Source organism: Argopecten irradians, chromosome 12 (assembly GCF_041381155.1).
Source record: "Argopecten irradians isolate NY chromosome 12, Ai_NY, whole genome shotgun sequence".
NCBI lineage: Eukaryota > Metazoa > Mollusca > Bivalvia > Pectinida > Pectinidae > Argopecten > Argopecten irradians.
Window position 1 is genome coordinate 27,971,594 of NC_091145.1, and position 144,179 is coordinate 28,115,772.

Genomic DNA, 144,179 nt, shown 5'->3' on the forward strand with positions numbered 1-144,179 from the left:
ACCGAAACAAGATGTTCCGGCACAGCAATACCAAGACGATGACCCATATGATCATGCGAGAATTGGACATGTCCGCACCAATGGGTTTGACGATGGTGTTTACGATGAGTTAAAGAAACAAAACGTTCGTTACCGAGACGATGATGTTGACAATGATTATGATCATTGCTGAACATGAACATGATTGTGCCAACAAAAACGTCAAAAATATGCCCGAATATATAACATTTGGGTACAGGGCGAATTTTCGTTGATAATGTTGTAGTATTTAATATTATCTTCTCGCTTCCATTCCTTAATGATCATTTGTATGTATAAGGAATCGGTCAAAATAATATCGTTTCTAACGAAAAATACATGTTTACACTAATTTAATTGTTTTCTTATTTCCTAAAAGATTTGTGTTTTTTAACTGTTTCACCCGTTTGCTTTAAAAGTGCACGTTCTGTAACTGTTTTATATGTTGATAAAGTTTTGCGAATGTTTGTGCCAAAACCGATAGATTTGACGATGGTGTTTGTGGTGTTAGAGTTAAGGAAGCTAAAAGTTCGATACCGTAAATATGATGTTGATTATGATAATACATCTGAAAATGAGATGCTATATTTTCCAATAAAAAAAGATATGTCTAAATACAATGTTAGGGTAAGACAATATTCTGCCGAGTTACTGTAGTGCTTCCAAACTTGGCGAGATCTTGATAATCATGTGAGTGTAATAGGAATAAATCAAAATAATATAATATTTTAATTGTTTTTATGGCTTGATAAGTTAGACTTTCTTTATTATCTAGCACATGTTTGCTGTAAAGGTATTTTTTCCTGTTTTAAGATGTAGTTTGATAGTAAGAGAGACAATTCATTCACGCAGACGCATGAATTATGACAGATACAGTGCGTGGAACATTTTTGCAGTTTGAACTTATGAATAAATTGTTTTATTTGTTTTGAAAATCACAGTATCGTAATTGTTTTCATCTATGATTGGTACAAACAATTAATAATACCTATCAGGTTACGGGTACAGGTATATATGTTTAAAATATCCCACATTAGAAAAAAATGTGTGTACCTGTATAGTTTTTATCAATTGATATAAGATGTTTAATGTGAATGATCATAGCTTAGTAGTTGATGATGATGAATCTTGATCATGATGTTACAGATGATGATGATGATGATAATGATGATGACTAATGTTTAAAAAATGATGATGAATCATGATTTACGACGACATGATGGTATGATGAGGATTAATGATGATATCAAGATGAAGATGATGATAAACTGATTATATTATGATGATGATGATGATTATGATGAAGATGATATCATGATAGATGATGATGATGATTGTGATGAGGATGAGGATGATGATTATTATTATGATAATGATGATGATGATGATGGAGGATGGTGATGATATCATGATGATGATGATGATGATGAAGATGACATGATGATGAAGATAATGATGATGATGATGATGGAGGATGATGATGATATCATGATGACGATGATGATGATGATGATGATGATGAAGATGACATGATGATGATGATGATTATGATGATGATGATGATATCATGTATTGTTTGTGTTCAATATTGATGTATTTGTGAGGATAATTATTGTTTTGTAAGGACGATTGATGATGTGAATGATGTGAATTAATTGATAAGGATGAGGACGATGATGTGTGAATGAGATATTATGTATCAATGAAATTTGGAAAAAAAAATAAAATATTATTAAAAACATATCCCACATTTCCGTGGTTAATCGTTAATTCGGAATTGATTAAAATGACCAGGCGCTGATTTAAAAGACAACAATTTGTTTCAACTTCCTGATATTTTTTAGGAGACTGAAAAATAATCCAGTGGCTTATGTCATTCCGTGAGCTTTTCTTGAAAATGTTTGACACTATTTATAAAAATGTTCAGTAGGTCACCATTTTCATTCAAATGACGGATACATTCTTGATGAATTATTTTAACAATGTGACGGGTCATGGTCAAGGGCAAAGGTTAAGTTTTTTATTTGCTGAAAAATTACTAAATCCTGTCAGGAATTGTTTTTGCCTTTTAAATGAAATTTCTTTTTCAATATTTACCATATCTCTACTTTATTTACTGGAGAATTTCTTTTGTCGGTTCATAATGTGTGGAAAAGGTAAGCAGGAGTTAAGGTTAAAAGTCATACTACTGACATAGGCATTATAAACTACCTACAATGTTAGAAAATGATTTAATTATATACACTCCGTATTTTTATACCCATGAATCAAGATAAGCTTTTAATATGTTATTCATCACCAAAAGTTAATAACATTTTGAAAATTGCAGTACTTTCAATGCGTTGGTTTTAATTTTACAATACAAATAAGAGCAGAGAATGATTTTTAGCAGTACTGCCAAAAATCATTATATGTATGTCTATAGTGAAGCGAAATGAGATCCTACGGTCACACCATATAGCCAAATTGTGGTCTACATTTTATTTCACATTTTTACAGTGTTATTAGTAATTGCAAAGTGATTTATGCAGAAGAGTTTTCATCTAAACATACATAAGGCATAAAAAACAACAATTTTAAAGTGCATAATTTCAGTGTTGTAACTAACGTTTATAAGGCACCTGAACCGTTTGAAGCCGTTTGAATGATTTTCACGGTTTAATTTATCAAACCTTATAGTTTTCAATAGATTAATGAAGAACAATTAACATGCTAAAATTTTTGCTCAGTTATGTCACATATAACTTTAAGTTATTGGCCATTTTACAAAACCTGTGTCTAGTGCCGAAGGTAGCATGGTAACCGTAAATTCAGCAAACCCAAACCTTTTATACTCATCCCCTATATTGCTGTGCAGTTTTAAACTAATTGACCCAAATTTAGGAGTAGTTGTTCGGACATTAGTTGCACACCAACACATGGTCGCACAACATTGCCGCCAAGTTTTACTGAAATTTATTTAGTAGTTCAAAATTACAAAATATCTATCTAAAAAGTATTATAAAAGCATTTCGATATACATTGATAGCATACTTAGTACGACATTAAAAGGAATTAATGGGCGATTTACTTTTAAACCTGAAATAATGGCTACCAAAGCCGGTATTATTGCATATTTAACCATATGACCTTTGATCCCCAACCTTGACCCACCGAATGATGAAAATATTGACATCATGTTTTTGGTCAGTTGTCAAGCTATGTATCAAGGAATATGTGCGTCTCCGACATTGGCCAAACACGAGGCTTCTGTATGTAATTGAACTGAACTCTAAGTCAGTTGTATGTATCAGGAATCGGTCAGGGTTCTATGTATCTTGTCGCTCACATTCCCTATAGACCAGTTGTATGTATCAGGAATCGGTCAGGGTTCTATGTATCTTGTCGCTCACATTCCCTTAAAGACAGTTGTATGTATCAGGAATCGGTCAGGGTTCCATGTATCTTGGATTCCTCGGTCTAGTTGTATGGGTTCATGTATCTTGTCGCTGCATTCCTTAAAGACTAGTTGTATGTATCAGGAATCGGTCAGGGTTCCATGTATCTTGTCGCTCGCATTCCCTTAAAGACCAGTTGTATGTATCAGGAATCGGTCAGGGTTCTATGTATCTTGTCGCTCACATTCCCTAAAGACCAGTTGTATGTATCAGGAATCGGTCAGGGTTCTATGTATCTTGTCGCTCACATTCCCTAAAGACCAGTTGTATGTATCAGGAATCGGTCAGGGTTCTATGTATCTTGTCGCTCACATTCCCTAAAGACCAGTTGTATGTATCAGGAATCGGTCAGGGTTCTATGTATCTTGTCGCTCACATTCCCTAAAGACCAGTTGTATGTATCAGGAATCGGTCAGGGTTCTATGTATCTTGTCGCTCGCATTCCTTAAAGACCAGTTGTATGTATCAGGAATCGGTCAGGGTTCTATGTATCTTGTCGCTCACATTCCCTAAAGACCAGTTGTATGTATCAGGAATCGGTCAGGGTTCTATGTATCTTGTCGCTCACATTCCCTAAAGACCAGTTGTATGTATCAGGAATCGGTCAGGGTTCTATGTATCTTGTCGCTCACATTCCCTAAAGACCAGTTGTATGTATCAGGAATCGGTCAGGGTTCTATGTATCTTGTCGCTCACATTCCCTAAAGACCAGTTGTATGTATCAGGAATCGGTCAGGGTTCTATGTATCTTGTCGCTCACATTCCCTAAAGACCAGTTGTATGTATCAGGAATCGGTCAGGGTTCTATGTATCTTGTCGCTCACATTCCCTAAAGACCAGTTGTATGTATCAGGAATCGGTCAGGGTTCTATGTATCTTGTCGCTCACATTCCCTAAAGACCAGTTGTATGTATCAGGAATCGGTCAGGGTTCTATGTATCTTGTCGCTCACATTCCCTAAAGACCAGTTGTATGTATCAGGAATCGGTCAGGGTTCTATGTATCTTGTCGCTCACATTCCCTAAAGACCAGTTGTATGTATCAGGAATCGGTCAGGGTTCTATGTATCTTGTCGCTCACATCCCCTAAGACCAGTTGTATGTATCAGGAATCGGTCAGGATAATACATATATGTAGCTTTACTTACAAAAATGACATTTTGTACACTAATTTAATTGTTTTCTTTATTATTATTTTTCATTAGTTAACACACGTTTGCTTTAAACATGTGCACGTTTTGTTACTGTTTTAATTGTTGACAAATTTTTGCGAACGTATTGAATTTCCACTTGCGAACTGTATTTATACCATTTTACCGATGTATTCGACGTTTGAGGTGATCGAGTTAAGGAAGCCAAAAGTTCGATATCGTGAAGATGATGTTGACAATTATTATGATCATTGATGGACATGGCCGTAAAAATCAATTGTCTATGTTTACTAAGACAAACGTTAAGAAATTATTATGTGAAGTTAGCGCATCGCTAACCGAGCATCCCGACAAAAAATACTTTTGTATTCTTCAATTATTTTTGGGATTGTTCCTTGATAATCCGTTGTATGTATTAGAAATAAATCAAAATAGCATTGCTTACGAAAATGGCTTTGCACAATAATTCATTTTTTTTTTATGATAATTGTTTTAATTATATCTCACATGTTTGCTTTAATAGTGCACGTTGTTACCTGCTTCATATGTTTGACAAAGGTTTGCTAACGTATTCCCATTGGAAAACTGGAATATCAAAATATTATAGCATTACTAAAGTATCTCACATGGTCGAGAGTTGTATGGTGACGAATTACATAGAAGAGATTGCTACATGGTGACCAATTACATAAACGAGATGGTGACCATATAACTGGCAAGTATCGCATTGCCAAGGTAGTTACATGGGGACATTGTGTATATCACTTAATCTCGTACAGGGGGTTTTGCTATCAAAGTGTTTTTGATTAATTATGTTGAATCATAAAAGACACCTGTAAACTATTTTCATAATTCACTCGTTTTTCTTTGTTTTTTTATCCCCGTTCAATTTAGTCAGTTTAAGTTACAAGTTCAAGATTTTTAACTCAATCACCCCAAGAACACATTTGAGTTCTTCTAATACAAAGGCTAGGACAGTCCATTGTAAATTTTTAGGGGTGAATGAGTTAACAGAGGATGAGTGGGTATCTTTGTTGTATTCCTATTTAATCAAGTTAAGTTAAATTAGACAGTGCAAAACAAAATGATATATACATGGTCATTTAAAATTGGAGCGTAACATTTGTTTTTTATTAGAACATTTCAGTGGATGTATTTAATTCGCTGGACATCATCCTAGATACTCAAGGCGTTACAATTATAATCGTGTTAAAGACATGTAACTTGCCTGCATTTTAGGAACTCGTTAATTTGTATAAACAAGTATATTTTGGTTAATCAGGCAAATTATATTTTCTAACACTTACTCAAATACCTCAAAGCCATTGATCCAGTATTGCTTGACATGTTGTACAATCGCATGACAGATCCTACCACAAAAACAGATATTATGACAAGGGGGAAAACACTATTGAATTCCGAGCTAAGTGATAGTAATATGATTTCGTTCCAACAGTTTGATAATGTCACAGGATTAACAAACATTATCAATATTGCTCACACAATCAGAATGTTTCCATTGGTTTCCTGGGTAGCACTACTCCAATTAACGAAAGAGGAAATGCTGCAAGTGACGGGACACGAAATAAAAGTAGCATATTGTATGACAAATGGTTCTTCTCTTATTTAAATAGGATACGTAGCATTCCTAAATGGCACATTGAATCGCAATTCGATGGAGAATCACATGTTTATGTTTAACGTTATCATCTCGGTTTAATTTACAAAACGTATCATATACATTTTCTGTGTGATGTTGGTTTGTAATGAGGTGCCTATGACAGACCAGTACCGATGTTTGGCTCAGTTTGTTTCGTCTCTTATTGAAGTCATAGTCGTTATAGGATGTACGAAATTGTCCGTGAAGATTGAAGCTCTAGTGTATACCGAAAAACGATCACCAAATCATTGGTACCTTACAACTGTTACAACTGCCCTACAAGGGTTCGAAATAGTTATCTCAGAAGAAGGGCTAAAACAGATATGCACTGAAGTTTTTCGGCTCCGTGGTTTGATGTTTGCGTTTGCATTGACGTGCTCAGAAAATTGAACAAAAACCACTTTTATACTTTTCCATCAATCTGATCTAACTAATAGATTACTTGACTAATTCACTATGTGGACAGTAAGAAGCAGAACGACTAATGGGAGGAGAAAATGTAATTGTCAAGTATTTAGGTAATTTTAAACATGCGATGTTATCGCCGACAGTTTGATCAGCATTTTTTTTGGGGGGGGGGGGGGGGGGGGGGGGGGGGGTAATCGGGACGGTTGTGACGGTTTTTACTCTTTAGTTTAATTTTTTATCAGCGTCCTATTAACATATTAACTGTCGCAGTCATTTAAGGACGCGTCAGGTTATATGTGGGGGTAATCGGGACGGTTGTGAGGGTTGTTACTCTTTAGTTTAATTAGTTTATCAGCGTCCTATTAACATATTAACTGTCGCAGTCATTTAAGGACGCGTCAGGTTATATGTGGAGGAAAACCGGAGTATTAGAAGAAAAAAACACCAACCAGCTGCCAATACATGGCAAGTGCCCCACATCGGGTTAGAACTTGCGAACCAAAGGTGGAGGGCTTGTGGTGATATGTCGAGACATCTTAACCACTCAACTACCCCGGTTGTTACACAGGTATATGTTGGCATGATATATTTTGTACTTATATGCTAGGAAAATCACTATTTAATGGTAAATATTGAAAGAAGAAAAATTAAAACATATGTGAAAGCCCTGTAAACCTTAAAATGTACATGTTTAAGAAAAATCATGTTAAAACTTCCTCAAAGAACTTTTAAATCAAAAGAGGTTTTGGAATGCTGCAGCAAAGGGCCATATACATGTCTATTCGTCACTGTCATTATATATTTCCCTATTCAAATATATCTTATATGTTTTCTTATTTACATTTTATTTAGTAATTCCACTTTTATATTCTAGAACATTGTCATGCAATTATACATCTAGATATCAAGTTATCTTTTGTTTACTTTGACGAAATTTCAGAAGTTTTCATGAAACCCTTAATTATCTTTATACCAAACTTTGCAACTTAGTAAGGTTAAAGAGGAAAATGGTGACTCAATAAAATTTCATCCAATTTGACAATAGAAAATAAATTCTATAAGCATTCATTGGAAAACATGAATAAAATATATAGTAAAACAATAGCGACAAATACTTATGTCCAATGACTGCTTTTCTATAAAAATAAAGCTGATACATGCATAAGGCAAAAAAATAACATGTTTATCAACTGTGCTTCGATAGAGCCCCATATCACATAAAACCATTATTGAACAGATTTCTAAGGACCCCCCCAAAAAAAAAAAAAAAAAAAAAAAAAAAAAAAAAAAAAAAACAACAACAAAAAAAAAAAGTCCCTCAAACGAAAAAAAGGTTTTATTTAATTTCGATATGGCTCTAGGATTTTTATATGATCTGTCATTACATATCTCTAGCTTGCCATTCGCCGCTAAGATCAGATTTAGAACTCGAATCTATATGCATGTTTTCATAGAGTAGCAAAAAGCATTTAATTCAACCAACCTTCATTAGAAAATATCAGCAGAAAACACGTGGTAATAAATCCGGAATAATTTGTAGAGTAAAGTATTTTGTGAATGACTTCATCAGAATATGAGAATAATATTTCGATTTATTTAACTTCAAAAGTCGAGGTATAAGGACTATATATTTCAACTGTTGATATAATAACTTGGCTATCGATGAAGCCCAATTTGGCCGTCCTAGAGCCACAGCTAGAGAGCAGCACGATAGCTGGAGAAATATGTTCAAGGGAAACAAGAGCAGACGCGGACAACTGAAGTACCGATATAACCATAACTTAAAGCATCAATTCCATTAAAATATTATCTGATATGGTCTTAGTAATTGTGCTATAACTTCGGCTAGTTTTCATATGCAAGTGCCTGACATAGTACCGGTCCGACGACCGATAACAGCACATGAAGATGTAGGGTTCAACAGAAATTAGAAGTTAACCTGCAAAAGACGATAACGATCTAAAAAAAACCCACATTGGTCAGATAAAGTACAAAGTGCAAAATGACGAAATTCAAATGATCACGAGCAAAATTATAAAAGAAGTATGTGGAAATATCTGCTAAGACTGACTGGATCTGCCAAAATGTGTGGTCTCCTAAGATAAATAAGGTTGCATATTGTTCGAGATTTCAGTTACAGTTGTAAATGTTTTACAGAAATCAGTGATGTTAGACGACAGCTGTGTCCTGTTTTACCTCGCCTAGACTGTTGCCATTTACTCTATTTTTATTTAACTCTACTACAATGATTTGCATACAATGTATATTGTTGAGGCTGTAAATTAGTTACATGTCATAACAGTAAGATTCTTCATAAGTAAGAGTAAGGAAGGCAATACAGAACGCGACAGGAGGGAATCGAAGTGGTCAGCGTCAACATCTCTGTACCAAGCCGAGAGTGTTTTAGAGTTCGAAATGGCTTACTGCTTCCCGCACGCTTAAAAGAAGATGTACTTAAAGAGCATGCTTATATTACGTCAAATTTACGAATTGTCAAAGTCAGAAACATGCAAAATGAACAGATTGATAATGAATAGTTCATAGTATGGTACGAAATTCTAGAAGATAACCATCGAACAGCATTAAATTAGCTGTAGACATCGGCAAGACTGTGATCATAGACGGGCTATTGTTGCCATGTTCACTTTGGAATTGATAAGGAAAAGGAGGATTTTTGTTAGTGCAGTTACGGCTGTTTCGGATGTCCGGCATCACGGATACTAATTTAGGATTTTTCTTTCGCGTTTCTCCTCACAAGTCTTCTCCCATGGTAAAAGTATATCTTTGATGCTTAGATAATCTTGTTTTAAGCAGTCAAATGCGGTCCACAATCTATAGGAATAGCAGGTCCCCTCTAGGCCAACTTTCAGCTCCACAAAACTTTCTATCAGTAATGACATGAATGATGGATTTAATTTGATCGTAACACTTGGTCCAATTTGCATCTGGTGTTTTCTTGTTTCTCTGTAAGCACAGTAACCTTGCATAGGACCATGTCATGAAGTGATTTATATCTCGCCACCATACCAATGCTACCACTAAATAAACCACCAATTCTCAATTCTAATACAACTTGAAACAAGAACCCTTGAATAAATGAATAGTATTTTGGCCACCATTTCTGAATGTACTCTCTTGAGGATGACGTTGTCCAGGGTTAAAACATCCAAACATATCAATAAATCGGACGACGGTCGCGATGGAAGCTGGCTTCGGAGCTCTGATGAGATCACACCAACCATATATATAAACAACCGTCTGAAAGGCTAAAGTAGATCGACTGCATGCAAACATCGTCAGAAATCATGGCTAGAATTGTAAAACGATCACCAATCAGAGGGCTTCACCTGGAGAGCGTGATACAGAAGACCGCGCCTCCGGTGGGGTATGCCTCTAATTGGTGAGGTGTAAGAATCGGCCATACAATTGCAAGTACAAGTCACTTTCCGATGTTTGACTCAAATCGGCATGGTGGCATAGTACCATGGAGTTTTTAGGGATGCGATTATTTATTCTAGACACTTTTATTCTGAAGTAAAAGCTGGACCTTTTCAATGATGGTGACAGTTTAAAGTAAGTAACATTTTTGTTACTGAAGGAAACTAAGACATAATTCGTCTGTTCCTGTTTGACCCTTCGTCAGCGGAGTAGCATCGTCTGTTCCTGTTTGACCCTTCGTCAGCGGAGTAGCATCGTCTGTTCCTGTTTGACCCTTCGTCAGCGGAGTAGCATCGTCTGTTCCTGTTTGACCCTTCGTCAGCGGAGTAGCATCGTCTGTTCCTGTTTGACCCTTCGTCAGCGGAGTAGCATCGTCTGTTCCTGTTTGACCCTTCGTCAGCGGAGTAGCATCGTCTGTTCCTGTTTGACCCTTCGTCAGCGGAGTAGCATCGTCTGTTCCTGTTTGACCCTTCGTCAGCGGAGTAGCATCGTCTGTTCCTGTTTGACCCTTCGTCAGCGGAGTAGCATCGTCTGTTCCTGTTTGACCCTTCGTCAGCGGAGTAGCATCGTCTGTTCCTGTTTGACCCTTCGTCAGCGGAGTAGCATCTTTATGTAAACCTTATCCCTAGCATCAACAACACCACATTGTTTATCAATCACACAATGGGTACACAGGATCAAGGGACCTAACAGTCAACAGTGTGTGGTGGATGCAGATCAGAGGATCTTCACACCTGAGATCCACTTTCAGTTAAAACATAATTTATTGAACTATTTGGGACCATAAATCACAACATATGAATATTTTGACAGGCCTCCCTCTCATCATGGTTATTTGCTAGACAAGTTGTGATTCAACGTTTTTTCATGAATGGATGCTACACCATAGCATTAGATCACTGGCTCAAAGGGAAGATGAAAAGGGGTAGGTAAGTTAGGACTTATTCTGTTATACTCTAAATCTTTCGGTGACATCAACTGGCAACTGCTTGAATCCAGATTTTTCTCTTGACATTCCACAAATAGATGTCTTCAGTTTTAATTTCAATATCTGTTTACTTGTCAAAAGTGCATACATTTATAAATAGAGAGCTTTGAAGCATGCCCGGTCCATCCTTGTAATTTGATAAATAATTTAAATTAGCATTCTTTTTTAGTGTATTAAGTTTGTCGTGAAAATAAGTTTAGTTACAGTGTGGTAATATAATAAATAAACATCACAATAATACATGTTTTATGTTTATTTTGCGCAATATTGTATACACACACACAATATCACACAATACATGTATTTACAATTCATAATATTTACAATTCATTTACAATAAATAAATATAAATTTCATATAAAATACAAAATATTTTATAAACAAACAAATATCATAATGGACTAAATTTTGATAAAATGATGTGATGATGAAATCAACGGTCCAAGTAAACACTCAATTATACATGTACCATAACAATCAAATTGGCATGCAATTGTAAAATTGCAGACTCTTCAACATAGGGTTTTGGTACATTGTATATTACTTTGTGGAGAGAGAGTTTGCTGAGATATATTCCTTTCAATTCTCCTAATGAAAGATTCAATCATTGCAAAACAAGCAATCAAGAGTTTTTTTCTCTTTATCTTCTTTCACCAAATCAGATCAAATTTTATGATTTTTTGCAAATCAATACATGAATCAGTAAACCAGTTTAAAGGTTCCACCCATAGAGCGATTCCGTCTTTGAATATTACAGAGTTATCTCCCTTGCAGGTAGCTAGGCAACAATAGTGATGTCATTACTTCAGATTACTCTTACTATAATATGCAAATAAATATCAAATCACAGAGAGAAGTGACATATATAGAGTTCTTTGACTGGTAGATATTTTAATGAATACGTTCATATTGAGTTTCGCTTAAATTCTTCTTCATTCGTAGTCCGAATAGAAAGAATTGCCAAACAAACTCTCTATACTTTTCAGTTTTGTTAGTTATAACAGGACAGATAAACACCAAGATTTATTAGATAGAGGAATGTTGTAACATTTCTATATACATGTATACAGCTACCTAATCTAGCACTACTAATACTACAATCTTCTATCTAAAATATATTATTTCTGCGATAAACGATAAATAAAAGGAATCTCTCAGAGCTCTCAATGCAGTAGAGATGTGTAAATGTTAACCCCCACTTTCTAAAGGTATTCATTCAAAATAACATTTCTTTAAGGTGAGTGTTGAAAACAAATCACTGCTTTAACATTTGGTATAATAGTGCTTGCCACTTAGATAGAAGCAAAATACTTTGATGCAATCTTTTTCCTTTAGCAAATATGAAAATTTAATCATATTTATATGACGAAGAAAATCTCCAAAAGTACTCTTATTTTAGTAAATGGATTTTTGGTTTGGACTGAAAAGATCATTCGGAAAAGAAATGTTTTAATTAACTAGGTGAGTATGATAACTGGCAATATGGACCGTATATACTTATATATATACTAATAATTCAGTAGACAGAACCTTTTGGTAGGTTTCTAGAACAGCATTCTTGCGTAAAAGAAAAATAGCTATATATACGGTAAAGTCTGTCTTGATTTCTAACTATGTGAGAGATTTATACTTGTCTCATCTGAAATGCAACAGATTAACTATATTGCTGGTTATTTTGTCGATTTCTTTTCACAATATTGCAGGACAATGACACTGTTTTGAAAACAAAAATTGTGAAGTACGAGAAAGTTCCTGTTTTTAATTGTGAAATGTATATTTCTTGCTATTTTATTTTCTGATTTGCAGAAATAACAAATTTTCAACCTGCGAAATAACCTGCTATACTACAGTATATTGTGTCTTATCTAACGTTGTGAGTTGCAAAATAGAGATTGGTATGATAATATGAATGATTACACATCAGTCAGAATAGACAAAGCATCAGAGCTTTTTCAGAGCTTTTTCAGCAAAATTTGATTTCCCAAATTGTGAAAAAATATTAGTGAAAAAATATTCGTAACAGTTTTCTATTTTTCATATTTTTCGATTATGACAATTTAACTAAAAGATACATCCAAGTTATTAAGAATTTACAGAACCTAAGTCTGCCTTGTCTAAAATTAATGATTCTGGTCCCAAATCAACATAAAACAAATCTATACAAATTAATATCCATGAACATAGCTATTCAAAAACTTCACTAAAACAGTTACAGGCTGTTATCATAAAGTATCTATAAGTATTATACAAGAAGACGCCAAAAAGTAAAAGTGAAGTCTGATAGGGACTTAATATAAATTGAGAATTTCATTATGATGCCATTTGAACTACATTTCTATATATTATATCTCAATAGTTCCTTTAATATTGGCAAAGTTATATTTTAATGAAATAGCGAAAGTGTTTGGACGGCTCATTTATAATTCTATACGGTATCAAAGAGACAGTGACGCTAGGAAGTCAGAGCAACCTGTTAAAATAAGGATATCATTCCACAGTTCTGTAGAAAGACCTGTTCCTTCTATAAAGACGCCATTCTGTACTTGTGTCTTCAATTAAAATGTTTGATACTATCACAGATGAAGTTTACAATTTTCCCTGGTGGATCAGTCAGTAGGACGGATTTGTAGAGTTATTTTTTGCTGATTGTCCAAGCACTCTCGTAGTTTGTTTTCTGTCATCGTAAGTCTCTGTTCCAGCAATGACACTGTCTGTTGACAAATGAAATAAAAATATCATCAAATAAAATCATAATTTTGTACTTTAATCATTTAATATTACCTTTCATATAACCAATCAAGACCACAACCATGGTTTCAAAATGGATATAAAAAGCAAGGATAACATAAAGGCTTTTATTTCCTGGGTTTTCAATTTCCCATGGGATAACCCGGTGTGCACCTGGATTGAGATAATGTTAAAGAGATGAAGATTATATATAGAATTTTATATGAGGTTATCTATGTGCAAGACAGTACATGGTCATACTGGCTCTTAATCATGAACAACAGTATACCCAGTTATTTTCATGGATTCTAAAGATTTTGACTAAAAACAGGAGAATTTAACAAAAATTTTGCAACTTGGTTAGTATACGGTTTGCTTAATACCTAAAATTCCACAAATTATTTTTTTTCAACAAACGATTTCTTTTGAAACTGTGAAAATATATTGTCAAAATTCTAGCAATTTAACTTCTTTTTCTTTAACACCAGCCATCCCTACCTGTGTAAGAACATCTAGCTGGCCTACGATCTGCTCTAGTGTGTTGGCTAACTGTGGAGGGATAGATTTTGGCTCCAGTGGCTGAGTGGTAGATGAGGGCTCCTCACTTCTTTGTTGGCTAGATGGCATCTGTAGGTCCCTCAGTGCGTGATCAACAGAGGTCATGTTGTATTCCTGGAATCTGTCTCCATTCATTGCTGATCTCTGGAATGAAATAATGGTGTGCCAATCAGTGATAGGTTTTCCTGAACATTTTAAATTTGAGGACCACACATTTGTTTTCAGATATCATCTTTTCACAAATGTCCAATGGTAAACTTAGGAGATAATGTTTGGCTCCATATACAAGAGTATATCTATTCCCTAATAAGAGCATTTTATGGTGGCTGATATTGGCCATGTCGCCCCTGCCCTGCGACAGTGCAGCATGTGACTGTGGCATGGCACATTATCACACTGTAGGATCACCAATGTGACAGTGTAACATGCCCGATATCAGCCACCATAGCATTTGGCTATTACCTAATGTTGGCCAAGCTGACTTGATCGCTTTTTGTTATTCAGTTATGTTGGACAATAAATCTTTAACATTATAAGGTTCAGATATCTAAATTGTTCAAAGAACAGCTGTGTACGTAATGTTATATGAATTTCACCAGTAGTTTGGACCATTACCTGTCCAGAAGAAAACATGGCCGGACCAACCTCTGTCACTTCAGGCTCTTCGTCATCCATCTTCTTCAGATCTGTACGAGCATCCAACTGTCAAATAACAACACTAAAATACATCTGTGTGCCACTTTGTAAATCTTAACTTACTTTAATAGGGAGTACAGTAAAACAAGTTTATATAAATGAATGAACCTCTGGGGACTAACAAAATCACTTTATGATAAGCACAACTTGTTACACACATATTACAGATGTCATATAGGAGCCTTGACGGGGAATAAAACTTACTATGTTATAACCATGTGTTTGATGTTAGCATGTTTTTATACATGTGTTTACTGGTTCAATATGCCTACCCTCGTTGTCGTTTGAGGTCGTTGGGGTTTCTGCACTCTGGGTGGTATATCACCAACAGTGGGAGGAGCTGCCGTTTTCTCTCGTTGTTTGTGTGACTGAAGAACTTCATTGAAGTCTAATTGGTCAAAGTTGGTTTTCCATACAAGGACCTATAACAAACAAAACAAAACATGGCCATACATACAATGACATGTCTAAGCAACCACCTTTGTATAAAAATCACAACTTATTTAGACCACTATTCTATGGTCCTAGGTGACCAGTTTCAATGCCATTCAACCTTTGTATTAAGACCACCTGGCTATAAAAACTTTTCCTATTTCTTGAATGGTCTTTATAGACAGGTTTGAGTGTAATTGACTATTTATTATTATAATATTCGCCCAATTTTACCCTGTAATACTTGTGAAAGTAGAGGTTCATAGTAACTTGTTTTAAGGAAAAAAAATTATCAAAAAAAAAAAAAAAAAAAAAAAAAAATGTGTACTTGTTGAACACAACTTATTTTGGAATATCTATCACTAAAATCTTAGTGTCCTGATATTATGATACCTACCACTGAAATCTTAGTGTCCTGATATTAGGATATCTATCACTGAAATCTTATTAGTGTCCTGATATAAGGATATCTACCACTGAAATCTTAGTGTCCTGATATTAGGATATCTACCACTGAAATCTTAGTGTCCTGATATTAGGATATCTACCACTGAAATCTTAGTGTCCTGATATTAGGATATCTACCACTGAAATTTTAGTGTCCTGATATTAGGATATCTACCACTGAAATCTTAGTGTCCTGATATTAGGATATCTACCACTGAAATCTTAGTGTCCTGATATTAGGATATCTACCACTGAAATCTTAGTGTCCTGATATTAGGATATCTACCACTGGATATAAGGATATCTACCACTGAAATCTTAGTGTCCTGATATTAGGATATCTACCACTGAAATCTTAGTGTCCTGATATTAGGGTACCTACCACTGAAATTTTAGTGTCCTGATATTAGAATATCTACCACTGTAATCTTAGTGTCCTGATATTAGGATATCTACCACTGAAATCTTATTGTCCTTATATTAGGATATCTACCACTGAAATCGTATTGTCCTGATATTAGGATATCTACAACTGAAATCTTATTGACCTAATATTAGGATATCTACCACTGAAATCTAAGTGTCCTGATATTAGGTTATCTACCACTGAAATCTTACGTCAGTGACTTGATATTTGGATACTGACCTGTTCGTCTGATCCACCAGAGGCGAAGTATTCTCCGGACCGAGAGAAGGACACAGCTGTGGATGGACCCTGAAACACAACACAAATATGATTGGTAGGAACTACCTGATCGTTATAATGGAATTAACAACTCTGTAAAGACCATTTTGTGGGTGTGTCATTTTTCATTTCTTTTTTCTTTTTTTATAAGAGGCAATGTTGTAATTTTTTGTTCAGATGAATGAAAAGAAATGAAACAATTTTTTCCATTTGTTACAGACTTTGACTTTCTTTAAAGTGGCTATTGGGAATCATGATTATGTACTACACTAAAGAATTACATTTTCATTCATAGAGCCATTCAAATAATGACCAATATAAGATTTCAACACAGTACCAGCATACCACAAGAACTTATGAGGTAGATACATTTTTTGTGTGAAAAGTCTCTTCTACAACAATTATGTAAACTACCTGTGGATCTGTCAATAAGCTCAATAATGCAACCAGGAATCAAACTTTTTATTTCAATAATCACATGACTTGTAACCTAGCAATAAGTGATGTTTTTGAATCAACTTTTGGAACTTACAATTGTTTAAGTAAAAGACTTGTGAATTTTAATATTGACAAAAAACGATGAGTCTTAAATTTTCCATTTAGTCATAGAGCTTTTGCTTCTTCACATAGTTTTATATGACCACATATCAATCATACAATTATCTTTGTATAGGCTATGTATGTATTACCTGGTGTCCATGAAGTGTGTAGAAAAGACGACCCTCCAACAGGTCAAAAATCTTGAGAGTAGAATCATCTGAGCCTGATATCAGGTAATTACCACTTGAATGGAATGATAAACTATTCACAGAGGAGGAATGAGCTGAAATCATACCAGGTAAAAATAACACCTCAATAATTTGAACAAAAAACACCAAACTCAGCAGCTATTTTTCTGATCATTATTCACTTTTACTATGTAGTTTAAAAGTGCATACAATCCTGTATTCGTAATTCCTGTAGACCTCCCAGCCCACAGTATATGGCTAATTGGATGTCATATTTATTATTTGATAATTTCGATAAGACATCTATATTAGCCTTAGTACTCTAGGTTGTTTAGAGGCACCAAACATCCCCATAATTAATCTAACAAATTACCATGAGATAATAGGAAAAACTATCTCTGAAAGGACAACAAAGACTTATATCAATTCAGCTTTTTCAATCCAGTTGAATTATGCTTGTTGCATCTTCTAGTACTTGTAATGCAGTTACACTGTAGTAAGTGTGTTTACCTGCATACATTTGTGTATTTACCTGCACAATGCTGTATTTGTGTATTTACATGTATATTGGTGTAATTGTTTGTATATTTACCAGTATAATGATGTTATTTGTTGTATATTTACCTGTATAATGCTGTAGTTATTTGTATATTTACCTGTATAATGCTGTAATTATTTGTATATTTACCTGTATAATGATGTTATTTGTTGTATATTTACCTGTATAATGATGTTATTTTTTGTATATTTACCTGTATAATGCTGTAGTTATTTGTATATTTACCTGTATAATGCTGTAGTAATTTGTATTTGTATATTTACCTGTATAATGCTGTTTTTTGTATATTTACCTGTATAATGCTGTAATTATTTGTATATTTACCTGTATAATGCTGTAGTTATTTGTATATTTACCTGTATAATGCTGTAGTTATTTGTATATTTACCTGTATAATGCTGTAGTTATTTGTATATTTACCTGTATAATGCTGTAATTATTTGTATATCTACCTGTATAATGCTGTAGTAATTTGTATATTTACCTGTATAATGCTGTAGTTATTTGTATATCTACCTGTATAATGCTGTAGTTATTTGTATATCTACCTGTATAATGCTGTAATTATTTGTATATCTACCTGTATAATGCTGTAGTAATTTGTATATTTACCTGTATAATGCTGTAGTTATTTGTATATTTACCTGTATAATGCTGTAGTTATTTGTATATTTACCTGTATAATGATGTTATTATTTGTATATTTACCTGTATAATGCTGTAGTTATTTGTATATTTACCTGTATAATGCTGTAGTTATTTGTATATTTACCTGTATAATGCTGTAGTTATTTGTATATTTACCTGTATAATGCTGTAGTAATTTGTTCATCCTGATATCCCACACCTTCACTGTGCTGTCTGTACCTGCTGACGCTATACATGTACCACTTGGGTGGAATTCTACGTAGTTCACAAACCTAAAGAAAACAAAGGGAAAATTAAATCAATTCATCAATTTTACCTCATTCACTCCTAAAAGGCTGGAAGAGTTTATTTGGAATTTTCAGGCTGAAAGTTATATTTCATGTAATTTCACTCTAACAAACTGTTGACAAACATACAATGTGTGAATATGGATGTATACATATTATGATGCTTCAGGTCGATATAAGCACCAACATATCCTTTAGATAGAGGGAAGAAATATCATGCATTTTAAAGCGGTTATAGACCAACATCATATTTGAAAAACTTTTGGGAAATATTGGAAACCCGAGTTGTATCACATGACTGACATCGGTGATACTCGTACGGATCAGAACCTCCAAATTTGTATCATGTGTTTAACGCCGGCAATACCCGTACAGATCGGAATAGATCTGATTAGCTTGAAGACCTCTGAGCTATCTTAAATGTGTACACGAGAAAAATCAGTATTTAAATTTAATACTTTAATAACTTTGCGAATATGAAATTTACAAACGTCGGTGAGAGGCGGAGAAAAATATGTAGAACACTTTGAATGTTTTTTCTATGACAACAAGAGAGGAAGTCACATACCATACAACTTTAAATAAATAAACAACATCTATCATTGAAAAACATGAAGATTTATAAATGTAATGCAGTTGGAAGTTTTTCTCAGTGGAACATTTCATGGATTAAGAAATTTAGAAATTTAATCTTTCATACAATATCAAAATATCTTCAAATGTTTTTCAAAGATCTAGCATACCCTCCATGTTCAAAGAATGTATGTACACATTCTTTACTGTTTTTGTCCCAGAGTTTCACAGTTTTGTCATCGCTGCCTGATACAATAAGTCGGCCATCAGGGGAAAATCTGAAAATTAAAAACAAGGATTAGTGTTTTTTTTAACAAAGTAGATATAAATCAGGATTTGTATCAATATAGTAGCAATTACTACCTTAGTATGAAAAATGGCCTTATTGGTCTGACATTATTATACACAGAAATTAAAATACAGCACAGAATCTGTAGTTGACATTGCTATAATATGATAAATTGTTGAATTATGCAAAACATTGTTAGTACCTACCTTGCACATCGAACCCAGTTCATGTGTTGATTTAATGAAAACATAAATTTCTGTCTGTGAACAGTCCACACCTATAAAATAACAAATCAGTAGAAACATTACTTCAGAATCATCATTTGTTTTACACTTACTGTGCCAATTTAATTTTTTTATCGTTTCATACATTTATTGTTGAAAGAAATAACCAATTTGCCTCAAAAGGATTTCTTTTCTACATTAACCAACACAGATAAAGTGACACAAAAAAATTATACAGTTTTTTAAAACGGATTTTTTGCAGATGAAACACAACAAACCACTTTAATTTATCATATACTCCAATGATGATAAGAGGTCAATCTTGAGAACAACGATGTCATTTTCACATGTCCTTAGAAAATGTCTAAAACCTTACATACTTACCTTGACAGTTTTATCGTCGGAAGCTGTGAGTAGGTATTGGCCATCACTGGAGAAGTCAACACTCCTTACTGTAGCTGTATGGGCCTTAAATACTGTTGACTCTCCTTTACTGCAACACATACATATACAAATACATTTTCGAACAGTGTGGGCCTTTGATATCAAATTCAGCATTGAAAATCTTTTGTTGTTTACCTTGCCTGATTATTCATTGGTCTAAGTCAGTTATGATGAATTCTGAGCTCCTATCAATTCCATCAAATGTCAGCTTATCATTAACTCTCCCCCATTCCCATCATTCTGATTACCGGGTATGTTTTCTATTTGACTTTCAAACACAAGGTACATCTGCAAATTTCTGGGTATATGAAATTTTAAATTTACAAGCAATTTGATTGGTGCTAGATACCAATATTAGATCTTAGCCTTGTGTTAAAAATTTTGAATTACAAAATTCTAGATACCAATATTAGATCTTAGCCTTGTGTTAAAAATTCTGAAATACTAAATTGTCCAAACTATGTATACTTCAATATACCTTGAGAACCTTTGGAAAAAGTGCAAATAAAATCTGTTGGAGAATAAAGTTGCTAACACTGAATTTGAATGAGTATCTTCATCCACATATTTTTCCTTTTCTGGTTGAGTTTAATTACAAATAATAAGGTAAACACTTGATACTGACACACTGGGAATCCACAGTCGAACTGTTTTATCTCTGGATCCTGATGCTACAAGGTGGCCAGAGGGGGAAAACTTCACATCCATCACAGCATCCTACACAGGGACAATAAGACATCTCAGTAAATCTGTTAACATTTGTACTATATAATATTAAAAATAAATATTCGTAAGTAATTTATTTGGGATTTTTTAAAGTAAGTCCAAAACATTTACTGATTCACACAAGCTAAGTTACATTATTAGATATAATATGAATGGTTGAATGACATAAATGTCCTCAGCCACCACAAAATAAAATTTGGATGTGATGTAAAGCGATATGTCAGGATGGACGTAAGTGTCCTGTTTGTGTGCCCTTCAATTTCATAGCAGTGCGCCATAGATGCATTAATTTCTTTACTTCAAATTACATCATCTTATTAATTTTGTTTATCAATTATTATAATATTTTTTCAAATTTTGTTTATCAATTTATTATATTTTTCAAATTCGAATTTCAATAGATTTCTATCAATATTCATCTTACATATTGTTCAGGAATTGAATTATTTCTGTCAAGATGGTTGAAAACTGATGTACACGTAGATCAGTTATTATAAATAAGCTAGCTGCAATTTTGTAGCTCAAAAGACAGATAATAGTTTTGTCTTTTGAGCTACAATTGGTGCCTAGTAATGATGGTGCAAACCATTATTTAAACCATTTGTATGCATTTTATCATACTCATTTTATTTCGCTTACCTACTAGCTAGGCAACACAAGTGAACCATACAACCAGATATCAGTTTTTTCACATATAAATATGAAGGTCTTTTCCAAGTAAAATTATATGGCAAGTTTAAAAATTGTGAACTTAACCAAAGGTATAGCAAGCCAGGTGTGCATATTAATTCTATTAGATACCTTGTGTCCAACAAATCTGTAGGCCCTCATTTGTGGTTTGAAATTCCACACCATAAGACAAGAATCCATGGACCCAGAAGCTGGAAAAGGGGAGCGCATGATTGTAAATGAAGCAGTTTACATTCTTGGTTCTGCTGATTTGTAAAATTATATCAATAACATTATTATATACCATCACAAGAAATTATGGCATTGATATTAGGACGGAAAGAGTCATATGTAAATTTGATCTATATATACACACAGAGTTGGTAGCTAACAAGTTTTACTGTACAAACATGTAGGACTTAATTCTGAATTTTGCACTCCTCTCATCAGTGATGAAAACAAGTGTTAATGGACATAACATTGATGAACGTAACATTACCTGAGGTAGGTCTGAGGTCAGATTGGAAAATTGCCTAGGATGCAATATCGCTCAAGGAAATATTTCATATGTTGTGGCACACTATTCTTATTTTCTTAATTTCCATTGAAAATGAATCTGACATTTTTTTGTTATGAACAATATCATAAATACTAAATAGTTGACTATTAAAGAGGAGATAACTCATTCTTTTTACTTATGAAGTAAAATTTAATTTATGTACAAAAATTTGATAAACACTTGTAAAAATATTTAACTTATTATAAACAGTGGATTCATTTCTTCATACATCTGCTTCATCTTTCTGAAACTGGTCAGGAAAACCATATATAGCTAGCTAGCAGGTAAAACCAGGAGGGTATATAAGGTCTGATTGTTAAGTCAATAATTATTCAGAAGTTGTTTTCAACCAAAATATGATATTAAGTGATGATTGCAATTTTACAAACAGAGTTCGGATCCCAACACTGCAATAACAATCATGACTAATGATAAGTACTAGTGTCCACCTAACATAACTATTTTGTTTTTGCATATTGCAGTTACTTCCCTTGTAAGTACTAGGTATCTATTAATTGTGACATCATTATTTTGTGAGCGAAAATCACATTATTTCCTCTGAAATGTATGATGTTTCACTCGCAAACACATGACATCACAATCAATTTTCAAAGATCTTTTAGGTTTGTGGCATCTCAGGTGTGGAATAGTCTGCTGAATGACCTTAGACTAGTTGATAACTTTGGGTCGTTCCGTTGATTGCTTTGCACCTGGGATGGCCAAATCTGTTCATATAACATTTGTTCCAACCTCAACAGTTGAGTTGTCCCCCTTTGACATCTTTCCTTCCAGTCATAGTCACTATCCATTGTAATGATTGTTACATGTTTTTTGTCAACACATTAATTTATCTGTTATCTTTAGCTTACTTTTTACATATGTCTTTGATTGATATACTTTTAATATACCATTAGTGTTAGTGTTTATTCTGTCAATTTTTACTTTTTGCCATATTGGCATATATGTATATTACACTCTTGCAGTATTTTCATACTCTATAGTAACACCAATGTGATATACTAGTACTAGTGTTCAATATTAACTTACTGTTTTACTCCATGTGACTATGCTTACTTCAAATGATATAATATTTATGTACATTGTCATTGTAAAGTCTACTAGTGTATACTTATGTCTGTGATATTTTGCCAGCCATTAAATTGTTAAATTACAATATACTTGTTTGTTGCGAGAATAGCACTACAGTGCTAATGTATTTGTTTCTAAAATATGCGACGTAAAACAAAATTTCTTGAATCTACAATATGCTTATAATTATATATACTGACCAAGCTGCTTCATGTTTGGGTTGAAGTCCACACTGGTAATGGTGTCCCTGTGGCCTTTAAAATGGCGCTCCAGGGACGGATCCTCCTACAACAACAAAATATGTATATTAGAAGTATAATTTGAATTCACTACTTACCTCTACTAAACCTATTAGGCTAAGTGAATTTTGACCATCAAAATGGGCATGCACATGGCCTATCTATATACCTGCAATCTATATGGTACTTAATTATGACGTTACTTAGCCTGAATAGCCCAATACAGTTTTAACATATGTGCCGAAGCCGGGGCCCACCACAGGCGGTCACCGATCCAAGAGTGGGATTAGTGCTCACTGTTGCTTATATAATTAACTACGATACATGGTACCGACACTTATCCGCACAGCCACAAAAGCTAGCTGATGGACTATGTGGCTATAATGGCCATGCATACATATCCATGTATCGTCACACTGTATTGTATATAGTTGCAATTATGCAATGGTTAGAACTGGATCAAACTGATAGATGGATGCCATGCAGGTACCGGAGTAGCTCAATTATAGCAGAGTAGATCATCAACTGACTGCGCTTCGAACCTGGCCGTCCATTTTTCCTCTTAGGTACAGGGCTGGTATACTGTTAGTTTCAATACAGGGTTTCGCGATTCCAAATCAACAAGGGTATTAAATATAAAGTATGATTTACTGTTGATTAGTTCCACATTCCAGTGATTGTGATGTACATCATATTTTGACAAGATTTTGGTGACATAATATAATCACCAGAAGTATACTTTGGACTAATCAACGGTAAAACAAACTTTATATCCACATCGTTTTGGGATCTCAAACACCCCTCCTTTGTACAGCTTACCCCGAGACCTATAACTGGCAGCTGCATGACCAGTTCTCGCCAAGTTCCCAACCAGTAGATATGACGGAGCAGTAGTCGTGACTGTATGTGCATATTCTTTAGTGCATCCAGATTTCAGAATGTCTGGAGCTGCTGAAATAATGTGTTTATAGCAAACAACAATGATTTTTTCCTAGTCACGACGTCTGGTTCCTTCCACAACTACTGGTAAGGGACGCCAGTCATACATATTGCATGTGCACTTTTGGATCACATACAAATTTTCAACAATTTTTAATGGAAATCAGCAATCTGAATGGTACTTAAGAACATGACATGTGACATAAATTTGCATGGTAATCATACAGATACAAATGCGATGGTGAGAATTGGTACTAAAAATAGTGTATTATAATTTATATGTTGATGCAATAAACTTTATCGAATCTGTTCTATATCGTACCACTACTTGCAGTAGTTAGGCCTAACAGTAATACCTTGGTACACGTCGGGGAGAAGTCCCCTGATTTGGCTATAATAGCCAAATACGGCTATAATAGCCAAATAATAGCTATATAAACAGTGGCAAACACATGGAATCTGTCCGAAAAATGTATTTAAAGCAAAAGCGAGTCTTACAGTAAATTGGCCATATGATCTATTTCTTAGTTATTAAAAAACGATGTTGAAACCAAAACTCACCTGTGCAATTTTGGTGTAAAATCCCTGGTTTTTTTATCGCCATAATAACAGCAATGGAACAAAGGGAGTAACACCTAACTGAAGGAGAACTACGGACCATACCCAAGTCGGCCCATTGACATTTACGGCCGCCGGTCAAAAAAAGGGAAACAAAGTCGTATAAATCCCCTTCCGTTTTTTGAAGCGACTCTGGCTCGATTGGCACAAATTATGGGTAGAACATGTGCAAGTTATAGTGACCTTAAGATGGATATAGAAATGGTTAATAAGTCCAAAGAGCAGACAAACAATTGCAATTTCCTGCTACGATGGTAAATGTTTTTCATTTTAACCTTGTTTGTCATACTTAGGACAAGGATGGAACCTACATTGTTTTTTACAAAGAAAATTAATGCTGATAGCCAGGTCAATGTACACAAGCACATAATATATAACATTGAATTTCGAATAGTTTATTACAAGAAACAAATCCAAACGTTATAGTTAACGTCAAATGGTGATGAGCATTCTGCACCAAAATTCCATAACATGAAATATGCAAAAAAAAACGTGTTCAGTTTTGAAAAGAACGACAATGCATATTTAAGAGTTCACGACTGCGATTTAGAATGAGCTTTCCATTTTTCAACATTTGTATGTATTATACATATATTCAATATTCTTACCAAAACATTCGTCATCTTGATTCCTTCAGGACAACACAGCAAACCTGAACCTGTCTAATCATGTATCGTATTTTCGAAGATGGCGGGCTGTTTACCAAAGGGAGGTAATTTCGATTTTTGTGCATCGGCGTTTTCTAAATGCGGAAACGACATACGGATTATATAAAAACGTGTTTCAAACAATTTCTCAAAACAGTTGTATAAGAAAAAACACTTTTATCTCACAGTTTCAATGTAGATGATAAATATTCACGTTTAAGAAAAATATTTCCGTGAATTCTATTTTTCCGGGTTCTGTTTTTGTTGTATCGCAACCGCGGGACGACCATTTTACTGCGGAACACGTGTGACATGACGAGATGGCGGGGAATGTCTTGATCTGTCAAATGTGAAATCGGCCAAGTTTATTAGAGTTTCTGCCATTGAATGTAAGAATGAAACTTAAAATATCGTGTTAAATACAATGGAGAGTTTTGACAACACTGACACTATTTGAATTTCGTTCCTGATTGGCCGATAAATTGTCAACTGCAATCGCACCTGTTCAATGCACGAAACCGTCGTCTGCACATTTTTCGCCATACTGAGTAGGCATATTACCAGTCTTGTTTATGTACATACTAACATTTCATTAACTCGATATCTTAATCTAGCTTTGTGTGTTAATGAAATTAATAATGACATTATTTTAATATGTAAACTTCAATTTCCATATAAGGCCTATTCGCTGTTACTTTTACAATGATTCTCATCAGTTTCTCATCAGTTCAACATCATTGGTAAGCCAAAAAGGCTTGTAGAGATTTATAGTAATATTTACAATAATGGTAAAATATTTAAAGTGATTGCTTAAAATCCTTAATAGTACGTCCCAGGTTTGTGTATAATATACTGTTGTTCCTAGGTTGATGGTAACAAATTTGTGGCATGGTCTTTTCCAGTGCTTGGTTTAACAGGTTGTTTAACACCCCCGTATATGCAGGGATAGTCCTGCATTGAGTAATAGTCCTGTATTTGAGGGATAATTTTGTTACGCAAATGCAGGATTCTGTGAAATGAAAAGTGATAAAGTTGTTTTTTAAACATTGTCATCAAAAAAGGGCATCATACTTTTTTATATGGCATTATCACTAATACAACTTTCCAATTATTACTCAAATGAAAACCAAATTTCATTATCTAAATGGTTTGTAGAAGTCACAGACAAAATCACCTCTATTGCTTACGTATGGGGGGCTAAAAATAGAACACAGGCTAAAAGTCAATCAACCATGCCATTGGCACCTAAATTTTTAGCTCACCTGGCCCGAAGGGGACGGTGAGCTTATGCCATGGCGCGGCGTCCGTCGTCCGTCGTCCCGTCCGTCCGTCGTCCGTCCGTCTGTCTGTCCGTCAACATTTCCTTTAAATCGCTACTAGTCATAGAGTTCTGCATGGATTGTGACCAAATTTGGCCACAAACATCCTTGGGGGAAGGGGAACAGAACTTGTATAAATTTTGGCTCTGAGCCCCTGGGGGCAGGAGGGCGGGGCCCAATAGGGGGAAATAAAGGTAAATCCTATAAATCGCTACTAGTCATAGAGTTCTGCATGGATTGTAACCAAATTTGGCCACAAGCATCCTTGGGGGAAGGGGAACAGAACTTGTATAAATTTTGGCTCTGAGCCCCCTGGGGGGCAGGAGGGGCGGGGCCCAATAGGGGAAATAAAGGTAAATCCTATAAATCGCTACTTGTCCTAGAGTTCTGCATGGATTGTGACCAAATTTGGCCACAAACATCCTTAGGAGAAGGGGAACAGAACTTGTATAAATTTTGGCTCTGACCCCCGGGGGCAGGAGGGGCGGGGCCCAATATAGGAAATAAAGGTAAATCCTATAAATCGCTACTAGTCATAGAGTTCTGCATGGATTGTAACCAAATTTGGCCACAAGCATCCTTGGGGAAGGGGAACAGAACTTGTATAAATTTTGGCTCTGAGCCCCCGGGGGCAGGAGGGGCGGGGCCCAATAGGGGAAATAAAGGTAAATCCTATAAATCACTACTTGTCCTAGAGTTCTGCATGGATTGTGACCAAATTTGGCCACAAACATCCTTAGGAGAAGGTGAACAGAACTTGTATAAATTTTGGCTCTGAGCCCCTGGGGGCAGGAGGGGCGGAGCCCAATAGGGGAAATAAAGGTAAATCCTATAAATCACTACTAGTCATAGAGTTCTGCATGGATTGTAACCAAATTTGACCACAAACATTCTTTGGGGAAGGGGAACAGAACCTGTATAAATTTTGACTCTGACCCCCCAGGGGGGCAGGAGGGGCGGGGCCCAATATGGGGAAATAAAGGTAAATCCTATAAATCGCTACTTGTCCTAGAGTTCTGCATGGATTGTGACCAAATTTTGACCACAAACATCCTTTGGAGAAGGGGAACAGAACTTGTATAAATTTTGGCTCTGACCCCCGGGGGCAGGAGGGGCGGGCCCCAATAGGGGAAATAAAGGTAAATCCTATAAATCGCTACTAGTCATAGAATCTGTTCTGCATGGATTGAAACCAAATTTAGCCACAAACATTCTTTGGGGAAGGGGGGAACAGAACCTCAGGGGCAGGAGGGGCGGGGCCCAATAGGGGGAAATAAAGGTTTAAAAATCCTATAAATCCCTCTGGGATCTCTTGTTGAAAATGTTCAGGTTCACAGCATTGACCATATCAACAGGGAGAGAATTCCAGGATAATTCCAGTCTCCACTATCCTATTACTGAAAGCATTACTGTGCTTTATCATTTAACTTGTTTTAAAGCAAGAGTTAAAAAAAAAATAGGCACTGTAAACCAACTTATTTTTGCAACTTTATTTTGTGTTAGTATTTCCAACAACTTTTTCTGTGTGATTTAAATTCACAATTCACAGGTGAAACACAATAGTATTTTACAATAATATTATATCTCTTACATAATAATTACATCGAAAAAAGATTCAGAAACACTCCAAAACGATCTAAACAAACTAGCTGACTGGGTAAAAAGGCGGAAAAGGGAATTCCACCCCCAGAAAAGAAATGTTCTTTCGATAACCAAGACTAAACCTTCCATCAAATATGATAATTATCCTTATGGTCACTGTTTCGATCACGCTGATAAGGCAAAATATCTGGTCGTAACAATCCAACATGACTTAAAATGGGACTATTACCAGCGTGCACAGCCAATAAGACCCTTGGCTTTATTAGACGAAATCTCAAAATTAACTCAAAAAAGATAAAAGAATAAGCATACAACTCCGGGTTCTCACTAAGTTTTTTAATAGATGGTTGAAAATTAATAATAGGTGGTTGGGGGCCGCAGACCCCCGTGGTGGCCAATACTTATTTCTGACAAAAATAGCTGGTTGTAAACAAATAGACCTGGCAACCTGCTCTTTATGAGAACCCTGCAAATTTTTAGTACGTCCCACACTTTAATATGCCTGTACAGTGAATATGCCTATACCAGAAGGGAGACATCAATAGGCTAGACATGGTCCACCGAAGAGCTGCTCGATATGTCACTAACAGATTCCATAACATCTCCAACGTTAGTGACATGCTTGAACACCTACTAGAGAGTGGCCTAGCTTAGCGGATAGAACAAATGCACGGCTATGTATATAACTATATGCTTTTCAAAATCACAAACGGTATAGTAGCTATAAACAAAGACCAATACTTGACCTCATATAGTTACGCCCTACCAGACACTCTTATACACTTACATACCAAATACATTACTGTAGAACTGATTCTCGTAAACGCTCCTTCTTTCCCCGCACTATCCAAGACTGGAACTTGCTTCCGCCTGATCTTGTAACTTCAAAATCTCTAGACTGCTTCAAAACATTTATTTAATTATTTTCTTCTCTTTTCCTGTATATAGCTATAGCCACACCTTCAACAATATCAACATGATCTTCAATATGATGAAGTTGATCGATCATCGATTAAAATCAAAAATCGGTTTAACACTAATTTTTACTGACCGGTATTAGTTATAATGCATACATTGAATTCATCTTGACTTTAGGTAGCTGCTAGAACTCATTATGTCTGCATCACAGCGAAGTCTTGTTAGTCTCCGTAAGAAGGTGACAGAGAAAGTGGAAAATATCAAGGATCAACGTCGCTTGTTGGTTGCCATTCTAGATGAGTACATAACAGAAGTGAGTATAAATACCTGAAGCAGATAAGGCCATGCTCTTGTTTAGAAAGCAATACTGAACAGATTTATAGCATTACGATCCATGCAATAATCATATTTGATCCAATAAGTGGGCACCACTGTCCCTATATGCGTGCCCCTCGCCTTTTTGAGGCCTCAATATCACTTATCTTGACTTTAATAGATACAGGCTGAAACTATGAAATTTTAGCCTAAATTTGGTCATATTAATTATATATAGGTATAGGGTCATAGCCCAAAGTACTTTGGTCCTAGTAAGAGTCTTTTCATATCTTCAAATTTTCCATCACCCTGGCCACTTCTCGAATACCGTAAGTAAGATTATGATTTAACACATATCGTCTTTGAGTTTGGGTTCCTATAGACAACTTTGTGAAATCTCACAGACTGACATTGTATCCCTTTATATTTTGTTGCAGAGTGAGCGAGATGCTGAAAGCTTACTTGCCATCACAGACAAAGGCATGTTTATGCAGAGTTTTGTTGATATCATGCAGAACTTGGACAGATGCTATAATACCTGTTTCCTACTTACTACAGAGGCTGAAAATCTAATAGGTAAATACCTTTTAAACTGATAATTTAAACATTGTTTATAAGCGTTTAGGTGACCAGGGTTTGTTTATAAGCTCTAGGTGACCAGTTTGGGATAAGTAACATTTATTGACAGAATGGGACCTCTGCTATTGTACCAGCTAACTATGCATATAGCAGTTTTTTTTCCTGGCTGAATTGGGAAAGGACCTTTTACCTTATATTTTTGGGAGTATATTAGTGAATTGGGAAAGGAATACCCTGGATCGACCTGCAAAGTTTGTTAATTTTACTAAAATTTCAGATAATTTCCATTGGGAATGGGGGCCCATTATCAATCCCCCACTAGAAAAAGCTCTGTATAAGGAAATTATTCCAAGTATGGAAGCTGGAAGGAAGCTTGAAGACAATGGGACTTATTCACGTACCACATGATACCCGGTAACGATTGTTGCAGAACTAGTATCTCTAGTGGTGATGGAACATAATTTTTTGTAATCTTCCAGCTGAAATGACGTTAGCATGGCCGGGATATCATCTTTTTGACGTTATTCCATCACCAATTGAAACAAAAGTCTTGCACAAACGTAATCAGGTATCACATGGTTCATGAATTATTCTCATTAAACCAGTATGTCAACATTTACAATCAAATACCTGCTACATGTACACTACTGTGATATTTTACACGTGTGTGCTCCCTTCCTCTAGGTGTAAAACCACACTACTGGGTTGTCTGCATTATTGCTAAACGCTTTTGCACATCCTTATGAGTCTGGGTCTTTTAAGGATATCAACAACTAGATCTAGGTGATGGAAGAAAGCCAGAGAGCTGACCTATGGTCAGTAGCTTGGCAGTTGCCTAACATGAGTTTCTTGCAACCCAGAGTAGAGCTAGAAGCCTGTTTCCCTACTTACCTGAAACAGGTAACTGGCTACTAAGTATGGTTATCACCTGATACTGTGATCTGTTGACTCTATAATTGTGTGATATCTGCCTAAACTATGTCTTTAATTTAATAATTTCTGTTGTAGAAGAAGCTCAGCGTGCAAGCCCAACATTATGTCTTCCTGTGCCAGATGTGGAGAAACTGCCAAAGTACACTTGTGAAGAGGAAAGTTTGCTTACTGTCACACTGCCTGTGGTGTTGAACAAGTTGACCCAGAAGATACGCAGAACAGGACAGAAAAGTATCCGTCTGATTCGCAGAGTGGTCCTCCCTTTAGCTGGAATCGACCATTCATTGGTTTCCAATGTCAATCTTTACGAGAATTGCCTGTAAACCAGCTGCTCAGAAACATGTTTGGAACATCAAGCCAGAGCTTACAGAGGATTCTAAAACTGGTATGGAGATTGATATTAACCAATTAGAATCTGAAGGGAAAACTTTAAATACTAATGAGAAGATCTATGGTAGATTTAAATATGTTTGCTTGATGTATGGGCTCTCTGCTAAATAAAAGTCATTTTAGAACTGCCTAAACAATTAATGTATATATAGTACAATGATAACTGATTAGTGCATGTGAAAATGTGGAAATATGTTTGTCTCCTTGTGATATTATGGGAATACATGTGTGGCAATTAATGTATACATGTGCATATTTGACTTGTTTGTAGTGATACCTCACTCACTCATATTGCAACTTAGACATTGAGCAAGTAACTCTATCTCGAGGTAAACATTTTATACTTACATTAGTTCTGTAGCACTGATTTATACTGCCAAAGATATCTAGCATAATCACCCCTCATGGCCACATTATACTGTCAACAAACTATCAGAATCATGCAGTTGTATGTTCCACTGGAATCCACCTAGCCTGGATGAGGAAACCTCTCTGCAGGGGAAGATATAAAATCTTTTATATTGGTTCCTTGGATTTATACAATTGAGGCCAAAAAGTAAGATGGGTCAAGAGGGTATAAGATTTTTAAAAGTGTGAAAGGATGATTAAAGATGATAATTTAAACCACATACCTTTCACAATCAAACTTATTTTATATATTTTTTTTTGCAATTAAAAATTTGTAGCCAACCCTTAGGGCATTAAAGGTTGTTAATTTTGATACTAAATGAAGGGCATGAATTCATGTAGATATATACATATGTAGTACGTGGTTGTCATGGTTAAATAGTAGATTTAAAAAAACAGTATATTTATATCAGCCAATACAACTACATTTTAGTTTAAAAAAATAGTATAAACTAACCTGGGTGTTAACCTTTTTTTTTTTTTTTCTTCAGAATCATGTTCAGATCTGAAGCACGTTTCCCAAAACTAAAAGTCAAAAGGTAAGTGCATGAAAATTTATGAACTTATTTAAATCATTATATCAAGATCATGCATATGTATAAATAAAAATCATAATGATAAGATAATTGAATGATAATTTTAAATAATTTTACTTGAAGTTATGAGCAGAATACCAAGCAAAATATATATATCAATAATTGGACTTTGATTGATCAGGTATATTTTACCAGAGTAATTTTAGGTATTCATTAAATATATGCATGTTCATTGCTTTTGTTGGACAAGAATAGAACAGGTTTTAAGGATATCAAGTATCAATTAAAAAAATATTAGGCCCAGATATGGGTGCTAAGATACTGAGCTTGTGTTATTTCTGTCTACTGAGACAATCATACGACGTCACTCTGATCATGACATCATTATTACATATGGCATCACAGTAGTGTTATTACATGTTTGTCAGTACCAGGTAGATATTTATGACATAGCTGCATACCATGGCTAGTTACCGTATATTGCGCTTATAGTGCACCTGCGTATAAACTGGTGCGCAAGTACGTTTTTAGCTCACCTGGCCCGAAGGGCCGGTGAGCTGAGCTTATGTCATGGCGCGGCGTCAATCGTCCGTCCGTCCGTCCGTCCATCAACATTTCCTTTAAATCGCTACTAGTCATAGAGTTCTGCATGGATTGTAACCAAATTTGGCCACAAACATCCTTGGGGGAGGGGAAACAGAACTTGTATAAATTTTGGCTCTGTCCGCCCCGGGGCAGGAGGGGCGGGGCCCAATAGGGGAAATAGAGGTAAAAATCCTATAAATCGCTACTAGTCATAGAGTTCTGAATGGAATGTAACCAAATTTGGCCACAGACATCCTTTGGGGAAGGGGAACAGAACTTGTATAAATTTTGGCTCTGACCCCCCAGGGGCAGGAGGGGGCAGGGCCCAATAGGGGTAATAGAGGTAAATCCTTTAAATCGCTACAAGTCACAGAGTTCTGAATGGAATGTAACCAAATTTGGCCACAAACATCCTTGGGGGAAGGGGAACAGAACTTTTATAAATTTTGGCTCTGACCCACCGGGGGCAGGAGGGGCGGGGCCCCAATAGGGGTAATAGAGGTAAATCCTTTAAATCGCTACTTGTCAATAGAGCTCTGAATGGAATGTAAACAAATTTGGCCACAAACATCCTTTGGGGAAGGGGAACAGAACTTGTATAAATTTTGGCTCTGGTCCCCCGGGGGCAGGAGGGGCGGGGCCCAAAAGGGGTAATAGAGGTAAATCCTTTAAATCGCTACTAGTCATAGAGTTCTACATGAATTGTAACCAAATTCGGCCACAAACATCCTTGGGGGAAGGGGAACAGAACTTGTATAAATTTTGACTCTGGTTTCCCTGGGGCAGGAGGGCGGGGCCCAATAGGGGAAATAGAGGTAAATCCTTTAAATCGCTACTAGTCACAGAGTTCTGAATGGAATGTAACTAAATTTGGCCACAAACATCCTTGGGGGAAGGGGAACAGAACTTGTATAAATTTTGGCTCTGATCCCCCGGGGGCAGGAGGGACGGGGCCCAATAGGGGAAATAGAGGTAAATCCTTTAAATCGCTACCTGTCGTAGAGTTCTGAATGGAATGTAACCAAATTTGGCCACACAGACATCCTTGGGGAAGGGGAACAGAACTTTTATAAATTTTGGCTCTGACCCCCCAGGGGCAGGAGGGGCAGGGCCCAATAGGGGTAATAGAGGTAAATCCTTTAAATCGCTACTTGTCACAGAGTTCTGAATGGAATGTAACCAAATTTGGCCACAAACATCCTTTGGGGAAGGGGAACAGAACTTTTATAAATTTTGGCTCTGGACCCCCGGGGGCAGGAGGGGCGGGGCCCAATAGGGGTAATAGAGGTAAATCCTTTAAATCGCTACTAGTCATAGAGCTCTTCTACATGAATTGTGACCAAATTCGGCCACAAACATCCTTTGGGGAAGGGGAACAGAACTTGTATAAATTTTGACTCTGATCCCCGGGGGCAGGAGGGGCGGGGCCCAAAAAGGGGAAATAGAGGTAAATCCTTTAAATCGCTACTAGTCATAGAGTTCTGAACATGGAATGTAACCAAATTTGGCCACAAACATTCTTGGGGGAAGGGGAACAGAACTTGTATAAAATTTTGGCTCTGACCCCCGGGGGCAGGAGGGGCGGGGCCCAATAGGGGAAATAGAGGTAAATCCTTTAAATCGCTACTGTCATAGAGTTGTGAATGGAATGTAACCAAATTTGGCCACAAACATCCTTGGGGGAAGGGGAACAGAACTTGTATAAATTTTGGCTCTGATCCCCCGGGGGCAGGAGGGGCGGGGCCCAATAGGGGTTAATAGAGGTAAATCCTTTAAATCGCTTCTTGTCATAGAGCTCTGAATGGAATGTAACCAAATTTGGCCACAAACATCCTTTAGGGAAGGGGAACAGAACTTGTATAAATTTTGGCTCTGTCCCCCTGGGGGCAGGAGGGGCGGGGCCCAATAGGGGAAATAGAGGTAAATCCTATAAATCGCTTCTTGTCATAGAGCTCTGAATGGAATGTAACCAAATTTGGCCACAGACATCCTTTAGGGAAGGGGAACAGAACTTGTATAAATTTGGCTCTGGTACCCCCCAGGGCAGGAGGGGCAGGGCCCAATAGGGGTAATAGAGGTAAATCCTTTAAATCGCTACAAGTCACAGAGTTCTGAATGGAATGTAACCAAATTTGGCCACAAACATCCTTGGGGGAAGGGGAACAGAACTTTTATAAATTTTGGCTCTGACCCACCGGGGGCAGGAGGGGCGGGGGCCCAATAGGGGTAATAGAGGTAAATCCTTTAAATCGCTACTTGTCATAGAGCTCTGAATGGAATGTAAACAAATTTGGCCACAAACATCCTTTGGGGAAGGGGAACAGAACTTGTATAAATTTTGGCTCTGGTCCCCAGGGGGCAGGAGGGGGCGGGGCCCAAAAGGGGTAATAGAGGTAAATCCTTTAAATCGCTACTAGTCATAGAGTTCTACATGAATTGTAACCAAATTCGGCCACAAACATCCTTGGGGGAAGGGGAACAGAACTTGTATAAATTTTGACTCTGGTTTCCCCTGGGGGCAGGAGGGGCGGGGCCCAATAGGGGAAATAGAGGTAAATCCTTTAAATCGCTACTAGTCACAGAGTTCTGAATGGAATGTAACTAAATTTGGCCACAAACATCCTTGGGGGAAGGGGAACAGAACTTGTATAAATTTTGGCTCTGATCCCCCGGGGGCAGGAGGGACGGGGCCCAATAGGGGAAATAGAGGTAAATCCTTTAAATCGCTCACCTGTCGTAGAGTTCTGAATGGAATGTAACCAAATTTGGCCACAACATCCTTTGGGAAGGGGAACAGAACTTGTATAAATTTTGGCTCTGACCCCCCAGGGGCAGGAGGGGCGGGGCCCAATAGGGGTAATAGAGGTAAATCCTTTAAATCGCTTACAATCACAGAGTTCTGAATGGAATGTAACCAAATTTGGCCACAAACATCCTTGGGGGAAGGGGAACAGAACTTGTATAAATTTTGGCTCTGACCCACCGGGGGCAGGAGGGGCGGGGCCCAATAGGGGTAATAGAGGTAAATCCTTTAAATCGCTACTTGTCATAGAGCTCTGAATGGAATGTAACCAAATTTGGCCACAAACATCCTTTGGGGAAGGGGAACAGAACTTGTATAAATTTTGGCTCTGGTCCCCCGGGGGCAGGAGGGGCGGGGCCCAATAGGGGTAATAGAGGTAAATCCTTTAAATCGCTACTTGTCATAGAGTTCTCTGAATGGAATGTAACCAAATTTGGCCACAAACATCCTTTTGGGGAAGGGGAACAGAACTTGTATAAATTTTGACTCTGATCCCCCGGGGGCAGGAGGGACGGGGCCCAATAGGGGAAATAGAGGTAAATCCTTTAAATCGCTACTTGTCGTAGAGTTCTGAATGGAATGTAACCAAATTTGGCCACAAACATCCTTGGGGGAAGGGGAACAGAACTTGTATAAATTTTGGCTCTGACCCCCCGGGGGCAGGAGGGGCGGGGCCCAATAGGGGTAATAGAGGTAAATCCTTTAAATCGCTTCTTGTCATAGAGCTCTGAATGGATTGTAACCAAATTTGGCCACAAACATCCTTGGGGGAAGGGGAACAGAACTTGTATAAATTTTGGCTCTGGTCCCCAGGGGGCAGGAGGGGCAGGGCCCAATAGGGAAATAGAGGTAAATCCTTTAAATCTCTACTTGTCCATAGAGCTCTACATGAATTGTAACCAAATTTGGCCACAAACATCCTTTGGGGAAGGGGAACAGAACTTGTATAAATTTTGGCTCTGATCCCCCAGGGGCAGGAGGGGCGGGGCCCAATAGGGGAAATAGAGGTAAATCCTTTAAATCACTACTTGTCATAGAGTTCTGAATGGAATGTAACCAAATTTGGCCACAAACATCCTTTGGGGAAGGGGAACAGAACTTGTATAAATTTTGGCTCTGACCCCCCGGGGGCAGGAGGGGCGGGGCCCAATAGGGGAAATAGAGGTAAATCCTTTAAATCGCTACTTAGTAATAGAGTTCTACATGAATTGTAACCAAATTCTGCCACAACATCCTTGGGGGAAGGGGAACAGAACTTTGTGTAAATTTTGACTCTTGTCCCCAGGGGGCAGGAGGGGCAGGGCCCAATAGGGGAAATAGAGGTAAATCCTTTAAATCTCTACTTGTCCTAGAGCTCTACATGAATTGTAACCAAATTTGGCCACAAACATCCTTGGGGGAAGGGGAACAGAACTCGTATAAATTTTGACTCTGGATCCCCGAGGGCAGGAGGGGCGGGGCCCAATAGGGGAAATAGAGGTAAATCCTTTAAATCACTTCTTGTCATAGAGTTCTGATGGAATGTACCAAATTGTGACCAACATTTGGCCATAAACAGAACTTGTATAAATTTGGCTCTGACCCCCGGGGGAAGGGGCGGGGCCCAATAGGGGAAATAGAGGTAATCCTTTAAATGCTTACATATAGTTCTGCGAAATTTTGGTCATCTTGGGCGGAAGAACAGAACTCGGGGCCCCCCGAGGGAGGAGGTTGTAGGGGCCCAATAGGGGTAGATTTTTATTGAAAACATGAGGGGAGAAATACTGCATTACAATGGCTAGGTTACCGTTTTATTGCGCTTATAGTGTGCACCTGCGTATAAACTGGTGCGCAGGTACGGCCTTTTTTCAGTTTTATTTTGGTAAAAAAATATATATATCTAAAAAATCTCAGTATGTGATAAGTATTACTTACCATCATACATGTATATCATTTTCTGTTGAATCAGGATGCACATTGTTCTGCCGTCCTAAATCCAGCTAGGCCAAGGCTGAATATGGATGTCGCTAATCGGTTCTTGAAAAACGTCATTATACAAGCAGAGAAGGATAATGTGAAAAAAACACATCGTAAACGCCGTAGCAGATCTCATTCAAAAGGTAAGGGATCATGGTTTCATAACTATGGAGGGGCATCAGGTTATGAAAATGTTCACGCAAATATGGGATAAAAACAAATGTGGTGCACCAAAAATAATAGGAATGCAAAATATGAGACATAAAATCATTTACAGAAATTGTTTTACAAAACGTATACAATACAGCAACACATTGATACATTGTTATATATATCAGACTGAGACTGAAATATGGAATAAGTTGACTAGGGTTCTCAACAAAAAACAAATGCATCTATAACTTGTGTACCGATACTTGTTTTGAAATGGAAATTGCAAAATTAAATAGACACGAATGAAAGTCGTTTTACTGTAGATTCCCTGCTTATACAATGCAAGGCTTTTTCTCACTGCTTGTGAATGGGGCCTGTGGCTTTGAATTTGGGAAAATGGAGCGCCAAAACCAAGATTTGGGAAAATTATGAAATATGAAATAAAGCATAACAATAAAGATTTTTTTATTTCCAGTGAAGTTTATATACTTTTTTGAAGCCAATTCACAAATATTTAAAGCCTTAACCAACTAAGTTCATGCTTTATTTTTGGATAGTTTTCAAGAAACTTTGATTTTGGAAAATTTTAGGGTTGAATTGGGAAAAATTTAGAGGTTTTGCCATGGGGAATGGGGCCGATTTTCGGCCCGAAATCATGCTGAAAGAAAGCCCTGCAATGGTACTGTATTGCTTACCAAACTACCCAACTTCTTGCTGGATTGTTAGTGTAAACAGATACAATAACTACATTATTTATTACTGTTAAGTTATAAACCAACTTATTTTTGCAAAGACTTAGAAACATATTTTCATATATAACAACATTTTCACAAGAATTTAAATTTCACAGTTTCCAATTATAAAGCTTCATTATACTCAAATGTTAAACTTGTTCACATTGATTTATTTTCTGAATTCTAATCACCCGCGGACTACTGCATGTGCACAAATTAGAGTGCACAGAAATTAGTCGGTTTACAGTACAAGTGTACAAGACAATTAAACAAAACATATTTTGATTTTGCCCCTCAGGGAAACACAAATTAAAAGATTCAAGCACATCAACAGAGATTGGAGGGGAAATGGAGTCTAAAAGTCCTTCGGGGTCTGCTGACGGCACACTGAATCATCACAGCAATGCCAAACAAAATGTGGACTCAACAGAATCTATTGAGCCTATCTGTAGTTCATCTCATCAGAATCAAAACACTCTTCAGTCACCTGAGATCAACACTTCTGAAAATGTGAATCTTTCAACACAGAACATTGCTATTCCACCTAGAAGCAATGCGACATTTTCTGAGAACATTGCTATTTCACCTCAAACCAATGCTGCTGCTTCTGCAATTGGTAACAGTAATTTGCCTAATTTGGGTGAGCCTCTTAACAAATTAGACAAGACCAACACCTTCGAGAGTGCTGAAGCAGCAACTTTGGAAATGAAACATGAAGGAGGCCATGAAGTGAAGCAGTTGAACTCTGATTGTAATTTGAAAACTTGTGATACCATTTCTACCTCATCAATACCTTCAGTTGATTCGTCGTCACAGATCACCAAGGCAACAGGACTAGCATCAACAAACAAGCCTGAAATAGTGCCTACAGCAACATCATACCAAACGGGTGGAAACTATGAGCATCAACCTATTGTGCCTGAATTAAAGTCAAACCAATTTGTGGCATTAAAAACTGAAACATATGGACTTGGACCTACTCTTGCCTCTGTGGAGTTGTGTGTTGGACAGCCTGTCACTGTGGAGGTACTAGAACCTATCTCACCTTGGAAGTTCTATGTCAAACAAGTTGGGTTTGGGCTAGACAAATTGATGGAAGAGATCTTGTAAGTGAAAATTAGTTACTGTATAAATATGGATATATTGAAATAATGCAAGAAATAATTAGTGAAAGATAACTTTTTATCACATAATTTGCCTGATATCCAATGATTTCCCTGAGCTATATTTTTGCATATGACATGTGTAATATAACCTGGAATGATTTTCATTGGCTGGACATTCATGGGGACTTCATGGTTTGACATCAGTAAACAATGAGGTGACATCAGGATTCATGGACATTATGACAAATAGCAATTTTTACTGAATTTTCCAAATACTTTCCGATATTGAGATATTTCAAAATGTAGGCTGTTGTAGCTATGTGATCAAAGTATATTAAGTTTGTCTTTATAAAATTTCATATGAGAATGTATGAATCTCGTCTCAAAGTTGTAATTTTTGCTCTCAAAAATAAAATTTCTTCGACTCTTTTATTAAAATCCCATATGAAATGAACTTGTTTAAGATCCTACATTTATATATTTTAGTATGTGAGAGCTATTATTTACAATACAGCTGTGTTTTGTAACATTTATTTTAATATTTCTTATATTGTTGAAATTATTTTTCATAATGTTATCGTTTTTGTTCAATGATTAAAAATTGTGTTGATTCAGTCAATAAGAAGAAATGTATACTCTATTAACAGTCTTTTTAAATATATTTTTAATTGTCATGGTGGACTTGCACAGAGAGGCCACTTTATCATTGAAACTGATTAAGGTATTTAGGAATAATTGTCTTCCTCAATAGTTGCTAGATAAATGATAATTCTGTATTGTAGTTCCTACATGATGAAACATGGAGAAGACCGAAACCGAATATTAAAGCCAGAGAAGAATATGACGTGCTTGGCTCAGTACTCGCAGGATGGACTTTACTACAGGGCTAGAGTGATGCATGTGTACCCTCCAAAAGGTACAGTTTACGTTAAATGACGTTCAGTCAAGGTCACATCAGGTACAAAATCTTTAAATGACTTCCTCTGATTATTAAGTACGATTAGTTTAATGTCCTATTCACAGCCAGGGTCATTTATAGACATTTGCCAGGTTTGGTTTGTGGGTGATAGAATACTGGAATACCTGAAGGAAAACCATGTATCAATTAACCAGTGGTCAGTACCTGGCAACTGCCTACGGAATGCGAACACACGACCAAAAGGTGGAAGGCTTGTGAGATGTTGGAACATCATAACCAGTACTTTGCCACAGCAGCTAGCCCCTATTAATTTAAAGAGGCCTACTTGATGTAAGGCCTTTATAAGTGTGACATCCTAGAACCAAGTGCTCTGTTAAACATACTATAACATTTAAACAAGGTATTCTTGACTTTGAAAAGAACTAAAAACCTGATGATTTGTCTGCAGCATGCTGACCTGATGATTTGTCTGTAGCATGCTGATATTATAAGAGCTACCAAGCTTTTTTCTTTAGTTGACTGAGATTTTCATGCTTAGCTTCACTAAAGAACTTCATCATAACATCAGAAACCCAAAAACCAGTTATGTATTATGTAGAAGTACATACCTGCCAATTTGGTCCAATTTCATGTAACCCTGGTCAATACTAGCTGGAATTATCCGCTCGGCTAGAGAGAGCTTGTCTTTTGCTCAATCAGTTAATTGAGTGTCGCAGGCTAGTAATCCAGAGGTCCTGAGTTTGATTCCTGACAGAGGCAGTGATTGAATAAATTGTAAATCCTGCACTCTGTTACATTCACATTGACTATGAGACTGCAATGTGTTGAAAAGTTAAGACAAAAAAAGTGCAATTTGCTTTCATATTTTATAACTCAGGTGACTTTTTAAGCACATAGACTTCTCGTTCATGTTTGACTTCTGGCTTCATTCATAACCAAGAATATGTACTACTATCGCAATGACTTAAGAATATGTACTACTATCGCAATGACTTAAGTGTACTTTTTACCACAGATGGAGAGGTTCCTGTAGACATCCTGTATGTGTAACTTAAGTATACTTTTTACCACAGATGGAGAGGTTCCTGTAGACATCCTGTATGTGTAACTTAAGTATACTTTTTACCACAGATGGAGAGGTTCCTGTAGACATCCTGTATGTGTAACTTAAGTGTACTTTTTACCACAGATGGAGAGGTTCCTGTAGACATCCTGTATGTGTAACTTAAGTATACTTTTTACCACAGATGGAGAGGTTCCTGTAGACATCCTGTATGTGTAACTTAAGTCTACTTTTTACCACAGATGGAGAGGTTCCTGTAGACATCCTGTATGTGTAACTTAAGTGTACTTTTTACCACAGATGGAGAGGTTCCTGTAGACATCCTGTATGTGTAACTTAAGTATACTTTTTACCACAGATGGAGAGGTTCCTGTAGACATCCTGTATGTGTAACTTAAGTGTACTTTTTACCACAGATGGAGAGGTTCCTGTAGACATCCTGTATGTGTAACTTAAGTATACTTTTACCACAGATGGAGAGGTTCCTGTAGACATCCTGTATATATTACTTAGTGTACTTTTTACCACAGATGGAGAGGTTCCTGTAGACATCCTGTATTTGTAACTTAAGTATACTTTTTATCACAGATGGAGAGATTCCTGTAGACATCCTGTATGTGTAACTTAATTGCACTTTTTATCACAGATGGAGAGGTTCCTGTAGACATCCTGTATGTGTAACTTAAGTGTACTTTTTATCACAGATGGAGAGGTTCCTGTAGACATCCTGTATGTGTAACTTAAGTGTACTTTTTATCACAGATGGAGAGGTTCCTGTAGAAATCCTGTAAGTGTAACTTAAGTATACTTTTTATCACAGATGGAGAAGTTCCTGTAGAAATCCTGTATGTGGATTACGGAAACAGAGAGGAAGGATCATCTGCTCACCTTCGAGAACTTCCTGAGAAATTCACCACCCTTCCAACACAGGCTGTGCAGTGTGCTCTAGCTAAGGTAATCAATATCTTTTATGTGTCTGTCATATGATCTCTATTTCATTTTATATAAAAAAAATTAATTCCCCTGTCATGAATTTGAGTGCATGGATGGCATGTATAGTGCCTGCGTCTGTCCCATCCCATCCAAACCGCATGTGTCTTGTTCATGTCCTGAATTCCAAATGGAGGCAGGATTATTATGTCATACACACATTTCTTATGGTATGATATAATCAGTTCTCAAATAACAAATCAAATTTAGATTCAACTCATTGTTTTAACAAGGATATTAACAGCCAGTTTATACTATCTGTTGAAGGTTGCACCAATGAACAAGTACAATGTGTGGACTGAGGAGGACATATCGGCCTTCACCCAGTTTGTGACCAATCAGAGCTTCAGTTGTGTACGTGTAGCTGCAACAGAAGAGGGCCTGCCACAGCTGGTTGATCTATTCCTGTATGTACCTCGCCCAACTGTTACTGGAGGGCAGCTCTACATCCACAACACCCTCTCCACTGTAAACATTGCCACCGTCCTCATCAATCAGGGCCGCGCACGTGACTGTGCTTTTGCAGATCAGATGGTAGCATTACACAAGATGTATCAGCCGTCAGGGGCAGCTCCATTACAGTCACGACAGGCTAAAGAGATGTCTGATAGAGCATCAAATCAGTCAGATACTGCTTCATCCAGTACTACATCAGCATTATCCGAGAGAGTTAAAGTTCCCCGACCAATGAAATTGCCAAGACCTAAACCAGGAGCTCGTAAAAACAAGGTGATGTCTGTGAAGAGCATTGTCGCTGCAGCTTCTGCTGTGTCATTAGAGCCAAGTCCTCCAGAGAGTGTTGTCAAGGAAAGTGGCAATACCTTTGTGGAGACAACCACACAGCACAAAATCACTACTCAAAGCAATGCTCCTCATAAGGACCAAGCAACAAGAGACCTTCCAGAAAGTCAGGAGACAGCATCCATAGAACTACAGCCAAGGTGTTCAGATGATATCAGTTACCACAGTAGTCATCAGAATGAGGGAAAGGACAAGCAGACTTCTTCAGAGGTGAAGGACTATGGCAATCAAAATGTTTCCGAAAGACAAGACAACACTTCTGCAGAAATAAGCAGTACTGGAAATCATGAAAGAGAGAAAGAGTGTGCCAAATTGGATGTTACAAGAAGTACTCCTCTAAATATTCCCCCAGATGGTGCAGGTGCCACTATTTCCACCAAGACCCAAAGTATAGAAGATTTTTTAGCTGATCTACCTGTAGCAAACATTAAGATGCCTAATATTGACCAAAATGACGACGAGCTGTCAGCAATATCTTCTGATTGTGGTTCAATAAATGCAAGGGAGACAGCTTTGGAGAACTCTTCATACAGGAACATTGATTTGCGCTCCAAGTGCTTCAATGTAATGTTGTCACATGTCCTCTCCCCTGAACATTTCTATGTGCACATAGTTTCTGAGACTGTTGGAAAAACTCTGGACAATATGATGAAGAATTTGAACTACCATTTTGAACAAGTTGGGAGAAAAGCATTACAGAAACTCTACCGGAGTTATACGCCAAAGGTGAATGATTTGTGCTGTGCACGATTTTCAGGAGATGATTTTTTCTACAGGGCAGTGGTGACCGAAGTCAGTAAAAGTGAATCCTCTTCTTCGAAAGCACATGTGTTTTACCTAGACTTTGGAGACCGCGAATGGTTGCCACGTTGGAGACTGTTTCCTCTTCCTGAGGAGTTCAAGGACACTCCACCGTTAGCTCTTAGTTGCTCTCTGGCATACGTCAAACCTATATTAACCTCACAGGAAAGTAATGGACAATGGCCAGTAGCTGTCACTCAGGAATTCACCACACAAGTTGGATTTGAGAATCCCATACAAATGATCGTTCTCTCTGGATCAGTTAGCTTTGATATGGCAAGGTAAATTTATTAATAATTAGAAGAATATCAAGATAAAATTGAGATGATTAAGGTGTTTGTTGATAATTGTAATGATTTGATGAAAATGAGATGCCTCGTCATTGATAAATGTAATGTGGTACAGTTTACGTGTGGGCATGTCTGTGATATTGTATATCTTTAAAAGAAATGTATATAAAAGTGTACCTTATAATGTGTGTGTGTCTGATGTCAAGCATGTCTACTTCTATCGATCAACATTACTTAGAGATACATGTAACACATATTGGAATGTTATAGAAACCTAGCTAATACATGATATATGATTCAAATATCAGCCCTTGCTCTTCAGTGGCGACAATATAAACTGGCTAAAATTTAATATCTTTTTAGATCATCTGACATGAATGGTCAGGATGACCTAAAGGACGTCTGCTATGAATATACTTTTCCTTCGAACGGCTTCTTCTCAATTTCTCAGTAACCAAAAGGCCAAGGTTCCTGTTACATAGGTTGGCCTGTAGCATGCTAGGATATAAGGGCTTCCAACTTTGTTCAATCGAATGACCCTGATCTTCATTCAAGATCACTGGGGTCAAATTGGCTAAAATCTTAATACCACTTCTTGTGAATAACTAAGGGGCCTAGCGACCGTATATTAGGCATGTAGCATGCAGGGATAAAAGACTATCAAGTTTGTTAAAACAAATGACCTGGACTTTCATTTAAGGTTGCACAGATAAAATGGCTAAAATATTTAAATTTAATTGACTTGTGAATAACTAAGAGGCCTAGAGACCTGATATTGGGCCTGTGACATGCTGGGATTAGGGCTAACCAGTTTATTCAATCAAATGACCTAAACCTTCATTTAAGTTCACAGATGTCAGATATACCTGGTAGCAGAAGCTTTAACTACTGGAGAATTTCTAGTATACAATGAAGAAAAGTTGAACATCTTCAGTCTAATGATTCTGAAATATGTTCCTATTGACATTTTGACTGGGTTTATTGTATCAATAGTCAGATGACCATTCAAGCCTATGGGCCTCATTTTATTTTAGTATGACAATGCAAATTTGTCATTCCATTGATCTGATGAGATTTTTGGTGGTCTGATACTTTTTGGTGTTCCACTCAACCAGTATGCTAGACAATCTTTAAAAGTGGCTCTTCCAATATTGACACCATCTCTTGTAATGGATCCAACTTATAACCAGTTGTCCAACATATTGTTATTATATGATAACCTTGTCAGTGGCTTATTTGGAACTATTCATTTAACAAAATCTGTTTATTATGTTTTTTAAAACATCTGACTTCAGAAATCCAGGCTGTGGGATGGTGGATACAGGTATGCTGAAAGTATTCCTGGTCAGTTCTGTAAATGAGGAGGAAGTCTGTGTCAACATGGACCTGATACGCCTGGGTTTGGCTACCATAGACTCCAGCTACTGTCAGAATATAGGCCTCTCTAGTGGTATGTAATGAGTAATGAGTTTTTAACCCACTAATGCTCATGTCCCTATAAAGGCCCTCCCATTTTTTGATGTCTTAATTTCACTTAAATTTATATTAAGTATTTATTAGGCACATGCCTGATTTTCAGGTAAAAAGTTGCTAGTTATATACTAGAAAATATAGTTTCTAATTGGATTTCTTTGAAAATTAATTATGATTTACTTTGTGCAATATTTTTGGAAGAAATTTGATCTTAATAAGCATAATCTCATTTTTTCCACAGTTTTTAAGCACCCTGAATGCTTATTGTTGATTGTCTTGCATGAATGCAGTTACAAATTAAATCCATTTTAGGCATCTACATCAAAGAAAAAAAAAATGCTGTATTTGAATATTTCATGAAGACTTTATTTTTAGCTCAGCTCACCTGCCCGAAGGGCCGGTGAGCTTATGTCATGGCGCGGCGTCCGTCGTCCGTCGTCCCGTCCGTCCGTCCGTTCGTCGTCCGTCTGTCCGTCAACATTTCCTTTAAATCGCTACTAGTCATAGAGTTCTGCATGGATTTTAACCAAATTTGGCCAGAAACATCCTTAGGGGGAGGGGAACAGAACTTGTATAAATTTTGGCTCTGACCCCCCGGGGACAAGAGGGGCGGGGCCCAATAGGGGAAATTGAGGTAAATCCTATAAATCGCTACTTGTCCTAGAGTTCTGCATGGATTGAAACCAAATTTGGCCAGAAACATCCTTGGGGGAAGGGGAATAGAACTTGTATAAATTTTGGCTCTGACCCCCCAGGGACAGGAGGGGCGGGGCCCAATAAGGGAAATTGAGGTAAATCCTATAAATCACTACTTGTCCTAGTGTTCTGCATGGATTGTAACCAAATTTGGCCAGAAACATCCTTGGGGGAAGGGGAACAGAACTTGTATAAATTTTGGCTCTGACCCCCTGGGGACAGGAGGGGTGGGGCCCAATAGTGGAAATTTAGGTAAATCCTATAAATTGCTACTTGTTCTAGAGTTCTGCATGGATTGTAACCAAATTTGGCCAGAAACATCCTAGGGGAAGGGGAACAGAACTTGTATAAATTTTGGCTCTGACCCCCTGGGGACAGGAGGGGCGGGGCCCAATAGGGGAAATAGAGGTAAATCCTATAAATCGCTACTTGTCCTAGAATTCTGCATGGATTGTAACCAAATTTAGCCAGAAACATTCTTAGGGGAATAGGAACAGAACTTATATAAATTTTGGCTCTGACCCCCCGGGGGCAGGAGGGGCGGGCCCAATAGGGGAAATAGAGGTAAATCCTATAAATCGCTACTTGTCCTAGAGTTCTGCATGGATTGAAACCAAATTTGGCCAGAAACATCCTTGGGGGAAGGGGAATAGAACTTGTATAAATTTTGGATCTGACCCCCTGGGGGCAGGAGGGGCGGGGCCCAATAGGGAAATTTAGGTAAATCCTATAAATCGCTACTAGTCTTAGAGTTCTGCTTGGATTTTAACCAAATTTGGCCCAGAAACATCCTTGGGGTTAACAGAATTCCTATAATTTTTGGCTTTCACCCCCTTGAGCAGAAAGAGTGGGGCCCAATAGGGGAATTAGAGGTAAATATTCAAATTCCTTCAGAAAAGAAACATATAACAGATATATTGTGATACACAACAACTGTATTGTGATATATATTGCAATATTTTGACCTTAACATATGTGGTGTTTATTTTGTATATATTCCATAATAAAAACACCCTTTACATTATACAAACATACAGTGCTATGTTATGTAGTTTTACATCGATTTCAACCATGTTGTTGAGTAAGAAAAATGTTCAAATGTGAGGTTTTTGTAAAAATTACGAGTCTGTGAAAAAGCTAGGCTACAGACGATCGTAACCTAATAATGCAATATCTAAACATGATAGTGTGCAAATATTTACACTTTTGAACCTAAATAATGAACAAATTTACGTACAATTGTCCTGGCAAAATACGTTTACGATCGTGATTAAACTTCAAAGGGCTGATCGGCTTGCAGTGTGTTGTTTTGACACGTGTAGGAATTCGAAAATGGCGGCGGACGATGAAGCCTGAAATAGCTGGCAAAATCCCTGCAGCCAATGTATTCACCGGACCTTAAATGTGTTAAGAGAATTATATATTCCGGTATTGTTGATTGATGGAGCGAATCAACTTGATAATATTTCAGAAACTAGCCTAATGTCATATTGTTTATATTCAACGTCATGCAAATGTTTGAATCATTTGAACATTATACACGTTAGTTACAAACGTTTGACCGACATCAGAATCGAATGAAAACGAAACCCACATGGCTTCATATTATCGGAAAGGAAAACAAATACAACTTGCTGGTTTTGTTTTAATGACAGGACGTTTTTAATTATATCAAATTAATGAAATTATGATACTAAGAAAATATATCGTAAAAAACCGGTACAGGTAAACTGTATCGCGGTACAATATTTTTTGGTGGTGTATTGCAATACCCCAATATACCGGTTTAACCGCGGCAGCCCTAATTTTTACCTGAATTAAAGTACACTTATCAATTGTAAACAAGAGTATAACTTTTTTAATCGGTGCATAAAGAAGTACTGGGTTAAAAGCTGTTCAGAGATTAAAACCACTTGAATAAAAATAAAAATGATTATGTTTAATATTTAATAATTTGTAAGCTGATCGAGAATCAAATAAGAATGGTCAATATGATGGTCTTGTCAATAAAATAACAAAAGGAAGTCAAGAGACACCATGAGGAGGGTAAATCGACATCGATTAAATTTCATATTCTGAGTTCAGTATATAGACACATAGGTCTCATGGCAGCGGACCTCCCATATAGGGAGTGGGAGTGACATGGTTATATAGTCGTGCTTTGCTGGTGTGCTATAATGGGACTTCACCTGCTTTACATAATTACCTTTTTTGCTCTAATATAGAAATATTCATAGACACTATATGTTTAAATTTGAAGTTATATGGAAGATTAATACAAAGCAAATTTTCTTGTATAATTTGTTTTTAATTCATGTAAAATTGAATACACATATTTTATGTTTGTAAATCTGTTCCTATTTAAAATTATTGTGTATATCTAAAGGGAGGTAATCCAGACATACCAAGCTGAGATGGTATGGTTGACTACATATTATGTGTACACACAGTGTAGTCATAAAAGCTAACAATACAATTATGAATAGCTTTAAGCTATATAATATAAAGATATTTGGATCTTATCTCTGAAAAGTTTAGTCGTCTTCATATGAAATCTGTTCATTTCTTGATCATTTTATTCTCTGAATTCAAAAGCTAACAAATTCATTGTAAGAGGAATATAAAAAGTTCATACATTGTTAGATAGTACTGAAAAAAAATATTGTGATGAAATCTGCTGATTCCATTGAAAAATTGATTATGTTATTTGAAAACCAATTAGTGTCAATGAAATACTCAATCCATTGAAATTATAAACAAAAGGAAGTCAAGATCGAGACACTAATAGGAGGGTAAATTAACATCGACTAGATTTATTCTGAATTCAGCAGTATGTATATATAGATACATACTGTAAATTGGGATATTTTGGTGTCAGGACATTTTTGGTGTTTTTGTTTCAAAATAGGGTGGTTAAATTTTGGTGTGTTAATATTTAGGGTTTTCCTGATGCGTTCTGTAATTGGCACATAATTCTTTATCGGAACAATTTGTAAGATAAAAATTATAAATATTATTTTACTTGCTTCTTCGGTCCTTTTGTGACATAATATATCTCTCATTAATGAATAAGGAATGTGATTCGTTGACATATTGATCTACCATGTCTGATATTGTGTTGTAACCCTCGGGGAGGTGGAGATCAGGGACTTGGACAGAAATGGCTGAGGACTATACGGTCTATATCCCAAATATTTAGTATGATTTTGTGTTGCAGCCCTCCGGGTATCTTCGCTAGCCAAAGGTATTTAGTAGTACAATACTCTCCCTGAAACCCTCAATGGCTGATCTGGCATAAAGATTGAAGTTCTTGCTATCAAATTCTGATTTGATGCAGCCACATTCAGCTGACCAATGAAAACATGTTTTTTTTTATATATGTCAGCAAAGCAAAACCCAAGTTAATGGCAGAGACTATTTAGGCATGCAAATTGTCTGTCAACAACAGCTTCCAGCGAAGTGATATTTACTATTTAGACAATATTATTTAATGTTTTAGATCAGCTAAAGGAAGTACTTGGAAACATTGCTCTCCAAATTAAGTGATAGGAAAAGTAAATATATATGTGTGGTTTATTCTACAAAATTGGCCACTGACGCATAAAACACAAAAAACTGTTGTCTAAACAAATAAAAAAATAACTCACAAATATGATAATCTTCGTTATTTTGAATTAGTCTCATACAACATGTTTTTCAAAGGGTGCTGCAATTTCCTCAACCATAAATCAATGATAAGAGCTTTTTCATTGGTTGCTTATTACATAAACGGAAGGGGCACAACTGTAGTGATTCTGCAGGTAGCACTGTTCAGGAACGTGGGATCTGCCTAGGGCATTATTGAATACCCTTGTCTGGAAAAGTTGCCTTGGGGGATGTTAAAGTTGGAGACTATATACATGCAGTCAAACCTGTCTATAAAGACCACTCAATGGACAGAGGAGAATTGGCCTTTATAGCCAGGTGGTCTTTATATAATTATATACTGAATTGTATAAAAATTAGTCATTCGGTACCCTAGAAAAGAGGTCTTTATACAGAGATGGTCGCTAAGGCAAAATTGTTACTGTATAGCTATCTATCTATCAGAAACAGTTACAACATTGAATCATCACCAAATATATAGTTTGATTTTGTGTTGTAGCCCTCGGGGAGGTGGAGATCGGGGACTGGGACCCCATGGCTGAGGACTATCTATCTGAATCAGAAACAGTTACAACATTGAATTATCACCAAATATATAGTTTGATTTTGTGTTGTAGCCCTCGGGGAGGTGGAGATCGGGGACTGGGACCCCATGGCTGAGGACTATCTATCTATCAGAAACAGTTACAACATTGAATTATCACCAAATATATAGTTTGATTTTGTGTTGTAGCCCTGGGGGAGGTGGAGATCGGGGACTGGGACCCCATGGCTGAGGACTATCTATATATTCAGAAACAGTTACAACATTGAATCATCGGCAAATATATAGTTTGATTTTGTGTTGTAGCCCTCGGGAGGTGGAGATCGGGGACTGGGACCCCATGGCTGAGGACTATCTATCTATCAGAAACAGTTACAACATTGAATTATCACCAAATATATAGTTTGATTTTGTGTTGTAGCCCTCGGGGAGGTGGAGATCGGGGACTGGGACCCCATGGCTGAGGACTATCTATCTATCAGAAACAGTTACAACATTGAATTATCACCAAATATATAGTTTGATTTTGTGTTGTAGCCCTCGGGGAGGTGGAGATCGGGGACTGGGACCCCATGGCTGAGGACTATCTATCTATCAGAAACAGTTACAACATTGATGTTGATGATCCTGGAGTGGCTACTGTTCAGTATAGTAAGTCAGATCAGAACGATAAGGCTGGAGAAATTCGTAATAATTTCTTGATCAGCGAGAGAATTCCTAATAATTTCTTGATCAGTGAGAGAATTCATAATAATTTCATGATCAGTGAGAGAATTTATAATAATTTCATGATCAGTGAGAGAATTACTAATAATTTCATGATCATTGAGAGAATTACTAATAATTTCATGATCATCGAGAGAATTCCTAATAATTTCATGATCAGTGAGAGAATTCCTAATAATTTCATGATGAGTGAGAGAATTCCTAATAATTTCATGATCAGTGAGAGAATTCCTAATAATTTCATGATCATTGAGAGAATTCCTAATAATTTCATGATGAGTGAGAGAATTCCTACTGATTTCATGATCAGTGAGAGAATTCCTAATAATTTCATGATCATTGAGAGAATTCCTAATAATTTCATGATCATTGAGAGAATTCCTAATAATTTCATGATGAGTGAGAGAATTCCTAATAATTTCATGATCATTGAGAGAATTCCTAATAATTTCATGATGAGTGAGAGAATTCCTACTGATTTCATGATCAGTGAGAGAATTCCTAATAATTTTCATGATCAATGAGAGAATTACTAATGATTTCATGATCAGTTAGAGAATTACTAATAATTTCATGATCAATGAGAGAATTCCTAATGATTTCATGATCATTGAGAGAATTCCTAATAATTTCATGATCAGTGAGAGAATTTCTAATAATTTCATGATCAGTGAGAGAATTCCTATTAATTTCATGATCAATGAGAGAATTCCTAATAATTTCTTGATCACTAAGAGAATTCCTATTAATTTCATGATCAATGAGAGAATTCCTAATGATTTCATGATCACTGAGAGAATTCCTAATAATTTCATGATCAGTGAGAGAATTCCTATTAATTTCATGATCATTGAGAGAATTCCTAATAATTTCATGATCAGTGAGAGAATTCCTATTAATTTCATGATGAGTGAGAGAATTCCTAATAATTTCATGATCAGTGAGAGAATTCCTATTGATTTCATGATCAATGAGAGGATTCTTAATGATTGATTCATGATCAATGAGAGGATTCTTAATGATTTCATGATCAATGAGAGAATTCCTAATGATTTCATGATCATTGAGAGAATTCCTAATAATTTCATGATCATTGAGAGAATTCCTAATAATTTCATGATCAGTTAGCGAATTACTAATAATTTCATGATCAGTGAGAGAATTCCTATTAATTTCATGATCAATGAGAGAATTCCTAATAATTTCATGATCAATGAGAGGATTCCTAATGATTTCATGATCAGTTAGAGAATTCCTAATAATTTCTAGATCAGTGACAGAATTCCTAATAATTTCATGATCATTGAGAGAATTCCTAATAATTTCATGATCATTGAGAGAATTCCTACTGATTTCATGATCAATGAGAGAATTCCTAATAATTTCATGATCAATGAGAGGATTCCTAATGATTTCATGATCAGTTAGAGAATTCCTAATAATTTCTTGATCAGTGAGAGAATTCCTAATAATTTCATGATCAGTGAGAGAATTCCTAATAATTTCTTGATCAGTGAGAGAATTCCTACTGATTTCATGATCAGTGAGAGAATTCCTAATAATTTCATGATCAGTGAGAGAATTCCTAATAATTTCATGATCATTGAGAGAAATTCCTAATGATTTCATGATCAGTGAGAGAATTCCTAATGATTTCATGATCATTGAGAGAATTCCTATTAATTTCATGATCAGTGAGAGAATTCCTATTAATTTCATGATCAACGAGAGAATTCCTAATAATTTCTTGATCACTAAGAGAATTCCTATTAATTTCATGATCAGTGAGAGAATTCCTAATAATTTCATGATCACTGAGAGAATTCCTATGAATTTCATGATCATTGAGATAATTACTAATAATTTCATGATCATTGAGAGAATTACTAATAATTTCATGATCAGTTAGAGAATTCCTAATAATTTCATGATGAGTGAGAGAATTCCTACTGATTTCATGATCAGTGAGAGAATTCCTAATAATTTCATGATCAGTGAGAGAATTCCTAATAATTTCATGATCAGTTAGAGAATTACTAATAATTTCATGATCAGTGAGAGAATTCCTAATGATTTCATGATCATTGAGAGAATTCCTAATAATTTCATGATCATTGAGAGAATTCCTAATAATTTCATGATCAGTGAGAGAATTCCTATTAATTTCATGATCAACGAGAGAATTCCTAATAATTTCTTGATCACTAAGAGAATTCCTATTAATTTCATGATCAGTGAGAAAATTTCTAATGATTTCATGATCACTGAGAGAATTCATAATAATTTCATGATCAGTGAGAGAATTCCTATTAATTTCATGATTATTGAGAGAATTCCTAATAATTTCATGATCAGTGAGAGAATTCCTAATAATTTCATGATCAGTGAGAGAATTCCTAATAATTTCATGATCAGTTAGAGAATTACTAATAATTTCATGATCAGTGAGAGAATTCCTAATAATTTCATGATCAATGAGAGAATTCCTAATAATTTCATGATCAATGAGAGAATTCTTAATGATTTCATGACCAATGAGAGGATTCTTAATGATTTCATGATCAATGAGAGAATTCCTAATGATTTCATGATCATTGAGAGAATTCCTAATAATTTCATGATCATTGAGAGAATTCCTAATAATTTCATGATCAGTGAGAGAATTACTAATAATTTCATGATCAGTGAGAGAATTCCTAATAATTTCATGATCAGTGAGAGAATTCCTATTAATTTCATGATCAATGAGAGAATTCCTAATAATTTCATGATCAATGAGAGGATTCCTAATGATTTCATGATCAGTTAGAGAATTCCTAATAATTTCTTGATCAGTGAGAGAATTCCTAATAATTTCATGATCAATGAGAGGATTCCTAATGATTTCATGATCAGTAAGAGAATTCCTAATAATTTCTTGATCAGTGAGAGAATTCCTAATAATTTCATGATCAGTGAGAGAATTCATAATAATTTCTTGATCAGTGAGAGAATTCATAATAAATTTCATGATCATTGAGAGAATTCCTAATAATTTCATGATCATTGAGAGAATTACTAATAATTTCATGATCATTGAGAGAATTACTAATAATTTCATGATCATTGAGAGAATTCCTAATAATTTCATGATCAGTGAGAGAATTCCTAATAATTTCATGATGAGTGAGAGAATTCCTAATAATTTCATGATCAGTGAGAGAATTCCTAATAATTTCATGATTATTGAGAGAATTCATAATAATTTCATGATCATTGAGAGAATTACTAATAATTTCTTGATCACTGAGAGAATTCCTACCAGGTAATAATTTTCATGATCATTTAGAGAAAAGGCTTTACAATGGTTTGAAACATTGCAATGATCTTGACCTTTATAGAGTTTTTAATATAGAGTGCATGTAATGTCAATAAGATGATCTCCATTTGGAAATTTTAAACCTGGAATATAAAATAAGAGTCCTAAAATTTTATTTCACAAATTGCATCACACACATTTTCAAATACATGATTAAGTTTTTTGTGTGTGTCAAATTTGAAGTCTATCATAGCATGATCAATAGTTTTATAGTACAGTATAACAAGAATTAAAATCTTTGAAAATATATTATGGTTGAATTTTTTCCAAGAATTGGAATTCTGATTAAATGTATATTTGTATTTTTTTCAGAGGCACAAGACGAGAAGCAGATATGTAAATACTTTTCTAACAACAGCTGTTGGCGAGGAGACCGGTGTCCATACAGACATGTACAGGTTACAGGTGAGAATCATAGGTACCTGAGGATAGTCAAGAGCTCGAGGCCGCAGTTTGCGTAAAAGAAAAGACATTTGTACTGTTTAAATTTGATATTTTCTCCATCTGGAGGAAGGTTGTTTGAAAATAGACTATATATATGTAGGAGTTTTTGACATGCATTCACTTCAAAAAGAAGAAAAATATGTACCTACCGTATTCGCTGTAATCTGCAGTGCCCAGGACACTTAAAGAATTATAGCAGAAAGGGCACTTATTAGGTTTAGAAAGTATGAATTGTGTATGAAATAACCCTGAAAAAAGGTCAGCGATATAGTTTAACTCTTCATATTCATGGCACATTAATCTGTCACAGTTAACATGCATATGCTTTCTTTCCTTTGATACACATTTTTACGTCATGTATATGGGATACAATACTAATGTTATATCGAAGCATCACACAGTTGTAAAACATCATTAAATCCATGGAATGGGAGTTGGAATGTTTATATAACATCAACTCCTTCAGAAGAGAGGAGGGGCGCTGATAGGAGGAGGGGGCACTAAATACGGTGAATACAGTAATCATTTATTGTCAGATACACTATTCTGAGGTCAATGTTGAGGTTACTAGTGGTATGTGTGTGATATTTTACAGAAATTATGTGACTGATTCTTCTACCATTGGTCAGTCAACATTAAAGAAAAAAGTTTATACTTTTTCACTGCATGCTAACAGTGAGGACTTAACTGCAGATCCGGATTATCGTGCTGATTATAGGGAATTTAAAATTACAAATAAATGTGGGTAGTACATCTAAATAGAAATAATTTGAATGCCATTACTAATTGTCATCAGAATTAGGTAATGAAGGCGAAAGCCATATCAATCTGCAAATTGTAGAACAGCTTAATTTTATTTCACAACATAAATCTGCACCAGTCTGTGACGCTAATTTTTTTCGCTGCTAGTCATTTGCACTAATAAACCCCAAAATGTTTTAATCATTAGTCCAAATTAAATATAAAGCCGTTCTGCTTCAGCACTTCAAATTCAGTCATGATCAGTTTACATTTTTTTACCCAAATTTCAGTCTTGATGCTTTCGTGAACACCAATTCTCACAAAATGATGCATCCTGACTGAAATAATTGCATTAAGAATGCACTCAAAATGTGTTGAAAAATGTAGCATTTTATCGATATTAATCGAAGGGGGAGCTACTAGTCTAATGCGACTAGTTCATTACAATTAGCACTAGTCCGACTGTAAAATTACTAGTCATGAGCATCGGACTAGTGCTTAAAGTCAGACTGCTGCACACATGCAGGGCTGGTCATATGTTTGAAGAATGCAACCATGCATGTACATTGTATACATGGTCGCATTTTTCACACATACGACCTGACCTGTCTACAGGTATAAATAGGGACTGTGGTGGCCAATTGATTTTAAGATGTTCCAACATACTTTACATATACTACCACAAGCCTTCCACTTCTGGGTAGCTAGTTTGAATTACATGTTGGGCAGTTGATAAGTTTTCCTCCACCATATAAACATGGCACATCCATAAATGACCATTAAATCAGCTTAATGTAAAACTACAAAACAAACCAAACCTATACATGTGTATACTATACATCGATCAGTACATCACACATACATATTTTTGAGTTTCATAATAATCAACCAATGTATTACTTGTACAGGGGCTGTGACTATGGACAGAGAGCCAGTTTATGGTGGACTAGACGAAGCCCAGATTGAGGCTCTGTTACCTGACTGTGACACCTGTGTGGCAGTAGAAATAGCCACCATCATCAACCCCGCCCACTTCTACATCATTCTTCCCTGGGGGAAAAAGACGCTGGATGCTCTCCTTGATCCTAGATCCACAGGTGAGAATGACGGATTTAATTTCCCTAGACATTACATATCCAAACGTTTGTTAGGATAGTAAACTTTCAATAGAGATCGTTGTGGGGAGGTTCATATGAAGAAAGAGTCCCTGGCGATCAGAGCGTCCTTCTTTATCTATGCTTTACATGTCTGTCATCTGTGCAGACATGATGGACCCTAAAAAAAACCCTAGTCTTGTTATCTCTGATTAAAGTTCTTTGTCATTACCAATGCATACATGTGTTTTCTAAAGTTAACTTCTGAATTGAATGTCAAACAATGGGTTTAAATCGGTTTCAAAATCATGCATGCATACTGGGAATTGCTGCCACCAACAACAATATTGTTATACTATGCATACACGAGATAAACTTTTTCCTATTATTGGAAATATTTCACAGATCCTGGAGAAGATGATGAGACATTAGATGAACTTGTAGAATCTCTACAGTAAGTATGAATAAGTTAAAAAGTAAATAATTAAAAAAATAAACTGTTTAAAAAATTATGATAAAAAACGTTTCAATTTTAAATCAATCTATCAATTTCTTGATATTTTAACATTACAGACTTTGTTAATATGAGTTCCTGACTGTGTGAAAATGGAGTGTAGGTTATCTGTCACCTGCAGTATTTGATTTATGCCCTTAACATAAAATCGGTGTATAGTATGTTTACCCATGCCGCGTCCCTTCCCATCTAAATCACATGTTGAGGCAGGATCATTCTGATGTTTCTAGTTTTTGTTACGCCTAGCTTTGCATGATACTTGACTAAGGTTTTGCTTGTCTTGTGGTCATTGTTAATTGCAGGCATTTCTAACTTTGTTTCACCGTTAATATTTGTCAGCGAAGAATAAGGTTTCACTTTTCTAGTGGCCATTGTTAACTAGATATTTTTAGTTTCGCCTTCAACAATAGTCAATGAAGACAAGACTAATTAAGGTTTTGCTTTTCTAGTGACAGTGTCAACATTTGTTTAAAAGTTTAATTTTGACAATATTACGACATTTTATTGAACTGCATGAAAGCTTGTCAAGTTAATCTTTGCATCTATCATAACACATGTGGCCAAAAATTTAGCAAAATATTTTACCTGGATCTTTTATTTGTGGGATGAAAACTAAAATTCATGTGGATTTTGAGAATTTACATTTAAGTCTCTTTAACAAAGTTTTATTTAATTCTGTCTGATTACTTAATCATCAGACTTGGTCATTTTCTTGTTACACTATCACTCCTTTGTAGAAATATTTATTCTCTTTCAATTGTCTTTATCTGCAGGCAAGACATACAATATTTGTCTAATAAAAATATCCAATACAGTTGTTTTAAATGTTTCTGAAGTAAGCTTTGTTATTTTAACAGGAGACACTACGGCAACATGACCTTTTCACAGAGAACATTGGTGCATTATGCAGAGGGTGAGCTTGTTGTAGCTCGCTTTGTCCAAGATGGACGCTGGTATCGTGCCAAAGTCCTTCGTTCAGATGACAGGGAGCGGGATACAAGGGTTCAGGTATATTCAGTGAACATTCATTTCTTAATGAAGCTTCAGGTACACTTTCAAGTTTAAGCTCAAAATTATGAAAATTTATGTTTTAATCATGTTATGACTTTGTCTGAGAAATGCTGGGATGGAAGGCTTATATATATATATAAGTAGACGAACTTGATGTAATTTAAGCCAATGCATTGAAATTATTATGTACAAGGATACCAGGTTTTAATAAATCTGAGGACAAGAGAAATTGCTCTGTCATAACATATAAAATTAGACACATATTACAAAATTTAAAGGAATCTTATAAAGGAATGAAACGTAACAATGGTTCAACCATGAATTTATTGCAAGCATGTTAGTTATAACCATATCTACTATTACAGGATTCCGAAATAGACAATGTGATCTTTCAAATAAAGTCTGGTTGGTGTTCCCTTTAACAAAGTCAGCAGTTTTTGTTTCTTTTCTTTCAGGTGTTCTATGTTGACTTTGGAAACAAGGAGTGGGTATCGGAGCGAGACATCAAACCCATGGAGCCTCAGTTTCTCCATCTGCCTTTCCAAGCTATTGAGTGTTTCCTTGTAGACATAGAACCATCGGGCCATGCAGATCATTTCTCTCAGCAGGCAAAGTGAGTATAAAGGAATATATCGCCATAGAAACCATGGGTTTATTTGAGCATTATTCTCAATATCCTTTGGGGTTATGAAATCATAGACACAAAACGGAAGGACGTACTTAATAGTTATAATTTGATTCAGATAACTCACTCAGGTACTAATTAGGCGTAAATTTCCGGGATTTTACTTACCTTTGCAATAAAACAAATTGTGTTGTGTTGCAGTAATATCTTATCTAATAATTTAGTTTGGCCAATGACTGTGCCGCTTTTAAAATTCTCTGTGAAACTGTTTTGTATATATGACGTCATAATACTTGACGTACAATACTTTCGGTCTATGGAAAAATAACCTCAAAGATCTAACCAATAGAAATAAGTGTTACATATGAAATTAAATTATGATTAGATGTATGCTGGTGGAAGTAACTGTAGTTTTTGGCGAGGTAATCACCTCGCCTTTGTGATCGTGATTGCAAAATTCTCTTTCAGTCAATTTCCTCAATATGATTGGCTAAGAACTTGCTCGCAGATACTAGCGCTCCTAACGGCAGTGTATTCAACAACTTTGATTTTACCGGGAATTTTGAATAGCAATTTTTGAATATGAAAGTTACTGAAATAAGCGTATCTGTAATGTTGAAAATAGGAATATTAGATTACTGCTTTCATATCCTTACCATATACACTATGCAAATGATCTTAGGTTGGGAAAATTTTCACTTGAATTGTTTACCATACACATGTATGTAGACTTTTCGCCCCGAAAATGTTGTTTACAATGCATGAAGACGTTTCGTCCCGAAAATGCTTCGCTTCGCCCCACGTGTTTAGTCCTACTAGTGACAATTATCCCGCAACACGGAAAAAAAAATGAATCAATATTTCACCTCAAACATCAAGTTGTTACAATATATGATTTTTGTACTTTGAATCATATTAGTTCGGGGAGCAAAATAATTTTCAGGACGAAATGGAGTTTGATGTATCAACGATCTGCGTTAGGCGCACATGTACTTGTAAATCCACAATGAAAGGAAAAAATGACAACTCTTTGTACAAAATTCTTGGCCAAACTGGGACTGACAGATAGTGTAGCATCGTGACGAGAACGGTGAAACATTTTTGTAAATGTCCCAAGGTTGGGCGTAATCTTGAGAAACTAACCGGCACAGTCACAGTATCTAGATGATACTGAATTTTACACCACATCGCCATTATTATCGATAATTTTATATGCCCATGTATACAATATCAGTTTTTTATCTATATTAAGCACGTTTTCAGAGATTACCACTAAACCTTACTTTCAAAAAAACATTTTAAGTTATTTTCACCTACAGGTGCATGACGTTCTGATGCCATATACATACAGAATATCAATAAAGAACTAGGTAATACGATGTATAAACGTTTGGACTACAAATATCAGAAAATCATAGATTGAATGTTCGATATAACCTCGATGAGTGATATTTCTTGGATTAACTCAGTTCGACGAAAAATGCCGATTTTCGTCTTCATATTTCTTACGTATTGATAAAACGGCACGGTACATAGCTGGGTCAAATCCGTAAACAAAATCGTAGATGAGAAAAAATGATTATATTGTTAAGCAATTCAAGCCTGTAGGTATAGTTTACCAACAAGCCATCAGAGTATTATGCAGTAAAAACTTGATAGAAACATATTCCCGATCCTCACTTGCATTGTGTGATCACTCAGAGCGGAATTACTAATCTCATACCACCGTTGAAGTCTGTCTTACAAAAATGCGATCGCACAAAAGCGCCACATGTTCACTGTTTATTAGTGACGATTAACATCGTAGGGTGTGAACTCTGTTAGTTTATTAACTTTTTACTCAGCAAAATGAGACTTAATGCTTTTCATTGATCAGCACCATGAATTTTCTGTATAACTTATATACATTTTACCTACTGTTCCCATTGCATACCGATTTGTAGTAATATGTGATATATTACTTGTGCTCATTTTAGAACAACTGCTTTAGGACTGTATACTACATATCAATTTATGAAGGACAAAACTACTTACAATGTTAAACTCTTTTACATGTACGAACAGGGAGGATCTGAATGAAGAATCAGCGAGGAGAATTAAACTGTCCACTAATATTTTGTCTTCTATGCTGGTATTTGCATATTTAATGGATTAAAAGGTTTCAATTAATGTGAAAATAGCCTTTGCTGTATTTATCTGTTAATACTTTTATTTGTTTCCTATATGTTTTACAGAAGGTCAGACATGCAATGTATCAACTTTCAAACTGGAAAAAAAAGTCTAGGAAGTAAGAATTGTGTCTGCAACATAAAAAGAAGTAATTTTTCAATTCTGTGGAAGCTTAAATTTTGGTATTGATCTTTCAAATCCGAACAAAGAATTACTAGTCATCATATTACAAATTCCTTATTGTGAATTTAACCTGTAATAATGATTTAAGCATAGAACTGATATTTGTTTATTTTACCTTATAGTGGTAAATGCTTGAAATGAAATGAATAAAAATAAAGATTAATTTTAAATTAATTTAGCTGTTGTTAGATGTTTTGTCAAAAACAAATTAAGGCTCATCGTTCATACAACTCCCTTCTAATTCATCACCTTTCCGAGACAATTTTAAGAAAAGATCAATTAAACAGTATTTGTATAACAATGTTTGATTTGTATTAACCACATGGTCCGTCTATGTTTTCCCCGCCTTGACTATCAATGTCTCCCTGATCACTCTGGAAAAGTAATTTGATTTTTACCTTTTTTTTCGGTTCGTCACTCGGCACATGAACTCCCTGCCTTTAAATCAATACACAACTCTGAGACATACATTTACTGCATTCATTGATTACTCTGTAAGGCCCAAATTATGCAAGAACAGCGTGCATTTGTTGAGTGACCTGTAATAATCTACATGCACAGTATGGTACCATATGTAATTAGGAGAGGAGAAAATGTGGCGGAAAGACAGGGAATTCGATCCCCCGACCTCTCCGAACACTAGCTGAGTGCTCTACCGACTGAAACGACCTGGTCATCGATATTCGACCCAGTCCTTAGTTCCCGCAACACCTCCTCCCTCCTTTTTTGAATACATAGAGAGACCCTTAGTCAAACACCGACAAACGTTGGTTATTTAGATGGAGTTCAATTTCTGTAACAGGAGAGAAGAAAATGTATCTCTTCCGACTGATCGCTACCTGATCACCGATAATCAACCCAGTCCTGATTCCCCGCTACAACTATTTTATCTGGATATTGTTAATCTCCCTTCCTATTTTCAATCTACCTTGATGACTTAGATTTCTTACCTGGTGTGGAAAAGAATACATTTTGTCTTACAAAAAATCGGACCAAATTATGCACACTGTGATTGTTTGCAAGCTAAACTACGTATCCGCTAGCTGATTGATGTTGATTGTTAATGACCTGAAAAACACACTAGTTACTATTGTGCAAGTTTAAGTAAATATATTCTACATTTTTCAAAATATTCCTAATTACTATTGCAGTAGTGGTAATACCTCCTAAATCTTTTACATGTGCACGGTTACAGTTACGGCGGGAACGCTAGAGTCCGCACCGATGTTTGGACATTCGCTAGATATTTTCAGTTTGACAGGTAACGGCTGGCCAATAAAAAGAAAACAAACACCAATGGGTTGTTTCAATGTTTGTTATGATCTTCTAAATACTAATCGCACTTTTTTGTATGCAAGTTGTTCATAGAATTTGACTTGGGGGAAAGCAGATTTGCCATTGTAAATTGTCACCCTTCAGACAACGGTTCTTGGGGACTGCCTGGTCAATTGTTTTGCCCCATTTGTGGTTATGCGCAAAAAGAGACTGATAGTAGATTTTTTAAGCATTGTTTCAGCCATTAAACAATGACCTGCTACAATAATTATATACCGAGTTTCTACGGTATAGGATAATTGGCATGTATCCCAAAACTTTCTATCAATAATTTATTTTGACATTAACACTGTTATGATATCAGTAATTATATGATGTTCTACAACAAGGTGTTTCATGAATTTTAACAATGGAACAATAACATGGTGAAATTTATAGCTTAATATTCAGTAAGATAAAAAATTGTGGATATTCTCATGACGTAAATCGGTACCTACAACACCCAGTTGATGTTATAGGAATACAGAATTAGATTTATAAGAATTGTTTTACCAATATCTTGGTACCAAGAAAATAATGTTAATGGTAGCGTTTTTAAAAGAAAGGGAAAAAACCTGTCTGAAACAATCAATTAAATTCGGTGTTTGACTGTTTATAAAGAAATATAGGTATGTATCCTCTTCCTGTATTCTCGTATAATGTTATATATTTGATTCACTTGTAATGACAGTTTTTATTAGTACTCATCAGAGGTATGGGGATTTGATATAAAAATTTGTTGTAGAAAAATTCATATGTTAATTGTGTAAACACGATCCTGAAGTTAAGACTAGTGAACCAAACAATTTCATGGTCTATGCGTGAGCGCGCCTAACACGTTTATCCAGTTTGAATTGAAGTTTACGGATACAAATGTATTATCTACCGCATACTTGCGGTTTTCCAAAAGAATATTTACAAAACTTTGTTAAAAGTTATACCAATTTACCAATTTATTCAAAAAAAATCACATGGTCGCTATTGTTAAGTCTTCTAGAGGACAGGACATATTCAATATGTTAAGACATTTTGATCATAGAAAATTATGCCCCTTGTCCCTTTCTCTGCCTGGAAAACAATTACTTGTTAAACTGATACTGTGGTCCCAGGAACTTGATGACAATAGTCATTATGTATGGATATTTTCCTTGTACATCACATTAACAAGGATAAAATGCTAAAAGGTGTTAATATAAACAATATTGACTATTTAAACAGCATAGGGAAAATTAGATATGGGCTTCCAAGAATTTTGAATTCTGAAATATTCTTTTATCTTTTATCTGTACATAACAATCCAGGTTTATATTCAAGCAAGAATCATACTGGAAAATGCAGTGTCTTCATTTATAGATTTGTGCAAAGATATCCAATTCTTTTATACTTATTACAAGTCACTCTCATCACTGAATCTGTGATGAACCTTTGTCTATGTCTGTGATAAAATGGAGGATCCTCATTGGTATTTTATTATGTATCATAACCTAACAAGTATATAGTCTTTAAAACTTATTATATGTGCTGCAATTATTACACTGACGAATCAGGAAGAGCCTTTCACATGTTATTCTCCACCAAAATTAGAAAATAAATTGAAATATGATCTTTTAAATGCTGTTTACTTTTCAGGAAAACATTTCAACAAATGACAGATGGCAAGACTCTGGTGGCTTATGTCAAATCAAGGTGAGAGTTTTGTGCATTGTTCATGAGTTTTATGTATAATTGTATATGGAATCTTATTTACCGATATAAATCTTCATTGCAAACAATTCTTAGTCTGGTGTATTCTGTGTTTAGGTGTAAATGTAATATCTTGTAAATTTCAGTATTTGACTCTGGTAAAAAAAATGTTTCATAAAATCTGAAAAAAATTGAACTGAGCACTCTATATGTATGCTATGATGTAGATCCTGTAGTGACAATTTGTACAAGTTTGTATTTTGACACGACTGAACATTTTGTGTTAAAGGTCCTGGAGTGGCTGTTTGTACATAGACCTGTTTGACACAAGTGGAGCAGAAGACATCAATATTGGCAAGGTTCTCATTGCTCAGGGCCAAGCCCAAGTGCCACGGCCCCACTCAGAAACAACCCTGACAAGTCGGTCGGGCAGCGAGGGATCGCTGCTTCTTGTTCCTGGCTGAGAATCGTCAGATTTATTACACAAATACTCCAAACTGTCAAATACTCTGATTGTCCTTGTTCACAAGGATAAACAACAATCTCCTGTGTTTCTTATAGAAATCTTTGTTATATTGTTAAAACCATATAATTGTCATTTTACTGTAGGGTATGATGGAAACATGGAGCTTTATGCTTCTCAAATTTATTCATATATGCAAAACTGTTGGTTTTAAAAGTCAGGGCACCTCAGGTGATATAAACTGACCTGATGACTATTGAATAGATTCTAGGTTAATCTAGGAAGTTTTTTTTTATATTGTTGGGTTCAAAGGGATATGTATGGTATAGATTCTTTCCTGTGCAATCATACCTTAACTGAAGATTCTTACTAACATCATCTCTAGTCTGTTACCCCTAATGGTGTGTGATTTGGTATTTTTAAGTTGAGTGATCTGTATGCTTATACATGTAATATCTTTTCAAACTCTGGTAAATATCTATTGATGAGGAAATAAATACAGTTTGACAGATTTGAATACACTTTTCAGTAATTGATTTGACAGATATTTGTAGGATTTGATGAAACTGTTAAAGCTGAAATCACAGGTGACACATTATATTCAGAATAGAGTAAAATCTGAGTAGATTTCAATGAAACTTGATATATTTCAAATAACAGAATAACTGATTATAGATTGAAAAAGGAAACAATTTAAATCTAATTGATAGAGATGTTTCCTTTTAACGCAGTTTGCTATCAAACAGTTCGAATGTCGAAAACAGTGAAAGTATGGATATATTTTAACGAAATTTTATGTATATGAATCACAGCTTAAAATTTGGAGACAGAGCAGACTATTTACAGAGTTATTTCCCTTATTCTGTCATTCAATGAAACTTTATACTGAAACTGAAATCATGATCTCGTGAGGTTTTAGGAAGTAGAGATATCGTAATACTAGTACAAAATTTGGCCTTTGTCAAACTAATCAAAAGTAAACTTCTTTCGACAAATTAAGACATTTACATTGACATGTGTATCATTCCTGAGGTTCTGTCAGCAAACAACCAATATTTAGTGTCTAATGTATATCGGGTAATATTTTGTTAAATGATTTTTTTAAAAATACTTCCACTAAGTTTCCTCAAGTCCATCAAATTGTATATAACTACATAAAAATAACATTATCTGGTGTTAAACCACAAAAGAGATATTTATTCTGCCCAAGACTATATTTTCAGTCTGTTATGAAGTACAGAAATGTACATGCAATGCTTTTAAAATAAATAAATAAAAGTACACAGAAAATAGCTGCAGAGTTGGAAATAAATCTGAACTTATATTGAACCTTTTATATGACCAAGAGTTTGTTTAAAATTATTCATAGTGGGAGGGGGGAGTTTTGTTAGAAATTGTGTGTAAATTGTTAAATGCAAAAAAGTGCAACTAACAGAAAACACAATATAATGAACATTTTGTAGATGCTAGAGGGATATTTCTCTGAACCATCGGTTTCTGTAGGTGCTCATTTGTCATTTTGTTGACCAATGTTTTGTAAGAGATTTATTTTATTGTTATTATTGACTTTTTTTTAATATTTTGTTAATAAAAGAATTGACAAGTAGTCATATTAAAATCTTCTGTGTTTTCATTATTGGCTTAAAAAAGCAAATCAAAATAAACCAATCTGGATACATTAGTTCCCATCCTCGATATTCTAGGGGTTACTATCACTGTCATTATATCCACACTATGTCATAGCAAAATTAAAGGCAGATCAATAGAGAGAAAAAATGACCAATCACAGGCCTAAAGTGACTTTTTTTATGGAGCAGGGAGTGATGCCCAACTTCAAAGCCATCCAGTGTACCCTTATTCAATTATTTTAATGTACCTTAAAGGACAAACTACCTGTCCCATCTGTTGAACACACTTTTGCTATGACAGTCGAGATACGGATATAACAAGTGTTATTTGTATAGTAATCCCTAAACTATCGAGGATGGTTAATTTATGGATACTTTACAAGCAATAAGCATGGTGGTTTCAAAGTTTTAATGAGAACATTTAAGGGAAGCTTTCTTAGAGTTTTCAAAAAAATATTTGAAAAATGTAAGCCAAAAATCAGTTTAAACAAGAAATGAAATAATACAGTAACAAACAAGAGGCGCATGGGCCTTACCAGTCATCTGAAAATCATTTCCACAAATTATAGCAAGAGGAAGGGGGTCAGAGACATCATTTATACAAAATCTGTTCACATTTCCCCAAAGATGTTTCTGACCAAATATGGTCAAAATCCAATGAGAACTTTATGACTAGTAGCGTTTTAAAGGAATTTTCCTCTATTTCCCATATTGGGCTCAGGCCCCAGATAGGGGGGGGGGGGGTGTTAAGAGTCACCATTTATACAAAATCTGTTTGTATCTAAAGGAAAGGTTTTTACGCACGGCGCACGATGACAAAAGGTCATCTTGACCCTTCATTGAGTCCAATACGGTATGTAGTAACATTTGAATTTTGAAAAGTAAGCTCATTTTGAAGAAATATCAAGAAATGACAAACTTATTAATCTAGTACTATTTTAAAAAATTACAATTAAAAAGAATTAGGGCAACATGGTATCATTTCTTAATTAATTATTGCTGAATATTGGTACTGACGGATCGTATTCTAAATCCAATCTTTATTTGTATCATATGGTTAATACTGGTCTTTCGTGCTGTGGGTTTCTGATGATGCTGAAGTCCATGGTATTGTAACCCAACGAAACTTGATCACACTGAAAAGAAAACCTAAAACAGCAAATTTTAGCTACATTTTGTCTATGTAACTACTGTATATACAGGAGTTTGTTAAAATGTGTAAGAAAAATAGGACTAGATTGTCTAGGAAAGTGTGCCTTTTTCTGCTGGAAGATTCACAATCTCGGTTGAAAATCTTTGGTTTCTTTAGTTTTACGTCCTATTAACACAGGGTCATGAAAGAAAGTGCCAGATTTGATGAAGGAAAGCTGGACTACACGGAGAAAAACCACCGCCTGGAGATCAGTACCTGGTAACTGCAACTTGAAAACTGACGTGGGCATCGGAACAAGAATCTATACTGATGAGATTATTGAACAAACATCTCTCGTATACAAAAGGTAAATAATTGGTATTTCCTGGTAATGTCCTGTAAAGTTTCAATATTTACATCGATTTCGTAACTACTATGAGAGAACGAAATAAAGGGAATAAGGAATGTGATGTGTAAGAATACCAAAGTCAAACGCTTTGATCAAGAAATTAAGAAAAAATTAAATCAAGTAGTGATTTTACCAGAAATACATTATTTACGCAAAAAGTTGTGGAACAGGAAAATTTAACGAAAAAAGGCTTTCTTGTAGGGTAATTTACCTTCTTTCATAGCTTTCGAGCAACACCGTCATTTAAGAATATTTTGAATTTACAATAATTGAAAAATCAATTTTGAATCTTGTTGAAAAAAAAAAAAAAAAAAAAAAAAATTCATTTAAAAAAAAAAAAATAAAAAAGACCATAAGACAAAAAACACACTATAAATAAAACACCCAACCCTGAGATATCAAAAACAACTTTATTGTTAAGTCTTTTGTGTTTTGGTTCGCTTGTCGGTGCTTGTCTTATGACGATTAGTCCTTGAGTAGAATGCACCTATTCTTGTTTAATGGTTTATGAATCGCCGTTTCGCGTATTGTTGGTGGAATCAAATTGTTGTGGGGAACCTACAAGGTTTTTCATATTCCCAAAGGACAATGTAGAGATCTCAGATCAGTTTTTAAATTTAGCTGATCTGAGAGGGACCCGATGTAATGGTTTTGAAACGTTTTTGGAATCCACTCATGCAGTCACAATATTCAGAATCCCGCGCCTGTTATTTAACCCATCTCCCTGCAACCATGACATGGGATAAGTTCGAAGGATGTTTGTGCAAACTCTTTTTATCACAGAAAATCATGTGGAGCACATTCTATTGAACAAACTTTTTATTTCTCTCTAAAAGATCGTACTCCTGAAGTATTCGTCAACATATCTACTAGTATATAATTATTTGTTCAATATATTGCGCTCTATTGTTACACAAATAGTTATAGAAAAAGTAAAAAAAATAAAAAAAAAAAAAGTTTTGTTATTAAAAAAAAAATAAGAAAGGAGTTAAGCATTTACCACCCCTCCCTCCGCCCAAATAACGATACTTACTACGGCGCAACATTAGATACTTTAGATATTACGATTGAATTCATGATATTGTACTAAAACTACTTACATGTTCAACTATAGAACATAATATACTCGTTTTGTGTATTAGATCTATTGTGTATTGTTTTCTTTTAAAACGATCTGACCACGGTATTATAGTCCACCAACTCTAATATATGATGTGATGTAGAGCTATTTTTTTGTGTAGGCACACATTGTTCTTAAATCAAAATAACTTGGAGATCCTGGCGGGACGACAGCTTGCCGCATGGTGTGGAGTTAGTACTCTCGACCGGTTTGTTATTCCCGTATTACCTCGTCTGCTAGGGCCAGGGTCAGACATCCTGGTGCGGCCCCAGTAAAGTCTTAGATTGTTGCTTCTATTTCCTTGTTGTAATCGATAGGCCCTAGGATTTCATTTTAATAATAACTGTGGAAACTCTGTACATTGTATCTGGGGGGTTCTATTCAGACCCAATGGTAAACAAGACCAAATGGTTTTTTTTATCACCTAGATAGTAGCCGTATGTACAACGTTTTACGTTTAGACCTCTCCATGACACCAGGAAAGAGGCATAAGCATAAGGGTTATATTTTTGTTTGACAACCCCACAACCAAAATTCACATGCGCAATTAACAGTCGGGAGTCTTTCTTGCGCCATGGATTGTTCAGAAACTTTAGAGGTATGTATATTTTGCAGTTGTTTGTTTTCTGCAAATCCACTAGTATTCTCCGTAACAATATCTATTGCTATTACATTCTTCCCGAAAAAGAAGACCAAACTGCTAATTAAAATTTGTGTTAATTGTATTCTCTGTTTATAACCAATGCTTAGTATTATGCGTGTGAATAATTAGATGTTTGACCAAGTTTCTACAATTGAATATATAAATTTGTCTTCTCCATAAATTAGTAGTTATAAAACCTATGCTTCAATTGGTAAAGAAAAGATCTGAATTTTACTTTAAAAAAAAACCCTAACGAGATTTGTAATATCAATAGGTATCAACGCACTTTTATGTATGGAGGAGTTGTGATTGCAGTTGTGGGTTTTCCTAGAAAGTTTTAAAAATGGCGGGACTCCGGCGGGATGGTTATTAATAGCAGTTTTAAATAATTGTAATTTAAAACATCGATGGGAGGAAGGTTATAATAGGAGGGATAATACTAAGGTTACAATTATATACTCTTATTTTATATGTGATTATGTAGGATACGGGATGTTCTTACCATCATGGATCACACAATTTTTGTAAAACTTCTCATGGCAAGCCATGCGTGTTTTTTACACAATATTTTGTTGCCTTTTGGGTGCAGAATTAGCTTAGATATTTAGAATTGTTAGTTTAGGGGAATTTAATATCCCTATCCTTTCATAAACTTATGAGTCAAGGAGTCCTATGTTTTTTCTGTTTGGATCTCTGTTTACCTACCCCTTTGGATGTCCGTTACCAATGAAATTGTACATATGGTATTATTTGCTCATGTAAGTTTTTATGAAAATTTTTATGTGTATTTATTAGTTATTTATAATATTCCAAATTCATGTCACAATCATTTATAAACATGGCTTTATAGACTTCTGCCGTTATCTCTTAGTTCGAAGAAGTAGAAAAGGAAAGAAAAGTTTAGACGAAAGAAAAAAAAGTTCAAAGCCTTGGATTTACGCGAATTCTTATTACGTTTTTTATCAGAATCCAAAAGTTAACATTAAATTCAAGATTACGTTGTAGGCTGCCCAGCCGCCCACTGTATAAAGCTTTTGTTCGTCTATCTCGACTCAGCAGTGTATGCATAAATCTTTGAAGTTGTTGACGGACTCTGGAAACTGAGAATCTGCAAGGAAAAATCTAATTTCTTCTGTTTATTTTTTAAAACTGTTTAGATGGTACCACTCATATAATGTAGCCTTTGGTATTATTTGTGTTATTATTGGTGTATCCTATTGGGAATCTTTTTTTTGTGTATAAAGTGTTTCATGATGTTTGTAGCTTAGTGTGTAGCTTGTCATGGTATTATTTGATTTAGCTGCTATACTTGTTCTGGAATGATGTATATGACAGAGATGAATTATAATGGTATGGAAACACCACAATTGTTTCTTAAATATAATGTATTTCTAATGCAATCGGGTCTAGAGGTTTTTTGTACAGGACTTATTCTTGTTTGTATTATCATTCTATACCAGCGTTGGCAGGCAGAGACTCGTTTTCAGTTACCATTCAGGACTGTACATTTCCTTTTTTTTTTATCGGTAGTAGGTTTTTATTCTATAAAATGTTGTGAAACCTGAAACTTTGGTCCCGTTTGTAATCTCCCGGTGGTAACTGGCTAACTTTTACAAAAGTACCCGTTTATTATGACGCTGTTTACTCTACCTACACCAGGAAGTTATGAAATGTTTGTTCTGACAAACCAAATCACTGCACCATAATGAGTCTGATAATGTGTTTTTCAAGGCACTTATAAGAAATGTCTAAATGGTATGTATACCGTTGTTTAAATCCAAAGTTACTTACCTTGAATATAAATTGTACATCCTGTACTTTTAAAAGGACACTGTTTTTTTTTTTAGAGTAATGTGGAAACAGGGACATTATATGGTTGTTGTCATTCAAAAATGACATGGCTCTCTTTATGGATCAGTATTTGGTTTTCACGGCTCAGTAGTTGTCAGATTCAACACGGTTACAATAGGATAATATCGCCATCTCCATACAGTTACCAACAGTAAAGTGTTTGATGTTTACAATTTGGGAAAGCGTTTCGCTTGAACACGTCCCTTTTTTTGAAAGTTAAAAAAACAAGTTTGGGTCACAAGTTTTCTGTGTTTTATTCCAGTTCTGTCCGTTCGAATTAACTATACATTTATATTTATTAAATGCAATTTAAAGAGGATGTAGTGAATATTAATATCATTTGTATTTACATACTTCTTATTTTATTTATGTTTATAGGTAAGGGTTTCACAGTACAGTGATGTAAGTTATATGTGTACAGTTACGGTTGGTTACAGTACAACGGGTACAGTCAGGGGATGTAAATTATGTCAATTTGTATGGTGTGGTTGATAGCAATCTGTGTTATTTGTACAGTCACAGTCAGGGTATGTGTGTAAGTTATTTGTGTGTTGTATTGGAGTGGGGTGGGTAGTTATTTTAGAGTCAGGAATAGTGTAAAGAGATATGTAGTTTATATGTCTTGTATGTGACAGAGGTACAGTAAGGGATGTAAGTTTATGTGTTGTATAGAACGAATTACAGTCAGGGATGTTACGTAAGTTATATACGTTGTATGTGAAGGGGGGTACCAGTCAGGGATGTAAAGTTATACATGTTGTATGTGTGCGGATACAATCTGGGATCGTAAGTTATATAAACGTTGTGCAGCACGGGTTACAATCAGGAATGGCAAAGTTATATACGATGTGTTACAGCACGGGTCAACAGTCAGGGAATTATGTGTAAGTTTTATACGTTGTTGTAGCACGGAATACACGTCAGGGATGTGAAGTTATTATATACGTTGTACAGCAAGGGGGTACAGGACAGGGATTGAAAGTTATACACGTTGTTTGTAGCAGGTTTCTTTATAGTCAAGGATGTAAATTATATACGTTGTTACACCCAGGGGGGTACAGACAGGGATTGTAAGTTTTATATACGTCTGTGTAGCACGGATATAGTCAAGGATGTAAATTATATACGTTGTACAGCAGGGGTACAGACAGGGATGAAAGTTATACGTGTTGCATAGGACGGGTACAGTCAAGGATGTTAGAAACATATTTAATAGTACGGGTACAGTCAGGGATGTACGTTATATATGTTGTATAGTACGGGTACAGACAGGGATGTAAGTTATATGAGTTGTATAGCACGGATACAGTCAGTGATGTAAGTTATATACGTTGTGTAGCACGGATATAGTCAAGGATGTAAATTATATACGTTGTACAGCAGGGGTACAGACCGGGATGAAAGTTATATACGTTGTGTAGCACGGATATAGTCAAGGATGTAAATTATATACGTTGTACAGCAGGGGTACAGACCGGGATGAAAGTTATATACGTTGTGTAGCACGGATATAGTCAAGGATGTAAATTATATACGTTGTACAGGGGCAGGGGTACAGACCGGGATGAAAGTTAGTTCATATACGTGTGTGTAGCACGGATTATAGTCGTAAGGATGTAAATTATATACGTTGGTACCAGCATGCGGCGTCAGGGACCGGGTTGTAATGTTCTATATGTGACGTGCGACGCTGGACAAAAATGGGCCCAGAGATGAGGAAAGAAAAGAAACAAAAAAAATAAAGGAAAAAAACACAATTTCTTTTTTTCACTCATGTTATCTAATTTACTTCATGGTGTGTAGATCACCACACGCTTGACTAAATATTTTAAGCGTAGGATTATTATATGCATTAATAGAGGATATGCGACCTGTTGAATGTGAGGCAACATGTAGATTCATTAATGACAAAATTAGCGACGTTCAAATCTTCCACGTCCATGAACATTGACGTCATGTCACAAGGTTGCCATTGTCGGGTCTTTAAATGGACGTTTACAGGATAAACAAGTATACAGGTACATATGACTATGCTTTGGACTGGTCTTTAACCAACGCCTGATAATTTTTAAAAAAGTTTAGCTCGCATCAGTGTTACTACAAACTACACCAGTACATTGCGCCGCTTCTATCAAAATACAAGAATTATCCTACTGTGACACGTACATGTAACAATAAAAAATACGAATTCTACGATGTGACGGGGAGCTGAAACACTGCGTGTGCTATGTGTGTAACAAATACTTTCGCGTGGTGATTTAGTGTTCATCATGTTTTTGGAATTTTAAAATGTTTCGTTGGTAGAAGATATTTCATGGTTTCGACAATGATGCCACTTAATAAAATCAAATATGATATCTTTTTTTTTTTAATATTCATTGGGTTTTCTCCACATGCATACGCCCCTAAAGAACAACTTCACGTAGGATTAGCGCTATCTCGTTTTTCATGCAATGGTTTTCATTTGTATGTTGCGTTAATTTAGAAAAAGTCAAAGAATCTGTGTATTTGATTACAAGAAGTTTACATGTATCCTGCTTCCAGATTCTTTTAACTAGAATGTTGGTATTACGAATTACATTTAATGGAGTGACCGATGAGATATATACCGAAGAAGTCAAATAATATTAAGTCAATGAAACAGTTTTTGCACATGCGGATTGCGTATGCGCTCAAGTGCAAAAGAATTGACCGAAAAGTCCCGAATAGATGATGTAATAAAACCGTCAAAACTAAATTTGAATGTGGATTAAATGACACAAATAAAAAAAACTAATGTATGAAACATCGTATTTGGGTTAGATGATGTTTTCAAAGTACTAGTGAATCGAGCCCGAACCCTCCGATCTCGTTGCGATTCACCTGTGTAAACCACAGTACAGTGTACATTGTTTACATACATTTGGTAAACAAGCAGTAATATATATTTTCAATTCCCCATGTTCCTTTCAGTATGGACCGGGAGAATAATGTTGTTCTATCTCATCCACAATACGGCATATAATATATACAATTATACGGATTTATTATATATCATATCTTGTATATACATTCAAGATCCATCTTGTTTTTTGTATCAGTTTTTCTTAATCTGTTTATAGTGTTGTGTGCTGGTTTGTTAATAATGTTTTTTTTTTTAAACAATATGATGTTAGACAAGTACATACATTCACACTCGGGATCGTGCAAAGTATGGTCTACAATATATGAGCACTCAGGAATATGGTGGTGTGGAAGGAGGTTATTATAGGTAAACAAAGGCTCAATTCAGTTTAATAAGACTGCTTGTGTTTTTTAATCAGATCAACATATTTAAAACACTAAAACGATATATATCCCTTTACTTACTTATTTTTCTGTTATATCGTGTGTTTTAATGTCAAAATATTTAGATTTCTTAAATAACTTGTGGAATGCGATGAAGTGTTCGTTAGTTCTTCCGATTCACACATTTAAAATTTTTATTTCAGGTTAGACTATACTAATCTGGATTTAGTATACTGGACCCATTATGGCCTAATAAAAACAAAAAAACCTGTGGATGGAGAGGTCAAAGTTAAGAAACGATTGATTCGCATTTACATTTCAGACTCTTTTCCTTTCAAATATATCTTAGAGACAACTCAAGAACTAACCTATTTTTTAGAGTTCTTACTTTCACTATAGTATTTCGGATAAAAAACCGTTAAGAGAAATTGCAATACAACGGATTGGAAAAAAAAAGACAAATAAAAAACCCGTATTTCAACACTAGGGTTCTGAGAAATGTAACAGTTTAATCCAATTTGAACCCACCACTCAGTACCAATAGATCACTATTTAGAGGTCCTAATGCTCTGGGATCAAAAAGTTCCACAGTTTTTTTTTTCTTGATTATAAGACCCCTAAAACCAATTATGTATACTTCTGGTTAACATATAAAAAATTTTTTAAATTGTTAACTAATTCTCAAACCCCTGTGTTTTCTAAAATAGTTTTTTTGTACATACATAAAGCTCTTTCTAGATGATGTAGATGAAATGAAATATACTGTTTCACCCTAAGATTTAAGCACTGATGAGTGATTTGACTAGACTGGGTGGGGTTGGTGTGCGGGATCCTCACAAAACTGAACAAAGTATATAAATCATCTTCGTCCTTGACCACTCCCTGTACCCAGGTACCATGTACTGTATAATGTCATCAAAATTAATGCTATGGTCACAATGATCGGTCGGTATCCGGAGATAGGGGGTAATCGGGGAGTACACCGCTGGTTTTGGGCCATTTTCCGATATTGGACAACACACGGTCAAAAAATTTGTCCGACATAATTTACATTTAAAAGGAGGCCGTGCGGTAATCGTACGACGTCTGTTTCCAAAGATTTTTTTTTTTTTTTTTTTTTTTTTTTGGGGGGGTGGGGGGGGGCGAGGCAGTGAATATTCTACCTATACCATTATGCCTGAATGCCTAAATCGACCGATTTTCATATGTTGGCAGGGCGATATAACTGGCCATATTCAATGGCATCGTTCCTCGATTTGATACCTGTCACTCTCAACTAACGTTGGAGCGCCACGGCTTCTGTTTTAGTGGAGCACCTGTAGTCCATGTTGTTGAGGTTTGGAGTTTCTTTTCGCTCCCTTAGGTTGATTTTATTGGAGTTATTGGGGTCCTTCATTCCCCCCCCTTTACCTTAGTTGATATTTCGGAAACCAAACGAAGGACACTTGTTTCTACCCCTCAGCAGGCCCGGCCCCCAAACCAAATGTCGGGGCGATGTTGTATGCCGCTCGCTCGATTATATTAAACGATTTGTTGAAGGATTTTGTGGCCACCCCGATCGAAAATTAAATCTATGGAATTCTACGGGACACCGGGAATATTCTAACTTCGAATTAAAAATCTTCGGGCACGTCCCCGATGCTGTCTGAGACACAGGGACCTGGCACGAAAATTTTTAACCAATAGTATACATATATATATATATGTATACTCTTAGTTTAAAAAAAAATCGTGCCAGGTCCCTGTGGTCTGAGAGTACCCATCCACCGGCCGGCCATGTCTGGTGTCCGTCCGGAGGACCAGGCAAAAATGGCCACAAAATGCATGCCGGGAATACACACATCTTAAGCCTAATCGGAAGGGGATGTGACACAAAGCATAAGTACTGAACTCTAACGACGTCCACTATAAAATACCACATTTCCTTGTTATCATCGTCGCATAGTTATACAAGAAAAATAGATATCATTTGCCATCCGATCAGAAACTTAACTTATTCTCAAACAAAATTAAAGATCATCCACAGGTGTTTTTGTTCTATAGATATTTTTGTTCTATCTCTATCTACTCGAATTACGTATGTATACATGTAAAGAGAAAACAATATGTATAAAGGCAAACACCTGTGGTTTATCTACAGAATTCAATTCTCGGCTGATGAAATCTGCTTCCTTGTCCTCTCTTACAATTCAGAAGGAATATTTCTAACACAATTTTCTTGCCTTTATTTTGTCTTTAAAACAACATCCCGCTGTTTGCATTTTAAGTTTCCGTACTCGTGATATGTTTGCTACATGTATATCAATGTATTCGGTATATTTCAGTGAGTTTTACGACATTGACTTTCGATATTTTATTTTAAATATGTTCCGACGTATTGCAAAATATTATCAACTTGTGAAAGAGCAAAGCCTGTGGAATTTCCAGAATATCCGTGAAGAAACAATATTGCTAGATACGATTTGAAAATGTTAAAACTGTATTAAATTTATTTATAAATATATTTGTCCGGATCCCCTGACATGTGGCATATTGGAATTTCAGTCGAAACTAATTGAGATAAATCAGAAAGTTTGTTTTCACTCTTATCTTTTGATTGATTGCCATGGATATATTAATTGTTTTCTCTATCAACGAAGAGAAAAACAATCTCAATATTTTCTCTAATGTGCTGTTCGCAGCTATATTTATTCAATTATTTATATTTTTGTTAGAAAGTACCTACATGTATATACTGATCACCTGATACTCACCAGTCTACCCTTTATATTATGTATTGATACTGTACAGGTAGTTAAATTTATACATAAAATGCGGGCTTTATGAAACGTAGTTTATTGAGAGTTTCCGCAAATAAACGTGGTGACGTCGGCAAAAAATGTGCGTAACTTTATAACGTCATTTATTCCGACGTCATAATCGCCGCATCTGGGCCCATTTTGTCAGTCGCCGTCACATATATACAATTACCCATTATATAAACGCCATATAGTCAAGGATGTAAATTATATACGTTGTACAGCAGGGGTACAGACCGGGATGAAAGTTATATACGTTTGTGTAGCACGGATATAGTCAAGGATGTAAATTATATACGTTGTACAGCAGGGGTACAGACAGGGATGTAAGTTATACGTTGTGTAGCACGGATATAGTCAAGGATGTAAATTATATACGTTGTACAGCAGGGGTACAGACAGGGATGAAAGTTATACGTGTTGCATAGGACGGATACAGTCAAGGATGCTAGAAACATATTTAATAGTACGGGTACAGTCAAGGATGTACGTTATATATGTTGTATAGTACGGGTACAGACAGGGATGTAAGTTATATGAGTTGTATAGCACGGATACAGTCAGTGATGTAAGTTATATACGTTGTGTAGCACGGATATAGTCAAGGATGTAAATTATATACATTGTACACCAGGGGTACAGACAGGGATGTAAGTTATATACGTTGTGTAGCACGGATATAGTCAAGGATGTGTAAATTATATACGTTGTACAGCAGGGGTACAGACAGGGATGAAAGTTATACGTGTTGCATAGGACGGGTACAGTCAAGGATGTTAGAAACATAATTATTTAATAGTACGGGTACAGTCAGGGATGTACGTTATATATGTTGTATTAGTACGGGTACAGACAGGGGATGTAAGTTATATACGTTGTATAACACGGGTACAGTCAGGGATGAAAATTATGTATGTTGTATAGCACGGGTACAGACAGGGATGTAATTGATATACGTTGTATAACACGGGTACAGTCAGGGATGTAAATTATGTATGTTGCATAGCACGGTACAGGTGAGGATGTAAGTTATATATATGTTGTATGTGATGGGTATAGTCAGGGATGTAAGTTTATATATGTTTGGTAGTACAGGTACAGTCAGGGATGTAAGTTATATATGTTGTATGTTACGGGTACAGTTTAGGTATGTAAGTTATATAGGTAATATAGCACGGGTAGAGTCAGAGATGTAAGTTATATATACGTTGTGTGTTACGGGTACAATCAGAGATATAAGTTATACATGTTGTATGTTATGGAAACAGTCGGGGATGTAAGTTATAAACGTTGTGCAGCACGGGTACTGTCAGGAATTCAGGTTATATACGTTGTACAGCACGGGTACAGTCCGGGATGTAAGTTATATACGTTGTGCAGCACGGATACAGTCAAGGATGTAAGTTATATTACGTTGTACAGCAGGGGTACAGACAGGGATGTAAGTTATATACGATGTACAGCACGGTTACAGTCAGGGATGTAAGTTATATATGTTGTATAGCACGGGGTACAGTAAGGAATTCAGGTTTTATACGTTGTACAGCACGGGAACAGTCAGGAATGCAAGTTATATACGTTGTATAGCACGGATACAGTCAGGGATGTACATGTAAGTTATATATGTTGTACAGCACGGGTACAGTCAGGAATGCAAGTTATATACGATGTACAGCACGGGAACAGTCAGGAATGCAAGTTACATACGTTTGTATAGCACGGATACAGTCAAGGATGTAAGTTATATACGTTGTACAGCAGGGGTACAGACAGGGATGTAAGTTATACGTGTTGTATAGGACGGCTACAGTCAGGGATGTAATAAAACATATTTAATAGTACGCAATGGGTACAGTCAGTGGATGTAACGGGTATAATATGTTGTATTGTACGGGTACAGACAGGGATGTAAGTTATTGTACGTTGTACAGCAGGGGTACAGACAGGGATGTAAGTTATACGTGTCGCATAGGACGGCTACAGTCAGGGATGTAATAAAACATATTTAATAGTACGGGTACAGTCAGGGATATAAGGTATATATGTTGTATAGTACGGGTACAGACAGGGATGTAAGTTATACATGTTGTATAACACGGGTACAGTCAGGGGTGTAAATTATGTATGTTGTATAGCACGGGTACAGGTGAGGATGTAAGTTATATATATGTTGCATTCGATGGGTACAGTCAGGAATGTAAGTTATATGTGTTTGATAGTACAGGTACAGTCAGGGATGTAAGTTATATATGTTGTATAGCACGGGTACAGACAGGGATGTAAGTTATATACGTTGTATAACACAGGTACAGTCAAGGATGTAAGTTATATACGTTGTTTAACACGGGTACAGACAGGGATGTAAGTTATATACGTTGTATAGCACGGATACAGTCAAGGATGTAAGTTATATACGTTGTACAGCAGGGGTACAGACAGGGATGTAAGTTATACGTGTCGCATAGGACGGCTACAGTCAGGGATGTAATAAAACATATTTAATAGTACGGGTACAGTCAGGGATATAAGGTATATATGTTGTATAGTAACGGGTACAGGACAGGGATGTAAGTTATATTACGTTGTATAGCACGGATACAGTCAAGGATGTAAGTTATATACGTTGTACAGCAGGGGTACAGACAGGGATGTAAGTTATACGTGTCGCATAGGACGGCTACAGTCAGGGATGTAATAAAACATATTTAATAGTACGGGTACAGTCAGGGATATAAGGTATATATGTTGTATAGCACGGGTACAGACAGGGATGTAAGTTATATACGTTGTATAACACAGGTACAGTCAAGGATGTAAGTTATATACGTTGTATAACACGGGTACAGACAGGGATGTAAGTTATATACGTTGTATAGTACGGGTACAGTCAGGGATGTAAGTTATATATGTTGTATAGCACGGGTACAGACAGGGATGTAAGTTATATACGTTGTATAACACAGGTACAGTCAAGGATGTAAGTTATATACGTTGTATAACACGGGTACAGACAGGGATGTAAGTTATATACGTTGTATAGCACGGATACAGTCAAGGATGTAAGTTATATACGTTGTACAGCAGGGGTACAGACAGGGATGTAAGTTATACGTGTCGCATAGGACGGCTACAGTCAGGGATGTAATAAAACATATTTAATAGTACGGGTACAGTCAGGGATATAAGGTATATATGTTGTATAGTACGGGTACAGACAGGGATGTAAGTTATATACGTTGTATAGCACGGATACAGTCAAGGATGTAAGTTATATACGTTGTACAGCAGGGGTACAGACAGGGATGTAAGTTATACGTGTCGCATAGGACGGCTACAGTCAGGGATGTAATAAAACATATTTAATAGTACGGGTACAGTCAGGGATATAAGGTATATATGTTGTATAGCACGGGTACAGGTAAGGATGTAAGTTATATATATGTTGCATTCGATGGGTACAGTCAGGAATGTAAGTTATATGTGTTTGATAGTACAGGTACAGTCAGGGATGTAAGTTATATATGTTGTATAGCACGGGTACAGACAGGGATGTAAGTTATATACGTTGTATAACACGGGTACAGTCAGGGATGTAAGTTATATACGTCGTATAGCCGGGTACAGTCAGGGATGTAAGTTATATACGTCGTATAGCCCGGGTTACAGTCAGGTATGTAAGTTATATATGTTGTATAGCACGGGTACAGTCAGGGATGTAAGTTATATATGTTGTATAGCAAGGGTACAGTCAGGGATATTAGCTATATATAAGTTGTCTGTGACGGTTACAGTCAGGGATGTCAGCTGTATTATTAAATTTTATGTGACGGATACAGCCAGGATATTTTGGGTATATTTTATAACATGATTAAATATCCTATGTATGTAGTTATCATTCGACTGATACAGGCAATGATGAATATATATACTTACCAAGTTGTAGAGTCTAATCATTTTTTTCATCGTACATATTACATGTATGTCAGATTCGCGTGAAAGTAGACGAAAGGTTAACTGTTATGCGTTTCATAACATTCTACAATAGCTAACCCCCTTCTATAAGCGTTATTTTGAAACAGGATCGACGGAGCAGGCCTAATTAGAGACGGCTAATAAATCAAATTCATTTTGTGCGTTGTTATGCTGACGTTCGAACGGACCGAAAAATTTAAAGATAACAGACTATATATACATCCGGTACGATCAGAGCCTTCCGGTACGTGCGTGGACGGGTACGGTCAGGGATGTAGCTGACAGCCCCTGTTGAAAATCTCGCGCCTTTGTCGCTCGCAAAATCATCAAAATACATCGTAGAATTCATCTCAGTTTTAAATCGTAATATTTTTCCAAGGGATACCCCGGACCCCCAAACTCGCGCGTTTATTTGCATATTTATTAATTCTATGTTAGCGACGCCACTGCTTTTAGATGTGTTCAAGGATTAGAGCTGCTTATATGTAATGATATATGAAAAAAGTATATCAAGTGCCTACTGTGGTTGCGGGGCGCAGCGTGCACGATGGGGGGGGGGTGTTACGAAATATTGAGGACCTTTGCCCCCCTCCCATTACGTTTCATCTTCCTACGCCATTGATTACGACTGGATATTGGTACTTACAAAGTCAACATGGTTGTGTTCTATATCCAAGCTTTATATGCATCATAGGATTCATGACTGCTCTTTCCTGCAGTGGGTTTCTGATGACAGCATTGTGTAGTTAATTGCATTGGTTAATGCTCAAATCCATGGTACTTATGTACACATTTTGTATATATAACTATTTGTACAGAAACTCGTAAATAGATGCTACAAATATACTAGGCAGGTTCGCTTTGGTTTCACTTTTTTTTTAACTTACTTCAACCGACATACATCGTCTTTGTAATGTTTCATATATGTCCGTAATCGAAGATTTTGCATTCTTCACTCCCTCATTGATACATGGGATATCAGTAGATTCAAGCCTAAGAAAAAATATCTTCTTTTATAGAAAACAATTTTTAAATTTTTTTTGAACCCCACATGCGTCAAATTTTAAACCTTGTTATTTAACCATCCTCAACATGCATGAATTTCGAAGATGTGAAAACTTTTTCATTACGAAAGCATTGAGCACATTATTGAACAAACTCTATATTCCTCCTTAAGATGTATCTGAGGTATCTACATATTACCAGTAAAAAATATTTGTTCAATATTGCGCTCTATTGTTTGATAAAAATTATAAAAAAGTTAAGAAAAATAAATAAATAAATAAGCATACCACCCCTCACTCGCCGAAGATAAAAATGGGTAACATACATATGTACTTATTATGGCAACATTAGATAACTTAGACTATTACGATTGAATCTAGGTTGTACTTGATACCTACATATAGAACAATAGAACATAATTAATCGTCGTGTGTATTCGATCTATAGTGTATTGTTTTAAACGATCTGACACGGTATAGACCATCTACTCTATTGAATGTTGTATGTAGAGCTATTATTTGGAAGGCACACATTGTTCTTAAATCAAAATACTTGAGACCTGGCGGGACGCTAGCGCCGTTGTGTGGAGTTTTACTAGACTGTATTTATTCCTTTAACCCGTGATGGCAGACTTATAGTTCTACATTTCCTTGATTTATCGATAGGATTTCATTTTATAAAATGTGAAATTGAACATTGATTTTTTTTGTATCTACAATGGTAACAATTAAGACAAAGTACCCGTATGTAACGTTTTACGTAGACTCTCAGACACCAGGAAGTTAAATATTTGTTTTGACAACCAAAATCACTGCGCAATTAAAGTCGGATCATTCTTTTCCATGGATTGTTCAGAAACTTTAGAGGTATGTATATTGTTTTTAAATCCACAATTATCACGTAAATATTATGCTAAAACATACTTCCGAAAAGACGACTGCTTTTAAATTTGTGTTAATTGTATTCTCTGTTATAACCAATGTTTAGTATTAGGGCTGTAAATTAGAGTTGACAGTTTCTCCAATTGAAGATTTAATTTGTCTTCTCCATAAAATTAGTATAAAACCTATGCTTCATTTGGTAAAGCGCTGATTTTACTTTAAAAAAAAAAACCTAACGAGATTTGTATCAAAGGTATCACGCACTTATATGTATGGAGAATTGACTTGCAGTTGAGGTTTTCCTAGAAAGTTTTAAAAATGGCGGGATATAATAGCAGTAAAATTGTAATAAAACATCGAGGTATAAGAGGGAAATACTCTTATTATATATGGATATGAAGGATAGGGATGTTCTACCATCAGGATCACACAATTTTGTAAAACTCTCGGCAAGCATGGTGTTTTACAACATTTTGTTGCCTTCGGGTAGAATATCCCTATCCTTCATACACATATGAAAGAGTCCTATGTTATTCTCTGTTTGGAGTTACCAATATACAAAATGAAAATATGGTATAAAATCAAATTCACAATCATAAACAGGCTTAGAAAGACAAGTTCAAAGCCTTGGATTTACGCGATTCTTATTACGTTATCAGAATCCAAAAGTTAAATCAAGATTACGTTGTAGCCGCTTGTATAAAGCTTTTGTTATCTCGACTAGTGTATGCAAAATTTTGAATGAAACAGCGAGGGAAATCTAATTTCTGTTTAAAACTTTAGATGTACACATATAATGTAGCCTTTTGTGTATTGGATCTTTTGTGTAGTATTCATGATGTAGCTGTCATGGTATAGCTGTCATGGTAAAGCTGTCATGGTATAGCTGTCATGGTATAGCTGTCATGGTATGGTATAGCTGTCATGGTATAGCTGTCATGGTATAGCTGCAAACTGTTTGGAATGCTGTATGTGCAGAGCTATAATATGGAACACACAATTGTTCTTAAATCTAATGACTTCTAATGCAAAGGTCTAGAGTTTTTGCAGACTTAATTTGTTTGATAATCATCTAACCAGCGTTGGCAGACTTTCAGTTACATTTCAGACTTACATTTCCTTTTTATCGGTAGGTTTTTATTCTATAAAATGTTGTGAAACTGAACTTTGGTCCCGTTTGTAATCTCCCATGGTAACTTTAAAAGTACCCGTTTATATGACGCTTTACCTACCTACACCAGGAAGTTATGAAATGTTTGTTCTGACAACCAAATCACTGCACCATTACTGAGTCTGATAAAGTGTTTTCAAGGCACTTATAAGAAAATTTAAAGGTATGTATACCGTTTTTAATCCAAAGTTATTACCTTTAATATAAATTGTACATACTGTACTTTTAAAAAGACAACTGTTTTTAGAGTAATGTGGACACAGGACATTATATGGTGTCATTCAAAATGACATGGCTCTCTTTATGGATCAGTATTTGGTTTCACGGCTCAGTTGTCAGATTCAACACGTTACAATAGGATATATCGCCATCTCCATAAAGTTACAACAAAAAGTGTTGATGTTTACAATTGGAAAGCGTTCGCTTGAACACGTCCCTTTTCAAAGTAAACAAAAAAGTTTGGGTCATTCTGTTTTATTCCAATTCTGTCCGTTCGACTTAATATACATTTATATAATTGCATTAAAGAAGATGTAGTGAATTTAATATCATTTGTATTTCATACTTCTGTTATTTACTTTAAAGTTATATGTGACATAACTGAGCAAAAAATTCAGCATGTTAATTATTCTTCATTAATCTATTGAAAACCATTAGGTTTGATAGATTAAACCGTGAAAATCATTCAAACGGCTTCAGTGCCTTATAAACGTTAGTTACAACACTGAAATTATGCACTGTAAAATTGTTGTTTTTTATGCCTTATGTATGTTTAGATGGAAACTTCCCTGCATAAATCACTTTGTAATTACTAATAACACTGTAAAAATGTGAAATGAAATTGTAGACCACTATTTGGCTACATGGTGTGACCGTAGGATCTCATTTCGCTTCACTATAGACATACATACGATGACTTTTGGCAGTACTGCTAAAATCATTTTCTGCACTTATTTGTAATGTAAAATTAAAACCAATGCATTGAAAGTACTGTAATTTTCTAAATGTTAGTAACTTTTGGTGATGAATAACATATTAAAAGCTTATCTTGATTCGCGACCCACAGTCGACAGAGGATAAATGATACTCATCATTTGAACAAAAAAAATGATGTTTAATTGTAAATGTATGCTCAATTGACACAACTAATAATATAAAATAATTTATTCTGCTTTTTGTACACGTAGAATCAGTATTTCTTCCATATACGACATAGTGCGATGTCATTCTTTCGGGAGGCAATGGCTGTAAATATCTTTAATATTCTAAACTTGAAGTAAAATTAGAAGCTCAAACATTACAATGGTGGTAATTGTGTAAAGTAACTTTTGTAAATGAAGGAAAATACTAAAGCATCTCCTCTTGATTTTGATAGGGAAAATACCATTTGTCAGCGGTGAAGCACTTTCAATTTATAGAAATGTTAAAATACGAATCAATACGCAAGTCTCATACATTGAGGAAATGTTGTCACGTAGTGATGTATAATTCTGCGTGTCTTTTTGTATTTCACCATGCTCACATCTTTTTGACATCCTTAAGTAGTGTGATTAGATTTTAATGTACTGGTATTGTTTAATTGAACGATAAATCATATTCGTTTTCCTGACAATTGGATTTTTTCACGTCAAAACAGGCAGATAAATCATATTACAAAAGTTTTACTTTACACTGTTACCACCATGAAAGTTTGAGCTTCATTTTAATGTTAAAAATTGAAAAACATATTATTGCACCGAAAAAATTCCGGGCACTATTTCCAGTACTGATTGCCTGTACCACAGAATTTTATATCATTTAATTAGGCATATTTATACACGATTTAACACATTGTTCTAGAATATCATTTATACTTTTCTGGAGCTCTTAATTGAACGATAAATTATATTCTCAGAAACATAATGTATTGTCATATATACCAAGCTTTTTTTCATTTTAAACACACACATTTTTTCGCACCTTTTTTATTTAAACATTTTTTTTTTCTATAGAATGCAACAGTATATGACTCGTTAATTTCTAGATATGAAAGTATGGATATTCTACCCGAGTGTCACAGAATGTTGTAAAACCATAGGCTTGTCGAGGGTTTTACAGCACTTTGTGACCCAGAGGGTAGAATAAAAGAGTATTTTCTCTCATACAATTGCAATTTTACCACTATGATTATCCGCCATTTTGAATTTAGTTAAAATACCGCAACTGCAAGTCGATTCTCCGATCCGCCCTGACGTCGCAAGACTGAATTGCATGGCTAGCCATGTAATACAGCCTCAGACGACATGAGTGTATTGCATTAGACCAGACAGTATTATACTCATAGGTAAGAGAGAAAAAAGTTTTCCTAATTGAAATAAACGTATTTTTACTTTTTTTGCCTTCGTTATAATTCAAAAAAACTATTTTCTCCGATTTAAGTAAACTTTTCTTCTGGTTTTCATTTTTATAATGTTAATCAATAATAGCAGTGAAAAGAACTTGTGTGTGGGAGCTTAATTATTTTCCACTTGAAACGATTTTTTTCTCTCCTATAGCTATATTTTAACAACATACCAGCCAGAATCACCTGCTATTGAAATTATTTTTTTCCTTATTTGATGTTTGTCAAATTCAAGAAATGAAAAAGTAATGTTTAGTCTTTTGACTGAAAATGAGTAACACTATCATGAAAATAAAAAACAAAAATCAAATGTGATTAAACAAGACGTTAAGTGTAGGGTTTTCGAGAGATACTTAATTGTAGCAACCAACTGCTATCACAAATCCAGCTCAGATTCATGTCAAGTTGTAGTGTAAAATGAGAATCCAAAGAAGAAAACATTCGATGAAATTTTGTCTCTATGTCTACAGATGAGAAATATATTATATTATTCTTTGTATCATTTTTTACGATAAGCTTATTGTATAGCGGTTGTCATCGCACAGGTGATTATAAAACATGAGGAATTAGCAATTTGGATGGCGTAAAAGTTCATCAAAATCATTTATTTTCAACATTTTTACCACCAAAAACATTATTGTTCACATGAAATTATAAAGATCAAATAATAGCTGATAAAATATACGCGGTATCCGGTTAAAACGAACTGCTACTAAATGGTATTTCTCTCTAACCCACTCATTAAAATATCAGGCCAGAGTTTGACCTCAGGTTACAAATTACAATCTGCCTTTTTATGTCTGTAGATTTGGAGTGTATTGTTTAAATCAATTGACGTCATTTAGACTGTCTTATCTTATAAATTATCGATACCGCATACAAGGCTTATGTGTACACATACATATAACACAACAGTAATTTGACGGCAACTTATTTTATTACAAAGAATAACAGCTCGCATGAATAAGATTAATTGTAAAAAGTTTGAAGATAAAGTCATAGGAGGTATTAGACAAAGAAACTTAGCACTACCTGTCCTAGTTTTTAAATGTGTCCGAATTCATCAGGCCATAACGTGGTCAATACTTCGCCAATTTCATCCATCATAAACTCGTTGAAAGATTAGATATGTCTTTTTAGAAGTATGCCTCAACGACAAATAAAACCCGTGTATTAAAAATAGCTTTAAAAATAAAATATTTTATCCTTATATCTCAGTCTTCTATGAGAATCTAGTGTTGAAAGAAAATAATACTTTTCTTTTTTTCTACGTGAACGTAAGATAGCAGCTGTAAAAGAAAGCTGCTATTACTTGACTCATTAATCTAATTAGCAATAAGATTACCCTTGGGTATTTGAAATGACCAAAATGTTGTAACTGAAGACAAAAGACCAGACTAAAATGGGACATTTCTAATGGTATTTTTTTAGTTGAGCCTCGGATGTCGAATTATAGCTTTACCTTTGTGTGTGTACATTTGAAATGCAGATGTTCTGATATCACTTCGACCGTTCTATCTGATATTGAGTGCAAATCTTTTATGTATAATACAACCATATGTCATGGTAAGACAAATAGTTATCTTGTAACAAAGAATAACTGCTTGTGTGCATGCATTTATTGGCATCCATAGAAATGGTGTTGTCTGAAAACTTATTTGTTTTATTATAATAATATTAATTAATATGGAAGTTGATTATACAAATGTTATATAGAATACTTTGAGGTTGCATTACATTGGCAATTTGTAATATATTTATATTCCGAAAAACATTCAAAACTTAATTACTGATATCACAATATTTACCAGAACTAAGTATAGTGTTATATATATATCTTGATCGGTAAGTTTGCTTAAAACGTTGTAATGTTCAGTGAATCAAAAGATCATTCAGAGATGTGATTTATCTAAAATGACACCGGTGTTCCTTAATGCTTAACGGGTGGATTCAGTATTTTTATGAGGGAATGTAACGGCATAGATGCTTAGAATAAGGATATTATACACATTATAATATTATCTACGTTGTGTTTTGGTGAATTTAAGACTGGTAGAGATGGGGTGCAATTGCTAAACGGAAGACTTGCTTCTACTTAGTTTTATGTTTATTTTCTTACAAAGAGTGACATACATTGTGATACTTATATATATATTTATATATATTTTGATTTTGCAGATGATAGCAATGATTTGGAGCTGATGTAATACACAATCCTACTTCACTTGCTGTCACTACATGTATCAGAGACCTTGACATGTAACGGCTGCTAAAGAAGTTACTTCAGTGACGAACCTGTTTATTTCACGATGACAATTTGTTCGACAGTTACTGATCCTTAAAAAAGCTACTAATGTGATCATATTTTATGTGAAATATGGAACAGAAAACATTACACAATTACACTGGTTCGTCTGTAGATCCTGGAGGGGGATTCACCGGATCACCTGTAGATGCTCCGACAAGTGACTACAGGGAAATACCAACCGATGTCAATGGCCTACCTGTAGATAAGTAACACAATGGAACCATCTACTAGTATCAGTGATTTACCTGTAGATACTCGGACAAGTAACACAACGGATATATCCACCAATATTAGTGATCCATCTGTGGATACTCGGACAGGTAACACCATCGAAACATCTACCAGTATCAGTGATTTACCTGTAGATACTCGGACAGGTAACACCATGGAAACATCTACCAGTATCAGTGATTTACCTGTAGATACTCGGACAAGTATCAGTGATTTACCTGTAGATACTCGGACAAGTATAAGTGATTTACCTGTAGATCTTCGGACAAGTATCAGTGATTTACCTGTAGATATTCGGACAAGTATAAGTGATTTACCTGTAGATACTCGGACAGGTAACACCATGGAAACATCTACAAGTATCAGTGATTTACCTGTAGATACTCGGACAGGTAACACCATGGAAACATCTACAAGTATCAGTGATTTACCTGTAGATACTCAAACAGGTAACACCATCGAAACATCTACTAGGATCAGTGATTTACCTGTTGATACTCGGACAGGTAACACCATGGAAACATCTGCCAGTATCAGTGATTTACCTGTAGATACTCGGGCAAGTATCAGTGATTTACCTGTAGATACTCGGGCAAGTATCAGTGATTTACCTGTAGATACTCGGACAGGTAACACCATGGAAACATCTGCCAGTATTAGTGATTTACCTGTAGATACTCGGACAGGTAACACCATGGAAACATCTACCAGTATCAGTGATTTACCTGTAGATACTCGGACAGGTAACACCATCGAAACATCTACCAATATCAGTGATTTACCTGTAGATACTCGGACAGGTAACACCATGGAAACATCTACTAGGATCAGTGATTTACCTGTAGATACTCAGACATTGAACACCATGGAAAACATCTACAAGTATCAGTGATTTACCTATAGATACTCAAACAAGTAACACCATCGAAACATCTACTAGGATCAGTGATTTACCTGTTGATACTCGGACAGGTAACACCATGGACACATCTACCAATATCAATGATTTACCTGTAGATACTCGGACAGGTAACACCATGGAAACATCTACTAGGATCAGTGATTTACCTGTAGATACTCGGACATGTAACAACATGGAAATATCTACCAATATCAGTGATTTACCTGTAGATACTCGGACAGGTAACACCATGGAAACATCTACTAGGATCAGTGATTTACCTGTTGATACTCGGACAGGTAACAACATGGAAACATCTACTAGGATCAGTGATTTACCTGTAGATACTCAGACATTGAACACCATGGAAACATCTACAAGTATCAGTGATTTACCTATAGATACTCAAACAAGTAACACCATCGAAACATCTACTAGGATCAGTGATTTACCTGTTGATACTCGGACAGGTAACACCATGGACACATCTATCCCAATATCAATGATTTACCTGTAGATACTCGGACAGGTATCAGTGATTTACCTGTAGATACTCGGACAAGTATCAGTGATTTACCTGTAGATACTCAGACAGTATCAGTGATTTACCTGTAGATACTCAGACAAGTATCAGTGATTTACCTGTAGATTACTCAGACAGTGAACACCATGGAAACATCTACAAGTATCAGTGATTTACCTGTAGATACTCGGACAGGTAACAACATGGAAACATCTACTAGGATCAGTGATTTACTGTAGATACTCAAACAGGTAACACCATCGAAACATCTACTAGGATCAGTGATTTACCTGTTGATACTCGGACAGGTAAACACCATGGAAATATTTACCAATATCAGTGATTTACCTGTAGATACTCAGACAAGTATCAGTGATTTACCTGTAGATACTCAGACAAGTATCAGTGATTTACCTGTAGATACTCAGACAGTGAACACCATGGAAACATCTACAAGTATCAGTGATTTACCTGTAGATACTCGGACAGGTAACAACATGGAAACATCTACTAGGATCAGTGATTTACCTGTAGATACTCAAACAGGTAACACCATCGAAACATCTACTAGAATCAGTGATTTACCTGTTGATACTCGGACAGGTAAGACCATGGAAACATCTACTAGGATCAGTGATTTACCTGTAGATACTCAGACATTGAACACCATGGAAACATCTACAAGTATCAGTGATTTACCTATAGATACTCAAACAAGTAACACCATCGAAACATCTACTAGGATCAGTGATTTACCTGTTGATACTCGGACAGGTAACACCATGGACACATCTACCAATATCAATGATTTACCTGTAGATTACTCGGACAGGTAACACCATGGAAACATCTACTAGGATCAGTGATTTACCTGTAGATACTCGGACATGTAACAACATGGAAATATCTACCAATATCAGTGATTTACCTGTAGATACTCGGACAGGTAACACCATGGAAACATCTACTAGGATCAGTGATTTACCTGTTGATACTCGGACAGGTAACAACATGGAAACATCTACTAGGATCAGTGATTTACCTGTAGATACTCAGACATTGAACACCATGGAAACATCTACAAGTATCAGTGATTTACCTATAGATACTCAAACAAGTAACACCATCGAAACATCTACTAGGATCAGTGATTTACCTGTTGATACTCGGACAGGTAACACCATGGACACATCTACCAATATCAATGATTTACCTGTAGATACTCGGACAAGGTAACACCATGGAAACATCTACTAGGATCAGTGATTTACCTGTAGATACTCGGACATGTAACAACATGGAAATATCTACCAATATCAGTGATTTACCTGTAGATACTCGGACAGGTAACACCATGGAAACATCTACTAGGATCAGTGATTTACCTGTTGATACTCGGACATGTAACACCATGGAAACATCTACTAGGATCAGTGATTTACCTGTAGATACTCGGACAGGTAACACCATGGACACATCTACCAATATCAATGATTTTACCTGTTGATACTCGGACAGGTAAGACCATGGAAACATCTGCCAGTATCAGTGATTTACCTGTAGATACTCAAACAGGTAACATCATCGAAATATCTACTAGGATCAGTGATTTACCTGTTGATACTCGGACAGGTAACACCATGGAAACATCTGCCAGTATCAGTGATTTACCTGTTGATACGCAGACAAGTATCAGTAATTTACCTGTAGATACTCAAACAGGTAACACCATCGAAAACATCTACTAGGATCAGTGATTTACCTGTAGATACTCGGACAGGTAACACCATGGAAACATCTACCAGTATCAGTGATTTACCTGTAGATACTCGGACAGGTAACACCATGGAAACATCTGCCAGTATCAGTGATTTACCTGTAGATACTCGGACAGGTAACATCATTGAAACATCTACCAGTATCAGTGAGTTACCTGTAGATACTCAGAAAAGTAGTAGTGATTTACTTGTAGATTCTCGGACAGGAAACACCATGGACACGGGTACATCAGAAAATGCGGAATTCGCGATCGCAAGATCAAGTCATGGTAATATTTACTTTTTATACAAAATTTTGTGTCTGATTGACATTTCAGAAATGTTATTACCTTTAGTTTACATCATAGATTTGTTAAGCAGCAAGTTGAAATATATGTTTCGTTTTCGCTTAGGACATGGACGATTAATAAGAGAATTTGGTAAAAGAAAAACAGACGACTGCATAAGTGTCTATTTCTTTTTACAATTGTAGAAGAAGGAACAACCTATTTTATTAAATAGCAATGACACATTTACTTTTTTTACTTAGTGCAATAGTAGAGATTTTACCTATAGCACCTAGTGTTATTATTAGTTATATAGTCAGTTACTGACCCCCTATAAAGGCATAGAGGGTCAGTAAGATTTATAGGGGGCGAGGGCGTAGCCCGAGCCTCCTATACTTCTTACTGACCCTCTATGCCTTTATAGGGGGTCAGTAACTGACTATATAACGAATTTATCGCATCGAGGACCATCTATTTGTTTCATTAATTCTTTGTTTCCTATTTCATAGTATTTGTTTAGTCAAGAATATGAAATCAACCTTAAATCATCCTGGCGAATGATAACAAACAATCGACACTTTTAAAATAATTGGCCTTCTTCAGTAGGCTATACATTTATTTATGTCGAGAATTTTCAAATACACTGTATCAGGAACCTGCAGAATAATACTGAATAACTCATAAATCAACAGTTAGTTCGACATTCCTATGTTCACAGTAGGCCTACCTCAATACGACACCAGACCGTCTGTATACAGTATTGAAAGCATCACAAACAAGAGTGACACAAACATCCATCTAACATTTTAAGCACAATCTCCTTGATCATCTGTGCATTCTTGCTGAGATAATCACTGAAAAGTTATGCCGATAAATTGGTTGTAAAGTGAGGATTGATCTGTGGGTCCGAACACCTCCATTTGTTTATAATCACAGTCTAGAAAACGCTTGGATTACGTTTGACTTTCGCCGCGTCATCAACTTTCAAACTGGCGTAGGGGAAGCAACTCGTATTTAAAAAAATGCATTTCATTTAATTTGAAGTATTAAAACGATTAAAATTATTTTTACACAAAAATTAACAAGTAATATATAGTTTTATGGTAACAAAGTGGTATATTTAGTTGAAGAGAATGTGTTTAAATTTTGAAGCGTGGGCGACAGCCGCCATATTGCACCATAATAAAAATTACTGACCCCCTATAAAGTGTTAGGGGGTCACCACGTGACGGCTCTCCGCCAATCATTTGGGGACATTTCTGTCCGAGGTAGTGTTATAATCTGTTAGTTACAGTATAAGTAAATTTACCTATAGTACCTAGTGTGTTAAAAGCTGTCTAATAGTAATAGTGAATTGGTGATATTAAAAATATAAAACAATTTATTTGTGAACTCATTACACTATTAATTCGACTTTGAAAGAAAAATAAAAAAAAAATTCTTATCGTACTTTAAATATCAACCATTCAATGTAGCCTGAACAATGTTCCTCAAAGTTGTTTCGCCTCAATTAAATGTTTGATTCCCTCCCTGAAAAAGAAGATTTCCATTGTTAAGAATTTTCCTTTTATTTCCCAGGAACAATATTTTTGACAAAAAAAAAAAAACAACAGAAAAACAGAAAAACCATTTAATACCCCAGACAAGTTATACATCTGAAGGCTTCCAAGGTTTGGGCCTTGGGGTCAGCCTCCAAAAATATAACCAAATATGTCCCCACACGGGAGGACTCTCATTCATCACACCACTTACATACATGTATTATAATGCCTCATCACATTTATCACATAAACATAGACATTTATAAAAAAAAACATCGCTTTCACTGTCATATAAATCAGTTATACTAGAAATAATAATAATAATAAATATGATACCTGTTTTATTTCGGAAAGAAATTATAAGTAATTTTCATTTCCGACCGACCGACCGACCTTACATCTGTCTCTAACACGTGTGTGGTACATGAAACATAAAAACAAATAGGAACATGAACAACAAGAAAAAAAGTAAAGAAACAAAGCACAAAACATTGAAGATACTTGTGTAGCCCTAGTCTCTTTTAATATAGATATATACATATACATATATATTTAAATGTATAATACTATTAAGTATATGTATTGCCATAATTTTTTCCAGGGGAAATTCTTAGAATGCGAAACTTACCTGAAGTGTCATTATTACTTTAAAATACCTCATATGAAGATTCGTAGATATTCCCTAGTGTCATTCAGTCCAGGTTTTATATAGGATAACAGCTCTGACATTATATTTCCATAAGCCATATATTAAACTACTTTATAGAAAATTACCGTTATTATACTTTAAATCCTATAAATTTAACTATACATAAAATGTTTTATTACACTAGCTATAATACATTGTATATACCTATAAAAACTATACATGGACGGACTCGTAGAGGTTTAGAGTACATATACTATAAACTATACATTTAAACTGTAAAAAATGTGTGACTAGTACACGAACTTACTCAAATGTATACGTACATATTGTAAATATGTTTACTGTATTTTGATTTATAAATTAATATTATGTGACCAGACTTCCCACGTCTTTCCAGGAACAATATTGCTGTAATGGTTTATGCCAGGAATTGAAAACTGTTTTAAAGATTTAATATTCAAAATATTCAAATGTCCAGCCCCATAATTTCTTTTTTTTCTTGAGACACAGACGATTTGTTTAACATTTAGAATACTTTTAGTCAACGATACTGCTGACTGGAAATGAATAAATCCGTCGATTTCTACAGCAGGGGAAGTAGTTCAAATAGTTTCCTTTATTTCGTCGTTAGCCCTACCCCTTAAGTTGAAATAACGTCCAAAACATGCCATTCGTTAAGAGAAGAGTTTAAAATCGCTCATGCATGCCTATTATGCCCAGTCCTTCACATTCCTTGAGATCCAGGTTCTTGGTTAAAACTAATACCCTATAGTTAAAGTATGCTACAGGTCAAATATGGACAGACAGAAGCCTTTACGCCTACAGTAAACTTTTTTTTCTTTAGAACTTGCATAATTTAATCTGTTAGTTAACGGCGTTTTATACAAAATGTATATTTTTCTCTTCACGTACACGTAAATGTAATCACATGTATGAAACGAATTTACAATTACAGATAATACGATGGGATTTTCTGGTCAAGTTATCCAGTTGCAGCAACAAGCAAACCTGAAACTGAAACTGACAGGAAACAGTCCTTGCTTATTTGGCGACAATCCTACTGTTATACAAAAACAATACAATATTCGTAAGTGTCGCTTTGTTACAACCATGCTATCTTTTACAAGGGTTATCACACATTTATGTAATTTTCTCAAATCAAAATTTGAAGTCATTATTAACATAACCAAAATTATTTACCAAAATACAAATATGTCCTCTCGCTTGAGTGTATATTATCTTTTCCCTCAGCCTTAGCGAAATCATATTAGAACGTTTATTTTTTACACGGGAGAGGAAGAGGCAAATTATGTAACCCATCACTTCGCTTACATTAGCGTTACGTTATAAATTTATGACGGATTGCTATTTCGTATTTATCCATAGAGGAGTAGAAGATAATTCATTAAAAAGTGGATCTGTTCAGTGCACATATGATACAATAACCACGTCCGTGGGGACCTTGTCATCAAGGGGAGCTCCAGTTGTAGTGATAAGTCAATTATGTTCATCCGCAATCCACATACCAGTGACATCTCTGGTCTACCCTTAGCAATCGAAAACATTTATGAGTTATCTAAAGATTGGAATGCCCCTTTTTCGTTAATATTTTAACATGATCATACACAAGATAACTTATGTTAAGTAATTCTAAATAAAAAACAAACAGATGTTAGTAAAACAGACGATTATATGATATTCGTTTTACAAACCTTTGACCGATTTAAAGATTATTTCAGGTTGGCTTTTAAACTGTCTGCTCTCAATCGTTCTTTCTTTATGTTGCCTGTTACTTTCGTTTCTCACAAACCTGATGGTAAAATAGGTTTTATAAGCTGACTGTCAAAATATTTATCATAGATCACAGTACAAGTACTTTAACATTAAGACGCTGTATAAAAATTGGGAATTAAACTGTTTTTAATGTTCAATGAAAACAGGAAAATCGGAAAAGCAAAGAAGACGTCATTCTTTCATTTGACCAATATCGATCATCCAATAGCGAGAGGCGTTAAAATATCTTGTTATACAATTACAGATATCAATGAATCTTCGCAGTAACAGGAAACAACGACGACAGAGCAACTTCAAATTGAACATAGTACGTATTCAACATCTGCTTACAAGACTAGTTCTTGTTGTATGATAAGATATTCGAAAGTATGATTGGTGGTTAAATAAAATATCACACACCTAGATCCATACAAAGATTTTAGTAATTATGTGTCTGATAAAAAAACGTCGGCTGGTACAAACAGGCAGGTGTCTGGTGAGTAAAACATATGCATTCGTGTACATATTGTATATTTTTTGCAGCCTACTTTGAAAATACAACGCTCTTGATTTTGTTCGATTAATATTGTGCAGGATTAACGCACTTTAATAAATATTTTGCTTCATTATGCGCTAAAAAGATGTATTCAATGCACATTGGAAAAAAAGTCGTTAAAGAGCGAACAACTCTCCTTCCATTTCATACTATGATTTCAACCTGAGATTTCACTTTATTTTTTATATTAGTTTCGTATGAAATTTACATGTACAATGATTTTCTATCAAGCTACATTGCAACTATCATATATAGTTTGGTTGACTTCAGATAAACCACAGTTGGAAGCCATTGAAGACAAGAGCGCCTTGCAAACACATAGAACAAGTGGTCAGCGAGACTCAAAAGATCATACGATAATTTATCAACGTGATGGGAAAGTTGATTTACCAGCGAGTGGTCAGTACGACTGCAGGACGCATGACATGCCAAAGAAGTCTGGTGAATAAAGCTCATACATGTTGACATATAATTGGTAAAAGGTGTTTTACTAAAGACAGTGTATATACTGCTGGTCGCTAAAATAAACTAGCAATTCTAATCTCATCTTACAAGTTTGTAAGTCACCATATTAAAGTATCCGTTCAATAATTGTTCATCGGTTTCGCATATAACTCATTCTTGCACTTTAAGATAAATACATAAAATATTACGATCTACTCTTCCAGGGGACAATATTAAACCTTCAACCGGATACGGAAACAGAAAGAAACCCGCATGGAGACCAGCATGTAACCAGCGGAATATCAAAGATACCAGGAAGAAGTTACCGCTTCAGCAAAATATTAAAACTCGAGTGAAAGCTACAAAAGCCCAACGGATTGCTGCATTGAAAATGGAATGTAGATCAGGTAAGTGTTATATTTACAAGGTCCTCCGAACTGGATCAGATAATGATACCTCATTGTTTTAGTTCTTCCATTACCGGCCTATGTGTATTTTTTCCTTTGAGGTTTTTGTTTATTTTGCAAAAACTTTTATTACAACGAAAATGTACGTGCAATGAAACACTAGACCATATCAAGGAATCTACGTATTCCACTTATATTTTCTGGCTCTTCACAGTCGACAATAGCCTGAAGTTTTGGGGTCCGATCAAATACCATTCCCATCACTCACATGTCCCACGAATGTGATACTCGACTTGTTGAACTCACAATTGTCGTGATTTTGATTTACTCCTGGTTTAGCTGCCTGTTAAACACTTCATCCAAACGAAAATAATCCATTTAAAACAGACGTTATATCACCATCATTTTGGAATGTCTCTTATACCCACAACAGTGCGATTACGTATCATCTCATCTCTGAGTTTTCCATACTCACAATATTCGAATAGATTGTATAACGAAATGATAAAACTGTCCGCAGATTCTCCCTCGTTGTGTTCCCTGTGATTGAATTTCGCACGTTCCAAGATTGTGTTCCTGCGTTTTACATTTCTCATATACCACATAGTATTTTGTCGCATCTTCTTCCGTTAATTGAAAGCATTTGAAAATACAAAATATACGCTATCTTCTGCATCGTTTTACAACGCCTAGATTAGCATGTTTACTTGAATTATCTTCTCCTTCCTGCCCCAGCTCCGACGCTATAATAAGGCGCTAAAAACATTGAAACCATTTTGGCCATTCGTCGGGCTAAGTAAAGTTAAAACTATCTGGTGGAGGGATTCTATACGTGGCCATCGTTGATAATTTATAATCTGTCGGCCCGTCACAAATCAGTTCATGATATGGATATGGCTCATAGCTCTTATCGCACATCGTCGTTTTCGTTGAATCTCCCGACATCTTTTGCCATCATGTTCTGTTATTATGTTGGACCGGTAAGACAGGTATGGATATTTTACGTAGGATTGACGTGTTTTTCGTCTCAGATGTTTACAGGCATGACTGCCGGTAAACATTTCTTGCGCATACATTATTATGTAAATATTACAAATGCATCGAATTTGTTTGGATATATTATCGTTTTGTATGGTTTAGTTGATATATTCTCTCCAACAATCTCGTAGAAAATGAGAACGCCATCGTGTTTCGATCATAAAGAACCACGTTTCAGTCACCATAGTTTTTTAGTGAATTAAATCACTAATGCGTCTAAAAGGAATGGGTATTTTTACGATTGAACATTGAACATCTGATACGTGCTACACACCGCATATATTGCATACATGGAAGGCCGGCCTTACGTGACGCTGACTGTAAATAAAACGTTATTTCATCAAACAAACAAACCTACATTCAATTTTCTTACATTTCCATCTTTTTAATATTTTTTCTGCGATTATATGGATGGTAAAACTAGTTGTATATGTACATGTACTAACCAACGGGAAATGCATCGTCTGATAGGATTGTCCGCATTTTGAATACATGGTACATGCATAAATGAGCACCAATCCCGTTTTTCAGGGAAAACAATTTTACTCGGGAAAATATGGAATTCATTTAAATGTAAAAAAAAATACCTGAACAAAAGTATATATTTAAAATATCTTTAATCGGCAGAACATAAATAATTTTAATAAGATAACATTATTTAGATACATATTTGCATGTGGAAATCATGGTAACAACAGCAAAATGCTTTTGAGACTGCAAAATATCATGAATTTTGGTCTTTAATTGCAGAACATTTGCAGAGCACTTGTGCGGCGCACGAGTACACTTCAAAGTATTTCAGAGGTTTTAAAATGAAGCAATTAAAATTTGTTGTTGCAGCGGATTTTAATGTCATACTGACATAATTCTAGTTTTTTTTATTCGTTTACACTTATCTTGTGATAAGGTGACTTTCACACATTCAAGCATGAGGCGTTGGATCAAAACGGACCATCAATCCAGGGTAAAAACGAAATACACATGTTTAATTTACACATCACGTGATTAGGTGACTTACTGGTGACGATCGAGTAACCTTTCTGACAATTGTGGATTCCTACTGTGTATGCCAGTATAAATACTCTGTATTTCCATTTGGACCATCAATTCTACAGAAGCCCAGAAAATAGAAACTTATTCTTCGGTTAGGAAAACAGAGATATGTACACTATTTTTCACTTACATCGTACTCTGGAATCATAAACTGGAAAAGAATAGCTAGATATACTAAGAAAGAAGTGGTCCGTTGCTACCTGCAGTCTCTATTTTCAAGTCACTCAAAAACTGTATTCCCGGATTTTAATTTCGAAAATAATTGACACATACTAGTAGACAGAAAGTAATTTCATGTTAGGTAAAATTGTGGACAAAACCCGTAACAGGGGGAAATGAGATGGCAAAGAGCAATGTTTCGTTTTCGTATTTTTCCCCCAAAGTGTTAAATTTTCATAAAAAAAGTATTATTTCAAACAAAATTTTCCGTTAAAAATCCAAAAGAAATGACTCAAGTATAATGTATACCATCTACTCAAATGATTTATGAATACAAAATGTAGAATATTTAACATTTTAAAGGGACAACTAGTAGTACTTTCGATATGCAATATTTCAAGAAAATTGTGTTGCGGCCAGTTTCTATGGGATTTTTAGCATTAAGTTGAACACCACTCTTAGCGATCGCTGTCAGCTTCATTTGTGTATCGCCGTTGCCCGATAGTCTTAAGGCAATGTCGTGTTTTATTCAAAAATTGATATTCGCCAAAATACCAGTGTTTATAAAATTTTAAGTAATGATTATGTGTATCAGATAAATTCGATTGAAAAACTGTAACCATTCCACTGTAGTTCCTGTACTAATAACCGCACCTTTGCTAGTCATGGGCTCCTCTCTCTTGGATCTCTTTTTTGGGATCATTTACCATGGCAGCACTATTTATGTGTTCCAATTTCAATATCTGAATTAAAAATTGATATTGAATAGAACAATCCATGTGATCAACTGCGCTAGTTCCTTCGTTAACAATTTCGCTATGTCTCAGAAAGTAGGGGAGATCTTCTCAAATTTCAGATAAAGGTTTTCCTAGAATTCTAGTTGTGTGTATTGCATTTTGGGATTGATACAATATTTTCATAAATACTTTTGTTGTGATTCAATGTTTTCTAATATAAATGATGAGTTGAGTAAGGCGTGGTGTTTATTCCTTGGTGATTTATTTAATTTAGAATTCATCCCTAGTACATAGAACCAAGGATCGTTTATTCCTTAACATCCTGATATGAACTAAAATACTTTCCATAAATATCTGTATCCATGTTTCGGTGTAGAGTGTCGGTGTTCTGTGGGTGGATGTGTATGGAATTTGTGTTTTATGTATATCACAAGTATCTTATACATACTATGGCAGGGAGGAAATTGTATGAAGGTCACGGTTCTATGCGACATCAGGCAATGATGCAATAACTTTATAAATCTACTTCCTTCTTTCTAAAATGATCAAAACTTCCTTAATGGACTTTATACTTCCCAAATATATGTTTCCGAAATACATGTCTGAAGACATATTAATATATCAAGTATGTAATCATATATTGAATGATCAAAGCTTACTGTAATTGTCGATTGCATTTTGGGACCAATCTGTTAACGAGATATTCAACAGGCAGCCATTTTGGATTGTGATAATTCAAGTTTATTACCGCTATTTCTCAGAAAGTCAAACGGGATCTGTCCCACATTTTATGCATAAAAGTACCCCAAGGAACATACATGTGCATATTGCATTTTGATGCGATCAGACGACAAGAAGACCGACAGGCAGCTATTTTGGATTTTGATATTTGAAGTTGTCGGTATTTCTAAAAAAAAAAATACACTAAATTGATGATGACTAGAAGGTAGCCGTCTAAGATTTTGAAAGAAGAGGTTTGTTATCGCTATTTCGTAACACATGTAGGTCCTGAGTTCTAAATATTCATTTTGGAACAAATCCTAGCACAAAATGGCAGACAATGAGCAGACAGTGTCCATATTAAAGTTGACAACTGAAGTGACCGTTTCTGAGTGAATAGTCGGGCAAAGAAAACCAGTCTAAATGCGTTCATTGGCCTTCCAAAAGTTCTCACATATTAATACGACGGTCAAGTTCTGCTTAGTTTCCCAGTTCTGACCATTAAAGTAAAGAAAAGTTGAAAGCATTGAAAGCGAGGCTGTGTGGAAATGACATAGTGAGCCGGGAGGACGTTTTAGAATTCCCATACTTTAAATTAATTTCTTCGTACGCAGACAGATTTTGACGGGATATTTTATTTTTCCATTTCATAAGAAATTATACTGGATACATTCACACCATTTTTACCGACTTTAGCCATCCTTGCCCGACTGTTCACTTTAATTTGAACATAAATGATTTGAACTTTCTTTACATGCATTCAATATTTGAAAGGGAATGGAAAGTAAGAGAAGAATAGATAATTATCCCTTAATATTCCTCTTGTATCTTTTGTTTATATTGCTGTTAAAATAGATTACGTTTTACGAATAACATAGAGGGTCCCGAACGCAATCGGCAACCATAGATTTTGATGCGAAAGGAATTGATAGAAAGGACGACAATATAGTTTAAATCATAGTACTAAATTTATCATTTTGAAGTTCTTAGCTAAGTTTGACTATCAACAAAAAGTATGTCATGTCATGTCCCATCAAGGTTCGTGTCTTGGAGATTTTTATCTCACTGATAGCTCAAGTTTCATAAATGATATTGTTCATTGTAAATAATCTTATAATTGTATTTCAAAGATAAAGATCATATTTGGGACAATCTCACGACATCATCGTAATTAAAAAAACCAATTGTTGATCATTGTCAATTTGTCTTTTTCTGCTCAATTCAGTACACACTAAAGTACTTTTAGAAATAATCAGGTGGTATTCAAAAGATAGAAAATTGATTCAATGCGGCAACAACTAATTTTCTTACTTTTCTGCATTATTGTAATACACATTAAATAAAGTTAAGATCTTATGATTCTAATCCTACATTTTCAGAATTACCTATTGTGGATCGGACTGAACAAAAAAATTTGATTGGTACGTATCTTTACACAATCTTGGATCTTTAGTTAATATTGAATCCATAACAAAACACGAGAAGACTTCATTTTCCTTATCGTCTGCATAATAATGGCGGGAGGAAACGAATAACTTTCCAGGTCGGATTACTCGAATGGTACACTTGGTGTGCATTTCTAAACTTTACATAGAAATGAATTGTATCAAGTAAATAAGGCAGGTCAGAGGTGTCACGACACAATAGTATTTCAAAGTTTAAAAAATGTGTAGAGTTAAGAAAATATTGTAAGGCAAGAATTTATTTAAGCTTTGATGTCACTATTTTTTTAACTTCATCGGGGTATTAAAGAAATTTTGTTTGCCAATTGTGTGAACTCTTATTATTTTATTAAGCTGATGAAGTTAAAAAATAGTGACATCAATGCTTATAATAAATTTTTCATACTACTTGATAACATCAGATACGTTTAAACGTGTAGTTCAATTAATTTCCCAATGGCGATTTTTTCCAATCGATACGCAACGTTTACGTCTCTATTGTGACGTCATTTTTTTTATTCATAGTAGAATGAAGAAAAAGTATCTGCCGATCAGAAAGTCGGATCAAGTATGAAAACACATAAGAATTAATTATTTCAATGTAGACTTATAAAATATTTATTTTAGTGAAGAGTGAAAATATTTTTTATATATAAGACTATTTTTAACGAAGGATGAAGAAATATAATTCTCATTTACTTTCTCGCGTAAAACTTACATAAAAATACTGTTTACACTCAATATAAACATGTTTTATTCCATATCATAAAACAATATTTATCGTCCTATACGCAATAGGTTTTATGTGAGCACGTTAAGAAAGCATTTTTAACCATAGAAAAAAATACACAACACATTTGTCGTGAGCACGTAAACATCCTACATAACAAACACCTCCGTGATATTTTGTTTTGTTATGTTAAAAACAATCATACTGGTTTATATGTAAATGTGTTTTGGTTTTATTTTCAGGGCAGACCAGAAAATTGATTGCTGACGAACAACGTTCAGCACCGTTTATTATGACCAAAGCGTTTAAGCGTGCCAAGGAAATGTTACAAGACAAAAGGTTTGTGTTGATAAGGGGTGACTCCGGTACTGGTAAAACACGTTTGGCTGCAGAGTTGATGGCATGCTTTAGTTCGAAAGATCAGGGTAATATGTTCCGCTGTAAAAGGCCAGTAAACCTTCCAAATTTTCAAAATTGGAATAAGATTTGTGAACCTGATTCAAACTTGATTATTTTATTAGACGATGTCTTTGGTTACAAATCATCTGGTATTTCGGAGGACGTAACATGGTGGAAGCAACATGCAGACATAATCAAATCTATCGGAAACGGAGAGGCAAATGTAGCTAATTTAGTTATTGTAACTGTCAGAAATGATGTATACAGTGACATGAAATCATTGTTCAAGAAACTGTCCCTTGTTGATAACGAAAATGTCATTAACATCAGTTCATATGAATATTTAATACGTGAAGAGAGAAAAAGTATGCTCAGATTGTATACACCCACAGACAAGTTCCAACCATTTTCACAGGATGAAACTAATGACATTGTAGATTCAACATCAGTAATAGGGTTTCCTGAATGCTGCCGGTTATTCCAACTAACACCGGAACTGCATCAATACAGGGTTCAGTATTTTAAGAGACCCCTTCAAAATATTATAGATGTTATCAAGGACAAATTTAGCGACGAAAAGCAAACAACACTATTGTATCTTTTTCTTTCCAAAAAGAAAGTCTCAAAAACTTGTCATGATTTTGAACATAGCAATTTCGATAAACATGGAATTGACAACGCTTTCAAAATATCTTCCCAGATGTTTGAAATGTCTAAAGGTTATATAAACGAAAGAGAGCAGTTACCTTGTCTAAAACAAGGACTTCGATCTTTATGTGGGTCTTTTGTTAGAGAAGAAAATGGATTGTACTGTTTTTTTCATGATTCAGTAAGAGATGCTATTGCAATCATGTACGGAAACGAAACGCCGATAGGGTTTCTTAGGGATTGTCCATGTAGTTGTTTGAGCTATTTAGATGTAGAATCACAAATCGAAATCAATAATCAATACAGAGTTTTGATCGACATAGAGAACTATGAGGCTCTTTACAAGAGAATAATCGATGAACTCAAGCTCAAGTCTCATGATACATACATGATTGTTGCATCCATACAGCCATGGCAAGACAAACATTTTATCCAGGGGTTCTTTCAATGGATTATCGGAAACAGCAGTGTGCCAGCAGATTTTTTCATTCAATGGGAAACAGAAAAATGTATATATGCGAATCAAAAGAGGATATTTTGCAATGACGGATTTTTTCCGAAAGGCCTCTGCAATTTTCTTCATTGCGTTGCCAAAACAAATTCTGTAGACCTTATGAAAACCTTGGTAAATATGAAAGAATCATCACAAATTTCGCTTAAAAGTGTACTCGATGTAGCTTTAACAGAAGGTCAAGACGATATGTGTTATTTTCTATTAACAAAGGTTTCCGAACCTGATATTATTTCATCTTTTTGCGCTGCCCAAGGTGGCACTCTCAGCAAATTCAAATGTTTACGCAAGATTTTTATGGATCAGACAGCAGATGAAACCATGCATATCCTACTGCATGCCTGCGAAGATGGAAAAGCTGACCTATGTGAAGATCTGTTCAAAGAATTCTCGTTTTTGATACCGCGTGTTCAGGACGATTACCGATATTATCACGTTTGTGCAATGAAAGGACATATCCAATGCTTCAAAATTGTGACTGAAAAAACGTTGCAAGGTCTGAAAAAGAAAGATATTGATATTTTCATCGCAAAGACAACAAATGAAAACAACCAAACTGTTTTGCATTCAGCATCAGTAAATAGGAATAAAGAGATGTGTTCTTTTCTTATTAAAGAATTCCCGTCTTTACTGCCACTCAGAGATAACCACAACAAGCACTGTCTCCATTTGATAGCATATCAAGGCGATGTTGAATGTTTTCAAGCCGTAGCTGCCCTAACTCTAAGTGGTAGGGATGAGAAAGAACGTGAACATTTTTTCAAAACCTTAATAGATGACAATAACATGACGGTTTTGCATCTAGCAACAATAAATGGGAAGACAGAAATGTGTTGTTATCTGATGAACAAATACCCGTGTTTACTGCACCATAGAGATAACTTCAATATGAACTGTCTCGAATGGATAGCATATCAAGGCGATGTCGAGTGTTTCGAGACAGTAGCTGGGTTAGCTATCCGTGAGAAGAATCAAGAAAAATGTGAACAATTTATCAAAACGCGAACAATTAGCGGCCAAACTGTTTTACATCATGCATCAGCAAATGGGAAGCCAGAGATGTGTCGTTACCTTATCAATACATATCCGTCTTTACTGCATCTCAGAGATCACTTCAATATTCACTGTCTGCATATGATAGCATTAAAAGGCAATGTAGAATGTTTTAAAACAGTATTTTCCATTGTTCAGCATAATAAGGATATAGAAGAATGCAAATATTATATCGAAAGATTAACAGATGTATTTGGAAATACTGTTTTGCATTCTGCAGTATCGAACAAAGATATGTGTTGTTATCTTATCAAGGAATTTCCATCTTTACTGCACGTTAGAAATAATAACAACATGCACTGTCTGCATTCGATATGTATTGGAGTTGATTTTGAAAACATTATTTCCATTTTAGATGGAATGGATGAAAAAGAACATCACCATCTTATCAAAATCATGACTAAAATAGCTTCGTACATAGCATTAGAAAAAGGGAAGGCCGACATATGTTTTAATGGAAATGAATTATCGTTAATATTCGCCACATTTAATGAACACATGCATTGTCTGCGTGGGATGGGATATAAAGGCGGGGTAGAATGTTTCGAATCAGTAGCTGCCCTGACTCTAAATGGTAGGGATGAAATAGAGAAAGAGCAATTTATTGCAACGCTAAAGGATAATGACGACAGAACAGTTTTGCATAGTGCATCATCATGTGGAAACACAGGTTTGTGTTGTTATCTTGTCAAAAAATACCCGTCTTTACTGCCCCTCAGAGATAACAACAATATGCACTGTCTCCACTTGATAGCATATCAAGGCGATGTAGAATGTTTCAAATCCGTAGCTGCCTTAACTTTACATGGTAAGGATGTAAAAGAGAGTGAACATTTTATCAAAAATCTGAAAGATAAATACGACAAAACCGTTTTGCATATAGCATCAGAAAAAGGGAAAACAGAGATGTGCTGTTATCTAATTAAAGAATTCCCGTCTTTGCTGCCACTCAGAGATAACAACAATATGCACTGTCTCCACTTGATAGCATATCAAGGCGATGTAGAATGTTTCCAATCAGTAGCTACCCTAACTCTACATGGTAAAGATGAAAAGAACGTAAATATTTTATCAAAACGCTGACAGATAAATACGACAAAACCGTTTTGCATTCAGCATCAGAAAATGGTAAAAAAGGAGATGTGTTGTTATCTAATCAAAGAATTCCCGTCTTTGCTGCCACTCAGAGATAACCACAATATGCACTGTCTTCATTGGATAGCATATCAAGGTCGATGTAGAATGTTTTCCAATCCGTAGCTGCCTTAACATTATATGGTAAGGATGCAAACGAGAGTGAACATTTTATCAATACGCTGACAAATCAATACAACCAAACTGTTTTGCATTTAGCATCACTTCATGGTAAAAAGGAGATGTGTTGTTATCTTATCAAAGAATTCCCGTCTTTGTTGCCACTCAGAGATAATCAAAATATGCACTGTCTCCATTGGATAGCATATCAAGGCGATGTAGAATGTTTCCAATCCGTAGCTGCCTTAACATTATATGGTAAGGATGCAAAAGAGGGTGAACATTTTATCAAAACGCTGAAAGATAAATACGACAAAACCATTTTGCATTCAGCATCAGAAAATGGTAAAAAGGAGATGTGTTGTTATCTTATCAAAGAATTCCCGTCTTTGTTGCCACTCAGAGATAACCACAAAAAGCACTGTCTTCATTGGATAGCATATCAAGGCGATGTAGAATGTTTCCAATCCGTAGCTGCCTTAACATTATATGGTAAGGATGCAAAAGAGGGTGAACATTTTATCAAAACGCTGAAAGATAAATACGACAAAACCATTTTGCATTTAGCATCAGAAAATGGTAAAAAGGAGATGTGTTGTTATCTTATCAAAGAATTCCCGTCTTTGCTGCCACTCAGAGATAATCAAAATATGCACTGTCTCCATTGGATAGCATGTCTAGGTCATGTAGAATGTTTCAAATCAGTAGCTGCCTTAGCCCTACATGGTAAGGATGACGACGAATGTGAACATTTTTATAAAAACGTTGAAAGATAAATACGACAACACCATTTTACATTTAGCATCAGTAAATGGTAAAAAGGAGATGTGTTGTTATCTTATCAAAGAATTCCCGTCTTTGCTGCCTCTCAGAGATAACCACAAAAAGCACTGTCTTCATTGGATAGCATATCAAGGCGATGTAGAATGTTTCCAATCCGTAGCTGCCTTAACTTTACACGGTAAGGATGACGAAGAACGTGAACATTTTATCAAAACGCTGAAAGATAAATACGACAAAACCATTTTGCATTTAGCATCAGAAAATGGTCAAACAGAGATGTGTTGTTATCTTATCAAAGAATTCCCGTCTTTGCTGCCTCTCAGAGATAACCACAAAAAGCACTGTCTCCATTGGATAGCATATCAAGGCGATGTAGAATGTTTCCAATCCGTAGCTGCCTTAACATTATATGGTAAGGATGCAAAAGAGGGTGAACATTTTATCAAAACGCTGAAAGATAAATACGACAAAACCATTTTGCATTCAGCATCAGCAAATGGTAAAAAGGAGATGTGTTGTTATCTAATCAAAGAATTCCCGTCTTTGCTGCCACTCAGAGATAACCACAATATGCACTGTCTTCATTGGATAGCATATCAAGGCGATGTAGAATGTTTCCATTCCGTAGCAGTTTTAACATTATATGGTAAGGATGCAAAAGAGAGTGAACATTTTATCAAAACGCTGAAAAGTAAAAACGACAAAACCATTTTGCATTTAGCATCGGAAAATGGTAAAAAGGAGATGTGTTGTTATCTAATCAAAGAATTCCCGTCTTTGCTCCCACTCAGAGATAATCAAAATAAGCACTGTCTCCATTGGATAGCATGTCAAGGCCATGTAGAATGTTTCCGATCTGTAGCCGCCCTGACTCTACACTGTACTGATGGCGACGAACGTGAACATTTTATCAAAACGCTGAAAGATAAATACGGCAAAACTGTTTTGCATTTAGCATCACAAAATGGTAAAAAGGAGATGTGTTGTTATCTTATCAAAGAATTCCCGTCTTTGTTGCCACTCAGAGATAATCAAAATATGCACTGTCTCCATTGGATAGCATATCTTGGTGATGTAGAATGTTTCAAATCAGTAGCTGCCTTAGCCCTACATGGTAAGAATAAGGAAGAGGGTAACAACTATATTAAGACACTGACAAATGCATGGGGCATAACTGTTTTGCATTCAGCATCAGGAAATGGGAAGACAAAGATGTGTTGTTATCTGATTAAACAATATCCGTCTTTACTGCCCCTCAGGGATAACATCTACAAGCACTGTCTCCATTGGATAGCATATCAAGGAGATGTAGAATGTTTCAAATCCGTAGCTGCCTTAACTTTACACGGTAAGGATGACGAAGAACGTGAACATTTTATCAAAACGCTGAAAGATAAATACGACAAAACCATTTTGCATTTAGCATCAGAAAATGGTAAAAAGGAGATGTGTTGTTATCTTATCAAAGAATTCCCGTCTTTGCTGCCACTCAGAGATATTCAAAATATGCACTGTCTCCATTGGATAGCATGTCTAGGTCATGTAGAATGTTTCCAATCCGTAGCTGCCTTAACATTATATGGTAAGGATCCGGAAAAGAGTGAACATTTTATCAATACGCTGACATATCAATACAACCAAACTGTTTTGCATTTAGCATCACTTCAAGGGAAGACAGAAATGTGTTGTTATCTTATCAAAGAATTCCCGTCTTTGTTGCCACTCAGAGATAATCAAAATATGCACTGTCTCCATTGGATAGCATGTCAAGGAGATGTAGAATGTTTCAAATCCGTAGCTGCCTTAACTTTACACGGTAAGGATGACGAAGAACGTGAACATTTTATCAAAACGCTGAAAGATAAATACGACAAAACCATTTTGCATTCAGCATCAGAAAATGGTAAAACAAAGATGTGTTGTTATCTTATCAACGCATTTCCGTCTTTACTGCCCCTCAGAGATAACAACAATTTGCACTGTCTCCACTTGATAGCAAATCAAGGACATGTAGAATGTTTCCAATACGTAGCTGCCTTAGCCTTATTTGGTAAGAATGCGGAAAAGAGTAAACATTTTATCAAAACGCTGAAAGATAAATACGACAAAACTGTTTTGCATTTAGCATCAGAAAATGGTAAAAAGGAGATGTGTTGTTATCTTATCAAAGAATTCCCGTCTTTGTTGCCTCTCAGAGATAACCACAAAAAGCACTGTCTTCATTGGATAGCATATCAAGGCGATGTAGAATGTTTCCAATCCGTAGCTGCCTTAACATTATATGGTAAGGATGCAAAAGAGGGTGAACATTTTATCAAAACGCTGAAAGATAAATACGACAAAACCATTTTGCATTCAGCATCAGCAAATGGTAAAAAGGAGATGTGTTGTTATCTTATCAAAGAATTCCCGTCTTTGTTGCCACTCAGAGATAATCAAAATATGCACTGTCTCCATTGGATAGCATATCTTGGTCATGTAGAATGTTTCAAATCAGTAGTTGCCTTAGCCCTACATGGTAAGAATAAGGAAGAGGGTAACAACTATATTAAGACATTGACAAATACATGGGGCAGAACTGTTTTGCATTCAGCATCAGAAAATGGGAAGACAGAAATGTGTTGTTATCTTATTGAACAATATCCGTCTTTACTGCCCCTCAGGGATAACATCTACAAGCACTGTCTCCATTGGATAGCATATCAAGGAGATGTAGAATGTTTCAAATCCGTAGCTGCCTTAACTTTTTTGGGTCAGGATAAGACAAAGTGTGAACATTTTATTGCAAATCTAAGAGATAAATAACGCAAAACGGTTTTGCCTCAAGCTTCAGAAAATGGAAAGACAGAGATGTGTTGTTATCTTATCAACAAATATCCGTCTTTACTGCATCTGAGAGATATTCTGATTACACACTGTCTCCATTTGATAGCTTGTCAGGGTTTTGTAGAATGTTTCAAATATGTATCTTCATTAATGCATTTTGGTCAGGACATGAATCAGCGTGAATCTTTTATTGCAAATCTAATAGATGCATATGGCAAAACTGTTTTGCATCAAGCTTCAGCAAATGGGAAGACAGAGATGTGTCGGTGTATCTTATCAACCAATATCCGTCTTTACTTCACCTCAGAGATAATCTCAATAGACACAGTCTGCACTGGATAGCATATGGAGGCGATGTAGAATGCTTTAAATCAGTTTCTTCCTTAGCTTTACATGGAAAGGATGAGAGATCACGTGAAAATTGCATCAAAACGTTGATAGATAAACACGGTAAAACTATTTTGCATTCAGCATTAACAGAAGGGAAGACAGAGATGTGCCGTTATCTTATCAATGCATTTCCGTATTTACTGTCCCTCAGAGATAACAACAAGTGACACTGTTTCCATTGGATAGCACACAGAGGTGACGTAAACTGTTTCAAACCAGTAGCTGATTTGACTTTAAGCGCTAAGGACACGATAAAGCGTTTATCAGAACGCTAACAGATAAATATGGCAAAACTATTTTCCATTTATCATCACGAAATCGAAAGACCGAAATGTATTGTTACCTTATGAATGAATTTACATATCATTAAAACATTCACTGTTTTGATTGGGTAGCATTTCAAAGCGATGTTAAATCTAATGTTTAATGTTTACAACCGTTATCTGTCTTTACTTAACGCGGTAAGGAAAAAGAAGAAAGTAAACACTTATTGAAATATTAAAATTTGTTTTCGGTCAAACTGTTTTACATTTTCCATCAAACGTATTCAATACAGACGTGATATATATACCACTAGGCCATGGAGAACGTCTGACTAGTAATCCAGAAGTCCGCCGGCAAATGCAATGCACCCTTATATATTGGCGCCCATGGCGACTCGAAGTTTCAATCCTAGAAAGGGAGTTTATACCGTGGTCAATACTAGCCGCAACATATACTTCTCTGCAAGGGAGAACTTTTAGATCGAGTAGATTTAGTATATCCGGCACCCTGTTACACATATATGTGATACTTATTCACATACCACGTGATATCGGATTTGTAAAATATGATTACCGCCGCTAACGTCGAAAACAAAGAGTTTGTCTCATTCGAAAGGACGTACAGAGGCGTAGCCTGATGTCCAATCCATTCGACGAATAAAATGTCACAAAAATTGATAGAAAATAATCAATATTTTATTAGTTAAGGATATATGTTACAGATATGATTTTATAAAATACCTATATTGTATATAGCTATTCACGACCAGGCCATTACATGATGGTTATCAGTAAGTGTCCTAATATGATTATATAGCAGCTCTATGAGAGCTGTATCTATTTATAAATATCCATTGTGTCTTCTTGTTTATAGAGGTGAATTTAAAAAGATATTTAAGACTAATACGTAAAAACAGGTGCACATATCCAGCTAAGTTTCTTATATTAACAGTTGACTATTTCCTGAAAATATTTTTGCTGTTCAAATTCTACCTCTATATGTTATGTTTTTGTATGATCCTGTATCATTTGTCTTTACGTTATCAAGGATATAGATAGACAGACATGGTCTTCTTGTATAAATATTAAGAGCTAATACTAGCTCCCATATCTTCTCATCGTTATGCACTTAGTGCTAGAGGTGTACAGATTTTATCTGTATGACTTGTTTCACAGCTAATTATAGGTCCTATATAACCAGAAAGTAGAAGTTTACGTATTTTCTCATATATCAGATATACAACATTTATGTATATGACTTGTTGATCAATGATTATTCTAACTACCTCTTTTATTGTTTGAAATGCACAATATCTTGTCAGAAAACATTATTGATAAATGATTCAATGAATATGTTATGAATAAACAATGAATTTATTTTAGATTGGTTTATAGTTCGTATACATAGGTTTTAATGATTTATTTATTTATTTGAACGTTACCATATATAAAGCATTGCTATTCATAGTGTAAATATTTATCGTGTTATTGACCTTATATTTAACACAACTCATAAATATCTTGTCAAAGAACGCACTTATTTTTCGATTATAAATCGAAAACTTCTGAATCATAACGTAATTCATAACAATGCTAACACTGTCAACATTCATTTTGAGTGTATTTGAGGCATATGTGTATTATAAGCATATTTTTATACAAAAGGTTTGATATCTGAACAGATACGTAAACAGGTTGAATGTTCATTAGCTGTGTTTGTATACAGGAAAGTATTGAATATTAGTGTATAACATAACAACATTTGTATATATAAAAGTACTCTTACAATTAATTGTTTCAGTTTTTGTAGTGTGAATATTTATTATGACCTGATAATTTTATTGAAATATATAAGGTTTGATATCAGAACAGATACGTAAACAGGTAGAATGTTCATTAACTGTTTTTGTATATAGGAAACTATTGAATATTAGTTAATAACATAATAAGATTTGTATGTATAAAGGTGTTCTTACAATTAATTAAACACATGTTTTTTGTGGTGTGAATACTTAATATGTTCATGGCCTGATAATTTATTGAGTATACATATCATATTGTTTTAATAGGCATGTTTTCAATGTCTTCTACGAAGTTAACGTATAATGGTAGTCTTACAATTAAACACAAGTTTATACATAATGTTAATGTATATCGTATTTATTATGTATATAACCTGAGATTGTAATAACACGAACAATATACATATCTGAGAAAACTTTTCACGTACCTAAGAAATTGCTAAGAGTATGCCAGAACAATATTTATCATCCTGTTAAAAGTTTTCGCAATGCAATATTTTATTTTCACTGATAAACATAAGATCAATTCCATTGTTCGGTTCTGTTGTGAAAATAATTCTCTGTAAAGGTGTAAAACGCTGGAATCAGAATATGAAAAGGACACTATTTGAAAATAGGACACTATTTGTAAATAGGAGTTTTCATTATGTTGAACAAATAGGTTTTGGAGATACGTGCTAGGTTTTATTAATAAGTACACAGTTAAGAAAATTCATTTTAGCTATCTCGCTCGGTTGAGTGTCAGACTTGGTTTCTTAGAAAAGGAAATGCTAAATGTGTATAAAGAGCATCAATGTAATGTAACGAAAAAGTCACTTTACCATTAATTATAGCATGTGGAAAATTAAGTTATAGGGTGGTCTTTTAGTGGGACCGCGTAAATTTACCATATCATTATTAATAAGATACTGAACACATTTGAAAATATAAGATCAGTTAAAGTTGTTAATTGTTTAATGTTAAAGATACTACACCGCCGACCAATGATATTGTTTATGTACTAAAACGGGAGGAGACGAATTAATATGTTTCTTCATTTACAAAAGCTTCTTACTTTACAGTATTACCATCATTAAAAAGTGTAATCTTCTTATTGATATTCAGTATAGAAATATTAAAATGATAATAAATTTCATACCAAATACAGCCATGCCCTTAATGGAATGATGTACATAAACTGATTTCACAGACTACAAAATCAGAGTCAATTATTTTATATGTATTTTGTTTCATTAAGACATATAATATATATATTCAAAATAACATTTTATTTTTGTCCGAAGAATGTTTATTTTATTATCTGTCGGCGGTGAAGTATCTGTAATAGAACTGAACATGTTTGAAAACATATGATCGGATTTATTCTTAATATTGTTATTACGAAACTGGATATGTTTAAAAGGTATGCTTAATTTTGATACTAGACATTTTTACTAAGACAATTGTTTGAAAAGATATGATCGGTTTAAGTTGTGAAAAGCGTTGCAAATAGAAACTGAACATGTTTGAATGATATGATCGGTTTAAGTTGTAAATAGATTTGTTAATAGAAACTAAACATGTTTGAAAAGATGTGTTTGGTTTTAGTTCTTGAACATGTTTGCTAAGATTTATTTGGAAACTAAATATTGTTTGCAAAGATATGACCGGTTTCAGCTGTACATGTTAATGGTTGGTGTTTTTAAGAAACTGAACATATTTTAAATATATGATTGGTTTTATTCCTATAATATATTTGCTGACCAAGCCGCTGGACATGTGTGAAAAATAATGATAGTTTAAATTGTAAATAGTATTTTTAGATATGCTACACAGCCAACATATAGTATTTGTTGTGTATTCAAACGGGAGGACACGAATTGTTTATATGTCTTTAGACTGTTACCATCATTGAAAAATTTTGAAAAAAAAACTTACTATTAATTTGAATAAAAATATCTAAAATGATAATTTGCTCCCCGAATAATCCCATGTCACTAGACCCTATATGGAATGTGGTACTGATTGCGCAGAAAACAAAAGCAAAGCAAATTATTGTATATGTATTTTGTGTTACTAAGACATATATATAAGATATATGCTCGATTAAACTTCAGTGTTTGTCCTAACCATAAATATTCCTTATGATCAGTCGGCGGTGGTGCATCTTAAATAGAAACTAAGTATGTTTGAAACGATATGATCGGTTTAAAATGTAAATAATTAATTTTTCTTTGTTTTCATACTAATTCCGACTTTTTTATTGGCATATTCTTTGTCTTCCTACCTCTTCGAAGAAAAGTATCCGAGAATATAGCGAAATTCCGACGTAATCATGACGTCACAATATATAGAGACATCGACATTGAGTATTAATTTGGAAAAATAATCCACCAGAAAACAATAGAATCGTATGCTTAAATGTGTTCTATTCATCAAGTACACGAAAAATTAATTATAAGCATTGATGTCACTATTTTTAACTTCATTGGATTATGAAATAAATTTTGTTTGAAAACTTTTGTGAGAATCCGCGTAATATAAATTGATCAGGTATGAACATATATGATTGGTTTAAGTTGTATACATGTTAAATATTTTTAAATGAAACCAATCATGTTTGAAAAGATATGATCAGTTTTAGTTCTGAATATTATTATTTCGAAACTGAATATGTTTGAAAAGACATAGCCGGTTTCAGGTGTACATGTTATTATCATTATCAAGAAACTGAACAAATTTGCAAGATATGATTAATTTATTCGTATAATTTATTTGCTGACCAAAACGCTGAAAAGACATGATCGGTTTTATTTGTAAATATTATTATCAAGAAACTGAACATGTTTGAAAAGATATGGTCGGTTTAATTTGTAAACATTATTACTAAGAAATTGATTATGTTTGAAAAGACATAGCCGGTTTCAATTTTTTCATGTTAATATTATTATTAAGAAACTGAACATATTTTAAAGATATGATTAATTGTATTCGCTGACTAAGACAGTGGACATGTTGGAAAATATGTGATCGGCTGAGTTGTAAATATTAGTATTGAGAAACTGAACATGTTTGAAAAGATATGATAGGTTTTAGTTGTAAATATTAATATTGAGAAACTGAACATGTTTGGAAAGATATGATCGGTTTTAGTTGTAAATATTAGTATTAAGAAACTGAACATGTTTGAAAAGATATGATCGGTTTTAGTTGTAGATATAAGTATTAAGAAACTGAACATGTTTGAAAAGAAATGATCGGTTTGTGTTGTAAATATTAGTATTAAGAAACTGAACATGTTTGAAAAGATATGATCGGTTTTAGTTGTAAATATTAGTATTAAGAAACTGAACATGTTTGAAAAGATATGATCGGTTTTAGTTGTAAATATAAGTATTAAGAAACTGAACATGTTTGAAAAGATATGATCGGTTTTAGTTGTAAATATTAGTATAAAGAAACTGAACATGTTTGAAAAGATATGATCGGTTTTAGTTGTAAATATTAGTATTAAGAAACTGAACATGTTCGAAAAGATATGATCGGTTTTAGTTGTAAATATAAGTATTAAGAAACTGAACATGTTTGAAAAGATATGATCGGTTTTAGTTGTAGATATAAGTATTAAGAAACTGAACATATTTGAAAAGATATGATCGGTTGAGTTGTAAATATTAGTATTGAGAAACTGAACATGTTTGAAAAGATATGATCGGTTTGAGTTGTAATTATTAGTATTAAGAAACTGAACATGTTTGAAAAGATATGATCGGTTTTAGTTGTAAATATAAGTATTAAGAAACTGAACATGTTTGAAAAGATATGATCGGTTTTAGTTGTAAATATTAGTATATAAAGAAACTGAACATGTTTGAAAAGATATGATCGGTTTTAGTTGTAAATATTAGTATTAAGAAACTGAACATGTTTGAAAAGATATGATCGGTTTAAGTTGTAAATATTAGTATAAAGAAACTGAACATGTTTGAAAAGATATGATCGGTTTTTAGTTGTAAATATTAGTATTAAGAAACTGAACATGTTCGAAAAGATATGATCGGTTTTAGTTGTAAATATAAGTATTAAGAAACTGAACATGTTTGAAAAGATATGATCGGTTTTAGTTGTAAATATTAGTATTAAGAAACTGAACATGTTTGAAAAGATATGATCGGTTTTAGTTGTAGACATAAGTATTAAGAAACTGAACATGTTTGAAAAGAAATGATCGGTTTGTGTTGTAAATATTAGTATTAAGAAACTGAACATGCTTGAAAAGATATGATCGGTTTTAGTTGTAAATATTAGTATTAAGAAACTGAACATGTTTGAAAAGATATGATCGGTTTTAGTTGTAGATATAAGTATTAAGAAACTGAACATGTTTGAAAAGATATGATCGGTTTGTGTTGTAAATATTATTATTAAGAAACGGAACATGTTTGAAAAGATATGATCGGTTTTAGTTGTAAATATTAGTATTAAGAAACTGAACATGTTTGAAAAGATATGATCGGTTTTAGTTGTAAATATAAGTATTAAGAAACTGAACATGTTTGAAAAGATATGATCGGTTTTAGTTGTAAATATTAGTATAAAGAAACTGAACATGTTTGAAAAGATATGATCGGTTTTAGTTGTAAATATTAGTATTAAGAAACTGAACATGTTCGAAAAGATATGATCGGTTTTAGTTGTAAATATAAGTATTAAGAAACTGAACATGTTTGAAAAGATATGATCGGTTTTAGTTGTAGATATAAGTATTAAGAAACTGAACATGTTTGAAAAGAAATGATCGGTTTGTGTTGTAAAATATTAGTATTAAGAAACTGAACATGTTTGAAAAGATATGATCGGTTTTAGTTGTAAATATTAGTATTAAGAAACTGAACATGTTTGAAAAGATATGATCGGTTTTAGTTGTAAATATAAGTATTAAGAAAACTGAACATGTTTGAAAAGATATGATCGGTTTTAGTTGTAAATATTAGTATTAAGAAACTGAACATGTTTGAAAAGATATGATCGGTTTTAGTTGTAAATATAAGTATTAAGAAACTGAACATGTTTGAAAAGATATGATCGGTTTTAGTTGTAAATATTAGTATTAAGAAACTGAACATGTTTGAAAAGATATGATCGGTTTTAGTTGTAAATATTAGTATTAAGAAACTGAACATGTTTGAAAAGATATGATCGGTTTTAGTTGTAAATATAAGTATTAAGAAACTGAACATGTTCGAAAAGATATGATCGGTTTTAGTTGTAAATATAAGTATTAAGAAACTGAACATGTTTGAAAAGATATGATCGGTTTTAGTTGTAAATATTAGTATTAAGAAACTGAACATGTTTGAAAAGATATGATCGGTTTTAGTTGTAAATATTAGTATTAAGAAACTGAACATGTTCGAAAAGATATGATCGGTTTTAGTTGTAAATATAAGTATTGAGAAACTGAACATATTTGAAAAGATATGATCGGCTGAGTTGTAAATATTAGTATTGAGAAACTGAACATGTTTGAAAAGATATGATCGGTTTTAGTTGTAGACATAAGTATTAAGAAACTGAACATGTTTGAAAAGAAATGATCGGTTTGTGTTGTAAATATTAGTATTAAGAAACTGAACATGCTTGAAAAGATATGATCGGTTTTAGTTGTAAATATTAGTATTAAGAAACTGAACATGTTTGAAAAGATATGATCGGTTTTAGTTGTAGATATAAGTATTAAGAAACTGAACATGTTTGAAAAGAAATGATCGGTTTGTGTTGTAAATATTAGTATTAAGAAACTGAACATGTTTGAAAAGATATGATCGGTTTTAGTTGTAAATATTAGTATTAAGAAACTGAACATGTTTGAAAAGATATGATCGGTTTTAGTTGTAAATATAAGTATTAAGAAACTGAACATGTTTGAAAAGATATGATCGGTTTTAGTTGTAAATATTAGTATAAAGAAACTGAACATGTTTGAAAAGATATGATCGGTTTTTAGTTGTAAATATTAGTATTAAGAAACTGAACATGTTCGAAAAGATATGATCGGTTTTAGTTGTAAATATAAGTATTAAGAAACTGAACATGTTTGAAAAGATATGATCGGTTTTATTTGTAAACATAAGTATTAAGAAACTGAACATGTTTGAAAAGATATGATCGGTTTTAGTTGTAAATATTAGTATTAAGAAACTGAACATGTTTGAAAAGATATGATCGGTTTTAGTTGTAAATATTAGTATTAAGAAACTGAACATGTTTGAAAAGATATGATCGGTTTTAGTTGTAAATATAAGTATTAAGAAACTGAACATGTTTGAAAAGATATGATCGGTTTTAGTTGTAAATATTAGTATAAAGAAACTGAACATGTTTGAAAAGATATGATCGGTTTTAGTTGTAAATATAAGTATTAAGAAACTGAACATGTTTGAAAAGATATGATCGGTTTTAGTTGTAAATATTAGTATTAAGAAACTGAACATGTTTGAAAAGATATGATCGGTTTTAGTTGTAAATATTAGTATTAAGAAACTGAACATGTTTGAAAAGATATGATCGGTTTTAGTTGTAAATATAAGTATTAAGAAACTGAACATGTTTGAAAAGATATGATCGGTTTTAGTTGTAAATATTAGTATTAAGAAACTGAACATGTTTGAAAAGATATGATCGGTTTTAGTTGTAAATATTAGTATTAAGAAACTGAACATGTTTGAAAAGATATGATCGGTTTTAGTTGTAGACATAAGTATTAAGAAACTGAACATGTTTGAAAAGAAATGATCGGTTAGTTGTAAATATTATTAAGAAACTGAACATGTTTGAAAAGAATGATCGGTTTGTGTTGTAAATATTAGTATTAAGAAACTGAACATGTTTGAAAAGATATGATCGGTTTTAGTTGTAAATATTAGTATTAAGAAACTGAACATGTTTGAAAAGATATGATCGGTTTTAGTTGTAAATATTAGTATTAAGAAACTGAACATGTTTGAAAAGATATGATCGGTTTTAGTTGTAAACATAAGTATTAAGAAACTGAACATGTTTGAAAAGATATGATCGGTTTTTAGTTGTAAATATTAGTATTAAGAAACTGAACATGTTTGAAAAGATATGATCGGTTTTAGTTGTAAATATTAGTATTAAGAAACTGAACATGTTTGAAAAGATATGGTCGGTTTTAGTTGTAAATATTAGTATTAAGAAACTGAACATGTTTGAAAAGATATGATCGGTTTTATTTGTAAACATAAGTATTAAGAAACTGAACATGTTTGAAAAGATATGATCGGTTTTAGTTGTAAATATTAGTATTAAGAAACTGAACATGTTTGAAAAGATATGATCGGTTTTAGTTATAAATATTAGTGTAAGAAACTGAACATGTTTGAAAAGATATGATCGGTTTTAGTTATAAATATTAGTGTAAGAAACTGAACATGTTTGAAAAGATATGATCGGTTTTATTTGTAAACATAAGTATTAAGAAACTGAATATGTTTGAAAAGATATGATCGGTTTTAATTGTAAATATTAGTATTAAGAAACTGAACATGTTTGAAAAGATATGATCGGTTTTAGTTGTAAATGATAGTATTAAGAAACTGAACATATTTGAAAAGATATGATCGGTTTCAGTTGTAAATGGTTTTGTTAAAAGAACCTGATCAAACATGTTCGAAAGGATTAATTGGTTTAAGTTGTAAGTAACATTGTGAAAGATGCTTTACTGCCAACGAATGAAAATTGTTTTTAATATATCAAAATGAATGGAGACAAATAAGTACACTTTATTTTTCTTCGTTTACACCAGATACTTACTGTACAATATTAGCATAATTGAAAAGTTTGAAGTTCGTATTATTATTCAGAATGAAAATATTTAAAATAATAAACTGTATCCTGTAAACAGTACATGGCACTATGCCCTATATGAAAAGAGGTGATGTTTCCACAGATAACAAAAGCAAAGCAAATATTTTTTTTTATGATTTTTGTTTATTAAGAAATATAAATATTCACGGTTTAATTTTATTGTTTTTCCAAATGATGAATATTGTTTAATCTTCGACGGTAAAACATATTTAATAGAAACTGGACATGTATGAAAAAATATGATCAGGTTAAGTTATAAATATTATTATTAAGAAACAACATGTTTGAGAAGATATAATCAGTTGAAGTTGTAAATGTAAATGATTAAGAAACTGTTCATATTTGAAAGATATGATTAGTTTTATTCGTACAATATATTTGCTGACTAAGACGCTGAACATGTTTGAAAAGATATGATCGGTTTTAGTTACAAATATTTCTATCGAGTGAGAATAAATGTTGGCTGTATGTGTATGAGAAAGGAATAATAAAAGATAGTTAAAACAAAATTTAGTATTTGTATCTTCCTTTTTATTTCATAGATGTATTTGGCATAATCTAAAGAGTTACAATATATGAGATGACTTTACTTTACGGTGACATTATACTGACAACGGACAAACCAATCGCCCCACTTCCTTGAACAGGAACAAAAACTACCACATTTATAGACTATTCTAATCAAACCCAGAACCGAGACCCATCCTCACAGGGATGAACCCCCAACCGAAGGCCAAAAGTGAGGCGGTGCCAAGAGAAACGTTACATAGAATGTAGTCAGTTAGAAAGGAGAGAAACTATAGATTGTTTCTATAGCAGAAAGTATGAAGATAGAAGTAGAAAGTAGAATAACCTTTTAAAAGGGTATCAACATAATCTAACTTTGTTTGTACAGCTTCGTATCTGTATTTAAGAGCTTGGAATATCACCTGTTCTACATAACACTATACGGTTTTGAAAGGTTCAAAGAGTAATATTTACTGTCGACTGAAAAGTTTTTAGTATCATTATGTATTGGTATAACGTATCAGAAACTTTGAACAAAATAATTGAAGGACAACAAAGGTAATATCTAACAATTGTTTTATTAATATGATTAAACGTCCAACGTTTTATTACATTTGCGGACGAGCTGATACAGTTAGAATTGGATGGGTAATTATTTTTATGATCAATATCTATATCTATAAAGCATACTAAGAAAACGATATATTATGTAGTTCAATAATATATATCTATGTACAAGAACCGGATTTCTATTTATTTTAATCGAGTTATTTCCCTTTGTTTCACCTTGTCAGTACTGATCAAAGAAGCGAAACAAAGGGACGTAACTCTGACAGACCTGAATGATCATAACCAAATATACTGGCCTTACTTATTTGGACAAGGTAGATATATACTGTAGTTTTAAGGAATGTTTAATATTCTTAAGCACAACCATGGATAAATTAATATACAAATAAATAATAAATCACATGTAAATATCGATAAACTATGATATAAATCCCGACAAATTACTTTCTTTCTATAAATATTTGTATACTCCGAATGACACATCTAATTAATTAATCATATAGCAGGTTACGACTATGGTATATTCTTAGATATGATCCACCGCTAACAAACGGTATTTGTTCCCTATCAAAAACAAGAGCAGACGTATTGATATTTTTTCAGTTACAAAAGTTACTTACTTTACTCTTAAAACATCCCGTGGCACTATGTCTTGTATGGGATAAAGTACTGATTGCGCATGCACCAAAAGCAAAATAAATTGTTTTATATTATTGTTAGTGCTAATTAGACATCTACATATATGTACACGATTAAACACGAATTATTATTCAGATAATGAGTATTGTTTTATGCTCTGTCGGCGGTGGAGCATCTTTAAGCATTAATCTCAAATAAAGATATTCTTCATTCTTCATAGAATGACATTCTTCATAGACGCAAAGCGGCATAATTCTTTCAGTCTATGCAAAACTAACGACTCTAACATATCCAATTAAATTAATGAAATATTGAAAGATTAAAAAAACGTCGATAACAAACAACGTTTTTTAGTGGTCAGTTGTATGTGACGTCATTAAAATATGTATTATTTTTAAGTCTATCATTGGATATGCAAAGTCGTTTAAAGTCATTATGATTGAATTGAAGCAGCATTAGTGATGTAGTTTTCCTTTAAAGATTATGTAGAGAGCGACGCTTTAAAGTCATACAACCAACCACATATAACGACATTGGTAGTGACAATTGGAGTATCGAGGATGGCATTGTACTAGTTTTATGATCAAATCTTAAAGAATACTAGACACATCAGAGTATACAGAGTAAGGCTAAATGAAAAACTGAAAATATAATTCTCACACTGATATTAAATACTACAACAAACAACAAATTACAAATATATGCAAATATCCATAGAAGAGCGCTCTCCGTTCGACATAACATTACCAATGATACCTAACAGACGATATGTAGTTTAACAATACGTTAGATATGGTTGTCACAAACGTGTGTCATATTCCTTATCTGCCAGTCCGTCAGACATTCCTTCTCCAAGGGGGACAACCCAAGTATCCACCCCAGGATAACTTCCCTTACTACTTCGACTGCCGCCTGTTAAAGATGCGCGGCTGCTGCTGCTTCCTTCTCCGCTGGTTTCTGTCATTGGCTCCTCACCACGGAGTATGTCTACGTCAGGGATAGGGTTGGTCATGTGACTCACGTGCCGGTTTTCTGTCTTCGTCAATAAGGAGCGCTCCAACTTAAAAAATGTATATACGTGTATTATTATACGTTATCAAGCATAAGACAATAGTCTATGAAGTCCATACGGATTTTGATTCAAGGGGAATGATCAAAGATGTTTGCAAGGTTTGATACAGGTATATAACACAAAAAATGAATTTGTTATTGGATTATGAGGCCTAAGATATCCATGAAAAATTACAGAGAATGCATACTTGTTTAGCATAACGTATTCCGGATGGGCAGTACCACATCCCTGTTCTCGCCTTATTCCGAAGATAAACAACAGCAACTACACCAGTAAACGCCACGAAGCTTGATAGAATGATCACTGCCAGGAACAGGCCGAAGTGTTGTGCGAAGATTGACGTCCGTCCGGTCACGTCCTTGGGTCTTATTGTATCTGTAGCTCCACTTTCAGGTACAGAAAACTCGGTCAGCGTTGCTCCATAGAATCTAAGCTAAGAACAAAAACTTTTATTTCAGATTCTTCATTTTGTCTATGATTCCGACTTTGTTTTTCTCGTTTTTATATTAAAAAGCTACGAATATTGTTAAGAAGTTAACTCATGATACCACTGACGCGAGCTCAATTTAAATTTTAATTGAGATGATAAAAGAAATCTGGATCTTTTAACGTAAAATCATAATTGTATACCTAGAGCATCACATGTTTTTTGTTAGACTTATCTTGTATCATGATAAAATAAACACAACTTACGTCTTGTCCCAAAGATAGCCTCACTTCCCTTCTCTGTAAAAGGTACTCGAGGTAACGACTCTGAACAAATCCACCTACACAAATATCAGAAATAGTAATGTCGTGATAATATAGGATCCTGAAAATCCGGTGGTCCTAGATATAGGGAGAAACGACTGTCATATTACAAGCATCTTCATTAGAGCGTTATATCAAATAAACTACTTTTTAAGTTAGAAGAAAATTATGGATACAGCAAGAACAAATGTGGAAGACAAATAATAATGAAGTCAAAGAGAAAAATACAATCTTACACGATCCGTCATGTGGACAGGGATATCTCATCCCGAGCGAAAGATTGTGGCTAGTCAACCCAGGCTTTCGCTCGGGTTGAAATATCACTGTCAAAATGACAGGCCAGATTATTTTAGTATTCTGCTTTTCGCATTATATTGGATAATCTCTATGCATTCTTGTAACAACGTACCTAATGGATGTTTGACCTCTAGCAAAAGAACAACGATGTTGCCCATTGATGATGTGTTCCGGATGTAAACATCTGATGACAGGAAGTGGGTGCTATTTCGATGAGAGTCGAGTGATTCTCTTATATCACGTCGAAAACGTCGTCCATAGAACCGAGTTAGCATTCTTGCAAACGCTGTTTTGACAGATGCCCGAAAATTTTGCTCACCCTGTAAAATCCAAACATATTTCTTTATAACGGTGTATTTTTCACCAGTGTCTAATTTTTGCTATTTTCGTCAGAACATAGCTTGGCGAAAATTGAACTGGCGAATATCAAATAAGTAGGAGTAAGTTCACATTAACTGATAACGGGTATTCCATCATAATTATTTGATAATACCGAACAAAATTAAAAGAAAAAAATCTCTGTTAAAAGAACTCATGAAGATATTTCCCAACAACAACGTTGCTTAATTTATTTGGCTACAAAAAAAATAAGCGTTGCCATTTTTGGTTGACGCTGCAGATGACGTCAACTTCGGGTCACGTGCGGAGCTTCCAAGGGGTTATTTTCCTGGGTTTATTTCCCTCGGGGGTTATTTCCCTGGGGTTATTGCCTTCGGGGTTATTTCCCTGGGGGTTATTTCCCTCGCCTTCCATTTCCGGGGAAACATCTAACTTATTCAATGTCATGTGATTAAGTTTAATCCAATCAGAACATTCTAAATGAAAGTGAGGTATAATAATAGCAATTGTCTATCATATCATATGTCTCTACTACGATAAATAAAAATTATAAATCGCCCTTGAAACAAATTAGATGTTACAGTATATTAGCTACTGTGTTCAGAGTTTAGAACAGTGAGTATCGTTTATCGCAAGAATGAAATAGCAGGAAATAACCAAATGACACGTGTTAATGTTAAGCCTCGCCATCACCCAAATTTGAAGTTTTCAGATAATCTACGCCAGATAGCCAAACACCTAAAGGGGTTAATTTTCTTTCATTTGACAAAGAATTCTATCGTTTTTCCTTGTGCGCGTCGCGCATAAAGATGCATATGTTAATATATGATGTATCCACAGTCATACATACATCCACACATCGCAACGCAATGCACATACATGAGGCTGTTCTTAAATGACACTAGCTCTTCATATGACGTTAATCTATATAACCGAACTAATCATGTTGTTTGTTCTTGTGACTGACTTCTTCAACACTAAATCGGTTTCAACAGTGTCTCGCTGTGTACTGCATGTATTTTATATATCACTACAGAGAAACTATTTAAGCGTATACAGTGTATGTAGAATCATACCTGTTGATCTTCTATAGCCTCATAAAGGTTGAAGACAATCTGAATGCACTTGGTGCAGCTCTCGCCAGTGGTATCAGAAGAAGGAGGGCAATACATTATGAGTGGCTGATGGTAATAGCTCAGGACGCGTAGATTGTGGTAAACTATCGATAGACTGTGGTAAATCCGTTGATGTTGTCGTTTGGTTTAAAAGGGGTGTTTGCAGTCGAGTTGAATTGATCGTGAAGAATGATCAGACGCAGATGAAGGTCTGATTTGCAGACTACTGAGAGACTGTTCTACTCTCAACGTTGGCAATGCAAGAAGGGACGATGACGTGGAAATCATATTGTGAATAGTTGAAGTAGCCATAGGTTGTCCAATATTTGATACAGATTGAAGAATAATCTGAGAAGACGATGACGTTGAGGCAACACTTTGTATCGGTTGCGATATTGTTGAATGGGATGGAATGTCTCGTTGACTTTCAAGATGCATGGAAGTAGTAACAGATAAAGAATATGTGTTTGCCATATCCCCAGTAGCTACCAAAGAAGGCTCAAGACAAGTACTACAAGAGGTTGTATATTGTCTACTGGTTGATGCCAACACATTCCGAGGCGATTCAGGATTCTTTGGGTCAAGCCCTATATAAATGTTAGTATTTGAATTGTCATCGGCTTTATCAATAGACGCTGTTGGCAAAATATAAGCATCAGCAGATGTTCTAGTAATGTATTCGGCCATCCATTTTGTTGTCGTTGATACCGTTATATAGTCACTGACATAGTCCTTTGTGGCGAAAGGCATTTGACCACCAGTCGGAAAGACGGGTGGTGTTTTTGACATTTGATCGCTGTTCAAAGACTCTGGAAAAGCAGTTGGCAGAGATGCGCCAACACTGGAATAATTTACCAACAAGACGGAACTATGAATTGGTGATTTTCCAACCAATGAAGTGGTTGCATGTGTGTCTGTTGGCATCACATTTCCTTCTAACATCTCTCGTTTTGTATCTGTTTCCTTAGAAAGTGACCTACTGTCAGGCCCATCCTCATTATTTCCTCCTAGATGTGTTTGAGCTGCTACAACTGGCTGACCGGATGTAAGACTGACAGGCGGTCTCGTTCTATCTCGTAACACCGAGAAGTAAAACGTGATCGGCGTTCGTGTTGCGTAAGTAGTTGTGGGTTGCGGCAAGGATGAGAATTGTTCTGTGAATAATAGATATATTCTTTTATCAGTATAATTAGTATATAACAGTAAAGCTTAATATGTGCATTTGGGAAAAAAATGCCAAGCTCACCAAAATATATATTAAATTCACACTCAGAATGATTAGCAGTTCCTATCTATCGTCAATTTTAACCACAGTTTTAACTCATCTTTGGTCATTCTCTTACAAGCGTACATTTCGTTATATCGGGATGACATCATTTCATTCGGGCTTTGAAAACGAATACATCGTTAAAATTGAACGTGAAAAATGTAAATCTAACAAATAAAGAACAAACCGTTGACATATCGTCTAATGTAAGTGATAAAATCGTAATTTATGTGGGTTTATCGTAAAGTGATAATCAAAAGTTCCAATGATAGCCCATGGACGTAGTTATATCATCAGATCTAAGCTTTCCAGAACATGGAAAATTGCATATTGGAATAATAAATTATCAGTTATAGAAGATTATGGTTGGTGGTTCACAATTATTCACAATGTTCAAGAAATCCAGAGCCTACCCTGAGCTGCAGAGGTAGCTAGAGGCGACACATTCACCATTTGGACATCTGGTGTGGCTTTCAGGACAGGCCATGTCATCTGAAACGTGATCTTACACTTCAGTGAATATTCTTCCATAACCAGGACACTTGTATTTAAAACTGATGTTTTTAAAATCTACACACAAATAAATAAATCTGTACTGTAACACACGCGTACAACGAATTCACGGTTGTAATGTAGTACTCGTCATCTCCCGCTAGAATTCCTGTAAGATGTCAATAGTATTTGTATAACGAACTATGCTTATAACGGGGTGATTTCATTCGTCACCAGAGGTTCGTTGCAACCGTGTTTTACTGTACATGATTTAGAGATATATTTAGTATTATTTACCTAAAGTTGACACATCCCTGATTTGTCTGAGGTCAAGAAGAACACCATTGGCTGTGCTGTCACCCGCAATCGGACGAAGAGGTATGTCGCTTTTCTCAGTGGCTAATTCCCCCGTTTTCACTGTGTAGGGAGATATATCGCTTTGTGGTCCTAAAAGACACATGGTTTGACTTAGATTGTTAATATAATTTCAATAGCTGAAGCTGTCTAGAACAGCGTCCTATGTGTGCGAAATACACTGGGTTCATTTTCGCTTGTTCTCTTTGTTCTAAGATGTTACAGTTATTTTAAAGTGCATTCTCACTGAAAATATGCTGTTGATAATATTTAGCTAAGATATCTTAACTAGTAATATTAAATAATAATTACAGTGGACTAATCAGGACATTCACGTACCCAGTCCAAACTGTCCGGATTGCGAGGTTTCCTGTCAGCCAGATTTTGTTTACTTAGTTACCTTAGTTACAGTATAATCGTGTTTGTTCCTTGACATTTTTTGTCCGGATTGTGAGGTGTCCGTACTTTCGGCATCCGGATTACCGACTGTCTACTGTATTTAGTTACTAATTTATATCATTTTTAAGAGGAAGCCACACTCGCTTACCTTCCCCACAGTATCCCACGCTGCATCTGTCAGTTGGGCGGAGCCAATATACGAAGAAGTTACCACAGTTATGAACAAAAGCCGTTTCCTTGACGACGACACAGCACTGCCATATGTCTAATACCGGATGTGAGCCACAGACGAATCCGGACACCGTATGACCTGGCTGGGGTAAATCTTCACCCCGGATATCCAACCACATAGCAACAAGGCATCCACACACGTGATTCTGTAAAAATAATATCACCGCAAGGAATCAATTACGCAATTCTATAAAATCATCACTATCATATGACCACCAAAAATTTTTTTTTTAAATCTAATAAAATTATAATCATAAAATAATTGCGTTCGTTTGACATACATTCTTATATGGATTTTAAAAAATCAAATTCTGCTCATTCTCGGTGGTCATGTTTAGAAGATCCTGCCCAGGAATCTATCATCTTTTTTAATTGACTTGAATAAAGTTTTTTGTTCTTGAGCTCAATATTTACAGTATTTTCAACTTAACTCTAACAATATCATCTTACCAATGACATTCCACGTGGACGTCAGTTTTCGTTATGAGATAATAACATATTCAACGACAATGCTCGTTACCACAAGAATAAAACTCATTGGAATTTAAAGACATAAACGAAATGTGCTGTTGATTTTTATAATTGACTGTAAAACTCAAGCATATACATATTGATACTCCAAGAGTTTCTTACACTGCCGGACTACAGAAATGTATCTCATATTATAACTGAAGGCAGTTCAGGAGAAACACTGACCGATTATATTCATGCAGAAATTTCCTTTTACATATTACAGGGTGAGTTCAAAGCAACAGTCAACCACAGTATACCCATTATTCGATTCTTTTTGTGTGTATCAAGGGGATCTCTGCAGGCCTGTGATTGGTTACTTTTTTTTCTCCTTAACTGCATTCAGTTTCCATATGACAGTAATAAAAGCCATTGAATATCGAGGTGATTTATTACAATCATTTGTCATTTATATAGAGTTTCATTTCGTAATATGTGTAAAGAACTACTATTAGATTTCAGGAAAATAAAATTCTCAATCTTTTGAGCATGACTTTACTTTGACACATGTTGTTGGAAGAGATGAAGAATGTCCCTCTGTTTGTCATCAAACGGTACCAGCCTTCTCTGATTTGAGAGTCACAGTTATCTCCCCTTCTGCTTCCAAATTTCTTCGCCAGGGGTCATTAGAAAAACAGTATGATTCTTACAGATTTCTATGAATAGACTATAATTAGATAATTTGACTAAGAGTAAAACCACATATATATATTTAAAACACAATCTTTTAAAAGCCAAAACAGAAAAGCTCATTGAGGGAGGTTTAACATCAAGTTAGGTCAGTGTTGCCACTTCAGTAGTTCTAAATACATTGTATCATTATTTTTACACGCTGGTGATTAATTTGTTCCGCTATTAATAACTTCCCGCGTACGACTAAAGAAAGTTAGTCGATTTGAATGGGTATATCGTCGGTCTAGGTTTGGAGACAGAGATTTTTACAGAGTAATTTCCCTTATTCTGTCCTTCAATCAAACGTTATACTGGAATTCATTAGCGAAGATGAGTTTAAAGAACAAATTAGCTATTGGCTGTGTTATTTCCCTTATTCTGTCACCGCTTGAACCCAATAACTTCGTTAAATGACAAGACTTTGTTGGAATATGTTTTTGGGTAAACTAGACATTGTACACACAAGCTTTGATTTAATATTGGTTTGGTAATGCAGAATATTTTGTTAGGTATTTGCTGAATACATTTAATGGTCCCAAAAATTCAATAAGATGAAATGAACGAAAAATTAACTTCTAAAATACATCATTCCATAAAAAAACCAAATAGCTTACATTGTCTCATTCACCCTTTGTTCTCCTTTTTATAGCCATACTTCAGCTTGTGCATCTAGGAAAATCTTGATTCGTGTGAGGTTTTAAGGAAGGTAGAGCCTTTCGTAAGACCTAGCTAGAACAAAATTTGGCCTTTGTCAAACTAATCAAATGTAAACTTCTTTCGGACAAATTAAGAATTTCATTGACGATGTGTATCATTCCTGAGGTCTTCTGTCAGCAAACAACCAATATTTTAGTGTATATTGTCTATAGGGTGATATTTTGTTAAATGATTTTTTTTAAAAAATACTTTCCACTAAGTTTTTCCTCAAAGTCCATCAAATTGTATATAACTACATAAAAATAACATATTATCTGGTGTTAAAACCACAAAAGAGATATTTATTCTGGCCCTAAGACTATATTTTCAGGTTGTTATGAAGTACAGAAATGTACATGCAATGCTTTTAAAATAAATAAATAAAAAGTACCACAGAAAAATAGCTGCATGAGTTGGAAATAAATCTGAACTTATATTGAAACCTTTTATATGACCCAAGAGTTTGTTTAAATTATTCATAGTGGGAGGGGGGGAAGTTTTGTTAGAATTTTGTGTGTAAATTGTTAAATGCAAAAAAAGCTGCAACTAAACAGAAAAACACAATATAATGAACATTTTGTAGATGCTAGAGGGATCTTTCTCTGAACATCGGTTTCTGTAGGTGCTCATTTGTCATTTTGTTGACCAATTGTTTGTAAGAGGATTTATTTTTATTGTTATTATTGACTTTTTTACTATTTTTGTTAATTAAAAGAATTGACAAGTAGTCATATATACTCTTCTGTGTTTTCATTTATTGGCTTAAAAAAAAGCCAATAAAATAATTAAACGCAAATCTGGATTACATTAGTTTCCCTTCATCGATATGCTAGGGGTTTACTATTCACGTGTCATTTTATCAACAATATGTCATAGCAAAATTAAAGGCAGGAACAAAATAGAGAGAAAAATGACCATTTCACAGGCACTCTTAATGTCGACTTTTTTTACTGGAAATCAGGGTGAGTGATGCCCAAACTTCAAGCCATCCAGTGTACAATTATTCAATTATTTTAATGTACATCAAAGGACAAATTACCTGTCCCATCTGAATGAACACACTTTTGCTATGACAGTCGAGATACGGATATAACAAGTGTTTTTTGTATAAGTTAATCCCTAAAAAACTATCGAGGATGGTTAATGTTATGGATAATTTACAAGCAATAAGCATGGTAGGTTTAAATTTTGTTTTAATGTTGAACATTTAAGGGAAGCTTTTCTTAGAGTTTTTCAAAAAAAAATATTTGAAAAATGTAAGCCAAAAATCAGTCTTTTTAAACAAGAAATGAAAGAATTTTCAGTAACAAAACAAGAGGGGCCATGGGCCTTAACCTGTCATCTGAAAATCATCTCCACAAATTATAGCAAGAGAGGAAGGGGTGTCAGAGCAAGGAGTCATTCATTTATACAAAATCTGTTTCACATTTCCCTAAGAGATGTTTCTGGCCAAATATGGTCAAAATCCAATTGAAAACTTTATTGACAAGTTAGCGTTTTAAGAATTACCAAAATTTCCCTTATGGCCCAGCCCCTCAGGCCCCCTGTGGGGTCAGGAAGTCACCATTTATACAAAATGGCTGTTCGGCCTTCCTCGAAGGGATCGTTCCTGGCCAAATTTATGGTTAAAATCCATTTAAGTATACTTTTTGACCAAGTAGCGGATTTGAAGGAATATTTTTTTACGCCGGCGCACGGACGACTGACGGTGCACGATGACAATAATTGCTCATCTTGACCCTTCATTGAGTCCAGTACCGGTATGTAGTTAAACATTTGAATTTCGAAAAAGTAAGCTCATTTGGAAGAAATATCAAGAAATGGACAAACTTATATTAATCTAGTACTATATTTAAAACAATTACCATTAAAAGAATTAGGCCAACATGGTATCATTTTCTTAATTACTGTCGTGTCGGTCTAACCGTTGACAAAATTAATGATGTAATACCTCGGTATGTTGAGCGACAGTATTATCAACTGGTCGAGTGGTTCTGTCAATTGTCTGGAGGGGCGGAGTTTAGATAGCCTACCCGACGTCAGGCAATAGAACGAGTGGGCGGAGTTTATCTGACAATGTTCTAAAGTTTTAAAGGCAATATGGCTGAGCCTGATAAGAAAAACGTGTGTGGGAGATCTTATGCTAACGGGGTACTGACGGACGGTAAACTTCGTCGTGAAATACTTGATCTTCATTATAAACCTTTTTCTAAAACAAGAGACCCAGAGGGCCTGTATCGCTCACCTGGTTTGTAATGTCAAGTAATGTACTGAATACATGTTATTGTTTCTTTTCTGAAGGAATTTTAATATTTACCTCTAATCTCCCCTATTAGGGCCCCGCCCCTCCTGCCCCCGGTGGGACCAAGCAAAAAATTTATACAAGTTCTGTTCCCCCTTCCCCCAAGGATGTTTTGGCCCAAATTTGGTTACAATCCATGCAGAAACTCTAGGACAAGTAGCGACTTATAGGATTAACCTCTATTTCCCCAATCGGCGCGCCGCCCCTCCTGCCACCAGGGGGTCAGAGGCACAAAATTTAATCTACAAGGTCTTTATTTCCCCCTCGCCCCAAAAGGATTTTTTTGGTGGCCAAATTTTGGTTATCATTCCATACATATCACTAGTTACAAGTGATGATATAAATGATTATACCACTATGTTTACCCCAATTTGGGCCCCGCCCCTTCCTGCCCCCTGGAGACCAGAGCCAAAAATTATCATACAGGTTCTGATTCCCCCTTCCCCCCCGAAGGATGTTATATGGCCAAAATTTGGTAACACTACAATTAGAACTTAATGGACTAGTACATCAATTAAAGGGATTTAACCTCTTTTTCCCCCTATTGGGCCCCAACCCCTCCTGCCCCCAGTTGAACGCATAGTTCAAATTTTATACAAGTTCTGTTCCCCTGGTATGGGTTTGTGTTGCCCACACACACACATGTTCTAATATATCCTAATTTGTTTACAATCCTTTGGAAGATCTTCTAGGACAAGTAGCGATTTAAAGGATTAAACTCTACATTACCCTATTGGGGGGCCACGACCCTTCCTGCCCATGTAGGGATCAGAGCGCAAAAAATTTATAACGAGTATTCTGCCCCCCTTCCCCCAAGGATGTGTGTGGCCATATTTGGTTAACATTCCATGGCAAAAATTCTAGGACTTGTAGTGACTTATAGGAATTTACCTCTATTTCCCCTATTAGGGCTCTTGCCCCTTCACTGTTCCGGGGGATCAGAGCCAAATTATGATACAAGTTCTGTTCCCCCTTTCCCAACGATGTTTTGTTGTCGATTTAGTTACAAATTCATGTAGAACTCATATCACGAATAGGCGATTTTTAATAATTTAGCGCTCTATTACCCCTTTCATCTCTGGGCCCCGCCCTGACGGCCCCTTGCCCTCCATGCCCCCGTGCTGATCGCCGGATCAGAGCAAAAATTTATATCATATATTCTGATCCCCTTCCCCCCAAAGTATTGTTTATGTGCCAAATTTGGGTTACATTCCATTCAAAACTTTAATGACTAGTAACGATTTAAAATGATCTTATCTCTAATTCCCCCTATTTGGGCCCCGCCACCTTTCCTGTCCCCCAGAGGCCAGAGTCCAAAAAATATACAAGGTTTTCTGTTCTCTTCTCCCAGGAAACGTTAGTTGACGTCGAATTTGGTGTTACATTCATTGTAGCCAACTCTAATGACCTAGTAGCGAATTTAAAGTGATTTGCCGTCAAATTCCCCTATTGGGCCTCCGCTCCCTCCTGACCCCAGAGGAACAAGCAAAATTTATACAAGTTTCTGTGTCCCCTGTCCCCCCAGGATGAGATTAATGCCTAATGTTTTGGGGGGTTACAATCAATGCAGAATTCTAGTACTAGTAGCGAGTTTAAAAGGGATTACCACTTTTTCCCCTATTGGTCCAAGCCGCCTGGCCTGCCCCCAGGGGGACCATAGTCAAAACTTATACAAACTCTGTTCCCTTCGCTTCCCCCAAGCATGTTTTTGTTTACGAATAAGTTGGTACATATTCATGTAGATGCTCTAGGACAATTAGCGATTTAAAAGATATACCGTTTATTTTCCCCTATTGGGGCACCTCCCCACGCTGCCCTGAAAGGATCACAGTAAAAATTCTATACAAGCTCTGATCCCCCTTCCCCCAAGATGTTGGTGGTCAAATTTGGTTACAATTCATGCAGAACTCTAGACTAGTAGCGATTTAAATAGACTTACCTCTATTAACTCCCCAATTGGAACCCCGCCCCTCCTCCCTCCTGGGGGGTCCATGAGCAAAAGTTTAATCAAGTTCTGTTCCCCCTCCCCCAAGGATGGTTTGTGGTTCAAATTTGGATACAAACCATGCAGAATTCAAGGACAAGTAGTGACTTATAGGACTTACCGGTCTATTTTTCCAATATTGGTGCCCCGCCCCCACCTGCAACCCTTGGACCAGAGCCAAACATATATACATGTTCTGTCCCCATTCCCCCAATGAAGTTTGTGGCCAAATTTTTGCAAAAACCATTCAATAACTCTAGGACAAGGAGTGATTTATATGTGATTTACCTCTAATTCCCCTCTAATTGGGGGACCCGCCCCTCCTGCCCCCAGGGAGAACCAGATGTCAAAATTTATACAAGTTCAGATTCCCCTATCTCTTCCGAGGATGTTTGTATGGCCGAATTTGGTCACAATACATGATAGAACTCAATGACTAGCAGCGATTTTAGAATGATTAACCTCTAAAACAAGTAACCCAATTGGCCCTAGCCCCTCCTTGTGCCTTTGGGATCAGAGTCCAAAATTTATACAAGTTACGTGTTCCCCTTCCCCCAAGGATTTTTGGTTGCCCAGATATGGTTACAATCCAATGTAGAACTCTATTACTCGTAGCTCGATTTAAAGGATTAACCCCTAATACCCTTATTGGGACCCCCCGCCCCTCCTGGCCCATGGAGGGTCAGGTCGGCTAAGAATTTAATACAATTTCTGTTTCCCCTTCCCCTAAGGATGTTTGTAGCCAAATTTGTTGGTTACATTCCCATTCAAATACTTTATGACTAGTAAGCGATTATTACAAGGATTTAACCTCCTAATTCCCCTTGTGGTGTCCCCCGCCTCCTTCGCTGGGCCTTCCTGGTATGGTCAAAGTCACAATTTATACGAAGTTCTGCTCCCCCGTTGTCCCCCAAATCTCTCAAGGAATGATTTTGTTGGCCGAATTTCGTTACAATTCATGCAGAACTCTATCACTATAAGCGATTTAAAATAGTTTACCTCTATTATCCCCCATTGGGGGGCTCCGCCCCTCCATGTCCCCGGGGGATCAGAGCCAAGATATTTATTACAAGTTCAGATTCCCGCACCTTCCCCCAATGATGTAATTATATGCCAATTTGTGTGGTTACAATCTATTCATAACGTCGTAAGACTAGTAAGGGGGGACATATGAAAGGATTATACCTCTAGTTTCCCTATGGTGCTCCACCCCACCGGTCCCCGAAGGGGAACCAGAGTCAAAATTGTATACCATCGATCTGTTCCCTCTCCTTCTCCACAAGGATTATTTTGACGTCGAATTTTGTTACAATTCAAGTAGAACTCTTATGACCAATTAGCGATTTAAAAAATTTATACCTCCAGTTACCCTTATGGGGTGCCCCTAGCCCCTATCGATGCCTCTCAGGAGACCAGAGCAAAGAATTTAAACAAGTTATCAGTTCCCGCTTCCCATCAAATGTGATGTATTATGGCCCAAATTTGGTTACAATCCATTCAAGAAGTTTAAGACTAGTAAGTAGCATTTAAAGGGTTTTACCTCTATTTATCCCTACTTGGCCAATCCCCTCCTGCCCCAGGGGAATCATAGTCAAAATTTATACAAGATTCTGTTCCCCCTTACCCCAAGGGGGAAAAATGGGTTTTTTGTTGTCGAATTTGGTTACAAGTCATTGTGAGATCTCTATGACTAGTACGATTTAAAAGGATTTTACCACTATTTCCCCCTAATGGGTTGGCTCCACTCCCATACCTCGTCCCATTCGGAGGAATCAGAGCCTAAAATTTAAACAAGTTTCGTGATCGCCATCATTCCCTCAAGGATTTTGTGGCCTAAATTGGTTACAAATCCATGCAGATCTCTAGGTCTAGTGTAGCGATATTAAAAAGATTTACCGTGACTTATTTCCCCTATTGGCGTCCGCGCCCCCTGCACCCAGGGAACCAGAAAGTCAAAAATTTATACGAGTAATCAGCCCCCCATCCCCGAAGTAAGTTAGTTGTCGATATTAGGTAACAATCCCATGTAGAACTCTAGGACCAGTAGTGACTTAGAGATGATTTAACCTCTATTACCCCTATTGGGCTCCCGCCCCACCTGTCCCCCGGGGATCAGAGCCACAATTTATACAAGTGCTGTTCCCCTTTCCCCTAGGAATGTTATGTGGCCAATTGGTTACATTCCATGGCAGAACTCAATCACGATTAGTGATAAAATAATAATTACCTCTATTTCCCCCATTGGGCCCCGGGCCGCCCGCCCCACATGCCCCCGTGGGAACGAGCCAAAATTTAAAACAAGTCAGATACCCTTCCCCAATGATATTAATTGGCCAAATTTGGTTACAATTCTATCATAACTCTATGACTATAACGATTTAATGATTTATACCTATATCCCTGATTGGGCCCCCACCCCCTTCCTGCCCCTGGAGGTCCAAGCCAAAAAATATACATAGTTCTGTTCCCCCTCTCCCAAGGACGTTTGGTCGTCAATTTCGGTATACAATCGCATGCAAGACCTCCTAGTTACTAGTAGCTAATTATATAGGACTTTTGCCTCAATTTCCCCTATGTGGGTCCCACGCCCTCCCTGCCCCTGGAGACCAGAGCAAAAATTTATAACAAGTGTTCTGTTCCCCTTTCCCCCAAGGATGTATATGGCCAAAAATTTTGGCTACAATCAATTCAGAAGTTCTATTGACTAGCAGCGATATACAGGATTTACGCTCTATTTCCCCTAATGGGCCAAGCCCCTTCCCTGCCCGCCTAGGGGAACCAGAGTCAAAATTTATAACAAGTTCGTTTCCCCTTCTCCCAAGATGTTTGTGTGCCGAATCTTTGGTTCACTTATCCAAGTATGAACTCTTATGACTAGTAGCGATTTAAAGGATTAACCTCTAGTTACATTTACCCCCTATTGGGCTCCCGCCCCTCCTGGCCCCCGAGGGACCATGGCCAAAAATTTATACAAGTATCAGTTTCCAATCCCCAAAGGATGTATGTGGCCAAATTTGATTACATTCCATTCAGGAGCAAATACAAGATAGCGATTTAAAGGATTAACCTCTATTTACCCCTTATTGGGTCGCCCAGCCCCTCCTTCCCGCCTGTGGACACCACAGCCAAAATTTATACAAGATTCTGATCCCCCCCAATTTCCCCCAAGGATGTTTGTGGTCAAATTTGGTTACAAATTCATGCAGAACTCTTAGTGACAAGTAGCCGATTTTATAGGATTTAACCTCTATTTTCCCCTATTGGGCCCCCGCCCCTCCTGCCCCCAGGGGTCAGAGAACAAAATTTATACAAGTTCTGCTTCCCCTTGCCCCCAAGAGATTTTGTGGCCAAATTTGGTTACATTCAATGCAGACTCTATGACATAAGTAGCGATTATAAAGGATTTACCTCTATTTCCACCTATTGGTGGCCCCGCCCCTACTGCCCCCAGGGGAAATCAGAGTCCAAAACATGATACAAAGTTCCTGATTTCCCTTTCCCAAGGATGTTTGTGGCCAAATTTAGTTACAATCCATGCTAGAACTCTAGGACAAAGTAGCGATTGTAAAAGGATTTACCTCTACTTTTCCCCTATTGGGTCCCCGCTTCCTTTTGTCTCCTGCCCCATGGGGTCCTAAGAGCCAAAATTTTTATACAAGTTCTGATCCCCTTCCCCCAAGATGTTTGTGGCCGAAATTTGGCTACAATTCCATGCAGCAACTCTATGACTTAGTAGCGATTTATAGGATTTACCTCTATTTCCCCTATTGGGGGTCCCGCCCCTCCTGCCCCCATGGAGGGTCAGAGCAAAAGTTTATACAATTTCAGTTCCGCCTTCTTCCCCAAGGGATGTTTGTGGCCAAATTTGGTTACATGCCATGTAAGAATTCTAGGACAAGTAGTCGATTTTATAGGTTTTTACCTCTATTACAAATTACTCCCTATTGGGTTCCGCGCCCCCTGCCTGCACAGGGGGGAACCAGAGCCAAAATTTATAACAAGTTTTCAGTTCCCCTTCCCCAAAGGATGTTTTGTGAGCCAAATTTGGTTACATTTCCATTCCGAGCTCTATGTGACAAGGAGCGATTTAAAGGATTTAACCACTATTTCGCCCTATTGGGCCCGCCCCTCCTGCCCGCCGGGGAATCAGAGCCAAAATTTTATTACAAGTTTCTTTTTCCCCTTCTCTCAGGTAATGTTTGTGGCCAAAATTGGTTACAATACATTAAGAACTCTATGACTAGTAGCGATTTAAAGGATTTACTCTATTATTTGAGGCCCCTATTGGGCTCTACCCCTCCTGCCCCTAAGGATGGTTGGATCAGAGCCAAAATTTTATACAAGGATTTCTGTTCCCCTTCCCCCAAGGATGTTTGTTGCCATAAATTTGGGTACAATCCATGCAGAACTCTAGGACTAAGTAGCGATTTAAAGGATTTACCTCTATTTCCCCTATTGGGCCCCGCCTGCCTCTCCTGCCCCAGGGGGGTCAGAGCCAAAATTTATACAAGTTCTGTTCCCCTTCCCCCAAGGATGTTTGTGGCCAAATTTTGGTTACAATCCATGCAGAACTCTATGGTACTAGTAGCGATTTATAGGATTTACCTCTATTTCCCCTATTGGAGCCCCGCCCCTCCTGCCTCCTGAGGGTGGTCCAGAGTACAAAATTTATATCAACTTGAGTTCTGATTTCCCTTTCCCCAAAGGATGTTTGTGGCCAAATTTCGGTTTACAATCCATCAGAAATCTATGACTACGATTAGCGAATTATAAATATTTACCTCTATTTTCCCCTATTGGGCCCCGCCCCTCCTGCCCCCGGGGATAATCAGAGCCAAAAATTTATACAAGTTTCTGTATCCCCTTCCCCCAAGTAATGTTTATGGCCAAATTTGGTTACAATCCATGCAGAACTCTCTAGGACAAGTAAGCGATTTAAAGGATTTACCTCTATTTACCCGCTATTGGGGGGCCCCGCACCCTCCTCCCCCGGGGGGGACCAGAGCCAAAAAATTTATACAAGTATCTGTTTCCCCTTCCCCCAAGGATGTTTGTGGCCAAATTTGGTTACATTCCAATGCAGAACTCTAAGACAAGTAGCGATTTATAGGATTTACCTCAATATTTCCCCTATTGGGTCCCCGCCCCTCCTGCCCCCGGGGGGTCAGAGCCAAAATTTATACAAGTTCTGTTCCCCTTCCCCCAAGGATGTTTGTGGCCAAATTTGGTTACAATCCATGCAGAACTCTATGACTAGTAGCGATTTAAAGGATTTACCTCTATTTCCAGGGGGGGGGGGGGGGGTTTGTGTGTTGTTTTAAATAGTGGGTGGTTTTGTTTGTGTGTGTGTGGGGTTGGGGTTTGGTGTCCCCGCCCCTCATGCCCCCAGGGGGACCAGAGCCAAAATTTATACAAGTTCTGTTTTCCCCTTACCCCCAAGGATGTTTGTGGCCAAATTTGGTTACAATCCATGCAGAACTCTATGGACAAGTAGCGATTTAAAGGATTTACCTCTATTTCCCCTATTTTGGCCCCGACCCCTCCTGCCCCCGGGGGTGTCAGAGCCAAAAAATTTATACAATTCTGATTTCCCCTTCCCCCAAAGGATGTTTGTGGCCAAATTTGGTTACAATCCATGCAGAACTCTATGACAAGTAGCGATTTATAGGATTTACCTCTATTTTCCCCTATTGGGCCCCGCCCCTCACCTGCCCCCGGGGGGTCCAGAGAAGCAAAATTTATACAAGTTTTCAGTTCCCCCTTCACCCCAAGGATGTTTGTGGGCCAAATTTGGTTACAATCCATGCAGAACTCTAGGACAAGTAGCGATTTATAGGATTTACCTCTATTTCCCCTATTGGGCCCCGCCCCTCCTGCCCCCGGGGGGTCAGAGCCAAAAATTTATACAAGTTCTGTTCCCCTTCCCCCAAGGATGTTTGTGGCCAAATTTGGTTACAATCCATGCAGAACTCTAGGACAAGTAGCGATTTATAGGATTTACCTCTATTTCCCCTATTGGGCCCCGCCCCTCCTGCCCCCGGGGGGGTCAGAGCCAAAATTTATACAAGTTCTGTTCCCCTTCCCCCAAGGATGTTTGTGGCCAAATTTGGTTACAATCCATGCAGAACTCTAGGACAAGTAGCGATTTATAGGATTTACCTCTATTTCCCCTATTGGGCCCCGCCCCTCCTGCCCCAGGGGGTCAGAGTCAAAATTTATACAAGTTCTGTTCCCCTTCCCCCAAGGATGTTTGTGGCCAAATTTGGTTACAATCCATGCAGAACTCTAGGACAAGTAGCGATTTATAGGATTTACCTCTATTTCCCCTATTGGGCCCCGCCCCTCCTGCCCCCGGGGGGTCAGAGCCAAAATTTATACAAGTTCTGTTCCCCTTCCCCCAAGGATGTTTGTGGCAAAATTTGGTTACAATCCATGCAGAACTCTAGGACAAGTAGCGATTTATAGGATTTTACCTCTATTTCCCCTATTGGGCCCCCTTGCCCCCTGCCCCTCCTGCCCCCGGTGGGGTCAGAGCCAAAATTTATACAAGTTCTGTTCCCTTCCCCCAAGGATGTTTTGTGGCCAAATTTGGTTACAATCCATGCAGAACTCTATGACAAGTAGCGATTTAAAGAGGATTTACCTCTATTCCCCTATTGGGCCCCGCCCCTCCTGCCCCCGGGGGTCAGAGCCAAAATTTATACAATGTTCTGTTCCCCCTTTCCCCAAGGATGTTTGTGGCCAAATTTGGTTACATTCCATGCAGAACTCTATGACAAGTAGCGATTTATAGGATTTACCTCTATTTCCCCTATTGGGCCCCGCCCCTCCTGCCCCGGGGGGTCAGAGCCAAAATTTATACAAGTTCTGTTCCCCTTCCCCCAAGGATGTTTGTGGCCAAATTTG

At 35.6% G+C, this 144,179-nt stretch overlaps 4 protein-coding genes across 4 annotated transcripts; 2 read left to right on the forward strand and 2 right to left on the reverse strand.

Moving 5' to 3' along the window:
• Window positions 1–13,107: 13,107 nt before the first annotated feature.
• On the reverse strand, window positions 13,108–25,977 carry LOC138336770 (POC1 centriolar protein homolog A-like). Its single transcript, XM_069286327.1, has 14 exons — window positions 25,844–25,977; window positions 23,640–23,724; window positions 21,924–22,003; window positions 21,022–21,113; window positions 20,337–20,445; window positions 19,935–20,005; window positions 19,610–19,717; window positions 18,736–18,851; window positions 17,334–17,467; window positions 16,606–16,674; window positions 15,353–15,502; window positions 15,000–15,086; window positions 14,325–14,528; window positions 13,108–13,810 (listed from the first exon to the last, which is right to left on the reverse strand). Exons 1-14 carry the CDS (start codon window positions 25,856–25,858, stop codon window positions 13,706–13,708), a joined length of 1,425 nt encoding a protein of 474 aa, XP_069142428.1. The 5' UTR covers window positions 25,859–25,977; the 3' UTR covers window positions 13,108–13,705.
• A 5,885-nt stretch (window positions 25,978–31,862) lies between these two features.
• On the forward strand, window positions 31,863–67,370 carry LOC138336772 (tudor domain-containing protein 1-like). The gene is made up of 16 exons (XM_069286330.1): window positions 31,863–31,933; window positions 32,838–32,885; window positions 38,219–38,369; window positions 39,412–40,219; window positions 41,002–41,135; window positions 43,022–43,155; window positions 43,459–45,074; window positions 46,379–46,533; window positions 51,979–52,092; window positions 55,838–55,930; window positions 57,619–57,807; window positions 58,210–58,258; window positions 59,176–59,326; window positions 59,785–59,942; window positions 65,250–65,306; window positions 65,593–67,370. The coding sequence occupies exons 3-16, from the start codon at window positions 38,267–38,269 to the stop codon at window positions 65,765–65,767; spliced, it is 3,936 nt and encodes a 1,311-aa protein (XP_069142431.1). The 5' UTR covers window positions 31,863–31,933; window positions 32,838–32,885; window positions 38,219–38,266; the 3' UTR covers window positions 65,768–67,370.
• Window positions 67,371–98,244: 30,874 nt separating this feature from the next.
• On the forward strand, window positions 98,245–108,973 carry LOC138305025 (uncharacterized). The gene is made up of 5 exons (XM_069245437.1): window positions 98,245–98,321; window positions 98,820–98,990; window positions 99,218–99,400; window positions 104,487–104,528; window positions 105,522–108,973. The coding sequence occupies exons 2-5, from the start codon at window positions 98,975–98,977 to the stop codon at window positions 108,971–108,973; spliced, it is 3,693 nt and encodes a 1,230-aa protein (XP_069101538.1). The 5' UTR covers window positions 98,245–98,321; window positions 98,820–98,974.
• Window positions 108,974–124,653: 15,680 nt separating this feature from the next.
• LOC138305026 (uncharacterized) lies at window positions 124,654–128,423 on the reverse strand. Its single transcript, XM_069245438.1, has 5 exons — window positions 128,328–128,423; window positions 127,025–127,232; window positions 126,559–126,632; window positions 126,053–126,298; window positions 124,654–125,853 (listed from the first exon to the last, which is right to left on the reverse strand). The coding sequence occupies exons 1-5, from the start codon at window positions 128,421–128,423 to the stop codon at window positions 125,593–125,595; spliced, it is 885 nt and encodes a 294-aa protein (XP_069101539.1). The 3' UTR covers window positions 124,654–125,592.
• Window positions 128,424–144,179: the final 15,756 nt, after the last annotated feature.

What these genes read in the sequence shown, in the direction of transcription:
- LOC138336770 (XM_069286327.1), bottom strand. An exon ending in CCCAAACATGAAGCAGCTTG is followed by an intron (nt 22,004 to 23,639) that starts GTCAGTATATAT and finishes CCCCTTTTCCAG; the next exon opens with CTTCTGGGTCCATGGATTCT. An exon ending in AGCTAGATGTTCTTACACAG is followed by an intron (nt 13,811 to 14,324) that starts GTAGGGATGGCT and finishes ATTTGTCAACAG; the next exon opens with ACAGTGTCATTGCTGGAACA.
- LOC138336772 (XM_069286330.1), top strand. Translation starts at nt 38,267, where the DNA reads ATGGATGTCGCTAATCGGTTCTTGAAAAACGTCATTATACAAGCAGAG. An exon ending in TGCAGTGTGCTCTAGCTAAG is followed by an intron (nt 43,156 to 43,458) that starts GTAATCAATATC and finishes TATCTGTTGAAG; the next exon opens with GTTGCACCAATGAACAAGTA. An exon ending in AGTGGCTACTGTTCAGTATA is followed by an intron (nt 52,093 to 55,837) that starts GTAAGTCAGATC and finishes TATTTTTTTCAG; the next exon opens with AGGCACAAGACGAGAAGCAG.
- LOC138305025 (XM_069245437.1), top strand. An exon ending in GAAAATGGAATGTAGATCAG is followed by an intron (nt 99,401 to 104,486) that starts GTAAGTGTTATA and finishes CTACATTTTCAG; the next exon opens with AATTACCTATTGTGGATCGG. An exon ending in TGAACAAAAAAATTTGATTG is followed by an intron (nt 104,529 to 105,521) that starts GTACGTATCTTT and finishes TTTTATTTTCAG; the next exon opens with GGCAGACCAGAAAATTGATT.
- LOC138305026 (XM_069245438.1), bottom strand. Translation starts at nt 128,423, where the DNA reads ATGTATTGCCCTCCTTCTTCTGATACCACTGGCGAGAGCTGCACCAAG. An exon ending in AGAGGTCAAACATCCATTAG is followed by an intron (nt 126,633 to 127,024) that starts GTACGTTGTTAC and finishes ATATTTGTGTAG; the next exon opens with GTGGATTTGTTCAGAGTCGT. An exon ending in GGCTATCTTTGGGACAAGAC is followed by an intron (nt 126,299 to 126,558) that starts GTAAGTTGTGTT and finishes TTTTGTTCTTAG; the next exon opens with CTTAGATTCTATGGAGCAAC.